The following is a 144179-nucleotide window of genomic DNA, read 5'->3' as shown; positions in this document are numbered from 1 at the left end:
ACAGAACTTAAATAAATTTATTTAATGTTTTCTGACCTTGCCGTCTAATTTTTTTTTTTAGAGACAGGGTCTGGCTATCTTGCAGAGGCTGGAGTGCAATGGTGCAGTCAGAGCTCACTGTAGACTCAGACTCCTGGGCTCAAGTGATCATTCCACCTCAGTCTCCTGAGTCCCTGGGATTACAGGTGTGAGCCACTGTGCCCCACACTATCCAATTTTTGTATCATTCACAATACAGAGAAAATGTTCCCCCTAGAAACCGCTTTTTGTAGCATTTTCCAATCGACACATTTGCAAAACCACCATTAGCTCCTGTGAGTGAGTCTAACATAGCACCAGATTCCTATGACTTGGGAACCAGGTGGCAACCTCACCTCTCCCGATGGAGGAAGCTCTTCCAGCATCTCTTTCCCTCAGTAGATTTGAACATGAAGCCTGTGAGAGCTCCTTGTCGTTATGTTTACATTGCCCAGGCACCTTTCTAACACAAAGCACCTTATCAGTCAATGACCTCAGTACAGATCTATTACATGGCAATTTGTGCACAGTGCTCCCTCAAAGCCAGTAACTTGAGAGAACAAGTGGTACAGGCTGGTTTACCCTTAGGCAGAACAAGCTCACCTGCCCGAGGATTTCAAAAACATAAAATTGCTTTACTGTTGCTTTGCTTTGTCTAACTAACGATTCGTGCTTTAATCAAAAGCACAGGAGTAAACCCACTTTCAGGCCTCAGGTTTCAGTTAAAAGCTTCACTTGAAATCACTGTAAGTCTGGACCTATTTAATTGGATTTGAATGCCACTTATGAAATAAATTTAATTCTGAGGACCTTAGGTTCCTGCCCTGTGCTTGGCTGGAGGCCAGTCTGCACTCCTGTCTGAGGACCCAATGACCTTGAACCGACCTGTTCCTTCCTTCTGAGTCCCCAGCTGACAGCAACTCTTTCCACAAGTTCCTTCATTTCACTAGTATTTTACTACCTTCTCAATTTCCATTTTTTCTTTACATTTTGCTTTGTGAGTTCAGTTTTTCCTCAGCAAAAATACTTTCTTTCCAACATTCATGAGGGAGTTTTAAGTGTGATTCCAAAGTTAGACCCCAAAAAGGCACAAATTGATCAAACTAACATCAGAAATATTGGCTGAGTTGTCCTGAATCAAGACAGTTCTTCATATACCACAGCCACAGTAACATCACACAGACACACACACATGCACACACACACACATGCACACACACACACATGCACATACACACACACCTCTGTTCACAAACACTAGTGTGCAATACATTTAATATAAAGCAGATACAGTCCCCATCATAGGAGTATATGGTCTAATTAGAGGAGCAAAAATAAAATGTTCTACACATTGGTAGCAGGACTACATCTCAGTATGCTTTTTTCTTGCACACTGGGATATGTACAAAATGCCACTTTATTTTTCTTTAACTCAATTGTTTCATCTTTCAAGCCACCATTACACCATCACCATTACATCAGAGTGATAGAAATGACATCTCATTCTGTCTTTTTTCCCTCCCCCAAGAAGGAGTTTCACTCGTCGCCCAGGCTGGAGTGCAATGGCATGATCTCAGCTCACTGCAACCTCTGCCTCCCAGGTCGAAGCTACTGTCTTGCCTCAGCCTCTCGAGTGGCTGGGATTACAGGTGCACAACACCATGTCTAGCTAATTTTGTATTTTTGGTAGAGACAGGGTTTCACCGTGTTGGTGAGGCTGGTCTCGAACTCCTGACTTCAAGTAATCCACCCGCCTCGGCCTCCCAAAGTGCTGGGATTACAGGTGTGAGCCACCATGCTTGGCCATTCTGCCCTTTGTCTGGGGTTGTACCTAGGTTTTGGGTGGGATAGAGGGGTCATGCCAAGGTATCCTGAAGTGGAGGAGAGTGCACCAGGCCCTCACTGTCACCTGTCCATACAGACATCAGCTTAGACATGTGTTCCCTGCCAGGCCCTTGGTCTCTGGTCTACACAGGTCATTATAGAGACAGTTTCCCTTTCAATCCACTGGCTCCTCCAGGTTTTGAGGCTCTTCTCCTATGACTCCTGGGGCCCTCATGGGTAACCACAAATTATTCTGCTATTTCCATGACACACTGAGGTGCAGGAAGCTCTTTGCTACTAAGACCCATCTGACAGCCATTTCTTCTCGGGAATCTGGTGATCCCCCTGGGAGCACAAATCCTCCCTGCCCTCTGACACATGGACTTGGGTCTGGGCTTTTGCCGCTGCCCCGAACCCTGATCAGAGAAGCAGACCAGGGCTCTCTTTTCTGAAACCCACCAACCGCGATGCTCCCCTCACTCCCTGTCACCTTCATTCTACTCCCATTAAGGATAAACTTGATCTTGTACTTTTTAAAAAATAACTGAAGTAGACATCACATTGCAATGCTATTTCTATTCCAGTGATACATTTAAAAGAGAAATACAATTGCTGTATTTGTAAACTATCTGGAATACTTTTACAATACTCTGGAAATCAAATCCTATACAACTACTTAAACTTTAAGAATATTGGGAGTGTCAACTTAATTATCTGCAAGAGGCGAAACAGTTTTCCAAAATAATTTTAAAGGTTATTTGACCAAAAAGTGTGAAGACCAACTACTCTGGAAACCAAAGGAAATGATTAATTATGAATGGATGTTAGGGAAGACTTGCATTTGAGATGGTTCATGAAAACTGAGTCAGACACTGCAGGCTAGACATGATTGGGAAGAGGAGGTCAAGAGAGCTGACCTTCAGAGTGTCAGAGGAATAAAAAGCCCTGGTGCAGGCTGGGCGCAGTGGCTCATGCCTGTAATCCCAGTATTTTGGGAGGCCGAGGTGGGTGGATCACCTGAGGTCAGGAGTTCGAGACCAGCCTGGCCAACATGGTGAAACCCAGTTTCTACTAAAAATACAAAGATCAGCCGGGCATGGTGGCGGGTGCCTATAATCCCAGGTATTCAGGGGACTGAGGCAGGAAAATCGACTTAAACCTGGGAGGCGGAGGTTGCAGTGAGCCGAGATCACATCACTGCACTCCAGCCTGGGTGACAGAGTGAGACTCTGTCTCAAAAAAAAAAAAAAAAAAAGGTAGCTAGTGTGACTGCCCCAAGTGCATGGTACGCACATGGTCAGGTTTTGCCACACTGATGAGCCTGGACTTATTCTTTGGGCAAAAAGGAGAAATGACTATATCTTATCAAGATGGGTAACCCTGGGCAGACACTGAGAGGACACAGGTTAACACTTGTGGAAATGTAAACCTCTTCCTTTAGATACTGGAAGAGCCCTGCCCAGGATATGCATGGAGCCCTAGCTCATTGGCTGGCCCTGTGCAGTGCTGCGGCCACGCCATCCATATTCGTCTCTTGTCCCTGATATCCTCCTCCACCTGCTCTTCACACCATCCAGCCATGCTCACTACACACAGAGCTCCATAAATTCTTTGGGGAAAAAAATCCATGTTCTCTGTCCCCAAGACTGGGTCATTCCTTCTGCAAAAATTTCCCTCCAGCTGCCTTCCAACCTGCTTATGCCCTTCTTAACTGCATTGAAGTCTGTTTCCTCTCTTCCTCAACAGTTTCCAAAGCATCTCATTTACCTCTCTAAACAAGACAAAAGCAAAAAACAATTAAAATTAAATCAAACCCTGCCACAGTTTAATCCACATACATTTAAACCTTAACTACATCAAGTTAAAGTTCAAATCTTTATAACTAAGTTTCTTTCTTTCTTTCTTTCTTTTTGAGATGGAGTCTCACTCTGTTGCTGGAGTGAAGTGGCACAATCTCAACTCACTGCAATCTCGCTTCCCATGTTCAAGCGATCCTCCTGCCTCAGCCTCCAGAGTAGCTGGGATTACAGGCATGCGCTACCATGCCCGGCTAATTGTTTTGTATTTTTAGTAGAGATGGGGTTTCACCATGTTGGTCAGCCTGGTCTCGAACTATTGGCCTCTAGTGATCTGCCCGCCTCAGCCTGTGTCTTGTCCTTGTTTCCTGTTGAGCACTCCCTATCCTTTATTAAAATGCTGGTCCTCGACCAAACACACACACACACACACGCACACACACACACACACAGGCACACAGATGGACCTATAGATAGATCACACACATCTATGGGAATGTTTTAAGTTTTTGAATGTAAATGGTAGGTATCTGGGTGATCAGTACACCATTCTTTTAATTTTTGTGTGTTTGGAAATTTTTATAATAAAAACTTAGAAAACAGGATTCCCACCCTCCATCCAGTCTTGGATCTGTGATCTGGGACGTTCCCTCCATGTAGGGCACCCTTTGGGTCCTATGCCGTTTCATGCTGTCTCTTCCTCCAATAGCGAATCTTCTCGAAAGTGGAGAGCTCCTATTACAGCACCTCCTTAGCTTGGGGGATATTTTATACCTTTTTTTTTTTTTTTTTTTTGAGACGGAGTCTCACTCTGTTACCCAGGCTGGAGTGCAGTGGTGCGATCTCGGCTCACTGCAAGCTCCACCTCCCGGGTTCACGCCATTCTCCTGCCTCAGCTTCCCGAATAGCTGGGACTACAGGCGCCCTCCACCACGCCCGGCTAATTTTTTTTGTATTTTTAGTAGCGGTGGGGTTTCACCGTGTTAGCCAGGATGGTCTTGATCTCCTGACCTCGTGATCCACCCACCTCGGCCTCCCAAAGTGCCACCACGCCCAGCCTATACTTCTTACCTTTCTAAGAATCATTCACATCTTATCTTCCACTGTGACATAAAGGTTTTGTGCCCTCTGAATCGGTTTCAAGATGAACAAATGAGAGAGGAACGGAGGGGTTGGGGAGCTGTCTTCCCAGAGCCACAATAAGCAGATAGAAGAGGCTGTGTCTGCTCTGTCTACACTCACGTTTGGACAGCATGGTGTCCCTCTTTAAGCCACATGTCTCAAATGGGCTCTGCTTTCAATCTGGTGCTGTTCTGAGTCCCGTGGCCTCTCCAGTCCAGACTGCTCCTCGATGAAATGAGGCCTCTGTACCAGCTGGTTATTGGGCCAGCTCTCCTGGGCCACTTACTAAGTATGTGGATTCCCAGGCCTCACCTCCTGGTGCACATGGTCAACATGAGAAACCCTGGACTGGGTGGCCTCCGGGACTCCCTCGAGCTGTGATACACCACAAATCTGTGGCAAAACAGTGTGGGCTGTGTCATCAGAGCAGAGTGCCTCTCTCACGCCTTCTCTTTCTCTTGACCCCCTCACACTCTCTCCTCCCGGGCCACCATCCATGGCCTGGCGGGGATGCTGTCCCCTCACAAGGACGAGCTCTCCACGACACTGCTGACATGGGAGCCTGAAGCAGAACAAGAGAGTTCAGACAGCAGCGGAGTCGAGGCTGATATTCCAACATCTAGAAGCATTTTCTTGGTCCTCCTTTAAAATAAAACAAAATTGCCATGTATCAATAAAAATAAATAAAAACAAACCAAAGTGTCTTAGCTCTTTGTTACTGCATTAAAACATATTCTATAAGATAAACTACCTTAACTATGCATTAAGATATATTTTCTATTCTTTAGAACACTCCTTTTTTAAATGTGTTTTTGGAGAAAAGCTTTGTAACAGCCTATTTCAGTCTAAAAATATAAATACTTTCCTTTAGGAAGTCACCGCTCCCTTCCCCTCACATATTTGAGGAAATACTGCAGATCTAACTGCAATCATGCTAAAAAAAAAAAAAAAAAAAAAAAGGAAACCCAACCACAAAACAAATCCCTTTCCAATGTTTCCACGGGAGCCAGTAAACAGCTAATGCCATGACGATGTGAGGTGGGCGGGGGCCTGGTTCCCCCCAACGTCATGCACTGCCTTCCGTTTTCTGCCGGTTGAATGTTAAATAAATCTACATGCAAATTCACAAAGAGCCCTTTCATTCTTGGGGCATACAAAAATGTAGAATTAGGCCTGAAGTTCTGAGTCCCTTCTACCTTCCATCGGCTGAATGAGCTACAGGAATTCACTTAATAGGCCTTTGGAAGGATCCTTCGTGGCAAACCCGGCCGTGACCGCCACCCCTCTGTCCTCCCGGCTGCTCCCGTGCCCCAGCTTGGCTGAATTACGTGATGATCTGAGGCCAGTACAGAGGTAGGTCCTGGAGGGAGTGCTGACTGCTTTCTCTTTTCTTCAGTACATTTCAAGGATGGCAAAGCACTTTAGAAAAAGGTTTCTTTCAAACTTAATGCTACTTAGGCCACAGGTACACACGCCTCGCTGTGTGATTGTTCAAGCCCTTAAGTCAACACTACAAGAATTTACAAGGCACTGGCTGAGTGCACAACACTATTAACAGCTGAAGTGAACACACACACACAATGTTCATATTGTGTGTCAAAGAGTTTTATATCCAATTAGGTAAGTATTAATAAGTACAACACAATTGAAGGATCAAATAGTATGAATGCAATAAACTAATAACATCTGCAATATCACCTGTAAGTATCCTGTTTGGGCAGAGTTTGGGGAAGGCTACTGCACAATGAACAAAACAGAGTAGTAATTAGTATACATTGGAATTTGATTGTAAACTGCCTTGTCCAGAGCTTTGCTCTGACACCTATGAGCTACGGGACCTAGGGCAAAATACTTAATCGATTTTGGCCTTAGTTTTCTCATCTGTCAAATGGGGATAAGACACATTCCTATCTCAGAAGGTTCTTATAAGAAATATACATACACAGGTACATATTTACTCACTTACTGATAGTCCCTTTCCTCACTAGAATATAAGCCCCATGACAATAGGAAATACTGATTGTTTGCTGCTTTGCTCAACTTAGCCAAGCTGGGACTGCACTTCCAGCATTCTCTTCCCTGCATGTTGCTGGGTTAGGGCAGACCACAAGAGAATTTTGCCCAATATTTGGGAGACAAAAGCAAGGGCTCTGCCATATCTTTATGCTCTGAAGGTCAGGGCAGGCTCCGGGCAGTGTGGGAGCCACACACGCTGTCATTGATGTGCAAGCACATCCTGTCCCGTGGCCACCAGCCAGGCTCCTCCTTCTCCAGTTCCCACCAGAACGTCCCTGCAGCCTCTCTGCATCCCAGGCCAGGTGTGTGTGCAGCTCCTCCTAGTCAGTGTCACCATGTTGGAGCCAGTGAGGCAGACGCAGGTTCCAGTTTGTTCTTGTGGGTTCCAGTGTGTTCTAGTGGGTCACAGTCTGTCCTAGCTGATGCCATTTCATACCTGGCTTTTCTTCCCCAAGTGGGTCTAGTAACCTACAAAGATTTCATCACCAGACGAAGAGGCAACAGCCTTGCACTGACTCCTCCAGCGACTCCCACAATTGTGTAACGTCTAATCCCCAAAATAAATCCATTATTCCGTACCACTTGCAGTGATTCAGCATCTCTGACTGAACCCTGCCTTCTATGGAAATCCATGCCAGAAATCGTTGCAGAGGATGTGCCCTTGGAACCAGTTCTAGGCTACCTGAAATTGGTTCTCTGATCTGATTCCATTTTAAAGTATTAGTGATTCTGTTTCCATTGGTAAAGAGAGTAATGGTCATGTATGAAACAAGATGGCAAAAGTGATTTTAATGATTTACCTGTAGAGACCTGTCATCAAGTGCCTATAGACAGCAAGGCTTCAGGCCGGGCGTGGCGGCTCACGCCTGGAATCCCAGCACTTTGGGAGGCCAGGGCGGGCAGATCATCTGAGGTCAGGAGTTCAAGACCAGCCTGGCCAACATGGTGAAACCCGTCTCTACAAAAATACAAAAAGTAGCTGGGCATGATGGTGGGTGCCTGTACTCCCAGCTACTCCGGAGGCTGAAGCAGGAGAATCGCTTGAACCCAGGAGGCAGAGGTTGCAGTGAGCCAAGATCGCGCCACTGCACTCCAGCCTGGGTGACAGAGTGAGATTCTGTCTCCAAAAAAAAAAAAAAAAAAAAAGCAAGCAAGTCTTCAGATGACTATGCAGCTCCTGCCATAGAACATTTTACACATAATGGGATTGCTTGCTTATTTTGAACTGTTCTGCAGTACTTGGAGAAAGAAAATGATGAGCTTAGGGCTTTAAATTCCAACTCGAGGTCTGGCTAAAGGACTAGAAATCTTCTATGACTGCCCTCCCCCTCGCCAAAAAAAGCATCTTTTCTTGTAGCTATAGAGTCAAGATTTCTGAAAACCAAACCCAAAGTTCAATTCAATTGAATTTAACCTTGCAGGATCTCCTTTGCTAAAGTTAAGGCAATGATTGGAAAGGAGAGCGACTCATAAAAATCGGGAAGGGAGTATGTAGGCATATTCGATGTGGCAGGGGGCCTTGAGTCCCCAGATCTGCCAAGTCTTCTTTGCTGGTAGAAGCAGCCCTTTTTAGCCTGGTTAAGGAGATTATTGTCCTCATGGCTGAAGGTCCTGTAATGGTCTCTTCTGAAGTGGTTGCCTTACAAAGGACTTCTGACCCTCCTTAGGAGGAGCAGTGGGTCAGGGTCAGCCCCACCCCCACCCATTTCTCATTGATTCTAGACAGACACAAATCCCAGCAGGCCCCAACAGGTATGAAATATAAGCCGTAAGATTATAATACACCAATTTATATCAACAGAAACCAGAAGGACATGTGTGGAAGCCCAATAAGGATGTTGGATCAGAATGGAAGGAATACAATGTTGGACTGGACTAAATTTTTTAATATATAATAATGTATGTTACATAATATAAATTGAAACAGATTATTGATTCAATGCATTAGCTCAAGTGGCTGGGAGTGGCGCTAATATTTTTCTTATGTGGTTGACTGAAACTGGACCCAAGGGGCTACACTAAAACTTTAAAGAAATAGCAAAGAAAACACTTCTGGTACAGAATGAACATTGGAGGGGGAAAGGTAATACTTGTTTTAAACACATTTGGTCTTCAAGAATGAATGAAAAGAAATTGGTGATTTTCTTATCCACAAGCAGGAGATTTAGCCCTAGTGAAGTTCATCTCACTTTTTACACTAATTCCAAGTAGATTATGGATCCAACACCACAGATCATTTTTTTTCCCAGCCTTGTGCATCATTTTCCAATATTCTTGCCTACTGAAGTCTGTAAAATGTGGTTAATTTTAATGAGAGATTCTAATTAAATCATTTAGCCATGCCAACACAGTAACCTCTTTCTCATTCCAGGTCTCCCTCCTTTGGAACTAGTCGCTTGGGTTGAGTCCAATAAGCGCATCATCTTCCCCAGCTCTACAGACTGGCTCCAGTTTTGAGACCTTTCAGACTTTTCCATTTTGTGATTTCTTAGTGTTGCGTGTTAGGGAAGTTTGAACTTCTTCATTTGTATTGTCGCCTTAATTAACATGGCTGGGACCAGAATCCAATAGACCACATTAGTCAACACTGGACAAGGAGGAAGAGTCGGAGGTCCATGATCTCAGCTCTGAGGGTTATATGCATTCTCCATGCTCATGTCCCAGAAATGCTTCATTCTTCAAGAGTTTCAGCAGAAAAAAGCCCTCATGAATCTAGGGAATAGCATTAGCAACATGAGTGTTTTTAAGCGGATTTTTGTCTCCAGATACTGCGCAGCCTCTTCAGTTCTACTTGTTAACTTTAAAAAATTACAAACTCTTTTTTTTTTTTTTTTTTTTTTGAGACAGAGTCTCACTCTGTCACCCAGGCTGTAGTGCAATACTGCAATCACAGCTCACTGCAGCTTCCAACACCTGGGCTCAAGAGATCCTCTAGCTTCAGCCTTCTGAGTAGCTGGGACTTTAGGTGAGTGGCACATGGCTATTTTTTTTTTCTTTTTTTGTTGTTGTTGTAGAGATGGGGGTCTCACTATGTTACCCAGGCTGGTCGCGAACTCCTGGCCTCAAATGATCCTCCCACCTCAGTCTCCCAAAGTGCTGGGATTACGGCTGTGATCCTGGTTTGGCCAACTTTCTTTTTTCCACAACTATTTTTTACGTGAAGATTTAGCCCTTAGTATTAGAGCCTGGAAAGGGCAAGGGGGAAGGGAGGATGGAGAGAAGTTGGTTAATAGATACAGAATTACAGCTAGATAGAAGAAATGAGTTCTGGTGTTTGGTAGCACTGTAGGATAAATATGGTTAACTATCATTTATTGTATACTCTCAAAAAGCTAGAAGAGAGGATTTTGAATGTTCACAACACAGAGAAATGATAATTGTTTGAGGCAATGGATATTCAAATTAGCCTGATACGATCATTATACATTGTACACATGTAATGAAATGTCACTCTACATCCTATGAGTATGTACAATTATCATGTGTCAACTAAAAATAAAAGAAAACAGCATGTTAGCCCTCAAAATGAAATTCTTAAAAGGACAGCAATTATGCCATATCCTCTTAGGATCTGAATCTCAATGTGTCACCTACATGAAGGATTTTTTACAACTCTAGGTGTAAGTTGAAAGAGGGAAGCATTCTGAAAATCGCTGCCTAATGTTGGCGTCCCTTATGTTCCATGTAAGCACTGAAATTACTCAAGGGGAAGGATTTGGTCTCTTTCTCAGAACCTACATAGAACTTGTCGATTTAATTTAATTTAAATTTATTTTAACCTATAATTTTTATTTTAATTCATTATCACACCAATATCATAGTGAGAGAGTTGCGCTATCAGAGTGTGTGAAGGTTAATTCTGTATCTATTCTATATTTAAAATATTTAATCAGAAATCTAAGGCTTGGTTAAATGTTGCAGCATGTAACTCCAACACATTCTAATTCCAACTAGTCAAATTATTAAAACCAGAGCAACGTATTGCAGTTTTATGTTTTTCAATTTATAAAATAAGAAAAATAATATTGACCTCTTTTACCCCTGTATTAAAAGTGTGAACAGAGTTTTACAGACACAACCTGCTAGTTAATTGCTTAATAATCTTGCATTGATTTATGCCACTGTAGCAATTTTATGCTGGTTTTTCCAGTATCAGAGCAGAGGTGTGGTTGTTCTGTTAAAATGACCTTTATGCAAGTTCCAACTTTAAACAACTCTGCTTACCAGTATTTGCAAACTGAAACATCCCATTAAAACCAAAGCAAACATCCAGGGGAGGATTTTGTATATATATAAACTTTACTTGGAGAGATTTTCATTTTCTCCCACAAAGTGTAACAATAGTAAATTCCATTGTTTGACAATCACTATACAGTAAATATTTATACTAATTTCTCATGTACTCAAACAAGCCAAAAATTTTTTAAAGTTCCATACTCTTGAACTTCCCCAATAATGTTTCTGATTTAATGGCAAGATTATAAGCTGTAAAGATTAGGAGGATCTTATAAAGTATCCAGTCCTTCTCACCTCTCAGCATTTTCTATGATTTTCTTTAAATTTTTTTTTTTTTTTTTTTTTGAGACAGAGTTTTGCTCTTGTCACCCATGCTGAAGTGCTATGGCTCAATCTTGGCTCACTGCAACCTCTGCCTCCCAGGTTCAAGAGATTCTCCTGCCTCAGCCTACCAAGTAGCTGGGATTACAGGCACCCACCACCAAGCCCAGCTAATTTTTGTATTTTTAGTAGAAACGGGGTTTCACCATGTTGGCCAGCCTGGTCTCGAACTCCTGACCTCAGGTGATCCACCCACCTCAGCCTCCCAAAGTGCTGGGATTACTGGTGTGAGCCACTGCACCCAGCCTGATTTTTGGAAAATTTTAATAATAAAGCTTAAAAGCTATTTTTTCCACCTTGGTGGCTACAAGTAGAATTTTTTTAATTAATATTAAATCAAGAAGTTCTTACTCTCAGTTAATTAAGCTTTTTTGATGCCCAAAGTATATAGAAGTCTCTTTAAATGTATTTAACTGACATCACATGAACTATTTCTTCTTACTCTTGCTGTAGATTGATGCTCTCTGAGACATTTAGAAGCATAGAGTTGCCAAACAAAATACCAGACATCCAGTTAAATTTGAATTTCACATAAACAATGAATTTGAATTTCAGATAAACAATGAAAATATTTTTTTTTTTTTTTTTTGAGGTGGAGTCTCGCTCTGTCGCCCAGGCTGGAGTGCAGTGGCGCAATCTCGGCTCACTGCAAGCTCCGCCTCCCGGGTTCACGCCATTCTCCTGCCTCAGCCTCTCCGAGTAGCTGGGACCACATGCGCCCGCCACCTCGCCCGAAAATATTTTTAATATAAATATGTCCCAAATACTGCTTGGGATATACTTATACTAAATTTCTTTTCATGATTTATCTATTCATAAAATTCAAATTTAACTGGGTATCCTGTGTTTTATTAACAGCTTTAAGATACTCATGGATTATAAAATTCCACCACGTTTAGTGTGCAGCTCAGTGGGGTTTAGTATATTCACAGTTACTCGACCATTACCACAATCTAATTTTAAAACATTGTTATCACCCAAAAAGACACCCTGTGGCTGTTATCAAGTCACTCCCCATCCCTGCTCCGTCATTCTGCAGCCCGGAATGGCCGATAGTTTATTTTCTGTCTTTACAGACTTTCCCATTCTGGACATTTCACATACATGGACTCACGCAGTATGTGGTCTTTGGTGACTGGCCTCTTTCACTTAGCAGGCTTCCACGGCTCACCCGTGTCGTAGCACGTGTCGGCGTACGCTGCATTTTTATTTGCGAAGCCTGGCACCCCCAATCATAGGCATACAGAACAGAACCCTTCTGTCTACAAGGTGGCCAACGACTGATCTTTACCACCAGACTCGGAGCCAAACATCCCGGGAGCTGCTTCCAAATCTCCTACCTCTCCTGTGCACTCTCGGAGTTTCTCATTCTGGATTTGGAGACCTGGGCTCAAGGAAAGCCCCAAGGAAGCAGCACTGGGGCGGTTAGTGGAGGAGTCGCTGGGAGGCCGAGGGAAAGGGTGGAGAAAGGCGGGCGCCCCAGTTCAGGACCAGCAACAGCCTGAAACAGCGGCCTGCCTTCCATACTTCCCTAGGGTATTGGGGGTGGCTTCTGCTCTCTTCTTTTAGATCTCCCCTTGATGTCAGCTGTCGCCAGATTTTCCCTCTATGGAATGTTAGGGAGGATGGGTAAGTAACACCGTGGGACTGCCTCATCATCCAGGCTTGATTTCGCATCTGCCACAGTTGCTCTTTCCCTGCCCTGTCCCCAGCCTTCCCCACGCCCCAGCCCAGACTCCCCACCAAAGCTCCCTCCCTGCGGATGTCAGCGACTCTCACGGATGTGGCCCTGAAGACCCACGGTTTCGCCTTTGATCTTGATAGCGCCTCCTGCTCATGCCCTTGGGAACTGCAGTCCACGCACAACCAGCCACTGCTGTCACCGCGCCAGGACGTTCCTTTCAGGTTCAGAAGGACAAAGCTTTAAAACCTCAGCAAACAGCTCACCCAAATGATTTCTTTGTTTTTTGTTTGTTTGCTTATTTTTCTTTGTGTGACTTGACTTTTTGCCTTCCTCAGAGTTAGAGACGTTTACTATCTTCACCTGGGCAGAAATTAGGTAACTTTGCTCCTGAGAAGGCAGGCGAGAGGGCCTTGCCTGGCAGGGATTTGAGGCGCAAGCCCAGCCTCCCCTTCTGCCTTGTGTGACAGGACACTCGGTGCGGGCTCCGCAGAATCCAGGACACCGCCTCACACCCTCCGCTTGTAAAACATGTATTTCAAATTCCATGTCGCTTTCCGTTTAAGCCTTCCGCAAAGCCATAGCCAGCATCCCCAGCTCCCCCGGGGACCCTCACTCTAAGATTTCTGTCTCCCACAGAGAAAGTAACCTGCTCTCACCCCAAACTACATGCTCAGCTGGCAGACTGCCTTTTTATCAAATTAAAAGAAAAAAAAAAGAAGAAATCACTATCAGTCTTATAAACTTTTTTTTTTTCCCGAGACGGAGTCTTGCTCTGTCACCCAGGCTGTAGTGCAGTGGCACAATCTGAGGTCAGCCTTCATGCAACGCTTATCGAATGCATTTCAGGGAGTCCCGGCTTGGCTAACTTGTTCCCAAACTTCAGTTTGTTTGTTTGCTTGCTTTTTTGAGACAGGGTCTTACTCTGTTGTCCAGGCTGGAGTGCAATGGCGCGATCTTGGCTCATTGCAGTCTTTGCCTCCCGGGTTCAAGCATTCTCCTGCCTCAGCCTCCTGAGTAGCTGGGACTCCAGGCACCTGCCACCATGCCTGGCCAATTTTTTATACAGACGGGGTTTCACCATGTTGGCCAGGCTGTTCTCGAACTCCTGGCCTCAAGCGATCTGCCCGTCTCAGCCTCCCAAAGTGCTGGGATTACAAGCACAAGGCACTGTGCCCGGCCCCAAACTGTAGTTTCTTAAGGTGTTGTGTTTTTAGTTCCCAATCCACTTCAGATTCCAAATATTTGTGGTTCCCAGGGAGCGGGCTGTCATGCTTTGTGGCTTGGCAGCCTGGAGGCAGCATTCTCACCTGTCAGCATTCTAGAAGTAAATGAAAGACTAAGGAGTAGGATCCATGGTGGCTGAGTTTGGGCAAAAGGAAGTGTGGTTTCTTCTGTGCCATGGGAACAAGACCAACAAGCCATGCCATGCATCTGACCCTATGGGGCCACAGAAGCCTCAAGGCTCTGCAGAGAGGGGCTGCCGTCCCGCATTCATCTCTCCCCAGCCACAGGACTCCACCCTCAGCTTACTCCTCAGAGTCCTGCCCAATTAAGTGAAGAAAACGCTAGCATTTCAAAAGAGTTCATCACGTTCACCAATTAACAACCACAAAATATATTGGGACTACATGCATATTGTATGGGGTAAAAATGAAAAAACCCAAAATCTTAAAAGTGAGAAATGCATAAAAAACAAGACACAAAGACACTGAATGATCTAGATTTAGTTTTTTTTTTTTTTGAGACGGAGTCTTGATCTTGTCACCCAGGCTGGAGTGCAGTGGCTCAATCTCGGCTCACTGCAACTTCCACCTCCCGGGTTCAAGCAATTCTCCTGCCTCAGCCTCTTGAGTATCTGAGATTACAGGCACCCGCCACCCCGCCCGGCTAATTTTTTTTTTTTTTTTTTTGTACTTAGAGACAGGGTTTTGCCGTGTTGGCCAGGCTGGTGTTCAACTCCTGACCTCACGTGACCCCCCTGCCTCGGCTTCCCAAAGTGCTGGGATTACAGGCATGAGCCACTGGGCCCGACCGATTTACTTTCTATCCATGGACCCATATGTAAAATTATATATAAGCGTATATATGTATCTCGGTAATTTCCAAACATATTATAATGAACCCTTATGTAGTTATCTCAGTAATTCCTGAACATATTTCCCTCAAAAGCCCACTTGTAAGGCACAAATTACAGTTATTTTACCAATCTACCCATCAATCGTTGTATACTGAACATGCCTACAGTTCGTAAGGCACTATGAAACTAGTACCTGAATTAAAAGTACTGAATGCATTTCTTGCAAGTACATGTAATTCTAAACTATCTCAAAATAAAAATTTTAATTAAAGCCAGTGCAGTGGCTCATGCCTGTAAGTCCCAGCACTTTGGGAGGCCAAGGTGGGTGGATCACTTGAGCCCAGGACTTCGAGACCAGCCTGGGCAACACGGTGAAACCTCACCTCTACAAAAAATACAAAAATTAGCTGAGCGTAGTGTGCGAGCCTGTAGTCCCAGCTATTCAGGGGGCTGAGGCCAGGGGATCACCTGAGCGCAGGAGGTTGAGGCCGCAGTAAACTATGATTGTACCACTTCACTTCAGCACTTCACTCAGTGACACAGCGAGACCCTGTCTCAAAAAAATTGTTTTCAACTAAAAAATACCGAATTCCAACAGTTTAAAGAAACCAGTGGCCTCATAGTGAATTGTCATAGCAAAAATTCCTGAGGAAGATAATGGCTCACTAATCCCTCCTATTTGGTAGAATATTCTAACTTGGGCTCTGCTCATTGAACCAAAGAGAGAAGATCATGTCAGCTGTGTATCATTTACTGGACACATCGTATGAGAGAGTAAATCTTGGACATGGAGTGACTGGGGGGACTCCCCCAAAGCACCTCGGTTGGATATTACTGCATCCTGTGCTGCATAATGACAGGCTATGCTCTGAGAAATGTGTCTTTAGGCAATGAACATCATATTGTGCATTTATACCCCTAGTTGGTACAGCCCACTACACTCCTGGGTGATACGGTGGAGCCTATTGCTCCTAGGCTACAAATCTATACAGCATGTGACTGTACTGAATACCACAGGCAATTGTAACACAATGGTATGTATTTGTGTGTCTAAACCTAGAAAAGATACAGTAAACATACAGTATTATAATCTCACGGGACCATTATTGGATATACAGTCTGTGGTTAATCAAAATGTGGTTATGCGGTGCATGACTGTACATGTGTGTTCACAAGCATATATACACATATACTCCCACACCAATGCCAACACATATGTGTACACACAGACCCCTTCTCCCGCTTTTTACTAAAATTAACTCTTCTAATTTATTTGTAGAGCTCTTTCAGCTTGAAAATCCCAGGAAGGGCCGGGCGCAATGGCTCATGCCTGTAATCCCAGCACTTTGGGAGGCCAAGATGGGCAGATCACCTGAGGTGAGGAGTTCGAGACCAGCCAGGCCAACATCATGAAACCCAATCTCTAGTAAAAATACAAAAATCAGCCAGGCCTGGTGGCGGGCGCCTATAATCCCAGCTACCTGGGAGGGGGCTGAGGCAGGAGAATTGCTTGAATCCCAGAGGCGGAGATTGCAGTGAGCCGAGGTCCCGCCACTACACTCCAGCCTGGGCGACAGAGCAAGACTCTGTCTCAAAAATAAATAAATAAATAAAAATAAAAATAATCCCAGGAAGCTGTGTCGGGCAGTCGGGGTCCCGCTCCGCCTTGAGGAAACCGAACACAGGACAGGGCAGATCCTTTAGAAACGGGACACTCTGCCGGCCGGGCGCAGTGGCTCACGCCTGGAATCCCAGCACTTTGGGAGGCCGAGGCGGGCAGATCACAAGGTCAGGAGATCAAGACCATCCTGGCTAACAAGGTGAAACCCCGTCTCCACTAAAAAATACAAAAGAAATTTAGCCCAGCGTGGTGGCAGGCGCCTGTAGTCCCAGCTACTCAGGAAGCTGAGGCAGGAGAATGGCGTGAACCAGGGAGGCAGAGCTTGCAGTGAGCTGAGATCACGCCACTGCACTCCAGCCTGGGTGACAAAGCAAGACTCTCTCTCTCAAAAAAAAGACTAAAGCTAAATTCTACAATTGTAGCAAACATGGAGTTCTGGTTCCTAACTCATAGAAATTTAGAAATGAGAGAGAAGCTCTACGCTAACCCAAATGCCCACAGCAACAAGAAAGGACAAGTTATAGCCATAAATGGAAAGAAAACAGACAAACTCTAGTGTGCCAACCCAAGAACCAGAGAGCATGGGGACTTAAAACCTTGTCACAGACCTCTGTGACAGATGACTTACAGCCTAGGTCTATAAAGGAAGTGCAATTGGAATTGTTATCTTTGATTTCAAAAAATTGAAAAGTGAGCAAAGAAATTTGGAAATATTTTTGTCCAAAGAATCAAAGAGAAATAATTTGTGCCTTCTAGAAAATTGGCTATCTAGAGCAAGTCATCAAGGAATGTAGGCAATTGAGATGTGTACTGGGCTGAAGACTGTCCGCTCCCACCAAATTCATGTCCACCTGGAGCCTGTAAATATGACCTTATTTGGAAATAGGGTCATTGCAGATGTATTCCAGTTATGATGAAGCCATACTGGATTATGATGGGCCCTCGTCTAACTACTGATGTCCCCATAAGAAGACGGAAATTTGGAAACATCACGTAGAGGGAAGAGAGCTGAGATTGTAGTTACGCTGCCAAAAGCCAAGGAACACCAAGAATGGCCAGCAACTATCAGAAGCTAGGAAGAGTCCAGGAAGGATTGCCCACAAGAACCTTCAGAGAGAGCTTAGCCTGTGGACACCTTGACTTCAGACTTCTGGCCGCCAGAACCGTAAGAGAATAAATGTATGTGTTGAAAGTCATCCAGTTTGTAGTACTTAGTTTTGGCAGCCCCTAGGAGACTAAGATAGCAAGGTGCTATTCTGCCTAGTTCATTCAATTAATTCTGACAGTTGCTTTTGAAAAAAGTAGATTTTGTTTGTTGAGTGGTTACCATTCTAAGCACTTTTCATGGGTCAAATCACTTAATCCTTACAATAACCCTGAGCTGATATTACTATTATCAGATGAGAATATTTTCATCTATTTTTGAAACTCTGTTGTGACAGACGAGAACACAAGACAGAAGAGAGTTCAGGAACTTGCTCAAGTCCATTCAGCTAGTGCATTTTGGAAAAAGAAATTGACTCAGGCAGGCTGACTGCAGATGACGCTCCACTGCCCGTGTGACACACTTTGCAGCCTAAGTCATCTAGATTTGTTGTTTTCAAAGAGCAAATGATCCAGATAATTCCCTTCGCATCCTTGTGGATAATTCAAGTCAAAGGTTAGCACAACAAAATATAGTGGATTTTATGGCCCATTGGTGATTCTCTCTCACTGTCTTCATATGGTGCTTGTCATTCATTCCCTGACCATGCCAGGCCCTCTCATTCACTGGTGCCTTTAAAATAGTTATGCCTATTTCCTGGAATGTTATTCCTGGCTTTGGCATTTTAAAATTGCAGCTTATCTTTCAGGTCACAGCTCACATGCAAGGGTGTGGTTAAAGGCATATGCATCTAACAACAGAGCTTCAAAATACATAAAGCAAAACTAACACAGCTTAAAGGAAACTTGAGAAAATCCACAATTATAGTTGGAGATGTTAACATGCCTCTCTTAGTAATACAACCAGCAGACAGAAAATCAGCAAGGATTTAGAATTGAACAATACTATCGATCAACTGGATCTAGTTGACGTTTACAGAACACTCCGCCCAACAACAAAATACACATTATTTTCAACTGCACAGGAAATATTTACCAAAATAGACTATATCCTGAGTCATTAAACAAACATTTACAATTTAAAAGAATTTGTGCATTAATTGTATAGATCAAAGGGAAGAAAAATAAGAAAAAATAAAATAATCTGTGGCTGGGTGCAGTGCTTATACCTGTAATCTTAGAGCTTTGGGAGGTCAAGGTGAAAGGATCACTTGAGACCAGGAGTTCAAGATCAACCTGGGCAACAAAGTGAGACCTCATCTCTATAAAATTTTTAAAAATTAGTTGGGAGTGGTGGTGTGTGCTTGTAGTCCCAGCTACTTAGGAGGGTGAGGTGGGAGGATTGCTTGAGCCCAGGAGTTTGAGGTTACAGTGAGCTATGATCACACCACTGCATTCCAGCCTGGGTGACAGAGTGAGACCCTGTAATCTCAACACTTTAGGAGGTCGAGGTGGGTGGATCACCTGAGATCAGGAGTTCGAGACTAGCCTGACCAACATGGTGAAACGCTGTCTCTACTAAAAAATACAAAAACCAGCCGGGCATGTTGGTAGGCGTCTGTAATCCCAGCTACTCGGGAGCCTGAGGCAGGGGAATCGCTTGAACCCGGGAGGCACAGTTTGCAGTGAGCCGAGATTGCGCCATTGAACTTCAGCCTGGGTGACAGAGCTAGACTCCATCTCAAAAAAAAATTTAAAAATGAAGACAAAATAGAAGTCATACAAAATATGTTCTTATGTTCTTGGACCATAATGGAATTAAACTAGAAATCAATAACAGAAAGATACTGGGAAAATCCTCAGACTGTTGGAAATAAAATAATTCACTTAATCCATAAAATACCCATGTGAGGTGGATATTATTATCTTCATGTTAGAGATGAGAAGGTGAGGCAGAGAGAAACTGAGGAACTTGCCCAAGTTCACTTGGCTAGTGAGAGCTGGAGTCAGAAATTGGACTCAGGCAGGCTGGGTCTCGATCACACTCTGCTGTCCCTCTGAGGAGCCTAACTTATCCAAACCAGTGCTTCCACAGATCAGATGATCCAGGTAATCCACTTGGCTTCATTCAGGACAATTCAGGACACTTTCACTAGTTATGAAATTCAGGTTGACAGGTTTCTCCTCTCCCTATAAGCACTTTAAAGATGGTTTTCCATTATCTTCTGCCTTGTTTCTGATCTTTGTTCTCCTCTATGTGTCTTTTTACTTTGGCTGCTTTATCTCTGTTTTTTAGCAGTTTGCTGATGATTTGCCTAATGGTAATTTTCTTTAAATTTATCCTGTTTAGGATGTGCTGAGCTTTGTGGGTCTACAAGTTGAATTACTTTTTCTCAATCTTGGAAATTCTGCCATCATTTTCCTCAAATAAATATTCTGCCACATTCTCTCTCTGCTTCTTCTAAGATTCTAATTACATGTTAGATATTGTCCCACAATTATTGAGGCTCTGCTCATTAAAAAATATATATTTTTGCTCAGTGTGCTTCAGCTTGAATGATTTTTCATCTGCCTTCAAATTCATGTCCTTTCTCCTGAAGTTAAGCCTACACAATTTTTAAAATTATTTCAGGTATGTATCATTCCATCCTAGAAGATCCATTTGGTTCTTTTAAACAATCTCTTGGCAGCCAGTAGACTATAACCTCCATAAGGGCAGAGCTTTTTATCCATTTTGTTCATTGCATTATCCCTGTTCCCTAGAACTGGCATAATATCTGTTCATGGACGAACGTGTGACTCCATCTCCCTGGTTGTGACTGATGGGCTAAGGAACATGTGGATGTAGTAATGATTCGGGAACAAATGAGAGTGGCCCAGCTCTTTTTCTGTTCACTTCAAGGCCTGATGATCTCAAAGTCCACTAATCCTTCTCCTCCTGAAAATCTGTATTTCGGATGATGCCGATTGCCTTAATTCAGGTTCCAAAGAAGCAGACCTTGAGAACCCCAACACCAAGATTCAAGTGCAAGTAGATTAGATTATTTTGGAAAGGATCCCAGGAAATATCTATTGGTAAGCTGGGAACTGAGACAGGGTAAGAAGGGCAGCTGATAAAGGAGGTATTATCAAAAGTGTCATTAAGTGGACAACTGGAGCCTAATCCTAGTGTAGAATTCTGAGTCAGTGCAGAGTTTTCCCTCACGAGAGGCAAGGGAGCTGCAGCTTTTATACACCCATTCCCATCAGTCACTGGTTGATGGCTGCTGGGGTTGGGGTGGGAGAGTTAATTTTCACATGCTTTTGAAACTGACCCAGTAGTCCCATGGATAGTTTTTAAGATAAACATAGAAATTGACCCTTCTGGTCTTAAAAAGCTTGAAACTTACATTTGTCTTCTGTGAGTCCCTTCCTCAGGAAATGACCTTCAGACCTCTCAAAAAAAAAAAGTATCAAAGAATTGAAACTCACCAGTTACCCACATCCAGACAATGAGATGCCAGGCCCCTCACTCCTCATGGGATTGCTTCCTTGCCCCTCCCCAGTTACTGTTTTCTCACACGTTGTTATATTCCTTCCCTGCTATATAAACCTCCAGTTTTAGTCAATCAAGGAGATGGACTTGAGCCTGAGCTCCCATCTCCTCAGCTGTAGCACCCAATTAAAGCCCTCTTCCTTAGTAATACTGTTGTCTCGGTGATAGGGCTTTCCGCGCGGCAAGCAGCAGGACCTAGACTGAGCACCCCAGTGTTTCTTTAACACTTTTAGTCTGTCATGTTAGCGTTGCTGGAGAGAGCAGGAGCCAGAGAAGGACCTCAGGCAGTCAGAAGCCTTGGGAGTGCACTGCAGTGAGCCGTAAGTTGATATGGGTAGGAACTTTCATCAGGTGCTACGCTGATTTGCCCTGAGAACAAGTACCCAGTAAGACAAATACTTAATGCAGTGCCAGGCCCACATAAATATTAGCCTAGAATGGTAGCTAAATCACAGATTTGGGAGTCAACCCAACTTGGGTTCAGTTATTATATTTTCTATCAACCTGCCTTGTGACCCTAACAAAAAATTACTTAATTTCTTTGAGCTTTGGTTCCCTCACTTAGAAAAATGTGTAATGCAGAAGAATGATGGAGAGTCAGTAACGGATGCCTGGCACCCAGTCAACACTAGGAAGGAAAGCATGTGCGTGGCTTCTTGGCATCCCTTCTCCTGGCTGTGAGCCAAAGCAATAAATGATGGAATTTCAGGCATCAGTGAGCCAGGAGGGATTTGTATGAGGGGCATGAGGAAAAGAGAAGACAATTTTCTGGCATTCCTGAATTACAATGTGGAGAGAACACCTCTTTGCCCTGCTTCCTGGTTTCCAGCTTGAGTACCCAGGAGAGTGGGGTACTATTTACAAAAAGGGAGAGACTGGAGAGAGAAGATGCTTCAGTGCAAGGGTGACTAAGCAATTCAAATATTGGGATATTTAGTCCATTAGAGGTCAAAACTCTGAATATTGCCCTAGATTTTGATAAAATACTAGCTCAAATTAAGCATTCTTTGCAAACATATTTATACTTTAATATACATCACTAGATTTGAGTTAGAAACTTGAGTTTAAACTCCAGCTCTGCCATTTATTAGCTATAAATGGACAAATTATTTAACTCTTATAGACCTCAGTTTCCTGGTCCACAAAATGAAATTATGCCTGCTCTGTCTGTCTCATAAAGGGATTAAGTAAACTGTGAAGTGCTACTTTAAAAACATGACGGCCGGGCGCGGTGGCTCACGCTTGTAATCCCAGCACTTTGGGAGGCTGAGGCGGGCGGATCACGAGGTCAGGAGATCGAGACCACGGTGAAACCCCGTCTCTACTAAAAATACAAAAAATTAGCCGGGCGTGGTGGCGGGCGCCTGTAGTCCTAGCTACTCGGAGAGGCTGAGTCAGGAGAATGGCGTGAACCTGGGAGGCGGAGCTTGCAGTGAGCCGAGATTGCGCCACTGCACTCTAGCCTGGGGGACAGAGCAAGACTCCGTCTCAAAAAATAAATAAATAAATAAATAAAATAAAAACATGACAATGTTACTTATTACTGTATCATAAAGACACAAGCAGTGTTGTTACCAATCACATTCCAAAGGATTTCTGGGGGCTTCCAGTCCGGGTAAGACCATTACCAGTTTTTCCAAATACCCACAGCAATAGGATGACAACATTTAAGCAACTCTCAGACAGCATTTTTAATAAAATTAGATGACAAAAGTTTCCCCAGGAACTCCAAAATAACTGCGAAGAGGATCAAACCACCACTATCAACAAAACCCGCTTGGAACCCTTGCAGTGTTAACACCTGTGTGAAGAACCTAAGGGAAGAAAGGAAGGGGAATTCTGGTGGGGCTAAAAGCCAGTGAAATCAGCTCTCCAAGACAAACAAACGCAACACAACCAACCTTGACTTGTAGCGTTGGCTGGGGTTTGTGGTTTAAATACTCCCAATACAGCTCATGTCACTGGCTGCAGATCTGAAGCCAGCAGCACATGATCACGTCTTTCTGGCCAGAGTAAGTTGAGAATTTAGTCAGCCTGAGAGTCTCGTAACACAGCCCTTGCCAACAGCAACTCACCCTACATGAGCGGGCTCTGCTCAGAGGAAACGAGTGAGAGGTGACAGCGTGCTGGCAGCCCTCGCTCCCTCTCGGTGCCTCCTTGGCCTCGGCGCCCACTCTGGCCGAGCTTGAGGAGCCCTTCAGCCCTCCCCTGCACTGTGGGAGCCCCTCTCTGGGCTGGCTGAGGCTGGAGCCAGCTCCTTCTGTTTGCGGGGGAGTTATGGAGGGAGAGGCACCAGCGGGAACCGGGGCCGTGCACAGCACTCGTGGGCCAGTGCAAGCTCCAGGTGGGCGTGGGCTCGGCTGGCCCTGCACTAGGAGCGGCCTGCCGGATGCCGGCCCTGGGCAGTGAGGGGCTTAGCAGCCGGGTCAGCAGCTGCGGAGGGGGCGCCAGGTCCCCCAGCACTGCCGGCAGGCCCGTGCCACACTCGAATTCTCATGGGGCCTCAGCGACCTCCGCGTGGGGCAGGGCTCGGGACCTGCAGCCTGCCATGCCCGAGCTCGCCCCCACCTAGCGGTGGGCTCCCGCACAGCCCAAGCCTCCCCAGCGAGCACTTACCCCTGCTCCGTGGCACCAGGTCCCATCGACAGCCCAAGGGGTGAGGCGTGCTGGTGCACAGTGCAGGACTGGCGGGCAGCTCCGCCTGCGGCCCTGGTGCGGGATCCGCTAGGCAAAGCCAGCTGGGCTCCTGAGTGGGTGGGGACTTGGAGAACTTTTATGTCTAGCTGGAGGATTGTAAATGCACCAATCAGCACCCTGTGTCTAGCTCAAGGTTTATGAATGCACCAATCAGTGCTCTGTGTCTAGCTAATCTAGTGGGGACTTGGAGAACCTTTACGTCTAGCTAAAGGATTGTAAATACACCAGTCAGCACTCTGTGTCTAGTTCAAGGTTTGTAAACACACCGATCAGCACCCTGTGTCTAGCTCAAGGTTTGTAAATGCACCTATCAGTGCTCTGTGTCTAGTTAATCTAGTGGGGACTTGGAGAACTTTTACGTCTGGCTAGAGGATTGTAAATACACCAATCAGCACTCTGTGTCTAGCTCAGGGATTGTAAATGCACCAATCAGCACCCTGTCAAAACAGACCAATCAGCTCTCTGTAAAATGGGCCAATCAGCAGGATGTGGGTGGGGTCAGATAAGGGAATAAAAGCAGGCTGTCCGAGCCAGCAGTGGCAACACACTTGGGTCCCTTTCCACATTGTGGTAGCTTTGTTCTTTTGCTCTTTGCAATAAATTTTGCTGCTGCTCACTCTTTGGGTCCGCACTGCCTTTATGAGCTATAACACTCATCGCGAAGGTCTGCAGCTTCACTCCTGAGCCAGCGAGACCACAAACCCACCGGGAGGAATGAACAACTCCAGACCTGCCACCTTAAGAGCTGTAACACTCACCGCAAAGGTCTGAGGCTTCACTCCTGAAGCTAGCGAGACCGCGAACCCACCGGAAGGAAGAAACTCCAAACACATGCGAACATCAGAAGGAACAAACTCTGGACACACCATTTTTAAGAACTGTAACACTCACTGCGAGGATCCGTGGCTTCATTCTTGGAGTCAGTAAGACCAAGAACCCACCAATTTCGGACACACTAGGATGACCTAGGTCCTGGAGGACCTCAGACGTACTCAACAATAAACTCTCTGTTAGGAGGGAAAGAACCTACCCTAAATTGAAAAAAAAAAAGATTTCCGGTAGTAGAATCTAAATTGATCAGATCAGGGTACCGGGTATAAAGAGAGAGACAATACAAAGGAGAAAGATCTCATAGCTGTGGAGGTGAAGACAGAGAATGGCCACTTTTGGGAAAACTTTGAAATGGCAATAGAGAAGGGAGTTTTCAAGCCAGAAAGCTACCTGGGCCTATCTCCTACTCTCTATGTGACAATACTGTCCTTAAATTACAGGAAAAAACTGTCTCATATAAGTATAAACATTATGGCCAGGCATGGTGGCTCACGCCTGTAATCCCAGCAATTTGGGAGGCCGAGGTAGGTGGATCACCTGAAGTCAGGAGTTTGACACCAGCCTGGCCAAAAGGGCAAAATCTTGTCTCTACTAACAAAACTACAAAAATTAGCCAGGCGTGGTGGTGCACACCTGTAATCCCAGCTACTAAGGAGGCTGAGGCAGGAGAATCGCTTGAACCCAGGAGGCAGAGGTTGCAGTGAGCCAAGATCGTGCCACTGCACTCCAGCCTGGGCAACAGAGCAAGACTCTGTCTCAAAAAATAAAAAAAAACAACAACATTAAAAAAGAAATGTAATAAACCCCGAAGATATTTTAAGAAAAAGTAAAAAAAAAATGTTGATTGTGCTAACAGATAAAAATGCAAGGGAAAGGCAAGAAAAATATGTCCTAATATAAACCCCAAAGTAATTCTAAAAACTGCAGAAACTGCAGAAACATATCATAAATACATCAAAAATTAGATAGCTGAACAATAGAAGTGTGTCAAGAGAGCTCAGAAAAAAGTTAGAAAATAATATTTTATAAATTAAGACTAAGCTAGAAGTTACGCGAGAACAAATAGGCATTACAGAAAGCATAGCAAGGACATTGAGATTAGAAAGGAGGAAACAAAAATCAAACGGGACATTTTTTGGTTGTTGTTTCTTGCTTGTTTGTTTCTGAGACACGGTCTCCCTCTGCTGCCCAGGCTGGAGTGCAGTGGCGCTATCACGGCTCACTGCAGCCTCAATCTCCCGGCCTCAAGCAATCCCCCTGCCTCAGCCTTCTGAGTAGCTGGGACTACAGGTGCTCGCCACCACACCCAGCTAATCTTTTTATTTTTTATAGAGATGGGGGTCTCACCATGTTGCCCAGGCTGATCTCAAACTTCTAAGCTCAAGCGATTCTCTCACCTCGGCCTCCCAAAGTGCTGGGATTACAGCATGAGCCACCACACCCAGTCCAAACAGAAAATTTTTAAAAATATTTTTTAAAAGATAGATATAGAAGATTGGCAAAGGAAATCTATGACAATATGACATAGGAGTTTCTTAAAAAGGAAATCAAATAAATAGATCAGAACAAATAGTAGTGTAAGTAATCTTTCGACAAATAAAAAGATACTTGAGCTGGGCGTGGTGGCTCATGCCTGTAACCCCAGCACTTTGGGATTCTGAGGCGAGGAGCACTTGGGCCCAGGAGTTCTAGACCAGCCTGGGCAGCATAATGAGAACCCATCTTTACCAAAAAAAAAAAAAATTAAAAAGTAGCCAAGCATAGTGGCACATGTCTGTAGTCCCAGCTACTCAGGAGGCTGAGGTGGGAGGATAGTTTCAGCCCAGGAGATCAAGACTGCAGTGAGCCGAGATCAAACTACTGCATTTCAGCCTGGGTGACAGAGTGAGATCCTGTCTCAAAAAAAAAAAAAAAAAAAAAAAATACTTGAATCTACAATTAAGAGGATATACTATGTGCCTAGGAAAATCACTCAGAGATCTATTCAGAGACACATTTCACACTGACATATTCTTGTTAAACTACCGGGAATTAGAGAGAAAGAAAAAATTATCTGAGTATCTAAACAACAACAAAATGAGAACTATAATGGAAAAAAGATAAAATTTGTATCAGACTTGTTAATAATAACACTTCATAATGGAAGACAATGGAACAATACATTTACAATACTCAAGGAAAGAAAATGTGAGTCAAGGATTTTATATCCAGTCAAACTCATCAACAATAAAGATTACTGCATGTAAACATGCAAGACTGGCTGGGCGCGGTGGCTCAAGCCTGTAATCCTAGCACTTTGGGAGGCCGAAGCGGGCAGATTACCTGAGGTCAGGAGTTCTAGACCAGCCTGGCCAACATGGTGAAACCCTGTCCCTACTAAAAATACAAAAATTATCCAGGCATGGTGGTGGCAGACTCCTGTAGTCCCAGCTACTCAGGAAGCTGAGACAGGACAATTGGTTGAACTCCGGAGGCAGAGGTTGCAGTGAGCTGAGATGGCACCACTGCACTCCAGCCTGGGCAACAGAGCGAGACTCTGTCCCAAAAAATAAATAAATGAATAAACAAACAAACCAACAAACAAACATGCAAGACCTCAGATAATATTGTTCCCACGTGCCTTTCCAAGAAATCTATGAAAATGAGCTCCAAACAACCATTCAAAATAACCATAAGAAGCTTCAGCACAAAGTCTTTGATGAGCCTTAAATATATTTATCCGTAGAACTAAGAAAAAATAATGAGAATAAAAATGGAAGAAGGGTAGGCCCTGCATGGTGGCTCACGCATGTAATCCCGGTACTTTGGGAGGCCGAGGCAGGAGGATTACTTGAGTCCAGGAGTTCAAGATCAGCCTGGGCAATATAGTGAAATCTTGTCTCTACCAAAATTTTCTCTTTTAAATTAGCCGAGTGTGGTGGCACATGCCTGTAATCCAATTTACTCGGGAGGCTGAGGTAGGAGAGTAGCTTGAACCCAGGAGGCAGAAATTGCAGTGAACCATGATCACACCACTGCACTCCAGCCTGGGTGACAAAGCAAGACCCTGTCTCAAAAAAAAAGAAAAAAAAAGGAAGAAGGTATTTCAATATTATATACTCTGAAAATATGGATATAATAGAACTAATAAAAAATTGAGTTTGGGATGAACAAAGTACTTGGAAAGTAGAATAAGCTCAGTAAGTAACTCGCAGATATTAACTGTGAGTAAAAGGCTACCACTTTAATTTGGAAGCTGGATGAGAAAGAGGAAAGAGTGGGTATTAGTTAATTTCATTATTACCCATAGTTGGGAGCAAATAGACAGTGTATTTAAAAAAAGGGACTCAAAGCTCTTATACAAAGATATGAATATCAAGATAACAATTAGAACAAAAATACAAACCTTCCTAAATATTAAGACATACCAAAAATTTTAAATCTACATTGTAAAAGAATATATATTGAGAGAGATATATGACATAGCTATCATAAAGTAGTATAATAGAACTGAGACCTTTTGTGTAAGAAAAGAGAAATAAATATAATTAGACATTTGCCTAAATTTGCAAAACACAAATAAAAACAAAGGACGCAAAAACCAAAAACCAATAAAAATGGTTCCCTGTGGGAGTGGAGGCTAGAACACTACAGACAGCTGGGAGGCAAGCAAGGCTTCAGGGAAACTTACCAAGTGGTGTCATTTAGAAACATTACCTGGTTCACTTGGTTAAAAAAATAAAATTAAATCACCAATTAAAAACAAAGCAAAACCAAAAATGGAAAACAAACTGAAATATAGCTGCTGTACATATAAAGCTGGTGGCACAAGCAGACAGAGAAAGGAATTATTTAAGTGAAACCATTAAGTGAATTAATAAGGTGAATCAAAAAATTAGTGAAATTATTAAGTGAAACAGAATTTTACTGTATATCCTTAGAGATGTATAATCTAAGGACACAAAGCCCCATAGAAATCTGAAATGCAATTAATAGCATTTTAGTAATAATAGTATTTTTATTTTAAAACTATTTTAGGTATTTGTAGAATAAAGCCAATAAGTAATTGCGTTATTGTCATTAGAAACTAAGATTGTCAATGATACAAGAAAAGAGATTAATTTAATTATTCAATGTAATTTTTTTTTTTTTTTTTTTGAGACGAAGTCCAGCTCTGTCTTCCAGGCTAGAGTGTAGTGGTGCGATCTCAGCTCACTGCAACCTCACCTCTCAGGTTCAAGTGATTCTCCTGCCTCAGCCTCCTGAGGAGCTGGGATTACAAGCGCGTGACATGACGCCCGGCTAATTTTTGTATTTTTAGTAGAGACGGGGTTTCACTGTGTTGGTCAGGATGGTCTCGAACTCCTGACTTCAGGTGCTCTGCCCACCTTGGCCTCCCAAAGTGCTGGGATTACAGGCGTGAGCCACCGTGCCTGGCCGATAAATTTAATTTTTTAAAAGTAAAAACTCTGTAATCTTAAATCTGAATTGGAAATATCAGTATGAACTTTAACAAAAGTAAAAGGCATTTCTGAAAATTGCTTTGGAATTTCACATAAAATATATAACAGACTTAAAACAAAAGCTATGAGACTTTTAGAAAAAAAAATAGAAGAAAATCTTAGGGCTCTAGAGCTAGTTGAAGAGTGCTTAGGCTCAACCCTAAAAATAAATCCATAAAAGGAGAAAATGATAAATTGGACCACATAAAAATTAAAATCGTTTGCTCTGTTATCCTCAAAGAGGATGAAAAGACAGGCTACAGACGGAGAGGAAAAAAATATGCAAACAACATGTCAGACAAAGAACTGGTATCTAGAATATATAAAGAACTCTCAAAATTCAACAGTGTCGAAATCCCGGTTAGAAAATAGAACAACTATGTTTTCACTGAAAAGGATACACAGATGGCAAATAAGCACCTGAAAAGAGGTTCACCACCACTAGCTGACTGTCAAGGGAATGCGAATTACAACCATAGTGAGCTACAGGTATCATTACACATCTATCCAAATGGCTAAAATAAAAAACAGTCGCAATGCCAAATGGTAGCAAGGATGCAGAGACACTGAATCGCTCATGTATTATGGGTGCAAATGTAAAATGGTACAGCCACTCTGGAAAACAATTTAGCAGTTTATTGTAAACTGAAGCATATCATTACCATAAGACCCAGTAATTGCACTCTTAGAAATTTCAGAGAAATGAAAACTATGTTCACAAAAACCTGTAAACAAATATTTATTGCAGTTCTGTTCATAGTATTTAAAAACTAGAGACAACCTGCATGTCCTTCAATTTGTGAATAGATAGATAAGTTGTGGTCCATCCATCATGCAATAGTAATCAACAATAAAAAGGAACAGGTTAGTCCAGGCGCGGTGGCTCATGCCTGTAATCCCAGCACTTTGGGAGGCCAAGGTGGGCAGATCACTTGAGGTCCAGAGTTCAAGACCAGCATGGCCAACATGGTGAAACACTGACCCTACGAAAAAAAAATAATTATAAAAATTAGCTGGGCAGGGTGGCCCACACCTGTAATCCCAGCTACTCTGGAGGCTGAGGTCGGAGAATCGCTTGAACCTGAGAGGCGGAAGTTTCGTGAGCCGAGATTTTGCCACTGCACCCCAGCCTGGGCAACAGAGGGATATTCCTTCCCACCCACCTCCAAAAAAGAAAAAAAAAAAAAAAAAATGGATCGGGTTAATCTCTGGGGAATTATGCTGAGTGAAAAGTGCTGACCCCCAAAGTTACATAATGTATTATCCTATTTATATAACTTTTTTCAAATGATAAAATGAAAGAAACGGAGAGCAGATTAGTTGTTGCCAGAGATGAGGAACTATGTGAGGGTGGCGGGGGGTGTGGGGGGCGATGGTTAACAACACATGGAATCCTCATAGAAATGGATCTTTTCTGTATCTTTTTTTTTTTTTCTTAGAAAAAAAAAATAGGTCTCACTACATTGCAGGCTGCTCTCAAAAACTTCTGGCCTCAAGCAATCTTCCCCCCCTTGGTCTCTCAAAGTGCTGGGATTATAGGTATGAGCCACTGTGCCTGGCCTATTCTGTATCTTCACTATGGTGGTGGATACGTCAACCTACATAGGTGATAAAATTGCCTAGAACTAAATACACACACACACACACACACCAAGTGAAAGTGGGGAAATCTGATTAAGACTGGTGGATTGTATCAGTGTCAATATTGGATTGTGATCTTGTACTCTAGTTTTGCAAGGTACAAAAGATCTTCCTGTAATATTTCTTACAAATGAATGTGAATCTATAATTATCTCAATATAAAAAGTTTAATTTAGTTTTTAAAAAATGCAGTGCTCTGGGCTAACCTATGTTCTTAAATCAATATTCAACATAAAGGAAATTTCACTGATGACAACGATGACAATGGTGGAGGTGGCAGTGCTGATGGTGCTGTCATTTGCTGAGCTGTCACTGTCAGCTCCAAGATAGCTGAGACCTTGGCTGTAACATTCACTACTATACCCTAAACACTACAGCCTCCTGAACCATTGTTTGTTAGACGGCACTAAGCAAATAATTGTTGAATAAATAAATGAACAATTCTGCAAGATTTTTATTTTTTATTATTATTACCACTTATTATCATGTTTCAGATGAGAAAACTGGAACTCAAAAAGTTTAAGTAGGCCGGGCGTGGTGGCTCACGCTTGTAATCCCTGCACTTTGGGAGGCCCAGGTAGGCGGATCACCTGAGGTCAGGAGTTTGAGACCAGTCTGGCCAACATGGTAAAACCCTGTCTCTACTAAAAATACAAAAATTAGCCGGGCGTGGTGGTGCATGCCTGTCATCCTAGCTACTCAGGAGGCTGAGGCAGGAGAATCGCTTGAACCTGGGAGGTGGAGGTTGCAGTGAGCCAAGATCGTGCCACTGCACTCCAGCCTGAGCAACAGAACGGGACTGTGTCTCAAAAAAAAAAAAAAAAGTTTAAGTAATACCCCAACGTCAAACAACTTACAAGCAGAGAAGCCAAGATTGACTCATCACCATCTGTGCTATTAATAACTAATCACAGTCTCCCAAAATGCTAAAATAGCTTCCAATAAACCAAAACGAATATTCTTTATTTTAGCAATAATCACTTTAACTGCCCAACATCTCTCAACTGAACCTCCGGATGGTTCTTTAGTTCTTATTTATAGAAGGGCATCACCAGCCCTCCTCCCACGCCCTATTGTTCTCTGAGCGTCATTGTGAGAGAGTATTATTAGTGCTTCATGTGTGTGCAGAAAAGCTACCAATGACTAAAGCATTTTTAAGCATGTTAGCCACTTTGGCAATGTCCGTGAATTTCTGAGAATACACTTAGGAATCTCACCTTATGGGTTTGTATTACTCCAATTTAAATTGTCCATGTAAACTGCAAATAAGATCAGGCATGGTGGCTCATGCCTGTAATCCAAGCACTTTGGGAGACCAAGGTGGGAGCATAGCTTGAGCCCAGGAATTTGAGACCAGCCTGGGCAAGAGTAAGACAAAAATAAAAACTAAGAAAAGTAGCCAGGTGTATTGACACTTGCCTGTAGTCCTGTGTCCGGAATTGGTGGGTTCTTGGTCTCACTGACTTCAAGAATGAAGCCACAGACCCTCGCGGTGAGTGTTACAGCTCTTAAGGTGGCGCGTCTGGAGTTTGTTCCTTCTGATGTTCAGATGTGTTCAGTTTCTTCCTTCTGGTGGGCTCGTGGTCTCGCTGGCTTCAGGAGTGAAGCTGCAGACCTTCGTGGTGAGTGTTACAGCTCATAAAAGCAGCGTGGACCCAAAGCGTGAGCAGTAGCAAGATTTATTGCAAAGAGTGAGAGAACAAAGCTTCCACAGTATGGAAGAGGACCCGAGTGGGTTGCCACTGCTGGCTCCGGCAGCCTGCTTTTATTCTCTTATCTGGCCCCACACATGTCCTGCTGATTGGTAGAGCCGAGTGGTCTGTTTTGACAGGGTGCTGATTGGTGCGTTTACCGTCCCTGAGCTAAACATAAAGGTTCTCCACGTCCCCATCAGATCAGTTAGATAGAGTATGGACACAAAGGTTCTCCAAGGCCCCACCAGAGTAGCTAGATACAGAGTGTCAATTGGTGCATTCACAAACCCTGAGCTAGACACAGGGTGCTGATTGGTGTATTTACAATCCCTGAGCTAGACATAAAGGTTCTCCACTTCTCCACCAAACTCAGGAGCCCAGCTGGCTTCACCCAGTGGATCCTGCACCGGGGCTGCAGGTGGAGCTGCCTGCCAGTCCCACGCCATGTGCCCGCCCTCCTCAGCCCTTGGGTGGTTGATGGGACTGGGCGCCGTGGAGCAGGGGGTGGCGCTCGTCGGGGAGGCTCAGGCAGCACAGGAGCCCATGGAGGGGGTGGGAGGCTCAGGCATGGCGGGCTGCAGGTCCCGAGCCCTGCCCCGCGGGGAGGCAGCTAAGGCCCGGCGAGAAATCGAGCACAGCGCCGGTGGGCTGGCACTGCTGGGGGACCCAGTACACCCTCCGCAGCCGCAGGCCCGGGTGCTAAGTCCCTCATTGCCTGGGGCCGGCAGGGCCGGCCGGCTGCTCTGAGTGAGGGGCCCGCCAAGCCCACGCCCACCCAGAACTCCAGCTGGCCCGCAAGCGCTGTGCGCAGACCCGGTTCCCTCTCCTCCACACCTCCCTCCTCCACACCTCCCTGCAAGCTGAAGGAGCCGGCTCCCGCCTTGGCCAGCCAGAAAGTGGCTCCCACAGTGCAGCGGTGGGCTGAAGGGCTCCCCAAGTGCCGCCAAAGTAGCAGCCCAGGCAGAGGAGGCGCCGAGAGTGAGCGAGGGCTGTGAGGACTGCCAGCATGCTGTCACCTCTCAGTCCCAGCTACTTGGGAGGCTGAGGCAGGAGGATCACTTGAGTGCAGGAGTTCGAGGCTGCAGCGAGCTATGATTGCACCACTGCACTTTAGCTTCGGCAACAGCATGAGATCCTGTCTATAAAAAATACAAATTAAAAATCTGCAAATGAGTCTAGTGTCAGACACGAGAGATAGTTTAAAAATAATAGGTCTGGCTGTTTTGGGGACAACTACTTAGAAAATAAACACTATTGATGCAAAGGATAAAAACTGGAAGAAAATTCTCCAAAAAGTTCAAGGTCTTCATTATTCAGTAATGGCTGGTGAATTATTTTCATTTTCTTATTTATATTTTTCTGCATTTTCCAAATTTTCTACTATAAATATATATTCCTTCTATAAATAACATAGTAAAAATAAGAAAATGAATGGCCTAGGTCAAAAATTTTGCAAACACTGTTTTAAATTGCAAAAAGAATTCAGGGCCTGGAGTGGTGGCTTATGCCTGTAATCCCAGCACTTTGGGAGGCCTTGGCGGGCGAATCACTTGAGTTCAGGAGTTCAAGACCAGCCTGGCCAACATGGTGAAACCCCATCTCTTCAAAAAATACAAAAATTATCTGGGCGTGATGGTGCGTGCCTATAATCCCACCTACTTGGGAGGCTGAGGCAGGAGAATCACTTGAACACAAGAGACGGAGGTTGCAGTGAGCTGAGATTGCGTCATGTACTCCAGCCTGGGCGACAGAGTGAGTCTCTGTCAAAAGAAAAGAGAAAGAAAGGAAAAGAAAAAAAAAAAGGAAAGAAAAGGAAAGGAAAAAAGAAAAGGAGAAGGAAAGAAGGAATGAAGGAGGGAGGGAGGGAGGCAGGAAAGAAGGAAGGAAGGAAGGAAGGAAGGAAGGAAGGAAGGAAGGAAGGAAGGAAGGAAGGAAGAAAGGAAGGAAATTCAAGATCAAGATATTCTGGAATAAACTTATCTTAGCCCAGGTTCTCTGGAAACCAGAACCAAGGACAAGGCATTTGTGATTATGCTTTACTAGGGAAAGCAATCCCAAAAAGTATCAGTGAAGGAAGGAGGGAAGGAGGAAGGAGAAAAGAGGAAAGAAAAAAGTGGGAAAGGGGAAAAGAGGAAGGAGAAAAGGAAGAAAGGGGAAGGAGGAAGCAAGGAAGAAAGGAGCAAGGAAGGAAGGAGGGAGAGCAAATACAGGCGCATTGCTAAGCTCCTCACAAAGTGTGGTTTTTCTGCCTTACAGGATGTCTCCGGAGAGGCTGACTAAACTATAAACAGTATCATGAAACAGTCCACAAAGGAAGGCAGACTTTATCCACTGACTCTTGTCTGCCATTGACTGAAGTTTGTCTCACAGAACACCAACTCCTCGTCCTCTTATCTGGGCAGTCCCTGCAGGCAGGTCCCTGCAGGCAGCCACCAGGAGACCGGATCCCAAGCAGTGGTGGCAGCCTCCCTTGCCCACCTGCAGCCTGCAACTTCCGGGGCCTGGCGAGGTGAGCAGGAGAGCAAATGTGGGCTCCGAGAGGTCACAGGAGCCGAGGAGTGTCCCGCAGGAGGGCAGAGGAGAGGCACGCAGCGGGGTGCTATCTGCTAGTGAACGCCCTGGGCACCCCGGCAGCCAGAAGCCAAGTGTGCAGGTGCAGCTCCACGTGCCACTGCGGGCATCATGAGGTGCAGAAGCAGCTCAATAGGCCTGCCTCCCAAGAAGGCAGAAATGCCCTCTCTGCACATGTGGGTTGTTAGGGGGTCGTGGATAGTCCAGCCCCTCCTGCAGTCCTGCTCGGGTGGGCCCTCAGTACATGTGGTCAATGAGGGTAGCTTTTCGGGGCTTCAAGGGAGAGTCTGAAGCTGAAGGCTCTGTGTGTCTGTGATGGGTACGCAATCACTTCCCGGCACCTTGTTTTCAATGAGAAAATAAAGTTCATCCTGTTGTTTGCTGCAGAGAAAATAAGAGCAAATCTTGCAGGTGGATTTCACTGAGAGGCAGAAATTACACGTGGCCTGTCGGGATGCACAGGGCTGCCCAGGCTCACCGGTGCAGCGCTTGATCACCCAGGGCCTCTGCCCAGCGAGCAGCATTCACAGAGACTTGGGGTGGATGGAGCCCTGCTGCATGGCAGCCCCCGCTGCTTACAATTCCTTATGTCAGCTCAGAAGACCAGGACTCAAGCGCAGGGAATACAATTTTCTCACAAATAGGCGTTCTGGACACACAAACAAAACAGAAGGCGAGGGAGACTCGGTCACATCTGTCAGGACCATCGTCCAGCATCTACTACAACTGTCCTGGTTACAGGGCTTGGGCAGGTGACTCAATTCCCATTTCTGTGATTGATGAAATACCATAAGGGGTTTCTGAGGAAGTTTCCAAAAGGCAAAATCTTTTTCTTATCTGCATCATACTTTATCTGAAGAGCCCTCCAAAGACGCCATCTTCTACTGTCTCCAGAAGAAAAGATGTCAGCTGGGGTTTTCCCTGGTGGGAGGACAAAGAAACGTGGCTTGGGAAAAAACAAAAAAACCTTTGCAAAGGGATTTAGGGCTAGAGCACCCACAGGGAATGAACGACATGGGCCATCGACCTGCAGTGTCTGATAGAACTCTCATTCTTACACTATGACAGAAATTCTCGGTTTCCTTAGGCACGTTATGTAGGCCACGGTACATCTCCAACTTACCTGGAACTAGCCATGAGAATAAAGGGTGCACTCAGAATCACTGTGCTTCAGTTTCCACTTTCTCTTCCTTTTTTTTTTTTTTTTTTTGTTGTTGTTGTTGAGATGGAGTCTTGCTCTGTTGCCCAGGCTGAAGTGCAGTGGTGTGATCTCAGCTCACTGCAACCTCTGCCTCCCAGGTTCAAGTGATTCTCCTGCCTCAGCCTCCCAAGTAGCTGGGACTACAGGCATGCACCACCATGCCCAGCTAATTTTTGTATTTTTAGTAGAGATGGGGTTTCATCATGTTGGCCAGGATGGCCTTGATCTCTTGACCTCATGATCTGCCCACCTCAGCCTCCGAAAGTGCTGGGATTAAAGGCATGAGTCGATTTCTGCTTTCAAAAGCACCAGGACTTTGCTGTGATGGGACTTGGAAGCTTCCAGGTATTAGGGTATTAGATATGATTATGGCCAGTGCTTTCACGGGCATTCATATGGGCCCATTATTTATTTATTTATTTATTGAAACAGGGTCTCATTCTGTCGCCCAGGCTAGAGTACAGTGGCATGATCTCAGCTCACTGCAACATCCGCCCCCTGGGTTCAAGCAATTCTCCTGCCTCAGCCTCCCCAGTAGCTGGGACTACAGGCATGTGCCATGATGCCTGGCTAGTTTTTGTATTTTTAGAAGACATGGGGTTTCACCATGTTGGCCAGGCTGGTCTCAAATTCCTGACCTCAGGTGGTCCACCCACGTTGGCCTCCCAAAGTGCTGGGATTACAGGCATGGGCCACCATGCCCGGTCTGGGCCTCTGTGGTTTGATTCTGAGCAAATGACAAATGGACATGTGGTGGGGTGAGGGAGGAGTTCTCAAATGTAGATGTAAATGTGGAAAATGAAGAAGAAAGGCCAGGTGCAGTGGCTCATGCCTGTAATCCCAGCACTTTGGGAGGCTGAAGCGAGAGAACTGCCTGAGGCCAGGAGTTTGAGACCAGCCTGGGGAACATAGCAAGACCCTGACATAAATAAATTGATAAATAAATAAAAAGATAATGAGAAAGAAAGGACAAGAAATAGGAAAGAAAAAAAAGAGGAATCTGGAACTGAGGAATAAATCATTTCTAAAGAGTAGGCCCAAATTTACCTATATGTGCAACAAATATTCTTCTCTTCTAATGCACCATGGATGGTTCTGGGGGAGCTGGAGATGAGGCGGTGAATACAACATGTCTGTTTGGCACTTGCAGTCTAATGGTTCTGCTGGAAGGCCCATTTAGGAAGTTGTGGTAAGACTGAAGCTATCCCCTCCGGTTTAGTTAAGACTCTGAAACTCTTTAGGTCACTTGGTAGCATCCCCTAAGCCGGAGGCCTAAGTCTAGATCTGTCTCCTGCAATCTAAAGGCTGAGACACCTCAGAGTGTCTGCTGTGAGAACCACTCCTGGCTCCATTAGACTGGAAATGTGGAGAGAACCGACTCGGTGAACATGCCAAGCCACAGATCAGTCACTGACATCCTCATGAACCTTCTAGATTAGAGAAAAGCATCATGGCTATAATTCCAGCCATAGCTCATCTGCTTCTTCCTGGAGTAGCCATCAGACAAGAGCAGATCTTCATCTTAGGCAGAGTAGAAGCTTGCCAGGAATCCACCTCGGGTGCCTTCAGTGTCATACTCGTATCACTAGATGTGCCTTCGACAGAGAAAAAGGGTGTGTACAAGAATTTTTGCAAAAATATCTAGAAATCATATCCAGGTATCAGCGTGTGTAGCAAAGAGTGGATGTCTGATATACTACCTTCTAGCCCCAAAACATTTTCAAAAGAATGGTGCTGGAATGAGACAGCTAGACATACACTCAAATGCACTGATGCCTCCAAGACAACCAAAAATCACATGTGAAACCTGCATCTCAGCATGGCCACGAGGTGCCGAAAGATTGAAGAGGAGGGGTAGTGGATTAAGCACGACATTGTAATTTGGGAGAATTGGGTTCTTACCTGTCTCTACTGCTGACTAGCTGTGTGACTTTGGGCAAGTCACTTCAGTTCTCTCCAGCATCTGAGCACCTCTCATCAGTTCCACTGCCACTCCTCTCTCCAGGGCCCTGGGATCACCACAATGTCTCCTCTACCTTTGTACCCTGACAGTCCAGGATCAACATAGCAGCCAGAGTGATCCTGTGAAAGCTGAGTCAGAGCTCGTCACTCCTTTGCTCAAACCTCCCAGTGGTTCCCTATTCATTCAGAGAAAAAGCCAAGTCTGTGCAATGAATGGCCTGGAAGGTCCAGCAAGATCAGACACCTCTGTGATCTCATCACTTTGCTCCCTCTGCTCCCCACACTGCTCTGGAAATTCCTGGTGGGCATGCCCCTGCTTCGGGACATTTGAACTAACTCTTCTCTGCCTAGAGCCTGCTTTCTCCAACCACCTCAAAGCTAATGTCCTCTTCTACTTCAAGTCTTTGCTTAAATGCTACTTTTTTGGTGAGTCCTGCTCTGACCTCCTATTTAACAATGTAATCCCCACTCACCCCTGCTCTACTTCTTTTTTGTCGGGGGTTGGGTGGGGGACAAACAGGGTCTCGCTCTGTCACATGGGCTGGAATCCAGTGGTGCAGTCATGGCTTGTTACAGCCTCAACCACCCAGGCGGCAGTGATCCTCCCCTCTGAGTCTCCCGAGTAGCTGGGACTACAGGCATGTGCCACCACACCCACCTCTAATTTTTGTATTTTTTTTGTACAGATAGTGTCTTGCTCTGTTGCCCAGGCTGGTCTTGAACGCCTAGGCTCAATCTACCCACCTCAGCTTCCAAAGTGCTAGGATTACAGGTGTGAGCTACCATGCTTGGCACCCCGCTGTATTTCTTTTTTCATGGCATGTATCACCTTCTAAAATACTTTCTAATGTTTATCTATTATATTTGTGGTTTATTATCCATCCTAAAAGACCCATGAGGAGGGGAGTCTTGGTGTATTTTGTTCACCAATGTACTTGAACTGGCTTAAGAGATCACCTGACACATTTTTAGTGTTCAATAAACATCTGTTAAGTGGCTGGTGCAGTGGCTCACGCCTGTAATCCAAGCACTTTGGGAGGCCGCGGTGGGCGGATTGCCTGAGCTTAGGAGTTCAAGAAACCCTGTCACTACTAAAATACAAAAAAAAAAAAAAAGCCAGGTGTGGCGGCATGCACCTGCAGCCCCAGCTAATCAGGAGGCTGAGGCAGGAGAATTACTTGAACCTGGGAGGCATAGGTTACAGTGAGCAGATTGCGCCACTGCACTCCAGCCTGGCGACAGAGCGAGACTCCATCTCAAAAACAAACAAACATCTGTTAAGTAGAATGAATGAACAGTTCAGAGTACAGTAAGAAAAGTCTCCATCCACATGCAAACAGGATTCTGGATGAGATGGTTACAAATGCCTAGCCAGTTTCCCACTCTGTCTTCCCAGGCAGTGGAAAGGCGTATGTGAGCAGATGCCAGACCCGGTCAACTTCCAGGGAAAGCTGCCCCTCTGTTAGGAACGTTTGTTTCTGGTGCGAGACCCCAACTTCCTCTACCGAGGTTCCAACAGCCTCGGTGGGATTTGTGCTGGGGTCAGAGACCAATGAATGATGGATGGACCGACACTGGGTTGCTGTCAATCACAAGATGTCTGCCAGCCCCTCTCTCTCCTTACACACACAGTTTGGAGGCGTTCACTCGTGCCATCCCCTTCGACTGAACAGAATCCAGTGAAGAGTTGTACAGAAGGCAGAACAAGCTACTATTTGGCAAAATGGTATTCTTAGCGTTGGCCAAACTGGGGATGTGCCCTTAAACAGCTCCTGTTAAGGTCCAGGATCTAGGCTGGACGTGGTGGCTCATGCCCCTAATCCCGGCACTTTTGAGAGGCCGAGGCGGGTGGATCACTTGAGGTCAAGAATTCGAGACCAGCCTGGCCAACATGGTGAAAACGTCTCTACTAAAAATACAAAAATATTAGCCAGGCACAATGGCTCACACCTATAATCCCAGCACTTTGGGAGGCTGATGCAAGCGGATCGCTTGAGGTCAGGAGTTTGAGACCAGCCTGGCCAACATGGCGAGACCCCATTCTCTACTAAAAATACAGAAAACTAGGCGTGGCGGTGGGCACCTGTAATCCTAGCTACTGGGGAAGTCGAGGTGAGAGAATCGCTTGAACCCAGGAGGCAGAGGTTGCAGTGAGCCAAGATCGCGCCACTGTCCGCCAGCCTGGGTGATGGAGTGAGACTCCGTCCCAAAGAAAAAAAAAAATCTGTTAAGGTGGGGCTCTCTCCATATCTCTCTCACAAATAGAGAAAGGGAAGTCAGCAATTCTACAAGAATTGGCTGCTTTTAATTCCATTTTTAGTATTCGGGAAGTACATATTTTTAAAAATTCTGCTTGATCAGTGAATAAATCCTTATTTAACTGCACCAAATAATATGATCATTGACAACACCTAGAGCCGTATCCTGTAGCCATCCAGACGTAGGTCCCTGAAGATAGCCCGCTACACTGCTGAGTACTCTGGTAGAGAGCTTTCTCCCTGCTGACTGACTCAATAAGGCAGCTGACCTTGGGCCTCCACACTGTTTGGATTCTCTCTAGTCACTGTATCCAGTTCAATCACTGAGTTAAACCAGCAAGTGGTTGTTGACTGTAGCATTTCACAGAACTGTTTTTAGTAACAAGACAGCCCAGATTGCACTTTTGAGCAACTAAGTCATCCCCTGGCCATTGATGGCTGTGTCCAACCCCATCTGAGCCCTGCGTTGGGCACTAGGGAGAAAAGAGATATAGCACAAAGAGCTAGTTGAGAGACAGAATGCAGCCTTTAAAAAGGTGCAAGATGAGCTGGGTGCAGTGGCTCACACCCGTAATCCCAGTGTGTCCGGAATTGGTGGGTTCTTGGTCTCGCTGACTTTAAGAATGAAGCCACAGACCCTCCTGGTGAGTGTTACAGTTCTTAAAGATGGTGTGTTGTAGGGAAAAGAAAGATCAGACTGTTACTGTGTCTATATAGAAAGGAAAGACATAAGAGACTCCATTTTGAAAAAGACCTGTACGTTAAACAATTACTTTGCTCAGATGTTAATTTGTAGCTTTGCCCCAGCCACCTTGCCCCAGCCTCTTTGACCCAACCTGGAGCTCACAAAAACCTGTGTTGTATGAAATCAAGGTTTAAGGGATCCAGGGCTGTGCAGGACGTGCCTTGTTAACAAAATGTTTACAAGCAGTATACTTGGTAAAAGTCATCGCCATTCTCTAGTCTCAATAAACTAGGGGCACAATGCACTGCTAAAAGCCGCAGGGACCTCTGCCCTTAAAAGCGGGGTATTGTCCAAGGTTGCTCCCCATGCGATAGTCTGAAATATGGCCTTGTGGGATGAGAAAGACCCGAGCGTCCCCCAGCCCGACACCCGTAAAGGGTCTGTGCTGAGGTGAATTAGTAAAGGAGGAAAGCCTTTTGCAGTTGAGATAGAGGAAGGCCACTGTCTCCTGCTTGTCCCTGGGAACTGAATGTCTCGGTATAAAACCCGATTGTACATTTGTTCAGTTCTGAGATCAGAGAAAAACTGCCCTATGGTGGGAGGTGAGACATGTTTGCAGCAATGCTGCCTTGTTATTCTTTACTCCACTGAAATGTTTGGGTGGAGAGAAACAGAAATCTGGCTTATGTACACGTCCAGTCATAGTACCTTCCCTTGAACTTAATTATGACATAGATTCTATTGCTCACGTGTTTGTTGCTGACCTTCTCCTTATTATCACCCTGCCCTCCTACCACATTCCTTTTTACTGAAATAATGAAGATAATAATCAATAAAAACTGAGGGAACTCACAGACCAGTGCCGGTGCAGGTCCTTGGTATGCTGAGCGCCGGTGCCCTGGGCCCACTGTTGTTTCTCTGTACTTTGTCTCTGTGTCTTATTTCTTTTCTCAGTCTCTCGTCCCACCCGACTAGAAATACCCACAGGTGTGGAGGGGCAGGACACCACTTCTGTGTGTCCAGAGTTTCTTCCTTCTGGTGGGTTCATGGTCTCGCTGACTGAAGGAGTGAAGCTGCTGACCTTCACGGTGAGTGTTACAGCTCTTAAAAGCGGTGCGTCTGGAGTTGTTCATTCCTTCCAATGGATTTGTGCTGGCCTCAGGAACAAAGCTGCAGACCTTCGTGGTGTTACAGCTCATAAACGTGGTGCGTCTGGAGTTGTTCATCCCTCCTGGCGGGTTGGTGGGCTCGTGGTCTTGCTGGTCTCAGGAGTGAAGCTACAGACCTTTGCAGTGAGTGTTACAGCTCATAAACACGGCATGGACCCAAAAAGCGAGCAGCAGCAAGATTTACTGCAAAGAGCAAAACAGCAAACCTTCTGCAGCATCGCAGGGGACCCAAGGGGGTTGTCACAGGTGGCTTGCCTGGCCTGCTTTTTATCCCCTTATTTGGCCCCACCCACATCCTGCTGATTGGTCCATTTTACAGAGTGCTGACTGGTCCGTTTTACAGAGTGCTGATTGATCCGTTTTGACAGAGTGCTGATTGGTGCATTTACAAACCTTTAGCTAGACACAGAGTGCTGATTGGTGCCTTCATAATCCTTTAGCTAGACAGAAAAGTTCTCCAAGTCCCCACCCATCCCAGAAGCCCAGCTGGCTTCACCTCTCACCAGCACTTTGGGAGGCTGAGGAGGGCAGATCGCCTGTGGTCAGGAGTTCGAGACCAGCCTGAGCAACATGATGAAACCCTGCCTCTACTAAAAATACAAAAATTAGCTGGGCAGGGTGGTGGGCGCCTGTAATCCCAGCTACTTGGGAGGCTGAGGCAGGAGAATTGTTTGAACCTGGGAGGCGGAAGTTGCAGTGAGCTGAGATAGCACCACTGCACTCCAGCCTGGTGACAGAGTAAGACTCTGTCTCAAATAAATAAAATTTAAAAATTTAAAGGTATGAGATGGGCATCCATACAGGAAATGCCAGAAGAGTCCGTAGGACAAGAAGGACCCCTGAAGACTGTGGAGGGAGGTGGAGTTTCAGCTGAACCCTGCAAGGCTCCTGTGGCAGTGATAATGCTATGTTTACCATACAGTCCCCTTCCTGGGCACCCTGACTTCTCTGCAGTCAATTCTGGCCACTAGAATGGGGGTTGACTTTTCGATGGGAAATAATGAAGCCTCAAAAATATATCTTTGTGTCTTCTTCTGGTTGGTCTCCCTCCATACACGAGCTGCCCACTGTGCCTGCCCTTCTGGGCTGGATGCATCTCAGGCAAGTCTGCAGTAACAGCTCACATGCAAACATGTGCGCTTCAGTGTTGAATGGAACACTCCTTGTCTGAGACACATAACAATGCTTTCACTCAAAGAGAACTTCAGGGTTACATTTTTAGATATGCAGGGCCTATGACCTTTGCTTAAACCATCTTGGTGGGGAGCCTTATACTATTCCTAAGATTAATATTTGTTCAAATGGGAACAGATTTCAGGGCTGGAAACAAACTTGTTAATGGCAACCCTCATCCTGGAACATTGATGTAGCTTGTATATACTTTACCTCCTGGGTGACTTGTGGATCACTGGGGAGGAAGTTTGTGCATAGGACCTATCTGCTGGGACTCTTCCCTCTGGTGCTGTGATCTATGTTCCTTTTATTTATTTATTTTTTTGAGATGGAGTCTCATTCTGTCGCCCAGGCTGGAGTGCAGTGGCACCATCTCAGCTCACTGCAACCTCCACCTCCCAGATTCAAGTAATTCTCCTGCCTCAGCCTCCTGAGTAACTGGGACAACAGGTGTGTGCCACCGTGCCCAGCTAAATTTTTTTATTTTTAGTGGAGACGGGGTTTCACCATATTGGCCAGGCGGGTCTCAAACTTCTGACCTCGTGATCCATCCGCCTCCACCTCCCAAAGTGTTGGGATTACAGGCGTGAGCCACCACGCCCGGCCAATCTATGTTCCTTACAAAAAATAAACATTTATTATCCCTTCTTCTTAGAAAAAAAAAAAAAATGTTTACTGTGGAAAACCATTCGGAACAGATAAGTAAAATAAAGAAAATTATTATCACCTGTACAATCCAACAATCCAAAAACGATCTTTCTAGAGAAAGAGAGAGAGAGAGATGGGGCCCAGCTCTGTCGCCCAGCCCAGAGTGCAGTGGCACAATGATAGCTCAGTGCCGCCTTGACCTCCTGGGCTCCAGCAATCCTCATACCTCAGCCTTTCGAGTAGCTGGGACTACAGGCCCACACCAGCGCCTGGCTAATTTCTTTTTAATTTTTGAAGAGACGAAGTCACGCTTTGTTGCCGAGGCTGATCTTGAACTCCTGGGCTCAAGTGATCCTCCTGCCTTGGCCTCCCAAAGGGCTGGGATTATAGGCATGGGCCACAGCCCCAGGCCCGAAAACAATGTTTTTATGCATGATCATTTTCCTTTGGGTTTGTATTTGTATAGTGTCTGTTTTGTTTTGTATTACAAAACAAGATCATTACCATATTCACTGTTCTGTCCTTGCTTTTTTCTTAACAGTACCTAGTGATCCTTTCCCCACGTTATTATTAAGCACTGAATCTCTTTATGACAGATCTCTATAATCCAAATAAAAGTGATTTCATGAAGGAACAGAGTCCTTCTTACAAAGAAAGCCATGACTATCAAGGTTTCAGGCCCCACTGAGAGTATTGTCATCTGCCAAACCAAACAGAACGGACAGAAGGAGGGGCACCTCGCACCTGCAGTGTGCACGGCACTCACTTCTGGGTAGGAAGCTCTAGGGCACCCAAGTTTGCAGAGGCCAGATACAGCAGAGAGGCCAGGTGCAGCAGAGAGGCCAGGTGCAGCAGACAGGCCAGATGCAGCAGAAAGGCCAGGAGCGGCAGAGGCCAGGTGCAGCAGAGGCCAAGTGCAACCGTTTAAGTTTCACACTGCTGCATCTCCCAGGGCGGCTTTGCAAACCCTCACCGGACGTTCTGCACTGTGCTTCCGAAAAGCTACAGGAGTTTCCTGCGAACCGCAGTGGCGCAGGTGCAGGTGGCGACAGCCCCTATTGAAGGCCCCTGCAGAGTACGCGTCGGACGGGCTTCCCAAGGAGGGTGCTGGCGGCGGCGGGGCGCACCGGAGTCCTGGTCCCGCCGCGGCCGCTCCCTGGCGGCCCCCGCGGGCCGCGTGCCCCAGCCCCAGGGCGCCCGCCTCGCTCGGCGCGCACGAGTTTCTGCAGGTCTCTCCTGCCAGCCGCAGGGGAGCCTCTTTGCGGCGCGGCCCGGCGGGGTTCCGGCTTTAAAACAGAAAGGCTCATTGTCCCGAGGTCCCCCGGCCGGTCTAACCGCTGCGGAAACTCCCCCATGCCCCGCCCCGCGCCGAATGGCCCCGCGGCCCGGCCGGAGAAGCCCGGACCAGGAGCGGGGGCCGGACGGGCGGGCGGGCCTGGCTAGAGAGGCTGGGTTGGTGTGGGTTTTTTGTTTGTTTGTTTCCTTATTATTATTATTATTTTTTTTTTTTGAGATGAGGGCTCCCTCTGTCGCCCTGGCTGAACTGCAGTGCGCGATCTCGGCTCACTGCAACCTCCGTCTCCCGGGTTCAAGTGATTCTCGCACCTCAGCCTCCCGAGTAGCTGGGACTACAGGCGCCCGCCACCACGCCCAGCTAATTTTTTGTATTTTTAGTAGAGACGGGGTTTCACCGTGTTAGCCAGGATGGTCTTGATCTTCTGACCTCGTGATACGCCCGCCTCGGCCTCCCAAAGTGCTGGGATTACAGGCGTGAGCCACCCCGCCCGGCCTAATTTTTGTATTTTTAGTAGAGACGCGGTTTCACCATGTTGGCCAGGCTGGTCTGGAACTCCTGACCTCAAGTGATCCACCCGCCTTATCCTCTCAAAATGCTGGGATTACAGGCGCGCCACCGCGCCCGGCTAATTTTTTTAGTAGAGACAGTTTTTATTTTTAGTGGAGACGGTTTCACCGTGTTGGCCAGGCTGGTCTTGAACTCAAGACCTCAAGTGAACCGCCCCCCTCAGCCACCCAAAGTGCTGGGATTACAGGCCTGCGCCGCCGCGCCAGCCTGGATGAATTTTCTGTGCACGGAAGGGAAGCAGCACCAGAACCCCTCCTGTTCCCCTAAGCACCGGGGACACTGCCACCTGACAGCGGAGGGGCAAGCAGCCGGAAAATAAAATGTTGCAGGGCGCAGTTACGCGTATCTGTTAGTGTTTGTGTGTGGTAGAAGATCTGTCATTCAATGAGTACCCGTTTTCAAAGAATGAACATAAAATGAATATTTATTAAACATAATTTAATCTCTTCTCCATGTCAGGCCCTTTCACTGATTTCCCAAGGTGACCATTCGGACCATCCGTACATTAATGTTGATTTTAAGTCGATAAAGGTTGTGTTTGAAGTTGCCTTCTTGATTTTATCCTTGCAGCTGAAGACACCTTGTGAACTTTACTTTTCAGAGCAGAGCGTCTGAGCGCTGGGCAAGGCACAAAGCGCGAGGGAAACCGCTGGAGGGAGCTGCTGTCCTGCACGGAGGGCGCAGGCGCCAGCCGCTGCCAACACCACGGAAAAGCCCTCGCCCTAACCTGAGATTCCTGACCCCAGGCTCCTAATTTACATCATTATTCCATAAGAACAAGGGAGAAACGGAGAGAGCACGAAGCACTAACACCGAAGCTCTGGGATAACATTAGAGATAGGAGGGCCACCAACTCATTACACTGAAAATTAAAAATACAGAGGCCGGCCGCTGGGGCTCACTCCTGCAATCTCAGCACTTTCGGAGGCTGAGGCGGGCAGATCACTAGAGCCCAGGAGTTCGAGACCAGCCTGGCCAACCTGGTGAAACCCCGTCTCTACTAAAAATACAAAGATTAGCGGGGCTTGGTGGCGTGCGCCTGTAATCCCAGCTACTCTTGGGAGGCTGAGGCAGGAGAATCGCTTGAACCCGGGAGGCGGAGGTTGCAGTGAGCCAAAATCATGCTACTGCACTCCCATCTGGGTGACAGAGGCTCTGTGTCAAAAAAAAAAAAAAGGAAGAAAATTACAAATAAAGAGAAGGAATTAGGTTATTAAAAATTATCTTTGCTTCCTTGTCTGATGAGCTGAATTAAGAAAAAAAGTTCTCTTTGCTGTAGGAACTATATTGTAGGGTAATTAAATAGACCTAGTGGATGAGGAAAAAAAAAATCTCTAAGAATTCCAGTCAATGAATGCAGAATAGCATTCTTTAATTACATTTTGCAACTTCCAATTGAAAAACTTCTAATTTTAAAACATATTTAAGTTAAATATACAGTTCAGCTAAACAGTGATCAACGCGTCAATGCAATGAGCGTCATTCAATTCAGACAATTGCATCGATGGCTGTTTAGCTGAACCTTATGATAAAGGAATTAGGCTGTCATCCTCTAAACTCATCGATCAATCTTACCACGAAAAGCGAGACGAGACATGAAGTGTGGCGATGGGAAATATCACCTATGAAATAGCCTTATCCTAAAAAAAAAAAAGGAAAGATGGAAGGAAGGAGTGAGGGAGAGAGGAGGGTGGAAGGAAGGAAGTAGAGGAGAGAAGAACTGGAGGGAGGATGAGAGGGAGAAAGAATTTGAGCTCAGGGTAGCTCATAACTCTAACTCCCAGTCCATTGGAGAAACAGTAGATAGAGGAACAAGTTACATAAACACCCTGGGGTTGCAATTAACCAAACCCCCAATGTGGGATATTTTACAAAACAACTGACCCATTTCTTCATCAAGTCAGTAGGGGATATAAAGGGGGACGGGGCTGTTCTACATCAAATGAAACTTAATATAATGATGGACCTTGTTTGGATCCATATTCAAACAAGCCAACTGTAAAAAGACTTAGGGAAAATTGAATATGTTATTATACTAGACAATGTAAAGAAATAATTGATTAGATGTAATAATGCATTGTGGTTATGTGATTTTAAAAGTCCTTTTCTTTCTGGTGAAATGAGTTAAGGAGGATGGATGGTAGAGAGCAAGGCATTAATGGCTGAAGCTGAGTATAAGCATGGAAATGTGTTACAGTCTCTACTTTTGTGTCTGTTCGGAAATGGTCACAATAAAAAAGTAAAATGAAATAAAGGATGGCAATCAGAAGTGGAGAGAATATCGTAAATGTAGTCCGACCAACTGGTGTCACTAATGCCTTTGATTTAAAAAAAATCAGCTTTTTGATTTTAAAAAGCTGTCACGGAGCTCCTCCCAGCATATGACTGAATAATTCCATATTTCATCCTTTTTTTTTTTTTTTTTTTGAGACGGAGTCTCGCTCTGTCCCCCAGGCTGGAGTGCAGTGGCGCGATCTCGGCTCACTGCAAGCTCCGCCTCCCGGGTTCATGCCATTCTCCTGCCTCAGCCTCCCGAGTAGCTGAGACTACAGGCGCCCGCCACCACGCCCGGCTAATTTTTTGTATTTTTAGTAGAGGCGGGGTTTCACCGTGTTAGCCAGGATGGTCTCGATCTCCTGACCTCGTGATCCGCCCACCTCGGCCTCCCAAAGTGCTGGGATTACAGGCCTGAGTCACTGCGCCTGGCCTATTTCATCTTGAATAAAGGGTTTCTGAATTGTTCCTGTTAAATTTGGCATTTGGAATTCAGTCCTTTGTTGAGATAGTGATTTTGAATTATTCTCCAAGATCAAATATTTTTTCAGACTACAGTTCTTCAAGCTGATGAGCATTACCAAAAAGAAGACCAGCTTCCTCCAAAAGCTCCGGGAGAGAAGCCCTGCTCTGCAGAGAGGCTCAGGGAGACGGCAGCAAGCGCTGTTTGCATTGTTAAGTGAGTTTCATCCCCCGCCCACCATTTTCTTATCACTGAATATCTAAGGTAGAAAAAATAAAGGTTAGGTTTACTCAACAGTGGACAAGTCTGTCTATGTTCAAAGCACTGGCATGCCAGGGTGCCGCAGGGGTGCATGCCAACAGTCCCTTTCATCACCTGGAAAGCTCTTCCTTGATCTGTTTATTTTACAAACGCTTCTATGTCCTCCAAAATCCAGTTCACATAACATTACCTGTTCATGGATGATGGAAATGCATTCCCACACAACAAAAGCACAGAATCATTTTATTATGAACACAAAAACAAAAACAACTCCAATGTCAATGTCACTCCTTGAGGAAGCCCTACCTCCCTGCCGCTTCCTCCTCATACTCTATAAAAGTTAATCCTTCCCTGGGGCGCCTTTCTACCTTGTATCCTTTGTTATTTTTTTATTATGGAAATTTCCAGACATACCCAAAAGGAGAGTGAATGGCAAAGCCCCCAGGCCCACCCATCTTTAATGTTATCAACATTTTTCAAATCCTGTTTCATCCATTTCTCTCCAATCTGGGTGTTTTGTTTCTTTTCAGGCATGTTAAAGGAAATCCCAGACATCCCATCACTCACTAGTCTTGTACCCATTTCCACGGCACTGACCACACTATCAGAATCTGCTGCCGTGGCAGAGTCTCCTGCTGGACCACTGGTCTTCAGGAACAGGGATTCCTTTATGGCCACAGCAACCAGCCCATGAACTGGCCCACAATATACTTGGAATAAATTTGTGTAATTCAGGGCAATAGATTTACTGTCATAGAATGAAAGGTTTTTTTTTTTTTTAGAGACAGGCTCTCTCTCGCCCAGGCTGGAGTGCAGTGGTGCAAACACGACTCACTGCAGCCCCACGTCTCACGTCCTGGGTTCAAGTGATCCTCCTGCCTCAGCCTCTAGAGTACCAGGGGGGCACCACCACTCCTGGCTAATTTTTCTATTTTATGTGGAGAAGGGGGCTTGCTAGCCCAGGCTGGTCTCAAACTCCTAGCCTCAAGTGATCCTTACCTCTCAGACTCCCAAAATTTGGGGATTACAGACTTGAGCCACAGAGACGCAGGCATGGAAAGGTCTTAATTCATAAAAATGCCTAGTACTTCAGGCATACACAATTTAGCTGAAGACAAAGTTATTTAGGACTAAGCTCTGGCAGCATTAGAATGGTGGCTGTGTAGTGTTGCGGCCTCTGCAGGACAGTACCTTGATGACAGTCCCAGCTCTTCTCCCACTTGCCATGTCACTGGGGACAGCAGATTTTGTTTTCCAAAGATGGAGGCAATAACACCTCCTGTCCTGTACCTTCTGAATGAGGCCATTCCCCCTCAAGAGGTGACATTTATAGTTTGTGTTCCCTCCCCTTGAATCTGGGTGGACTGTGACCCTAGCAGTGATGTTACGTGATATCGAAGGCAAGCTGAAAAAAGGTGATGCAGCTTCCGTTGCTGGTTCCATTCTCACTGGAGGTTTGAGCTGCCAGGTAAGCAGTCCAGCCACCTTGAGCCGGCCGTGCTGTGAGGAATCCCAGTGAACACATGGAGCGACCCTGACTAAACAGAGATGCCTGGCTAGCTCCAAGCTGCCTCGCTTCCCCTGGTTCTCACAGTTGGCCCTATTCTAACTCCAGCTACTGTTTGACTACAACTGCATGAGTGACCCCAAGCCAGAACTGTCTATCTGAGCTGTTCCCAAATTCCTTCCCCACTGAAATCATACAGATAATGACGGTTGTTTTAAGCTATTAAACATTGGGCAGATTTGTTTTGTAGCAATGGATAACCAGAACACTGGGCAAGTTACTTAACCTTTCTGCGCCTCAGTTGTCACATCTTTAAAATGGGAATAATAAGAGTACCTAAAACCACACTGAGCTTTTATGAGTATTATATGAGATAAAAACATATCCATGTGGCACATCACAGTACTCAATAAATATTAGCAATTATCATTTGGGATAGTTTAGAAATCCTGACCAACCAACCTAACAAGGCAATATTTGTAAGTTTCCATTTACCATGCACGATGATACTATTTTTTTTTTTTTCCTGAGACAGGATCTCGCTCTGTCACCCGGGCTGGAGTGTGGTGGTGTGATCATGGCTAACTACAGCCTTGACTTCCCAGGTTCAAGCGATCCTCCCACCTCAGCTCCCTGAGTAGCTGAGACTACAGGACTACAGGCACGAGCCACCACATCTGGCTAATTTTTTTGTATTTTTAGTAGAGACGGGGTTTTGCCATGTTGCCCAGGCTTGTCTTGAACTCCTGGGCTCAAATGACCCGCCTGCCTCGGCCTCCCAAAGTGCTGGGATTACAGGCATGAGCCACCGCGCTCTGCCTCATGTTGATACATTTTGGATAAGGGTGTATTCTGTAAATAAAAAACCAACTTCAAGGTTACTATGAGTTTTGTCTTCTTTCAATGGAGAGAAAATAGAAATAATAAAAAACTGTTTGGAGTGAGCATACTAAAAAAAGAAAAAAAAGTTGCTTGGAGTGTAACTTGGATGGTACATAGAGCTTGAAATGCAGGGGTACTTGGCAGTTTGAGTTTTTTCGTTTTTAACACAGCCCCTTGCAGAGCAGGGCTAACTCAGGCAGTGCACCGAGTGGACATGCGTGGCAGTTTTGACCTTGGTTCTACTTCCCCCTCTAGTAAAACATGCTTCAGAAAGCAGAAACAATAAGGCCTTGTGATCACCTTCTCTTTTGTTTGCAGGCGTAAGTAAATCGAGTGGAAGGGAATGTTTTTTCACCAGTTTGATCTTTAAGGAAAACTTGAATATAATTGAACTATGCATTTTTCTTTTTCATGAAAAGCATGGAATTTCATACTCATTTAGTGAATTTTATGGAGCTCTTCAGTAGGTGTGTCTGAGAATGGCATCGCTTGCTAAAATAAAGGGTATGGTTATGGTCACCAAAGAATGGCATGAGTATGGCCGGGCACGGTGGCTCACGCCTATATAATCCTAGCACTTTGGGAGGCTGAGGCGGGTGGATCACCCGAGGTAAGGAGTTTGAGACCAGCCTGGCCAACATGGCAAAACCCCATCTCTACTAAAAATACAAAAATTAGCTGGGCGTGGTGGTGCACACCTCTAATCCCAGCTACTAGGGAGGCCAAGTCAGGAGAATTGCTTGAAACTGGGAGGTGGATGTTGCACTGAGCTGAGATCACACCACTGCACTCCAGCCTGGGCAAGAGAATGAGCAGAGTGAGACTCTGTCTCAAAAAAAAAAAAAAGAACACCAGGAGTGTCACTCATTAGAAATGTTTCAGAACAAATCTATAAGTGTAAAAAAGGGTATGTAAGAATACTGGGACAATAAAATAACGTTAAGAATTTGTTTCCTTATATAACTGAATGCTTTTAGTTAGCATGCATTCATAATGCTTTAGCTACAGAAGATTTAGTTCTGTGGGGTGAATCCATATGGCATGAAAAAATGAGGAGATGAGATAACGTGTACATTTCTATTTGGTTATCACATATTTGTTGGACCATCTCTAATTACTAATGCTGCATGCACGTAACTGCTTTGAAAATTACCGTCACTGCTATTTATCCACTCTATCATTAAATAATGCAACCCATGTGTAACTTTTAAATTGAGTTGGGACACTCTGGGTGCCTTTTCTGAATGTTAAGGCCAAGTGAGGAGGCTTCGGAAGGGTATTTGCTGGGACTGCATGGACCCTCCCCATTAAAAGGTGAACTTCACTTGTCTGCTTGCTGTCCTTTCCTTAAAAGCACTCCCTTTCTCATGACAACATCAACATGGAAATTACAGCTTGTAATTCTTCACAGCTATTATTTCAGAGAATCAACTGGTGGGCTTTTTATACTCCGGGTGGAAATATTACATGGTCCATGAAAGAAATGACTGAATTCGAACAAAAATAATGAATCTCCCAGTAATGTGAAGACATTTTGAAAAACCTGAAGAGCCATGCTCTGTAAAACCTCTTCATTCTCGTAAGACTTCAAAGATAAAGAACTAAAGACATTATGAGGAAAACTGAGTTGAAGGGATCAAATCTGCAAGTTGAAGGATCACAAAAATATAAAATTAAGCAAATTACTAATTTTGTCCTTCCCAAACACATTATCATCTGCATGCTCCTTTTGGTAATATCTGGATTATCCACTGGTGCTTATCCCATCATGTATACGAGTCAAACTTTTATACACACCTCCCCCACAATTTATAACACTTTATTTAAAAAACTGTATCCCTGGATGGTGCGAACACTGACAGACAGCAATGCTGAGAAGCAAATGTCAAAGACAAGAGGCAGATATTCTCATGAGGGACAGATGGCTGTGGCTGCTGGCAGAGGCAGGGAGAAAGAGGGTGAGGTCCTGCCTGACACTTGGAGCCTCAGTGAATGAAGAGCTCCTGCAACGCCGTTAACAGTTCTGAGTTTAGAACCCAGAGTAGACGATGACTTCATGTATTGTTGAATTCGAATTTTCAGTTTCAAAATAGGTAGATAGAATATACTCACAGTAGAATTTATGATATGGGAGAATTCCTGGTTGAGAAAGGCTTATTCTATTGCCAACTCTAAGAAAGATCAAGAAGAAAAAGACCTGTTTGATATCCGTACAGAAGCACGCACAGGTACACAAATCCCACTGCCATCCATGTTGATCATTTTGAAGTGCATGTCAGTGGCCCACTGTTCAAACATGTACCTTGTTTGACTATGGCAGTGTTAACACATGGGATCTTTATTATGTAGGCACTGCATCAGACCATCTTAGAATTCAACAGAACCTTCAAGATCTTGGTCCAGTATTTTTCAAACTGCACTTTACATTCTATTAGTGGGTCATGAAATCAGTTCATCAGGTTTATAACCAGGGATGTTTTTTAACAAAACAGAGTAGGATACAAAATATATGAGTATATAGAATGCATTATTCTACGAAACTTGTTTATAGTTTCATGTATTTACATACATGGGTATACTCATATATGTAGTAAATTATGGAAAATGTATCAACAAATTCTGATAACGTGGACCTCTGCAGTAGAAAAGTGAATACCCTCTTCAGTCTTCCCATAAAAATACAGATGACACTGGCTGAGCACTCTCGTACATAACTTTGGGTCCGGCACTGTTCCAAGCTCTTCTCATGTATGAATCTATATCATCCTTCATAACAAGCCTATAAGATGGGTGTTATTTACATCTTATATACAAGAATGCTGAGATACACAGAGGGTAAGGAACTTGAACAACGTCACCCAGACAAAAGCAGCAGAGGACGGATTTGACCCTAGACAGCTGGACTCTAGAGTCATGCTCCATGGCCTCTACCTGGAAAGCCATGTTACAACAGGGAGCTCATGTCCTCCCAGATAGCACTGTCCAAGTCTCACCTACTATTACCAGAGCCAGTTCTAGAACACAGCCCAGTTTTCAGTCCTGTGCTTGCCACTGTATCTCATGCAACAGTGTTCTTAGTAAAAGCTGTTTCATGAAGCTGAAATCAAACAGGCTCAAAATAAAAGATACAGATAGACAAGCATACTTGAAAGCGAATATGTTTATTTACATCACTATTTCCTTTTTACAATGCCTCCACCTTTTGAATAATAAAATTTTCCAGGAAATCAGGTAGTTTTAAATTATTAAGATATTTTAACAAATACAATTTTCACCCTATGACTTTTATTTACATGAGTTTTCAAGAGTTTTAAATAGTTCTTTTGAAACTGCACAATATAACCAAAAGGCCTGACTCAGACCCTGCATCTTTTCCAAAAACTTTTAGTCTAGGAAATTATGTTTATAATCAAATCCTTGCAGTTTGGATCTTTTCAGATGAGGATTTTATTAACACCTCTAAAATATGAACCTGCTTCATAAATGATCCATATTTTGTCCGCAAGCTGAACCTATTTGACACTTTTTGATAGTAAGCAAAGATATTTTTGATACCTTAATTAAACTGCTTTGATTAAAACTTTCTGGAAGTTTTCCCTATCAGTCATACAACTCCCTGTGTTGTTGTGTATGTATTCTGAGTACACACTGAATTTATGAGAATGATTGATTTCCGGTCTGACCAGCTCTGAAAGAGACACATAGGGGATTTGGAACTTTATGGCACAGGCATTGGTGCATCTGCTCTCTTTGTCCAGTCATACTTGGGATGCTTAATTTTCCTGATTTTATACATGCAAATCACTTGCTTTTCACAGAATTTACCATTCATCAAATGATTTTCAACGATAACAATGGTCTGACATCCTTTCATGTCATACTGAGATTTCAAATATTTATTAGAGAAACTATAAGACAGATTTTCCTAATATTTTTGAAGTATGAGTTCCTCTGAATAGTTGGTATAACATCCATTAAAAAATAGAAAAGATTAACTTTTTACCATGATCAAAGCTAGAGTTCACAATGAAACACCTGCATAGCTCTGCCCAACGTCTCTGTGACAACAGCCAAGGGGCCAGTCTTGAATATCATGCAGCAGCAATAGAGGTATCATCCATGAGTCGACCCTGTGGCTTTAAAGTGGGAAAAACAAAGTGGGCTTACAAAATTATAATATAATAACAAAAGCTCTATTAACTGGAAGGATTTTGAGATTCTTGAAACTGTTTTACAAAAACAGAATAAATGAATGTAAGCATCAAAACAAAAATGGTGATATGGTGATTCTCCTCCTTTCACCCCACCTCTTTCTTTCTTCACTTGCACCTGGGGATGGCCACGGCACAGGCTGGGAGCCGCCCTCTCCTGTAGCCATCACCAGCTGACTCTGCACTTCCACCCGAAGAATCCTCTTCTGTCAGTACTTCTCTCTCAACCCTGCGTTCCAGCAGCTACTGCCAGGCCATTTCCCACTGACGGCATGTGGAATGGAACCTTGTTTATCATTCCTGCTTAACTGATAAGTTTTATTCTCTCTCTCTTGCTCAGGGCCCTCCTATGTCTCAAGCTTTAAGCAGGCCCAGAGCCTGAGCTGACAGGTAAGTTCCTTTTGGGGACTCAAGGTTGCCCAATCTCCTGTTTGAGAAAAAGTGTCTGCAGTGAATTCCAATGCATGCTGCAAGAATAAAAGTGGCAGATAAAAACAAAAACTGCCCTATCTCTAAGATCACTGATTGAAAGAATTTAAAACACCATGCCAGAAAAGTCAAGACTAAGAATGAATAAAAGGTATCATAACTGTTTTTAGTTGTAAAATTTCTGGCAGGTTAACAACATCCCAGAGGGATAGCTAATAGCTAAAAGAATAAAATTCTTACAAATAATTTTATTTTATTATACAGATATACAATAGCAGACCTTTGTGGGGAAAGCAGGAGAAAGATGATCAGGAAATAAAACAGAAGAGTGTTCACAATCAAAAGTGATTTGCTATGCTTTAAGCAGAAAGATTCTGAGGAATTCCCAAGGCAGTGAAGACAGCACTCCTGTTTTCAGTTTGTTGCTGCTGTGGTTGTTCAGATGTATATAGGGGTGTGTGTGTACATACATACATAAACATAGCTAAGTATAGCTTCCAGACATTCACGGCAGGAATGGAGTGAGTGAAATAGGTTTCCAATCCTTGATTCTTGACTATTTTTTTAGTACTGATGGAAGCTGCTCAATTTTAGAAACAAAATCATGGCTCAAGCTAGTGAAATTCCTGCCAAATGTAGCTTTTACAAGCAGGAGCAAAAAATGAGTGCATCATACAATTAGAAAACCAAAGTCTTTTATTCTAAGGAAGAAAAGTATGGATTTGTGCTTGCCTAGGACATCACTGTCCAGTATGGCAGCTACTAGTCACATTTAGCTATTAAGCACTTGAAGTGTGGCAGTGTAACCAAGCAAACTTAATTTAAACTGAAATCTCAATAGCCACATGTGGCTAGTGGCTATACTGGACAGCACAGCTCTAAAGTTTAATACAGGTGCACTGGGACCTAAAATTTTAGTCAGTGATTGTCCAATAAGTGGGAAAGGGTAATCCTCAGCCACTGTCCTTAGTGTGACAAGTAAAAAAAAAAAATTGTAGACATTTACGGTATACAACATGACGTTTTGAGATATGTACACTATATATACACTGTGGAATGGCAATTTTTTTTTTTTGAGACAGAGTCTCACTCTGTTGCCCAGGCTGGAGTGCAATGGCATGGTCTCGGCTCCCTGTAACCTCTGTCTTCCAGGTTCAAGCGGTTCTCCTGCCTCAGCCTCCCAAGTAGCTGGGATTTCAGGCACCCATCACCACACCCAGCTAATTTTTGTATTTTTACTAGAGATGGGGTTTCACCACGTTAACTAGGCTGGTCTCGAACTCCTGATCTCAAGTGATCTGCCTGCCTTGGCCTCCCAAAGTGCTGGGATTACAGGCATGAGCCACCGCGCCCGGCCAAAATTTTGTAATTATAAGTTTTCGCTACTGATAAAAGAGCTGGCTCTGTGGAGTCCGGTGAACATTTTCGGCAGCAGTCAAGTTGCTAGAAGGTGGCACCTGTACTCAGAAAAGGGTCCCTGCAGTTAAAAAGGGCATGCTAGTCATACCAAAAAAGTGAGGCCGGGCGTGGTGGCTCACGCCTGTAATCCCAGCACTTTGGGAGGCCAAGGCAGGCGGATCACGAGGTCGGGAGTTGTAGAGTATCCTGGCTAACAGGGTGAAACCCCGTCTCTGCTAAAAATACAAAAAATCAGCCAGGCGTGGTGGCGGGCACCTGTAGTCCCAGCTACTCGGGAGGCTGAGGCAGGAGAATGGCGTGAACCCGGGAGGCGGAGCTTGCAGTGAGCCGAGATCACGCCACTGGACTCCAGCCTGGGCAACAGAGCAAGACTCTGTCTCAAAAAAAAAAAAAAAAAAAAAAGTTTATTTTCTGGAACCTTTCCTTGTGAATTTAAACACTACCCAGAAGAGGTTTACCTTGAGAGAAAATCAAAAGACTGAACGAGCATTAGTTGGGATTAGGTTTGGGTCTCCTGAGCACCCGGGAAAGGAATGAAAGAGAATAATTGATGGAACCAAAAACCTCTCCTTTTCAGTATTAGTTACTCTAGTATTTCAAACAAGCTATTTCTGTGCAGCTAGAATATGATCAAGTCTACATACATCTGAATGATTCAAACAGTACTTCTAAGCTTAAAAATAGCAAACTTCAAAAAGTCTAACAGCTAAAGGGACATTACGGAGGCCACCTGTTCCCCTCTGTTCCCCCACCTGGTCATGAGACTCATCCCCTGCAGAGTGACTTCACCAAGGAAGTGTGCGGCCAATGGAAGTGTCTTTAGACTGAAGGGATCTGGTGAAAATGTTTAAAAAGCCACTGTTTAAACACAAGGAGATCCAAAATTATGAGATTTTTCTTTTACAATTTATTTATTTATTTTGAGACAGCATCTTGCTCTGTCGCCCAGGCTGGAGTGCAGTGGCGCAATCTCCACTCACTGCAAGCTCTGTAAGCTCCGCCTCCTGGGTTCAAGCAACTCTCCTGCCTCAGCTTCCCGAGTAGCTGGGACTACAGGTGCCCACCACCATGTCCAGCTAATTTTCTGTATTTTTAGTAGAGACAAGGTTTCACTGTGTTAGCCAGGATGGTCTCTGACCTCGTGATCTGCCTGGCTTGGCCTCCCAAAGTGCTGGGATTACAAGTGTGAGCCACCACGCCCTGCCTCTTTCACAATTTAAAAGTATGATGTGGAATAGGAGCTTGGGAGGGTTAATTATTTTTATACACATAGAAAAAAACTGTTTAAAAGTCTGGAAATATAAAAGCTGGCAGAGTACAGAGAATATATTAACAGATAATTTATCAAATCCTGGATTATATAAACAAGGAACGGTTCCCCCAAACTTGAATAAGACAGACACAAAAAAGGAAGTAGTGAGTAATATGAACTGTCATTCCACATGAGGGTAGAAACTTAAAAGAGGGCGCACAGCAGTGACATATATTCATGTATATGTATATTCATGTATATGTATGTTAGACGGACACCAGAAGCATGTGGAGATGGCTCTTATTTAGGTATCGGGGAGTGACAATCAGAGGTGGGCTGCTGAGCTAAATGAACCACTCGTCCCTCCAATTCACTCTGTTACACACTGCCCATCCTACGTATTCTTTTATTGTAGGAATCTGGAAATTGTGTAATTATAAAAAAAAAAAACATTAAATCAGAGTGTAGTTTCTGAGAGAGGATCATTTTCAGAAGAGAGCTAAATCTAGTATTACACAGTTACAGGGAATCAGAAAAGTTTAAGGATATTTAAAGTTAATTCATTTTGATGAAAGACTAGTTACAAACAAATTACAATTTGAAAGCATACTTTACTAAACCAAAGAGAAAATATGCTTAAGGATATTATGAAGATAAATCATTATTTACCTAAGGAAATACAAATCTTTGAAATTAGATTCTATAAAAAGTAACTATAGAAATGAATAGCAATATTGCCAAATACATATAATAAAAGGCAAAACTATCACTGTTGGTCTCAAAATGCTGTTCAGTAAAGTTTACATGAAAAAGAAGTCTGTTTGTTTTTAAGACTTTGAATTTAAAAAGCAGAAAATTGCTAAGCTTTACCTTAACAAAAATACTGGTAGGTATAAAACGCCTGAGCAGCTGATTTGTGAAGTTAGGAAATCTAAGCAAGTTGATGTTGAGAGACGGCAGCTGCTGGTATCCAGCCATCAGAGGATAGAAATTATATAGCATTTCCTGCTCCGTGCCGGGGAGGATACGTAATCGAATCTGCATCATAAAAAGTCACAGAGAAAGATAATCAAATACACATATGTGCAATATCTATATGTTGTTACCCTCAATTATTTACAAAAGATTGGATAACCAAATCCTTCTAGTGAAATATTCACTCTCTCCTAGTCCATCTTCCAAAAAGATTCCAAAGTGTAGGGCTGAATTAGTATGAGTTTAGGACATGGCAGACAGGAAATGTGTAAAAAATAGATGCAAGATTTCTCAGTTTCTACCAAGACCTACAATGAGTAACTTATACCTCCTAAAGAATGAGAACTCCAGGCAGGTGAATATTTTCTCTGTCTTAGCCCAGGTAGATTTTATGTTCACAATATGTAAAGGGATAATTTGTAAAAGAGTCTCTACTTGTAGACATTATGCCAATACAAGATGAATTAGTTCTAATTTATTTAGTTGTTTCTGTTTTCTTTTAAGGATTTTACCTTTGTGTTAACTAACTGCAGGAGGAAAAAAAAAGACGTTTTGAAAATCTTTGACAATACTTTTAAAAAGTATACAAACTGGTAAGATTTTAGCATCCTTATATTTCTCACTATTTATATAAGTCAACACCTGGAAAAAATCAAGACACTCAAGAAAAAAGCTTACTCATTTGTAAATATTATAGTTGGTATATTTAATACTGTATATTATAAATATAAAACAGTAGCTGAACATACAGCATATTTCATATAAAATTCTATTTTGCATTTAACAACAAACACAGCACTCGGAATATGCAGGGCAGTTGATTAGTCAGGATAGACGCTTCCAGGTGTGAAGACACATTTGTTCTCTAATTACGCCCTTGTTAATTGAAAAGTATTTCCTGACTTTGGAGGGGCATCTGTGTTATCCCTCTGACAGTGAAGGACAGGACTCTCACTGAAGCATGGTTTTGCCTGGGTATTTTGTTTGCTCACTTAAAAACTTGATGAACTTTTCCAACTCTGATTTGACTGAACGAATAAAAAAATCTAGATAATTTAAAGTATAGAAACAAAATTGTATCTAAACACACCAATGGTTAAGTATATTCTACGCAAAATCAAAATTTCTATAAAACTTCACTGATAGAAAAATGGGCTGTTAATATTAGGACAGTGAAGTCTCCAGGCCTGACACACACACACACACAAACACACACACTCATCAGTAATAAGGGGATATTTTTAAGTTTTTCAGGAATTATAACATATTATAATATAGTCCAAGGATTTGTGGACTTTTGTTTTATAAGAAGAACCCACATGTCTGATCTCAATGATGTGACAAGGGTAACCCACCTTTATAGGTAGCTGCACTTAAGGTGCTTAAAAATTCACTATTACCAAAACAACAGGGACCACAGTCAGCTTTACTCAGTTCATTCACAAAAACTAAAGGTACAGCTCTCTGTTTCCTGGTGCACTTTTGTGTCAACATAAGCATCACAAGATATGACCTGTACCTGTTTGAGACCTGAGAACATGAAGGCATCACTGGGCTCCACAGAAATTTCCACATCTTGAACTAAGTCGGTCTTATTCTGTAGGTGATACTTGACAGGCAAGGACTCTCTGACACGCCCAAATGATGGCAGATCTACAGAGAAAGACGACACATTTCTCTTGGTTTAAAAAATAGCTCCCCACTTATGGCTTCGTTTTGCAAATGAATCTCATTCAACGGACACAGTATCATTTAAATTAATGATGTTACTGTACTCTTGCCAGATAAGAAAATTCTTTGATTGGACAACAGCAATAGGACTATGATAAAACAGGCTAAGGAAATAAATGTCCTTCTAAAAATGACTGGTCTAGACAGGGTCCTGGCTATCAGGAACTGAATTGTATTTTAGGGATCATTTCTTAAATCCGTAAAAGATTTCCCAAAGTATCAATCATGGTTCCTAAACTAGAATAAGCAAAAGCTGTGTTTCAGTGACGTTATAAGTAAAACTTTCATTCACTCATTTGTGGATACACTGTTGTTTGGGGTGTGTGTGTGTGTGTGTTCTGGCAGTTCTGCCATTTTATTTTTCCTAGGATACAAAAACATGGAAGGCTTCATGAATTTGGGGTGTCATCCTTGCATGGGGCCATGCTCATCTCTGCACCGTTCCCATTTTACATATATGCTGTTAAAGTGGGCACTATAAACAGTTTTTTCAAATTACAGACATCAGGATAACCAAACAGTTGATAAAGGGAAGTTTCTCTTGATAAAGTATTCCAGTAAAGAAAAAATGATGGACAGATGTTACCTGCCTCCTGGTGGGAGCACATACACTATGAAGTATTCTTGCCAAAAACTTGACCCTGAATCTGATCAAGCCTACAGACAGGCTGCCAATTTATAGGGACAGAGAAACATTTAAAAACAGCACTATGTAATCTCCAAAATCCAGGCTGTGGGAAACTCTATAGGACAAATGACTTAGTTTCTTCAGCAAGGAAGAGATGGGGGGAGGGAGAAGATGGACAAAATGGTAGAGAAAGTGGTATTGGAAGAGGTGATGCAGGGGTTAATGGTTGGGAGGAGAGGAGAGGGGGTATGGGGGAGAGAGAGGCAGTCAACCTATCTGCCTACCTATAGGTTATAGGATAGTATAAGACTTATCCATCAATTGCAGTGTATAGTCCTCAAAATAAACTGAAAAAACATCCAGAGTTAACTAGGAAAATTTCAACATTGGAATTTGATGACATTAAGACATTACTGCTAATTTTTAAAGTCGTGATAATGGTACTGTAATTATATTTTTTAAAATAGCCATTATTTTTAAAACAGGCATATCAAAGTATTTATGGTTTTGTATTTAGGGATTTGTTTCAAAATAACAGGGGTAGGAGGAGTGTGTAGAAGTAGAGATGAAACAAGACTGGCCATAAGCTACTTTTACAAATGTTGAAAAACTTTCATAATAGAATGTTAAAGTAACTAAACTCTTAGAGGTCAAAATAACTATTATTATTGGGTCAAGTAATATCAAGTAAAATGTTAATTCCGCTACCTGCATTCACATGGAGAGGGATATTCTCCACAATCACATGCGGCAGAGTGATGACAGTTGTGATGACAGGGATGTTCTCCATTGCTGAGGTCCTGTGGTGGAAGAGGTCATCTTTTTAAACTCTTTTTAAACTATGAAAGAAGTTCATCAAAAACAGGAAACATGTATTCACCAACTAGTTTCAAAGGAAATATGTTACTTATCCATTTCCCAAAACATTATTATTATTATTATTTTATTTTATTTTTTTGAGATGGAGTCTCGCTCTGTTGCCCAGGCTGGAGTGCAGTGGCGCAATCTCGGCTCACTGCAAGCTCTGCCTCCCAGGTTTACACCATTCTCCTGCCTCAGCCTCCCGAGTAGCTGGAACTACAGGTGCCCGCCACCACACCTGGCTAATTTTTTGTATTTTTAGTAGAGATGGGGTTTCACCTTGTTAGTCAGGATGGTCTTGATCTCCTGACCTCCTGATCTGCCTCTCAAAGTGCTGGGATTACAGGAATGCGCCCGGCCAATTTTTTTTTTTTTTTTTTTTTTTTTTTTTGAGACAGTCTCACTCACCCAGGCTGGAGTGCAATGGTGTAATCTTGGCTCACCGCAACCTCCAATCCCAGGTTCAAGTGATTCTCCTGCCTCAGCCTCCTGAGTAGCTGGGACTGCAGGCACGTGCTACCATGCCCAGCTAATTTTTGTATTTTTAACAGAAATGAGGTTTTGCCATGTTGGCCAGCCTGGTCTCAAACTCCTGACCTCAGGTGATCCACCTGCCTCAGCCTCCCAAAGTGCTGGGATTACAGGAGTGAGCCACCGCACCAGGCCTCCCAAAACATTATTAAAGGAAATAGTTGTGTGAAGTTAAGAGCTTTTAAAATCACACTTCTGAGTATTTCCAATTAACAAACTGTTATAACCCAGGGCTGCTGTGTGTCACCAGTGGGGAATAAGTCAGGAGGTATGTCAGACTGCCAATCATGACCCACACCATTTAATACAGTGTTTTGGTAGCAAGACTTTCTCAATTCAGGAATAGTGCAGTGATTTACGTTATGACACAAATTCCTTAACTCACTGAGGATGGTTTACAGGTGGGCCCCAGACCACTTTGAAGAGCACTGTTGTAACTCACTATACGTATATAGTAGAAACTGAAGAACTAAACGTATTTTACTATCAACAAACACAGTGGTGTTCCAATATTTATGGAGGTGAAGTAACATTATGAAACTGTTAAATATTTTCCCTGTGGTACAGCTAAAGTGGGAACTACAGGGGTGGTGCCAGGGAAATCCCTTGTGAGTCTAAGGGTGGAGCAGCTGACATGATGTGCAAACTATCACAGAGCAAAAGCAACAGGCAAAGCATCTAAGCCCTCATCAATAAGAAATGGATGTATCCCTGTAGTAATACTATAGTATGATGGAATAATTCAGCAGTGCCTTTAAAATGCTGTTTTGACACCTGCAAACAAAAAAATAAAACTAAACATCAATATAGTAAATTCAGGAATGGGGAAAAGAAAGGTTTATTTACTTCTTAGTAAAATTACGTATTTCTCCGTTCTTAAAAAGTTTCTGCTTTAGTTTCCAACATGGTAAATATTTATGCATATAACTAACATAAATAAGCTGTTTAGGGTTCTCAATGATTTTTCAAAGTGTAAAGGTGTCTTGAGACCAAAAAGTTTGAGAACCGCTGGCCTACAGTTGCCTTTTTTATTTTCTGCCTTTGTCAGGTTTAGGTATGGGTGCTCTTCACGAACAAACCCAGGGAATTTTCCTTCTTGTTCTATGCTTTGCATATAATTTATAACATGAAAACAATAAATCATACCATGCAATTACATATACTAAACATATATTCTTTGAAGGCAATTTCATGAATTTCCTCCAGTTACTGGTTTTTTTAGGTTAAAAAATTTTTCCTTTAGTCAATTTTGATAATTTATAACTTTTTCATGACAGCCATAACATTCAGATCTTCCTACTCATTACTCTGAGTTGTATAAACATTCCCTTAAAACTAATATCTTCTGATTCCTTTCTCATTTTTAAGTAATACATTTTATTCCTTGTTTTAAAATTTCTGAAAATAACTACGCCTCACCAACAGGATAACACATGAATATCATGTATCTACTTCCCAGTCTAAGAAAGAAATTACAATGATACAATTGAATCTTCCTGCAGAGCCCTTCCTGCTTGTATCCCCCTACCCCAAAGGTAACCACTATCCTGAATGGGGTATTTATCAATCCTATGTATTTTATACTTTTCCAAATTATGTATGTAGTCCTAAGAAATACATAGCATGTTTTTCAATGTCATATAAATCAATTTATTCATATTCTCATCAGTAGCTTGCTTTGTTCACTTTACCTTAAGATGTTGATGGTGTAGCTCTGGTTCATTCATTTCACTGAAATACAGTATGACACTGTATGAATGTGCCACAATTTATTCTTTTCTATTGATGGGCATTTACGGTTCCCCCCCTCCCCATTTTTTTCCTATTACAATCAATGCTGCTAAGAACTTTTTTTTTTTAACAGGGTCCTGCTCTGTTGCCCAGGATAGAGTGCAGTGGCACAATCTCAGCTCACTGAAACCTCCACTTTTTGAGTTCAAGTCATCCTCCCACCTCAGCCTCCTGAGTAGCTGGGACTACAGGTGTGCATCAACAAGCCCGGCTAATTTTTGTATTTTTTGTAGAGACAGGGTTTTGCCATGTTGCCCAGGCTGGTCTCAAACTCCTGAGCTCCAGCGATCCTCCCACCTAGGTCTACAAAAGTGCTGGGATTACAGGTGTGAGCCGCTGCACCCAGCCCATGAACATTCTTACACATACATCCTTTGTGTACAGATTTAGTTTGGCTAAAATTTCAATAGCATATAAGTCACAAATTATGACAAGCACAAATTCAGCTTTAATTTTTTTTTTCAGGTTTGTGTTCATATCCACGTGACTTCTGCTCTTCAGAATGACAGAAACTCTCAAATATTAAGTGACAAAGATGAATAATAAAGGTGTCAGAATAACAAAGACATTGAAGAAAAGACAGGATTGAAATAATTCTTACCTTTTCCAAGAGATAATATAATGCCCGGTTGCCACTCCACCTTCAACATTTCCAAGAGATGGGCATTGAAGACAAAAGCATTCACTAGCACTCTCTCCAGTCTGTAAGATAACTATAGGGAAAAGTCTTTACACTCCTTATGCAATGGTTTCATCTACGAAAGGAGAGTTTCACATCCAAGTAACAGAACAAAAAAAGAACACCTCACCCACTATATATTACTTGTAGAGACTTAGAAAGTAGGGTTCAGAGATGTTAAATGACTTTTTCAAGGTCACGAAGTTCACTATTTTTGCTAATGTATCAATATTCCATCACAATAAAACCCAATGAGGCATCTGTATATCTGCAAGAAAGTCCTATGGAAACTAATGAATACGAAAAGCTTAGAGACAGAATCAATATCTTATGGTGATTGTTTTTCTTTTTCCAAATTATTTCATGCCTCCAAAGTAAACACTTTGGGGTAGAGAAAAAGAAAATAGAAAATTTCAGTTAAAGTACTCAAAATATCATTCCAGAAAATTGTGGCTTTCTCTGAGTAAATACATACAGGTTGACCATCCCTAATCTAAAAATCTGAAACCAAAATGCTTCAAAATCTGAAATTATTGAGTGCCAACACAACACGCAAAGGTTATTCTAAAAGGAAGTGCATCCAGGTGTGGTGGCTCACACTTGTAATCTCACTTAGGGAGGCCAAGGTGGGAGGACTGCTTGAGCTCCAGGAGTTTGAGACCAGCCTGGGCAACACAGGGAGATCTCATCCCTATAAATAATTTAAAAATTAGCCAGGTGTGGTGGTGTGCACCTGTGGTCCCAGCTACTTGGGAGGCTGAGGTGGGAAAATAGCTTGAGCCCAGGAGTCCGAGGCTACAGTGAGCCACGATCCTGCCACTGCACTCCAGCCCGGGTGACAGAGTGAGACTTTGGCTCCAAAATGAAAATAAATTTTTTTTTAAAAGAGGAAATGTTCTTTAAAGCATTTCAGATTTCAGATTTTTAGATGAGGGATGCTCATCCACTAAGTATAATGCAAATATTCCAAAATCTGAAAAATCCGAAATCTGAAACACTTCTAGTACCAAGCATTTCAGGTAAGAGATACTCAGCCTGTATTACTAATAGCACTCATACCGCCTCACTATTGCCTCACATGGCCATTCACCTCTGTGCAAGAATGCTTTCCTCCTGCCAATTTTATAGCAAACTCCCTCATGACAAGATAAGCGCCCATTCAAACCAAGTCTTCTCAACCTTTCAGCTCTCCAGAGCCTGCAATGCCTCAGCTTCAAATGCAAGCAGGCAACAGTACTTATTTAACGGCAATTTTAGCAATCTGTGAGTGAAACTCCGAAGGAATAACAACAACAAAGTTTCTAAACATTAGGCTATTTTTATGGTTTTCTAATAAAGACGGTTGTGACAGATTAATGGAGGTCTGATTGTGGACAGATAACAGCAGTGAAAGGGAAAAAAGCTGGATCAACCTTTGCTTTAATTAAGTACTTTTATGTAATGTTAAAGACTTGGAAATGATATTGTAGCCCAGTAAATAAAACATATATCAATTTGAGCCTCTAGAGATCGCCTTTTGAAACACCTGGGCCATTCATATTAAACTCTACCAAAGTTCTCCTTAATTCTAAGAAGTTAAACAAAATGATCACAATGTTTATTAACAATTAACATTAGGTAGTCAATTTGTGACAAAGAAGAGCTACACTGCTGGTTTTGAAGACAGAGGAAGGAGCCACATGCAGAGGAGTGCAGGTGGCCTCTATAAGCTGGAGAAGGCAAAGAAACAGATTTTCCCTGAGAGCCTCCAGAAGGAATGCAACCAGGCTGACACCTTGTTTTTTGGACTTCTAACCTGTAGAACTTTAATATAGTTGAATCTTTGTCATTTTAAGCCACTAACTTTGTGGTTGTTTGTTATAGCAGCAGTTACAAACTAATATACTAGAAGTTCAAGCCAGAGATTATTCCTTAATTTAGTAAACACTTATTAGCTAAGTACTATGATGCTGGCAATATGAAGATGATTAAGACACAGCTCAGGTTCTAAGGGAACACACAGTCTAGTAAGGGAGCCATATTTACAAATAAGAAATTGCAATATAATATGTTAAGTGTTACAATGTAGGTATGTATCAAACACCATGGGAGTAAAGAAGGAAGAGTACTTAGCCCTGCTTGGGAGGAACAAGAAGTTCAAGTTTACAAGAGCCCTGAAGAGCAAGCCAGAATTCAACAGGTTGAAAAAGATGAAGAAGGTTTTAGACAAAAGTTCCAAAGATATGTTCAAAAGTACCTGGGGGCAATGTTGGACGAATGCCCTAAGTTTGTCTTGGTTTAAACCTGGGAGAGAGCAAAGGGCAGCAGACAGCCTGGGGTAGAGGCAGCTGGGAAGGTCAGCCAGAGCCTGACCAGGTGAGGTCCAGTGTGTCACAAACTCTAGTGGCAATATGAAAGGCAGGATAGGGAAGAGAATGACTGCCAAGGAAGAAAACAGTTAAGGACCAGTTCTATAGACCAGGTGAGAGAAATGGTGAGGATGGCACCGAGAATGGAGATGAAAAGCTGGATTCGAAAAACGTTTGGATGTGGGTGTGAAGGATAGATGTGCGTGTGAAGGGGTGTAGTTTTTTTCTCTACAGTTTCCAGCTTAGATCAAGTGTATGTACAACAACCCTTCCAACTAGACAACCCCTCCAACTGGACGAGGGAATGCAGCAGCCTAAGGTCGTGTGGCAGCTGAAGACTTGTAGAGAAAGAACAAGAGAACCAACGTCAGGATACTGGAAATGACCAACACTGAAAGAAAAGGAATCAGCAAGAATGGACAAATAACCAGCTTTTATCGAGCTGTTAGAAAATGAGCACTGAGCTAAGATATTTCATATTTTCTCATATATATTACTTAATTCACATACATCATCCTCTTTGACTCTAAGAAGTGATGAAAGGAACCATCCAAGTTCACAAAAGAGCATGTTGTAGGGCTGAGAACTGAATCTAGTTCAGTCTGACCCTAAAGCTCATTATTCACAATTAGCACAATAAGGAAAAAGGGAAGGAGACAGAAAAACAAAGTAGGACAGAGACAATGATTTCCAAACACACAAGAGAAAACCAAGTTTCAAGGAGAGATGAAAAAAACTCATGAAGACATTCTGAAAGCAAAAGATATTATTAGTACTTTTTAAAACCGGAAAGGTGTTGTCCTGGGTTTGAATCAGTCTTAAAAATTGTTTTAGTTGGGTGACTCAGAAAATTTATCTTCTATTTTTCTATTTTCCAAAGTTTCTTTAATAAATACCTTTTCTCATTTCAAGTTATGAAAAACAGTAAACATTAAGAGTTAATGAGAAAAAAATCTTTAAAAAGTTCAAAAATGAAAAAAGAATTCTTTTTGTGAAATACATTTTCAAAGTATAACTTCCTTAGAGTAGGAAAAAAGTCTGACCTTTTAAAATTAGGTATACTCAAGCAAATGGTGTTATAAATGACACTAATTCCACCTCAATTCCATATGCATTTGCTTTCACGAGTACAGGTCTCAAGTTCCCTCACTTAGCAAAAAGCTAATTAACTCTTCCATTGCCAGCTTATACACACACACGCATGTGCACAATTCTCCTGCTCTTTGAGTGGGAATGAACCAAAGACTCACCATTATCCACTTGAGACTCTAGCTGGTCCACTGTGGTCATAGATGGAGCAAGCTGGAGCTCACTGGAAACAATAGTGAGGGCCCAGGGTGAGGCACTTAAGAGGTCCGTCATCAACAGAAAGGGGATGTCAGCATAAACCCTTTCCAGGTGCTCAAACTGTCACAAATGAAGACAAAAGGTCTGTCGGGAATTACATTAATCCATTTTAACATTTCAGTCCATTTTTATAACCTAAATGATTTCTAGTATGCCTCAAAGAAACATACCTTGGTAGAAACAAATTTAACGGCAACATCAAATGGAAAGACTGTTTCAATTGTTACAGTTTCATCCTGCAAGAAAATGTAAAGGGCACATTCATGGATTTTCTAAATCTTTTTATATAAAGTTTTAAAAAATACAATCACTGACCAATAAATAATCCCAAATTATACATACTAAGAAGTAAAGGCCTTTCTTTTAGATAACATTTGTAAAATTCTGTGTCGAGAGAACTGAGTACTATTTTTTTTTTTTTTGGAGACAGGGTCTCACTCTGGCAACCAGAATGGAGGACAGTGGCACCATGACAGATCACTGCAGCCTAAAACACCCGGGCTCAAGTGATCCTCCTGAGTAGCTGGGACTACAGGCACACTACTATGCCCGGCTACCGTATTTTATTTTTTTAGAGATGGGGTCTTGCTATGTTGCTCAGGCTAGTCTTGAACTCTTGGCCTCATGTGATCCTCTTGCCTCAGAACCCCAAAGTGCTGGTACTACAGGAGTGAACCACGGCAACTGGCTAAAGTGTTTTCTTATACATTATTTATCTCTGGATCTAATGAAGTGGGCAGGGCAGGCATCATCACCATTTTACAGAGGAGGAATCAGATGTTCCACAAAGCTAGGGTCTTCCTTTTGTCTAAGTTCTTACTACACCTCAACTCAAAATGACTAATAAGAAAGATAATAATAATGTAATGTGACAGACACTGCTATCATCCATATACGTGTATTATGTAATGTTCATAATCACGCAAGGAAACAAGTGCTGTTATGATTGCCACTTTAAGATGAGGTCATGGAGCCTACACTCTTAACCAACATGCTACATCTCCTTTCTAAAAGAGTCTGTTAGAAAAACAATGGTGGGTGGGCACGGTGGCTCACACCTGTAATTCCAGCTTTGGGAGGCTGAGGTGGACAAATTGCTTGAGCTCAGGAGTTCGAGACCAGCCTGAGCAACATGGCACAACCCTGTCTCTACCAAAAATACAAAAAATTTGCTGAGTGTGGTGGTGCACACCTGTAGTCCCAGTTACTCGGGAGGCTGAGATGGGTGGATTGCTTGAACCCCGGAGGTGGAGGCTGCAGTGAGCCAAGATCGTGCCACTACACTCCAAGCTGGGCAACACAGTGAGACCCCATGTCAAAATAAAAAAATAAAAGAAAAAAGAAAAAAAAAACAATGGGGTTATTTCATCTTTCAAAACAAATAACACAACCTCTTGGTAAGAAACCTTTAAAAAAGATCATACTGGTTAAAAGCTCAGGCTGTAATGCCAGACAGAGCTGAATTCTAATCCTGGCTCAATACATACTTACTAGCTCTGTGACCTTGAACCTAATGATGTGACCTTGGGAAAGTTATACAGGTTTTCCGAAATGCTTGGGGCCCAGTGTCTCCGATTTTTTGGATTTGGGAATATTTGGATTATACTTACTGGCTGAGCATTCCAAGTCCAAAATGCTCCTGGGAGCATTTCCTTTGAGTGTCATGCTGGCACTCAAAAAGTTTCAGATTTTGGAATGTTTTGGATTTTGAATTTTCAGATTTGGGATGCTCAACTCATGCAGTCTCTTTAAGTCCCAGTTTCATAATCCTCACAGGCTTGTTAGAAAAATCAAATGAGATAATACATATAATGTGCTAAGACTGGCACCCTTATCTCCTAAGCCACCATATAGGACTCTATGTATTATACCAGGCTATGAGAAATTTTCAACAGTACATTACATGCCTTCTTCTCTCCCACTTGGGAAATACTAACAATTTTGAGAAGGTTTTCTTTCCCAATGACTAGTAAATAGCCCACAGCCCAGACTCTGTGCAGTAACAAAACTACAAATCCCCAAATTGCTATAGGCCTTCTCCTCTGCTGGGCTGAGGACCCAATTCCTAAGAGAAAAAAACATTACTGTCAGGACCAAGAAGATACCAAATATAATGTTCTACTAACAAAAGAGAACATAAACACTACATACAGCATAGTTAAATCTATTTAGAAACATGGCCTGTTAAAGATCTCTAGAAATAGAAAAGAGATCAACAAGAAATACAGAGAGTTAGCAGTTGCCTTCGAGTTGTGAACTGTAACTGTGATCGTTCCTATTTTCACTTCTATGTGCACTTACCAAAAACAATTTTTACCAGTATTTTTTAATAACACAAAAATGCTTTTCAAAGGGAGACCTCCTTTTCTCCAGAACCTTCTCTATATAAGTCAACTTACAGATCTTATCTCATGTGTGATTTGCTTGAGATCTCAAACCTATTGATCTTCTATATGAAAAGCCATATAGGCCGGGCCCAGTGGCTCACGCCTCTAATCCCAGCACTTTGGGAGGCCAAGGTGGGCAGATCACCTGAGGTTGGGAGTTCAAGACCAGCCTGACCAACATGGAGAAACCCCGTCTCTACTAAAAATACAAAAAATTAGCTGGGCGTGGTGGTGCATGCCTGTAATCCCAGCTACTTGGGAGGCTGAGGCAGGAGAATCGCTTGAACCCCGGAGGTGGAAGTCACAGTGAGCCAAGATGGTGCCACTGCACTCCAGCCTAGGCAACAAGGGCAAAACTCCGCCTCAAAAAAAAAAAAGAAAAGCCATATAAGCTAATTTTCTGTTTAATGTTTGAGCAGTGAATGCCAGCCTAAACAAATCTCAACATAAGTGATGTTTAAAAAAGTTTAATTAAAATTTATAACAGACTATAAGCACCTAAACTGCTTATTTTATGCTTATTTTATAGGTAAACTAAAATAACACAAAATGGGAATAGTCCACATATGATGCTTCATAAAGAAGCTATAAAAAAAATACCTTGTGACACTTGCAAACAATTTCTTTTTCTTCAACGGTTGTATTTATCAGGTAAGAAACATATACAAGAAACATTCTGGAACCCACCGTTCCACAGCGAACATACAACATTTTTTCCAGCTGTAACAAAATAAATGTTGTAATTTAATTAGTATTACAGATATTTCCTCTTGATATATATTCTAGGATAATGTTCCCACCTTCTAGAGTTTATTCATACCAACTGGCTAAATTCTTTATCACTTTTACAGAATGTTACAATGTAACTCATCAATGCTCCCACTGTAGAAGAGTACTCTGATTACACTGTGACCACAGCATAAGGGTGGGATCATTACTACTGCATCTTTTAGAAATTGTTATTCTTTAACTTCCAAAATATTTTTCTATCTAGTTTGGAAGCAGAAGTTGACTGAGAAGTTAACTGCACTAAGTTACAAACAACGGTTACTTTATTAGCCCACTAATTCATGTCAAGCATGTTTTCTAAATTCCCTTGTAGATAAACTGCTGAAGACATTTTACACATTTAAGTATGTAAAATGTGTATGAAATGTTCATTAGTTAAATCACTTTTTCAGTCCTAGAATATGTTGTTAAAACGCTCTGAACTGTTAAAAACTCACTATATATTTAAAACTACAAACTAATTGATTTCCTCTTCAATCCCAGTTGACCAAGTTTACCTGTTCCCCTGGATGTAAGTCTCCAACAGGAATGTCAGTGAGTAAAGCTGGGTAGGATTCATCGCACAGTTCCGTTCCATGAAGAGTCACGTGAGTCTTCTGAGTTAAATTGGCATCCTGTCCTAAAAGAGTTAATATTGGTTCTTCAAAACAAAGAATTCAAACATTATCCCAATAATCAATACTGTGTGAAGAGCACTATGCCATACCTTCTTCTAAACAAAAGTCCTAGAGTTGACATCAATGATGCTTATTTAATGTTGGATTAATACTGATCAAACTTACAAAAAGGAATGCTTACCTGGTTTTAAGCCAGCAGTGAGCTTCACATCTCTGATTTGGGTCTTTTCATGGGACTGAACAGTCACAACCAAACAATACATTTCATTAGTCAGTGCAGGGGGTTCGTGCTGCAGATGTACAGAAATGTTTGGAACTCTGGATATGATCCTTTGAAAAGAAACCTTAGCTAAGTAACTGATTTAAAAAAAAAAGCAAATAAATTATTTAAATAAAGTATTTGAAAGACATAAGAGGCTGGGTGCAGAGGCTCAGGCCTGTAATCCCAGCATTTTGGGAGACTGAGGCAGGAGGATCGCTTGAGCCCAGGAGTTTGAAGCAAGCCTGGGCAGCACAGTAAGACCCTGATCTCTAGAAAAAATACAAAAATTAGTCAGGCATGGTGGCACTTGGCTGTAGTCTCAACTACTGGGGAAGGCAAGGGTGGCGCCTGAGGTGGGAGGATCGTTTGAGCTCAGGTGGTCAAGGCTGTAGTGAGTCATGATCACACCACTGCTCTCCAGCCTGGGCAAGAGAGACTCTGTCTCCAAAAAAAATAGCAAAAAAAATGAGAGGATGACCTTTAATATCAGCTTAGCAAAGCAGACTTACATTGTGCTTGCCTGAATTATAATGCTGTCCCAGTGAACTTCATTGTCAGGTAGCTTAGGCCGCCTTTTGAAAGACCGAGCTGCCTGTAAGGCTTCTTGGGAGGAAGCAGCATCTCCTCCTCCTCCCTGCCAATTTAAAACCACACATCTTCCTGTCTCATTGCCCAGAGCAAGATCCACTGAAGTAATCTAAAAAAAAAAAGGATGTTGGAAATGTCATCTCATATGTGCTTGTCACGATCCCCTCTCACCAAAATTACATCGTTGACTGCTAGACCATGGAGTTCATCTAGAGACCCCCAGTGTGACAGAAGTCAGAACACCTGCTATTAGGGTCTTACTCGGGCTGGGACAGAAACTAACTGCGCTCTGGGTTCCAACTTCTTCACCTTTAAAACAGAGACAATAACCTGACTTTCTGTTGAGAGGCTGATTGTACAATAGTGTTATGATTTTAACATCTGGCATAGACCCTGATGTAACGAATGTTCAATTAGTGGTTGCTGAATGAAATAAATATTGTGATGGCTATGGATACATTATAACATAATTTCCGATTCCACAAATATTTTTCCCGAAAATATTTATAGTATTAGCAATAAAATGCTTTATTAATTGAATACATGTTCTATTCAACTAAAACCATTAACAAAATGACTCAAAATCGACTTACTAATTATACTTTATGTCTGGTAGGTTCCCTTAGGTACCATGAGAAAATAAAATATGCAATTAGGACATTTAGTCAAAATCATGAAAGATTTTTTTTTTAAATGAATAAGCAAACAATTCTGGATACTGGTGAATAATAAAATCAGTATGTTCACAGAAACTGTTACGGGAACACTGGTTGTACAACTTTATATATCATTTATCTTAGCAATGGTCCCATGTTTAGATTAGCTAACCATTCCCATTCAAGTCATGAAAAACAAGCACTTAATGAGTGCTTACTGTGTGCTAATCACTATTCCAAGCAAATTACATTAACTAGCTGATTTAATCCTCATGAAATCCTAAGAGATTAGCACTCTTATGATCCCCATTTTACAGACGAATACACTGAGAAGACACACAGAGGCTAAGTAACTGTCCAGGGCCACAAGTTAGTAAGCTAGAGAGCTGTAATTTAAACCCACACAGTTTGGCTCCAGAGTTTATGCTCAATAAAGATATTACTTAGATCCTATATTTCTAAAAGGCATTTCAATTATCTATACTATATCAATCTTTACAAATATATATGTTCGTTTTTCTTTAAAAATATGTACTCAGTAATGTTTAAACATCAACAGATATTCAGTCTGAATAACATAAAAAATACATTTGCTATATTACATAATATACATTGTTTAAAACCCCTTAACTGATTATGTAGTCATTAAAAAACAAGATTGGTTTATGTACTAACAAGAAATAATATCTAATATACACTATTAAGTGACAAAAGCCAGCTACATTTATTATGTACAGTATGTTCTCAATTTCTTAATTGCAAAAAATTTTAAACTACAAATATGTTCACAGAAAAATGTCTGGAAGGAAACCTCCCAAACTATTATGAATGGTTTCCTTTAGGAAGTCCAAGTAGATTTTCATTTTTTACTTAATAAACTTTTGTATTATTTAAAATATTGATATAAACATACTACTTTTATTATTAAAAATATTTTAAAACAAATTTCATAACTAACCTCAATTTTCTTTCCCACATCTTCAGTTTTCGCAACAAACTTAAATAACAGTTTTCTTGTTTTACCAGGAACTAGGCACATCTTTCCTTGAGTCAGATTTTCTAAAACTTCATTTGCTTTGGATGCTTCTTCTATTACACAGAACTGGTTGTATTCCTGAAAGAGGTGAAGAGGGTCATCAAATGTCAGATGTCTGCTAACCCTAAATGCCAAGTGCTTTGGAGCTCATTTAGTTTTAACTCCACAAACACTGAAGCATTATGAAGGGTTACTAATAAAAGGAAGTATTTTTATGCCAAATAGAGGCACTTATCCACTCACTGCTGCCATAATATAACAGTTCACTACACACGAACTGTTTTCTGAAAATATTTAGGTACCCCTCTCCCAGAGAAACAGTTTGTTCTTTGTTGCACTGGACACTACTGTTTATCACCTACTTTTCTTGAAGAGCCTTTTTTTACTTGGCTTCTGTGATGCTATAATCTTTCCTGTTTCTCATCCTGCTTGGTTACTTCCTGTTTTTCCTACCTGGAGTACAGTGGCACGATCTTGGCTCACTGTAGCCTCAACCTTTTGGACCCAAGGGATAGTCCCACCTCAGTCTCCAAAGTAGCTGGGACCATAGGCATGTACCATCACACTCGACTAATTTTTCGATTTTTTGTAGAGATGGGGTCTCACTATTTTGCCCAGGCAAGTTTCACACTTCCTGGGCTCAAGTGATCCTCCTGCCTCAGCCTCCAAAAGTGTTGGGATTACAGGTGTGAGCCACTAAGCCCAGCCCCATTCCTTTGCTTTCTTTCAGGTCTTCATTTCTATGTTCACTTCATTGGAAATGTATTTGTTTCCACATTCACCATACCACTGTTGCTAGTATCTCTCACATAAAGTCGTCCTATTCTGTCTTATTTCTTAATTACAAGCTTATATCCACATCTGTCTAGAGGACAAGTCCACTACCACCTGAAACTCAGCATGTCCCAGAGTGAATGTGCATCTGCCTTCCCAGAAGAGAACAATCCTCATAGATGAGTAAAGGAAGACATCTTTCACGTTTCTATCTATGGAATCACCATTCTCATCTGTTCAATAAATATCAATACCTTTCCAAGAGCCATCTTCTATCCCAGCATATAAATTACCTTCATAGAAATTCTTACACAGTTCAAGTTTTATACTTTCCCACTAATTTTCATTTCTATTCCATGCTTATAAAACCTACTCTACTTTTTTTCTTATGGTTTATATCGTGAATTTCTTTTCTTTTAAGACGGAGTCTCACTCCATCGCCCACTAGAAATGCAATGGCACAATTTCAGCTCACTACAACCTCTGCCTCTCAGGTTCAAGCAATTCTCATGCCTCAGCCTCCCAAGTAGCTGAGACTACAGGCACCCGCCACCACGCTCAGCTAATTTTTGTATTTTTAGCAGAGATGGGGTTTCACCATGTTGGCCAGGCTGGTCTTGAACTCCTGACCTCCAATGATCCGCCCACCTTGGCCTCCCAAAGTGCTGGGATTACAGGCGTGAGCCACTGCGCCCCACCTGTATCTTGAATTTCAAATAAGATATATTCAGAATATAATCTAAGTTTTAAAACTAATTGCTTTATATTCCATTTTAGCGTTTTATTAGTTTTTAATTATAGTAGTTTATATTTTTTGTTAAAAAAAAGGGAAAGAAAAGAAATGAAATAGTAGGCTATTAAGGGAAAAGTAAAATAAGAGCCATCATGCTTCACTTGAGCCCACGAGTTTGAGGCTGAGATGAGCTATGATCACATCACTGCACTCCAGCTTGGGCAACAAAGTATCTCTTTAATTAAAAAAAAAAAAAAAAAAAGAGTCCTTGTGTTGACCCTCTAATTTCATAATGAACAAAACAAACAAACAAAAAAAACCCTGCCCTTCTGCCCTTGTGGAGCTTAGATCCCAGTAAGGAAAAACAGGCAATTTACCAAATAATCACACAGACAACGGTGAAGCCACAGTGTGATTGGCACTACCAAGGCCATGAGAGCCTCGCTAAGTGGTTCAGTCATGCAAGTCAGGGGAGGCTTCCCTGAAGAAGTGATGCTTTTAAGTGAGAAAAGGCGAGGAACGAACTAGTCAGAGAGGAGGGCAAACCAATTCAAGCAGAGGAAAGGGCATGTACAAAAGCTCCCGTCCTTCATTCATCCTATCCCCACTTTTCAGCCGCTATATGCACTCGGCAATCCAGATTTATCTATTTTTAAATGCCTCTTGTATCCCTAAATCTCCATTCTCAACACCGGCAACTTAATTCCAATACTTGTACTTTTGTACATGGATTAAGATAAAGAGCCTCTAATTGGCTTCCATGACATTATTTCTATTTTGCTACTAGAATAAAGTTTCTTACAACTTTAAGAATAAATTGCATGCTCTTGCTTTAAAATTCTCAAACTGAGCCAGGCATGATGGCTCACACCTGTAATCCCAGCACTTTGGGAGGCCGAGGTGGGTGGGCTCCTTGAATCCAGGAGTTCGAGACCAGCCTGGACAAAACAGCAACACCCCATCTCTATAAAAAAATACAAAAATTCGCTGGGCATGGTGGCAGGTGCCTGTAGTCCCAGCTACTCAGAGGAGGCTGAGGTGGGAGGATCACTTGAGCCTTGGAGATTAAGGCTGCAGTAAGTCAAGACAGTGCCACTGCACCAGCCTGGGAGATAGTACAGCCTTGTCTCAAAACACACACACACAAACACACAAATAAAATTCTCAAACGGATTAGAGGAAATCCCTGGGTAAACGGTCTGAAGTTGAATAAAACATACTGATCTTCAGGTGACCCAGCTTCATCTAATCATTTCTATTACAGAGATATTTCTCATTTCTTATGAATCAAATCCTAATAAAACAGATAACATCGTTTCTTTATCACCATCCAATAAATAGAACACAGATAAAAGAATGAATAAATCTTGAAAGACATCTGTTTACTAGCCTATCCCCGCTTAACTCTTCAAGGTTCCTTTAAGCCACCTGGCCTTATTTCCCACCACCCAGCATTATAAACCCTCTGTTCTAGTGAGGCTTGACTTTCCCAGAAACACAGATTGTGCACTTCTGTTTCCATGCAGTGTTTTCTCACTGCCAAACATGTTCTCCCCCTCCATCTTTTCGACCTATTGTAATTTCATCTTCATTCTTGGAACTCCCTCCCTTTTCTCTGGCATGCCTACTACAGCTGTACTTCTTTCTAGCCTACACTACGTAATTTAGTCTTCATTACCTACTTGGGCAATCTTTGATTCTGTCCTGGCCCTTGTCCCCAAAATGCCTACATTTTAATGAGGTCGACATATGCTATACTCAGATTCAGCATGTTAAGAATATCCTAACTCTCAATAAATGCTTGTTAGTGAAAGACTCACTATACTTTCTGGGTAATCAAAAGATGATTATCTACTAAGTGAGTTTATAATAGAGTTGTAATGAAGTACTTGACTATATACTATATAATGCTTCAAATATATTCAAATGCAGGAAATATATGATCCCAGCTCTGCAAGAAAAAAAGTTGCTTATATATTCGTGCACAGAAAATGTCTAGGTTATTCAAGAAGTTAACGTAGAGGGTGTGTGGGAGAATGGAGAAGAAAGAAGACACACATTTACTTTTCACATTATATCTATTCCACTTCAATTTTTTAAATGTCAAACATAAATTAGTTCCATTAATCATAAACTAATAACATTAACTAATAATGTTGAAGCAGAATACAAACCAAATGATTTTTTAATTTTATTCATTCTGAATATACCTTATTTGGAATTCAAGTATACATTACAAAAAAAAAATAAGGCCAGATGTGATGCCTCACACCTGTAATCCTAGCACTTTGGGAGGCTGAGGTTGGTGGATCACTGGAGCCCAGGAGTTCAAGACCAGCTTGGGCAACATGGCGAAACCCTGTCTCTACAAAAAATACAAAAGTTAGCCAGATGTGGTGGCAGGTGCCTGTAGTTCCAGCTACTTAGGGGGCTGAGGTGGGAGGATCTCTTGAGTCCAAAAGGTTGAGGCTACAGTGAGCTATGATTGCACCAATGCGCTCTAGCCTGGGCAACAGAGCGAGACCCCGTCTCAAAAACGACAAAAAAAAAATATATATATATATATACACATACATATATACACACACACAGAGAATTCTTAAGACTTTATAAACATGGAGTGAAAACAAAAATTGGAGTAAGCAAAGTGTAAACTTGAATTGCTAGAAGTTTAGAAACATATATATATATATATATATATATATATATATATTTTTTTTTTTTTTTTTTTTTTTTTGACACAGATCTTGCTCTGTTGCCAGGCTGGAGTGCAGTGGCACGATCTCAGCTCACTGCAACCTCCACCTCCCGAGTTCAAGTGATTCTCCTGCCTCAGCCTCCCAAGTAGATGGGACTACAGGCACGTGCCACCATGCCCAGCAAATTTTTTTGTATTTTTAGTAGAGACGGGGTTTCACCATGTTGGCCAGGATGGTCTCCATCTCTTGACCTTGTGATCTGCCTGCCTCAGCCTCCCAAAGTGCTGGGATTACAAGCCTGAGCCACCGTGCCTGGCCCTAGAAATATATTTTTAAATAGAGCTTACCAAAGTTCATTTGTTACTATGAAACCATTAAGACATAAAATTCACTAAGCTCGTTTTATCTAGTTTAACATAAGCTACAATAAGATAAACGTGGTACAAACACATGAAATGGCATCATTACCTGATTATTAAAGCTGACACAGAGCTTGGAAAACCTAATGGGATGTGGACAATCAGCCTTCAGATAAATATCAAACTGAACAGGAACATCAACATGAAAACTTGGGGCATGAAACTTGGCTTTGCATTGTACTAGAAATAAAACAAAAGGGCTGTGTTATGCACAACCAGATACCCACGACCAACACACATCCTGTTAACCAAATTTATTCTTCAGAAAGACACATTTGCACTGACCGTTCTTACTGACTTCTGCACTTAAGGCACTTCAAGAGACAAATGAGCTAACTTTTTATTATAAAAATAAAATTTAGGCTGAGCGCAGTGGCTCGCAGCTGTAACCCCAACACTTGGGGAGGCCAAGACAGGCGGATCACTTGAGGTCAGGAGTTTGAGACCAGCCTGGCCAACATAGTGAAACTTTATCTATACTAAAAATACAAAAATTAGCTGGGCATGGTGGTGTGCACCTGTAATCCCAGCTACTAGGGAGGCTGAGGCATAAGAATCACTTGAACCCAGGAGGTGGAGGTTGTGGTAAACGGAGGTTGCACCATTGCCCTCCAGCCTGGGCGACAGAGCAAGACTCTATCTCAAAAAGAATAATAAATAGGCCAGGCATGGTAGCTCATGCCTGTAATCCCAGCACTTTGGGAGGCTCAGGCGGGCGCATCACCTAAGGTCAGAAGTTCAAGACCAGCCTGGCCAACATGGTGACACCCCACCTCTGCTAAAAATACAGGAATTAGCTGGGCATGGAAGTGCACGCCTGTAAGTAACCTCAGCTAGTCAGGAGGCTGAGGCAGGAGAATCGCTTGAACCTAGGAGGAAGAGGTTGCAGTGAGCTGAGATCATGCCACTGCACTCCAGCCTGGGCGGCAGAGTGAGACCCTGTCTCAAAAAAGAAAAATAAAATAAATGAATAAATAAATAATATAAAATAAAATTTAAATAAATTATAGCTTCAAAACCATCTTTAATTTTAAAAACACAGCTGCTCCTGAAATGTAGATAACAAGATTTTAAATGAAAAAGGACCATTTTATTATTATGTCAAAATACCTACCTAGACAGTAAAGCACAACCTTTTAAATAACTGTCAAGTGTTTCTAATAACACCTGAACTACAAATGAGCAAAGTGTATTTTAAAACATAAGTCAAGTATTTAAGATCCTAACTATCTCTGTAAGTCACTGAGGGGACACACAAAAAAATCAGTTTATCTATAACATGATTATACTTTGAAAATTCTTTCTTGACTTTTATATTTATTATCCTGCATCTATTCATTTTGTAGAAATAAGACAATTTCTCTGAAATAATACTGTAGATGTTAGCTACCTACCAAATGGCACAAAGTCCTGTACTCCTATTGTGAAAATATTGCTGCCAGCCAGAGAAATTCGGTCTGCCCACAGCTTCTGAGCAGTTTTCACAGCTAAGATATCACAGTCGGGTTCTGGATCAGGACTTTCATTCTGTATCAACACAGAGTTAACATTCATTCAACTAGTTGAATAAAAACCACTACTTGCATTAGCTGATATAGATATAAGTACACATATTCCTAATAACACACTCTATATAAACAATTCCAACCTACCATTAAAACATTTATGAGGTTCTTTTCTATCCGAGACTTCTGGTCATCTTTCAGAGTTGAAGCTAGTATGAAGAAAGAAGGAAAAACATTGTAAGTACTTATAATTAAGTCTACTACCCCCATTTATTGTTTAAAACTTTATATAATAATAAATACTTCTTAAGATGACTAAGCACAGTGATTTGCACATAGTAAAAGTATATTAATTATATGGGACTAAATTATTCTTTAAATTTTAAAAAGCTTAAAGATGCTAAATAATTTTATATGTCAAGAATTTTACTCAAAAAACATCAGGTTACCTCTGCCAAGGAGTTCTAGGGAGTAAGTAACGTAATCCTTTAATTGGGCCATGAGGTAGGAGCACTTCAGAGCTGTAGTTAATATAGACGTGAGCAGAGTCCACCATCCTTCACTCCGATAATCACACATCACATAATCCAGCAACCTTAAAGAAGACAAAATGGAATACTGAACCGGCTTCACAAGAAAGGGTTTGAAGAGTTCATGGAGAAAAAAATACTTTCCTCCTTTTAGGTAAGTATAGAAAAATCTTACTGAGATGGTTGAAAAGGTATTCTCATATTTAGCTAAACGTGAGGTTTCTTAAAACGCTGAAAAAGATTGTGCCATCAATAGCGCTTGAAAAAAACATTACAGAAATGGAGTTTAACAATAATAGAAATTAACATGAAAATATGAACTCCTTCAACACTGATTTCTATTTCAGTTTCACTTCAGATAATCCACATACTTGTAAAAGTAAATAGTGAACAGGACTCACTTCAAAGCTTTGGTATAATCCTTTGCGTAATAATATTCCTCTCCCATCTGAACCACTATAAAGGAAAAAAAGATTGACGTATGTAACTTAAAGTCATTCAAAGCTGCATGCAATGGTGGCGTTTGCGGATACATACTCAGGTGGCTTTTCATCCGCGGGCACTTATACTTCTTGAACTGTGCGACAGCATTGCTCAGAAGACTTAGGATTACTTCCTGTTAGAAAAAGCAGAGGGTGAGACATTTTAACACAAACATTTTTCTTAAATAGTGTAAAAAATAGTCCATATTGGACACAAAACTTACAGAGTGAACAACATTTCTCTCCTTCAGCTGAATGGCAAGAATTCCCACCTTTTCTTTTTCAGGATCAGAAAGATCAAAACCTGCGTAAGATGAGACACAACTCATTTTAGACGGCTCATTTAATATAAATCTTCACATGAACATTGTATATGTACACTCTTTGAAACCTTTATTTAATATAATCATTTCAGACTCTTCAACATTCTAGAATCTTGAAGGTGCTAAGAGGCAGCTTTATTAACATGGAAACTTCCGTGTTCTGTTCTGATGGGAACATTATTGAGCTCAATGTTCTTCTACCTACTGGAATCAACGATCTGAAAAGCAATGTCAATATCATCCTCTATAGAGGATACACTCGCTGGAGATTAAATCATTTCCTTTTTTTCTTTTTTTGAGATGGGGTCTCACTCTGTTGCCCAGGCTGGAGGGCAGCAGTACAATCACCGCTCACTGCAGCATCAACCTCCTAGGCTCAAGCGATCCTCCCATCTCAGCCTCCCAAGTAGCTGGGACTACAGGCACGTGCCACTATGTGTGGCTAATTTTTGTATTTTTTTGTAGAGATGGGTTCTCACTGTGTTGCCCAGACTGGTCTCAAACTCCTGGCCTCAAGCAATCCTCCCACCTTGGCCTCCCAAAGCGCTGAGATTACAGGCATGAGCCACCTCGCCTAGCCAGTAATTTAACAATTATAGTTCAACTGCTTGAATTAAATTATGTATAAAGTATTAAAAAATATGCAGAGAAATTGTTTTTAAGGTAATACGAGTTAATGCTGTTTTAAAATGTCAAATCAATTGTTAAAGTTAACTGGAATTAAAATATTTAAATAAGACAACAGTGGCATGTGTCATTTAAAACCACGGATGTCCAAATGTTGTATTTTTTTTTTTTTTGAGATGAGGTCTCACTATGTTGCCCAGGCTGGAGTGCAGTGGCTGTTCACAGGTGTGATCCTTCCACCTCAGCCTCCCAAGTAGCTGGGACTACAGGCATGTGTCACCACACCCAGATACATGTTTTAATCACATCAACAACTTTAATTATAAAGTCACTCTAAGATGTAGTGATACATACAAAGCATTCTAAAAATGAAAACAATGTTTAAAAAGCACACATTTTTACTTCAACATAATTTCTTATGCATGTGCAGCCAATGGAAAATCTATTATAGCTATTGTTGCCTTTTGAGGTTGAGAGGAAAGGACAGAGGGAAAAATTATTTACTTAGTATTCCTTGTCGCCATGATCTTTGTCCATAAAAGTCAAGAACGCCTGTTTGTGTTTCTAAGGGATCAGGATTGGGATACATTACAGAAGCCTGTAAATTAAAACACAAACCTAAATAATAGTTTATGGAACTCATCGCAAACCAACTCTTGCCCAATCTTTGACTGAACAAAAAAGTTTTCATAAATACAACCACCAAACATATATTCAATTATCAAATTTGTAAATATTTTAACATAAATTTGAACAAAAATTAAAATAAAAATGTTTCATTTAATATTTAGGTAGTCTCATACAAATCAATCTGATTCTGACGAATGATTTCACAGTAATTTCTTCACTTTTTTAATCTTTGCTCTAATAAACCAGTAAAAATATATTACAAATTATGCTCTATATTTATTCCACATGCATACATGCTCTTTGTGTAAATGAAAACAATGTTACAAGGAGTTTTACAGAGAAGACACTATTTTCCTTCTTTATCACTTCCGTATTAAATCCTGGTACTGTGGGGGAATATTTTTGGCACCAGAACTGATAGATTTACAGTGCTTTTTCTTAACTTTTCCCTCTGAAACCAAAATGTAATACATGAAAAATGTAGAAAACATCCAAAAGAAAAAGGATGAAAATCTAAATTACTTATAAACCTACTACCAACTCCCACTGTTAAGAATGTATGTTATCATTCTTCCAGATTTCACATGTACAAATTTGTTAATGACTAATTTTCAACCAGCTTCTTTCATTTAAATATATTCTGTATATTTAATCCAGCATTAAATATTCTTCTAAAACATTATTTTTCATGGCTGCTTGCTAGTGCATATTTTAACAAATTCCCTATAGCTATTCGTCTTTCTATTTTACAATTAATAAATCTGTGAGAACAACTTTATAAATAAATTTTGGTACTTATCTCAGAATTTATTAGCTGCCTTAGTATCTCCAAAAATTAAATTCTAGGTCAAAAGATATGCATAGTTTCAAAGCTTCTCAAATTATTTCATGGAAATATTATTATTATTATTATTATTATCATTATTATTGAGATGGAGTCTCGCTCTGTCGCCCAGGCTGGAGTGCAGTGGCGCGATCTCAGCTCACTACAGGCTCTGCCTCCCGGGTTCACGCCATTCTCCTGCCTCAGCCTCCCGAGTAGCTGGGACTACAGGCGCCCGCCACCATGCCTGGCTAATTTTTTGTATTTTTAGTAGAGATGGGGTTTCATCATGTTAGCCAGGATGGTCTGGATCTCCTGACCTTCTGATCCGCCTGCCTCGGCCTCCCAAAGTGCTGGGATTACAGGTGTGAGCCACCACGCCCAGCCCATTATATTTTAACCAATGATATTTATTAATGCCCAGTTCCTTACGTTCTTATAAAACTTAGTTTTAATCACTTTTTAAAATACTGTGTTCAAATTACAATATGCCAAACTTTAGAAATATAATACACACAATAAAATTATAAATCATACAAATAGCATGGCAAAAACAGTTAAATCATCATTTTAGAGAAAAAAATCTATTCATTTTAAGTACTAATATAAATCTAATTGTTTTTGGAACAGTTTTAAAAATAGTACTACTGATAATATTCACTCATATTCAGTGAAGAGAACTGCAGGTTTTAAGTGAAAATAAACTGATGTAACTATATAAATATAAATATATTTATATATACCACGTTCTTATTTTAAAGGTGTTTATAGGAAAACTGGTATCTAAATGTAATCATTCAAGAAAAAGGCAAAATGAAACATTAAGTTTAAGAAACTATGCAATTAACACTACTCCTCAAACAGACTCTTAAGAGTCTCCACACAGGAGGCCGGGCGTGGTGGCTCACGCCTGTAATTCCAGCACTTTGGAAGGCCAAGGCGGGCGGATCACCTGAGGTCAGGAGTTTGAGACCAGCCTGGCCAACATGGCGAAATCCCGCCTCTACTAAAAGTACAAAAATTAGCCAGGCATGGTGGCGGGCGCCTGTAATCCCAGCTACTCAGGAGACTGTGGCAGGAGCATCACTTGAACCCAAGAGATGAAGAGATGGAGGTTGCAGTGAGCCGAGACTGCGCCACTGCACTCTAGCCTGGGCAACAAGAGCAAGACTCTGTCTCCAAAAAAAAAAAACACAGTCTCCATACAGGAAAACCCCAGGAAAAGAAAGAAGTCAAAAGTTATCCTCTCCGGTGGGTCAAACAGATTTCCAAACTCTTCCAGCAGTGATCATAGAAACAAAACAATGGATTTATAGTGTGACAAGGATGAAACTGTGGCTTTTAAAGTAATTTTCTCTTGTCTAAATAGTCACTAACTTACTGCCAAAAATTAGTTCTTCAAAGAAAAACTTCTGCTCAATTCACAGGTGAAAATAGAGTACTCAGGCTAAAACCAAAGATCAATGTAATTCCTAAAGCTATAAAAAATAAAAACTAATTAAATTTAAAGACTTGGAAAAAATTATCAACACCAATCAGTTCTAGCTTCTTTCAAAAGAAGAATAACTTTTCTATGTGCTACATAATACGGAGTCAGTAACTTACTTCGTGGTTACAGAGGGTTTTTGCAAGCTGTTTCCGCTCCTGGGCATAGTATGCTGCCTGCTGGTAATAGAAACCGGGATTCTGAGTTTGAATAGCTGTTAACCCTAACTTAATAGCTTCATCAAATAAATCTCCAAAGGCCTGGAATCTTAAAGAAAAAAAAAATCAAGAAATAAAGAGGAATGAAAAGAAAAAGAAGCTTATTTCTGGTAATTCATCCTGGGAATCTTAACCTCAGCAGACTGTATTAAAATGGTGCTATTGATGAACAGTTAATATTTGCTGTAATTTCTTTGTAAATATTAATACATACTAACTGTAGGTTACCGATAGGTTCTATATTTAAGTCATCTCTTCTAACAAGTCTTTATAAACATACCATCAAACTAGATCTCAACATAGTTCCTACCACTCAAATAAATACAACCAAGTTTCTGGGAACAATTTCATTTTAGCAATTTTTAAACTTCATTCTCAAACAGTAAGCTCCATGACAGCAAGAATTTTGTTTACTGCTATATCCCCAGGACCTAGACATATGGTAGAGACTCAATAAATATATGCTGAATGAAAAAGATGGTACCATGAATTAAATAATTGCCATTAAGGAACTGTATACAATATCAATGTACAATATTACCAGAAACATACTTATGCTATATCATCAAAAACCTACTTAGTGACAAAAAACCTGGTTCAGTTTTAGAACCAAAGTCCATGCTATTTCTCCAAATACTATGTATTATTTTAAAAATATTCTAAAAGGACAATGTAAAACATACTGTTTAGACATCCATGCAGCATGCTCAAAAGACAACTCTGCACTTCCAATCTTTTTCTTACACAAGTCGATGTGTTTTCGGAACTGAGCAATTGCATCCAATGGGGTGTTGTGTTGAAAACACAGCCTACAGATCTGCAAAATGTAAAATTGATCCCAAAATAAAGGAAAAAAAAGAAAGTCAAAAGGCATATTCATTTAAAAACTATTTTGAGAATAACATTAAAAAAAGACAATGAAATTTCCTTCTCTGAAGCTCTTTGCAATACAATTAATTTTCCTTATCAGAATGGTTATGCTAAAACCAAAGGTTATACATCCCTTTTAGAAATGAAATAAAATAACTCAGTATTTGTACATAATTTATTCTACACTTTAGAAAAGCTTTTAAAAAATATGGAATAGAATTTAAAAATTATCCCCAATGAAGAACATGGACTAAAATAAACTATGTCCAACAGGTAATTGAGATAAGATAGATCAATATTCAGTTTTAGATTTGCCATAAAGCTAAAGATTTTCTGTAGCATAATTAAAGCAAAGTTAGTTCCATATCAAACACGTATTACAGAAATTCTTGAAAATTTTGTGTCTGGCATTCTATTTCAAAATAGTACTAATATGTATGTATTTGCGGCAAAAGGAAAAAACGAAGAAACAAAGCCTAAATTTATTTCCATATGCTTGTCACAATTTTCACTTTTATTTTTTAAATACAAAGGAACACATGAAAAGTCAGTCTCTCATCCATTCCTGTCCCTCAGCCATCTAATTTCCCTTTCTAGAGGCAATCAGTTTCTGCCATATACTTCCTGATATATTCTACACACAGATAAGTATGTGTGTGCCTTTCTAGAAAACTATTGTTTTTATACAAATAACAACATCCCACTAAATATGCTAATCTGTGACTTTATTCATCTTGCAATATATTTTGGGTATCATTCCATATCACTACATAGAGCGGTCTCACTCTCAATAGCTTTTAATATTCCTTTGTTTACAGTTATAATTTATATAACCAATCACTTATAATTGGGTTGTTTCTAATCTTTTCCTATTAGAAAAAAACAGTGAATTAAAGCATCTATTTGGCCATACATCACCAACACAGTGTCAGGCATCTTTAAGATGAATGTGAAAAAACTAAAAGCAAACCAAACAGCCGTTGCTTGACTTCTGAGGGCATCTATTCCTGTGATAGACAATCTCAAAATAAAATGCTCAAACAGTAGGTATAAAAGTTTCCTCTGGCCGGGCGCAGTGGCTCACACCTGTAATCCCAGCACTTTGGGAGGCCGAGACAGGCGGATCACGAAGTCAAGAGATCGAAACCATACTGGCCAACATGGTGAAGCCCTGTTTCTACTAAAAACACAAAAATTAGCTGGGTGTGGTGGCGCATGCCTGTAGTCCCAGCTACTCAGAAGGCTGAGGCAGAAGAATCGCTTGAACCTGGGAGGCAGAGGTTCCAGTGAGCCGACATCCCGCCACTGCACTCCAGCCTGGCGAAAGAGCGAAACTCCATCTCAAAAAAAAAAAAAATGTTTCCTCTAAGGTGAACAGATACTTCTTTTCTGTGCCATTAAACCAAGAAGGAGTCACATAGTTCTAATAATTTTATCTTTTAAAACTTGGTAATACAGGCAGCTTTCTTCTCAACTCCTCCTTGCTCCCACTGAAAAACAAAACAAAAACCAAAAAACCCTCCAAACTTTAAAAACCTCTAGAACTTATCAATTCAAAACACAACTACTATGAATAGGCTGCTAAGAATCAAGGCCCTTCTGAGAAAAAGGATATACAAGAGGAGATCATAATTAATCAAATACTAACTTTTCAGAGCAAGAAATCAATTTTGATGTTCAAATTTTAAAAAGATAATTTAATATTGAAACACAAATTCCCTGTATTTGGAAGCAGAATTATTACCTTGTAGTTTATAAATCCTGCCATAGTCTTAATTTCCAGAATATTAGTTTCATGGGCCCTCAATTCGTGTACAAGATTATAGGCGGTCCTATAATTCCTAAATGGGGAGGGTGGTTAATAATGATATAAATTAGTTTCATAAACGTTTTCTAAGAACCAAATCACTAGAAATAACAAAGAATATTTACTCAACATTTCTTAGTGCTCAACAGCTCAATAATATCAATTTCTGACTTCCTGATAAATGAGCCATTAGTTATTAAATATATGTGAGAGGAATCAATGATTTCATAAAGAACAGAACCACGACATGTGCGTTGTTCTGTCATTAACATCTGTCAGTAACAAACAGATAACTTAAAAAAGGAAATTGGACAACTGTCCAGAAAAATCAGCATTCTGTTAAAAAACATAAGTATTTTAAAGTACCATTACAAGCTCTCAAACAAATAGAAATTTTATTAGCAAAGGTGGTATCAAGACAGCACAGGTCAGCCAGGCGCGGTGGCTCACATCTGTAATCCCAGCACTTTGAGAGGCTGAGGTGGGCAAATCACTTGAGGTCAGGAGTTTCAGATCAGCCTGGCCAACATGGTGAAACCCCGTTTCTACTAAAAATACAAAAGTTAGCTGGGTGTGGTAGCACAAGCCTGTAATCCCAGCTACTCAGGAAGTTGAGGCAGGAGAATCCCTTGAACCCAGGAGGCGGAGGTTGCAGTGAGCTGAGATCGTGCCACCACACTCCAGCCCAGGTGACAGAGCGAGATGCCATCTCAAAAAAAAAAAAAAAAAAAGCAGCACAGGTCAACAGCTTTTTAACCCCAAGTACCTCTAAGGTTAAGTGAATATTACTGGCCTCAGGTAAAGTCTACAGAGCAGGGAAAAATGTCCTTAGGGCAGCTCACGCTGAAGGAGAAGCATGGTGAGAAACAAGGGCCTGGTGGGAACAGGGCCTACCTTGCACATGGAAGGTAATAAGAAAATCTCAAAACAGGCTTTTCATAGAAAAAGTTTGTTCATAACTTCTCCAGGTAAATGTATTTCTTTCCAGAATTATTTTTGAACAGAACTGAAATTGAAGGATTTAAACTAATATCATCCATAAAAATGAACTACAGGCCAGGCGCAGTGGCTCACACCTGTAATCCCAGCATTTTGGGAGGCCAAGGTGGGCAAATCACCTGAGGTCAGGAGTTCGAGACCAGCATGGCCAACATGGTGAAACCCCACCTCTACTAAAAATATAAAAATTAGCTGGGCCTGGTGGCAGGCGCCTGTAGTCCCAGCTACTCAGGAGGCTGAGACAGGGGAATCACTTGAATCCAGTAGGCACAGGATGCAGTGAGCTGAGATCGCACCATTGCACTCCAGCCTGGGCAACAAGAGCAAAACTCTGTCTCAAAAAAAAAAAAAAAAAAAAAAAATGAACTACATTAAAGCCAGTTATATGAAGTTGTTGAGATTCAGGAAACACAACTTGGTGCTTTGGTACTTAAACATCTCAAAACAACAACAAAAATAAGATGTTTTGGCAATATTCCTGTGAATAATAAAATTATTTTTATTTATTTCTATTTTTCTTTCCCCTACTCAATTTTTGGATAAATAGCTGTTTTTAATACCTTTGTCTTCAAAAACTGAGTTAAAGCTACAAAGAGGTCAAGTTTCATTAAATTCTTCTTGGTAAAAGCAAAGGACTAAAATATTTAACCACTGCCAACAGATCTGCAACTCATCTTCAAGGCTCTAAGCAGAGACTTCAAATGGAAAATGATGCAACTGACTGATATCATTAAAATTTAATTTAAAAAATTGAATTGAATAAATGTACTAGTGTATAAACCTATAAAAATGAATAGTCTGGTGCTCACTTCAGCAGCACATATACTAAAATGGGAGCAATGCAGAGAAGATTAGCATGGCTCCTGTGCAAGGATGACATGCAAATTTGTGAAGAGGTACATTTAAAAATTTATTTTGCAAAAAAAAAGTCTGATTTAGATAATGTTTAAATCAGTCTCTTACAAGAATTTTATCGAGTATACACATAAAAAATAGTCAAGAAGATGGGGGAAATTTTAATATTACATTTCTGTGGCTCATAAAATTTAATTAATCAAATAAGAAAGCTTTATGACACAATGAAATTTACTTCCAAAATGAAAATTTTTTAAAATCCTAAAATATTATATTCCATTCATCTCTAGACTAATTCCTAAATCTAAGCAATATGAACACTTTAAAATTAATTATACTTTGGTTGAGATTCAGAAATTGCCATTACATGTTATTGTTAATATAAAAATAGGAAACATTCAGTTTGAAAGCTTAACAACTTACTTCAGCGCATTTTGTGTATCTTGTTTCAACTCACTGAAGAAACCTATTTTGAACTGATGCCTAACAAATAAAAGCTAAAAAGAGACAAAAAAATTACTTATACATATTCTATTTAAAAATGAAAATTATAATAATGTTTATTATGAGGAGACATAAAAGAATGAAGAAAAATATTCAAAACTGAAATCCAAGAATTATTCCCACAAGGGCACAGTTAAGAAGGTTATAAAAATCTACCTTTAAGAACTTTAAGAGCAGAATTTAATTTAAAAACAAATTAATTTTTAAAAGCATTGAAAAAACTTTAGAAATGCTGAAACCATTTAAAACATTAAAGTATTAAGAACATGTAATAATCACCTCAAAAATAATAATAATCCGCTCTAGAATGCTTCTATTATTGCAAAAAATCACGTACCTGGTGTGTTGTTTTATTCAAAAATTCTTTATGAGATTTCACTCTTCTGATCTCAGTGTAGTAATAAGTCTGTGCATGTTCATAAAAGGCATTTTCCAATCTGTAAAAAACAAAACCAAACAAGCATTTAAATATTAAAATTATTTTAAACCAAACTTTTCAAGAATATTTGTGAGACTTGAAAGTAAAATGGTGACAGAAATATCTATTTTACATTATGAATAAGACAAAGTGAAGCAAAAGATAACCTGAATTTTCAGATCAAAAAGTCTAAAAACAAGACCATCCAAAAGCCATTTAAAATTATTTATAATACAGGATACAACAAATAAAAATATGGTAATCTTTTTTTTTTTTTTTTTTTGAGACAGGGTCTGGCTTTGTCACCTAGGCTGGAGAGCAGTGATGCAATCTTGGTTCACTGCAACCTCCACTTCCCTGGTTCAAGTGATTCTTGTGTCTCAGCCTCCTGGGTAGCTGGGACTACAGGCACGTTCCACCACGCCTAGCTAATTTTTGTATTTTTAGTTGAGATGCACTTTTACCATGTTGGCCAACCGGGCTGGTGTCGCTCTCCTGACCTCAAGTGATCCACCCACCTTGGCCTCCCAAAGGGCTGGGATTAGGATCACAGGTGTGAGCCACCGCTCCCAGCCTAAAATTTGATTGGAATCTCTAAAAGTACATTCGCCCCTATTTTATATTTTTATAAAAAGTCTGAAAAAAACTATTACTCAATTAGATTTCACTTTTTTTGTGATTTTAGTATTTAGGATTTAAAAGAATAAGAAAACTAATGGGGAAAGAACCAAAAATGAGAACTGGCAAATAAGGTGAAAACATTTGTGTGATTTAAATCCTCCATCATTCTATAACTTACATAGGAACAAGAAAATCTGACCAGAGATGGATACACAACTCAAGCTTTCTTTGGTGAAAAGAAGTTATCAGAAGTTATCTGCCTAGGGCATGAAAGAAAGCAGAACTCATAGCCAGATAAAAGATGAACTTAAATATCAGATATTATATTTTAAATTTGATTTTCTAGGTTAAGATTTTATTTTATTTCATTTTATTTTATTTTTGAGACAGGGTCCCGCTCTGTTGCCCAGGCTGGAGTGCAGCGGTGCGATCAAGTCACACTGCAGCCTCAGTGTCCTGGGCTCAAGTGATCCACCCACCTCAGCCTCCAGAGTGGCTGGAACTACAGGCATACACGACCGGGCCCAGCTAATTTTTATATTTTTTGTAGAGACGGGGCTTCACCATGTTGCCCAGGCTGGTCTCAAATTCCTGGACTCAAATGATCCAAATGCCTCAATCTCCCAAATTATTGAGATTACAGGCATAAGCCCCCATGTCCCACCTTTCAAGATTTTTCTGTTTTCAAAACAGTAGTTTTAAAAATGTTAAAATATGACAAAATTAGAATCTAACCTTGAAGCAAATAATGTGTGAAGGAATGTATTAACCTAAGCTGTCTTTTAAATTTTGCAAATGGGGGCCGGGCGCAGTGGCTCACGCTTGTAATCCCAGCACTTTGGGAGGCAGAGGCGGATCACGAGGTCAGGAGATCAAGACCAGCCTGGCTAACACGGTGAAACCCTGTCTCTACTAAAAATACAAAAAATTGGCCAGGCGTGGTGGCGGGTGCCTGTAGTCCCAGCTACTTGGGAGGCTGAGGCAGGAGAATGGCATGAAACCAGGAGGCGGAGCTTGCAATGAACGGAGATGATGCCACTGTACTCCAGCCTGGGCAACAGAGCGAGACTCCATCTCAAAAAATAAAATAAAATAAAAAATTTGCAAACAGGTAGCAACAAGGCACTGACTACAATGTCTAATGTTATGGTAGCCAGAAATATGTCTACAGGCTATTCTGAATGATTAAAAAAACAAAAAATCCTTCTCAATAGAGAATCAGTATTATTAATCTAGATTGCCTCAGTAAATATCAAAGATAAGTGTGGTTTTAGTTTTCAAGCTGAATGTGTACTTAGAGATAAAACACCTGTTAAACAGTCAATACAGAAGACTGAGAGTAACTACGCTTGGTAAGTGCTATTATTTCCTCTAAACTGAGGGATACAGAGTCAAATCTTTCCCTCGCTTTAACCATAACAGGCCACAGAGACATCACGGGATAGAGCATAAGTGTTGTAAGGCTTCCACTTTTTAATTCATATACTTCTTTATTATTTGAGGCTTATTTGGAGAAAACTTTATAACCAGCTTCACAAACATAAATAAATAAATGACGAATCTAGTCAAGACATAAGGCGGTTAGTGAAAAGACCAATTCTTTTACCAGATACTCAAACATTACACTTTTAAGGCAACACCAAACATTAAGAATGCTCTTTTAAGGAAAGAGACCTTGAGTTTTTTTTGTTCTACAATAAAAAAAACCAACTGATTCAGTCTTCCCGTTTAGTGATTTAAACTAGCTGAACTTCAAATGTCCATGCTTTTTTTATGACATTCCTCTGTCCAAAATAACCACTACTTCCTCCCACTAATCCACACCTTCAAGCACAGTTGCAGGACTTCCTCTTCCTTAAACCTTCCCAGATCACATCTATTTATTTCTTCTCTGAAATCCTGTAAGACTTACAAACTATATTACAGAATTTACACTTGCAGTGCTCTGTGGAATTTAACATGGATGCTTTTGGTCTCCACAATTAAATCAGCTTCTGTATGAAGGTAGGAACCTGATCAACTTGTTTTGAGCTAGACAAAATGCACACGTACATAACATATACAAATATGCACACAATTATCTATATTTTATTGTTTGACCTGTCTCGAAATAGAATTTATCCTACCAGATAATTTAGGTTACACTTTTAATTACAAGCTGCTCCCTATTGTAACTTTTTATTAGAAAACATGTATATTTACTCTCAGCAATATTCATATAAAGATCACCTGAAGTCCATTTTCTGCTGCCACTGCACCAGCATATCAAGTAAGCACATTTTTCAGAGCATACAAACATATATTTTAGCCACTGCAACTGAACTTTGAAAAACTAGCACTGATTCCAGGAAAGAGAGGAGCTACCAGTTTTCAGGTGAAGGACATTCTAGCTTCTAAGTTATACATGCAGATTTATGTCTAAAAGGGGTGTTCCTGAATTTTGTAAAGTACCTAAGAGGCAAAAATATTCACACAACTTTGGAGAACAAAAGGAGGAACTACTGTATACTTAAAAGGAAGTTATATTGAAGGTAGATCCTGTGCTAAAGGCTGCAAATAAAAGGCACAAGAGCAGAAGCAGGAGCAGCAGTGGCGGCTGGGGTGGATGAGGGGTGGGGTCCTTACATCCTTTCTTCCTTTCTCCTCCAGCCTTTTCAGTAAAAGGGGACAGAAGGGAGAGTGAAATACTGCTTCAATATTGTCCCATCCAGCCAAATGTTTACAGCAGTTCCAATTTTTAATTTATGGAAAGACGAAGATCAGAGACAAAAATCTTTAACTGCACGGATCTGTGCATCTGCATACATCGTTTTGTATTTTTAACAACGGAGTTCAAGCCCATTGAAATTCTTTGCTTCAAATAATTTTAAACTAATTAGAAAACTGCTTCCAGGGCCAGGAACAGTGGCTCATGCCTGTAATCCCAGCACTATGGGAGGCTGAGGTGGGCGGATCACCTAAGGTCAGGAGTTCGAGACCAGCCTGGCCAACGTGGTAAAACCCTGACTCTACTAAAAATACAAAAATTAGGCCGGGCATGGTGGCTCACGCCTATAATGCCAGCACTTTGGGAGGCCGAGACGGGTGGATCACAAGGTCAGGAGTTCAAGACCAGCCTGGCCAAAATCGCCTATAATCCCAGCTACTTGGGACGCTGAGGCAGGACAATCACTTGAATCTGGGAGGCGGAGGTTGCAGTGAGCCAAGATCACGCCACTGCACTCCAGCCTGGGCGACAGAATGAGACTTTGTCTCAAAAAAAACAAAAAACAAAAAACAAACAAATTAGCCGGGTGTGCTGGTGCATGCCTGTAGTCCCAGCTATTCAGGAGGGTGAGGCAGGAGAATCGCTTGAACTTGGGAGGCGGAGGTTGCAGTGAGCCGAGATTGTGCCACTGCACTCCAGTCTGGGTGACAGAAGGAGATTCCATCTTAAAAAAGAAAAGAAAAGAAAACTGCTTCCAACATTTTCCAGAGCCATTTTTGGCATATTCTTTCCATAGCACAACTTTCCTCTGAGAAGCATTCGCTTTCTTACTCATTATTAAACTGTCACCTTTGTTTTCAAAGGCAAAGTACGTGTGTGGTTTTTAAACAGTTGCTAGTAAGCATGACACAGACAGCCTATTGTCCTAAGAGGAAAGGTCTGAACGTTGAGAACACTTACTTTTTAATAAAAGAAAAATGCTTACTCGGATCATTAACTTGGACAACTCCTGTATTTTGCCTTGAAATGATCAGCAAACTTCTCCAATACAAAAGATTTCCACGATCACTCCCAATGCATTACAGAAGTATTATCGAGATTCTAACATTTTGACACTTAAAAAAACACTAATGAAATCATTGTAGCATGTATAGGTAATACCTCGAAAGGCTCTGAAAGCACAGGAATAAGTGTGCCATCAATAGCTCCACCACCTCCCTCCCAGATCAATGAGATGAAGATGTTCTTATATCCAGCTTTACTCTCTCTCTCTGAAGACAAAATATAAATCTGAAGAAAGGGCCTATGAGTTTCCTCATCTCCAACGGACTGTCTTATGCACTCCCCATCTTGTATCCACATACTGGAGGCTATGGACCCAGGGCACTTGCTTTTTACATCAGTTATTTTGACAATCTACTCCTTATTGAAATGTTGCATCATCCACAACAAAACTACAAGTGGTTAAGGGCACAGGCCTCTGTTCCTCTTGAATCCATGACCGCCTAAATTTGAAAGCTGTGGTGGGCAGGATCACGGATGGTTAAGGTAGGGTTCTCAAGCTCAGCACTGCTGACATTTCGGCCAGGTAATTCCTTGTTGTGCAGGGCTGTCCTGTACGCTGTAGAGTGTGTGGCAACATCCCTGGCCTCTACCTACTGGAAGCCAATACAGCAACCCCCTCAGTTGTGGCAATCATAAAAGTCTCCAGGCATTGCCAAATAGTCTCTGGAAGGTAATGCTGCTCGGTGAAGTCATTATGGCAGGGTATAGCACAGAGGACAACGGCTTTCTAACGGAGGCTTCATTGAAGCCTTAAATGTTGAGTAAGAGAGAGCCCGGAAAAGGAGAGCTGGCAGGTGGGCATGACTGTGAAAGCATCTGACAAGGAACAGCACCGTGAATAGGAAAGCACTGAAGTGCAGAGTCAAGGGGGAGCTGTCCAGACCTGGAGAGCTGAGGCCAGGTGTGATGCTGGGATGAGCCTCAGTGGAAAGAAAAGCTGCCTGCGTGTGCTACCAGCTGCCCCTCTCTTCTCTCTGTTCCCTATTGCTCATATGTCTGCATTTAAGGAACAAAACTCATTTATTCTTTTCCGCTGAATTCCAAGAAATTATCTCAATGTTATCTTGGGCACTACTGACTTGATTTTCTGTGGTGTGAATTCTACTGTTTACTGCTTCCAGTGTGAAGATTTATTTTGCTAATTGCAATTAAGTTTCTTTGCAATTCATCTTTTCATTTGATCCTATTCCTCTGCATGTTCTCTGCTAAATGTATGCTTCTCTTTCTTAGAAGCCTGGTCATTTATATACCAGTGAGAAGGCCAGGTAACCTCCTGCAGCGGATCATTTTCAGAGGTTTGCTTCTGAGAAAGAAACAAATGCAAGAGAAGCAATACTCAAAAATAAATAAAACTTATGAGTTAACGAAGGACACTTATGCAGAATGAAAAGGAAAACCATTTTACAGTCAAAGTCAATGAAAATATTCATATCTAAATACATCCTAGCATAAAATGTCCTACTACAAAACTTCTGTGTGACAATAAATGCTACAAAACAATGAATAATGGCCACATAATTTTTGAGGTAATGTTGTGTCTCCAGGTAATCTGCCCTTTATACACAAAGGCTTTATAAAGATATTTAAGATATGATAGGGCTCACACCTTCCTAAAACATTAGTTACATAGATACATCGACATCTCAAGAATGATGCAAAAAGAGGCCAGAATGGAATGGAGACACTCTCATAAAAAAGGACAGACATGTCGCTCCAGGACATGGGTAGTTACTGGAAAGTATAATGGAAAAACATATAAACTTTGTTTCTTTAAATAAAGTTGACCTAGATGCACATATGGAAGAGTGTTAATGAGGTAATGTTAAGTGGAAGATCACTGCATATCATATGAGCACATTTATGTTTTTGTGTTTGTGGGTGTGGTATGGATACTATAAAGAAATACATATATTTGTTCCTATACAAAAAGACATTTTTTTGGAAGGAAACTTAAGAAACTGTTGATACTGGTTACCTCAGGGAATTGGAGAGGGTTAAGAATTTAACAAAAAGACTTTTATTTTTACCCCATAGCCTCTGTATCATATGAGTGTTTTCCATGAACACGATTTTTTAAAAAAATAAATGGGTCTAAGCTACCAATTTCTCAATTCTTAATAATCTAAAAAAACAAAACTTTAAAAGACCTCTACTTACCTTATAATATAACCCACAAGGTGGTCAGTGTGCGGCAGTACAAACAAAGACTTTCCTGAGAGTTCACATGCATTGCATAAAGCTGCAGCCCTTTCTGAAGCAATGACATCTTCTCCTGTTGATAATCCCCATCAAGATGAATGAGAAATAAAATACGTAATGTAGCTTCCCAAATAAATATTTCCCCAAGTCTGAAAAATAGAATTAGGAATAAAAACCCAAACGGCTTTTCATCACACCAACAGGACTCACGGGCTCCTTGAGAGCTCTGTGTGGTTCTTAGAGGTTACACAGTATATGCCCTTTAGGAAAACACTGTGGAATTTTCTACTGAGCCAGGATAGGTGGCCAAGTAACGCCAACAGATATACCACATAACTATTTCAAAGGACATAACTAAAACTGGAAGCAATAATTCATGAAAGAAGTCTCCAAAACCATTTTGGATGCTGTTAAGTTTCAACACAGAAACAAAAATATATTTTGGTCTACAAAAGTCTGGGAAAGTGGAAATAAGAATTTGAAACTAAGACATTTTCTAAGAAAAAACTACAAATCCTATAGCCTTTTTCTTTGCCCTACAGAAAATTAATGAAAAAATTTCATATAAGGAATATAGTTTCAAATAGACCTTAGATAAGTAAATTATATTCTTTTTTGGAAAGCTTTGGAAGCCAAAAAAATATATACTCTTATAAAAAAATCAAGCGAATTGTTTTGTGAATTAAACATGCCTTCCTATATCCCCTACATAAGAAGACAAGTGGAACTAGGGGAACAGGACTTAAGATTGCATTCTTTACTATCTTTAATTTTTTACAATAAGCATTTGTTCATGTATCATTGGTGCGTTTTAAAGTTAACATACTATCAGCCCCATAACTGAATGCATAAAAGATTTAAACATCCAAAAAACCCCTATCTCCCTTTAATAAGAATTGGAGGTAGAAAACAATTAATTAATTAATTAGACTTTTGATACCTGGGGGCAAAGGGGTTTTCTTCTGAATCAGAACCACTGCAACTTTTGTGTTTCTTCCTTGTAAACTTTGCCTGCAATGAAAAAGCAAGAATAAAATTATTTTAACTTAAAAAAATGTATTCGTGACTTCACATAAAATACAACCTTGGTAATTCAACTGAAGATAAATTTCAACTACAAAAACCAAGATCAGAAGAAATCTTTTCCTGCACACAAAGCACATATATGTCACAATGATTTAAATTCTAAAAGTATGATCTCACATCTTCTAATCTTAAAAATCTTCCTTAAAAGCAAAAGATTAATGTATACTTTTATGTAAAAGTTACAATGCAACTTACTTCTTTATGGTGATACACTGCAGAATAGTCATCCAAAAGAATTAATTATTTGAAACTTAAATAGTGATAAAGCAAAACGTTTTAAGAGACTAAATAGTAAATTACTATGTCTCCAAAAAAGATAATAAATACAAGAAAAACATTTGGAAATTCAGCCCAGTTAGTCTTCTAAATTTCTTCACATACCCAGCATTATATACAGTCAATAATTATGCTAACTGTGAGGAAGTGAACAAGATTCATTGGAGGTCAATCCCCAAAGTGACCACTGCAGTCTGAACGGTACTTCATTGCCCTCAAGAAGTGTTAGTAACACACATGTGCAAACTGACATAGCCGCCCTGACACAGAAGATCATACCTGACTATTTCCACTCTGGTGGCGCACTCAGACTGCTTTTCTTTCCACTGAGGCTCATCCCAGTCCAGTTCATAGAACACAACTACCAGGGCGGGCACCAGATTCAGATGCTTATTCATCCAGCCAGTCTTTAAGATCCCTTTAGGAATGTACCACTCATATGAAGTTCTCTGCAAACATTGGCAGAAATTGAAAAGTTACCTGACAGGAGCAGAAACCATCTGTTACTGAGTGCCAAGCACTTTATGTGCATTGATCTCATTCAATATACACACCTCCCATTTTTGATTAGGAAACTCAGGCTTACAGATTCAGCAAGAACTAGTAAGTGTTGAAGATGGAATCTCAACCCTGGAGAAGCTATACTTCCCATTTAAAGAATGACTAAAGCCAAAGAGTTTCTAACAGCCCCATAACTGAATGCATAAAATGATGATGCATGTCTAATGATGTCAAGGGTCTCAAATACTTTGTTAAAAAAAAAAAAAAAAAGTAGCCCATTTCCAGATAAATTCTACTTATATTCTTCACCATTCCAGCTTCTGTTCTTATAAAACTGCTCAAATAAAATATTATCTAAAATCCAATATGGTTTTGTTTATTTCAAAGACACATTGCTGTGATGGTATTTCACCTCACTTGAGGATGAAGTAAAAAGCAGGGAACAATTCTTAAACAGAAGCCTCACAGCAGCCACTTGAGTCTCAGCACTGAGTGCCACAGAGTGGGAAAAGGATGCTGTAGATTTGAGTGTTAGCCCTGAAGGATGCAGTTGAAACCTCACATTCCTTCCAAATCATCTGCGCTGGCTCAGACTACTCCACTTCATGCTGATGCAATGTCTACCTCCAGTAAGGAAAGATGAGGTCAATAAGGAAGCCTGACACAAAATAACATGGGGACTCAGCCAAAAGCTGGGAATAGAGAAATGAAAAGCAGCTTGAATTCAAGCATTAAAAGAGGAGAAAAGAGGGCTTGTGCTGGGCTCCCTGCCTTGACACAAACATGACACTTAAGAAAAATAATCGTGTAGGCCTGGCACGGTGGCTCACACCTGTAAACCCAGCACTTTGGGAGGCCGAGGCGGGCAGATCACGAGGTCAGGAGATCGAGACCATCCTGGCTAACACGGTGAAACCCCGTCTCTACTAAAAATACAGAAAATTAGCCGGATGTGGTGGCGGGTGCCTGTAGTCCCAGCTACTCGGGAGGCTGAAGCAGGAGAATGGCGTGAACCCAGGAGGCGGAGCTTGCAGTGAGCCCATATCGTGCTACTGCACTCCAGCCTGGGGGACAGAGCGAGACTCCGTCTCAAAAAAAAAAAAAAAAAAAAAAAAAGAAAAGAAAAATAATCATGTGAGGGCCAGGGCTGGGATGCTACTACTTGCACAATTTCAGACAGCTCAGTTTCCAGGGCTGGGTATATGAAATGGTGTCTCCTTTGTGTGGTTCTCAAACACACACAAAAATAATCAGCTGGTGACCAAGTCCTATATTCCCAGAAACCAACTGAGGAGGCCTGCAATCTACATTTTTAATAAATACCCCAGGTTATGATGACATACTTTGTCCAGAGACTACTGTGTCAGAGACACTGCTCTAGGGCAAAAGAAAAAAAAGGATATGGGTCAGAACTAAAAGGGTTTTATCACCTAACTTTCAAACCAACCTCATAAGATTATGATAAATAACAAATCAATACACATAAATTGCTTAAAACAGTAAACTGTTTTACTGTTTTTTTACAACTATGTTAGCTATTAGTGATACTATCATCATGATAATTATTATCTAAGGTAAAGTAGTCTTTACTATGTTGTTCACCTTAAAAGTCAGTTTTGAACTTAATACCTTTCTTCATTCCGCAATGAATAAACTGCCTTAGTTTAACTCCTCAAGAATAGGGAACCTGTCTTACTTAAATTCGGATCACTAGCTTGTTGCAAGGTTCCAGGTACCTGTCACAAAGCAAGTGCTCAAAAAATCTGTGAAATTGAGCCAAATTGCACAGACCATGGGATTCAAAAACGACATTAGTAATGATGGTGGGGAATGCAAGACCTTCCTTTTAGAGGCGACTATGTTGGGTTCTTTTCCTAAAAACAAAAAAGGGAAAACCTAAGCTCACAGGATAGAAAGCTTTATAAAGTAATTATTCCTCTGGAGTTTAAAAAAAAAGAACTATTATTAAATAAACATGCAGTGTATTACATGAAAATGCCTAAGGCTTTCTTTATGCACCACTGTGGGCACTGTCTTGATAAACTCGGCACACGCAACAGAACAAAAAAGACATACACACACACACACACACACACACAAACACACACAGAGGGTAAGAACACATGCCACCACAATGCCATTACCTTGGGTCTACATTTGGGATACTCATGGTCACCTGGTAGCACCTTGAAAGAAATTGGTACTCGATCAGCTCTCCGATTGGCACAGAAGGCATCCCAGACAGCTCGATGGACTGCATTATAAACTACATCCAGGCCCGTAAGAGTAACAAAGGCCATAGGCCGGCAACATAATTCCACAGGGAAGTCCCACTGTGTGGGGCTCATGTTTACGATGTCACAAAAAACCTGAAATACAAACGTTAATACATTCATAATTAATTTTTAAAAACTCATATTCATTTCTCCAGCCTGGGCAACAAGAGCAAAACTCTGTCTCAAAAAAAAAAAAAAAAAAAAAAAAAAACAACTCATATTCATTTCCAATATATGAATCTCTATTTAAAAATCATTACAAAAAAATAATCATTACAAGGCCAGGCATGGTGGCTCACGCATGTAATCCCAACACTTTGGGAGGCCGAAGGAGGTGGATCACTGGAGGCCAGGAGTTCGAGACCAGCCTAGCCAACACAATGAAACCTTGTCTCTACTAAAAATACAAATAATTGGTCGGGCATGGTGGCTCACGCCTGTAATCCCAGCACTTTGGGAGGCTGAGGCGGGCGGATCACAAGGTCCGGAGATCGAGACCATCCTGGCCAGTATATTACAGAGAATTCAGGTAAGGCACAAGTGGCTCATGCCTATAATCCCAGCACTTTGGGAGGACAAGGCCGGAGGACTGTTGAGCCAGGAGTTCGAGACTGGCCTGGGAAACATAGTGACATCCTGTCTATAAAAGAAATAAAAAAGAAAATAGCCGGGCATGGTGGTGCGCACTTGTAGTCTCAGCCACTTGGGAGGTTGAGATGGGAGGATCACTTGAGTCTAGGTGTTTAAAGTTACAGTGAACTATGATTGTGCCACTGCACTCCAGCCTGGGTGACAGAGCAAGACTGTGCCGCAAAAAAAAAAAAAAGTTATTCCAAACAAAATTATCACTATATTTTAAATATAATCTTATTTGAAAAAGAATGGTCATGAGGCTCTTTTAAAAGGTAATCTACACCAGTATATCACAGAGAAGTCTAATACAATCTTTGTGAAAAGTGAGGCACACTTAGGCTAATACCTGATCCCCAAAACATGTAATATTTTCAACTGAAAGGTTAATTTAGGGAAGACTATTAGTTTTCTCATGTTTACGTACTGAAAGAACAATAGGTATTGAATAAATGATTTGCAAAGCTTGCCAGAAATGTCTACAACAGATAGTTTTAGAATTGTTTAAATATTTTTAGGACAGGATTAAGTTATGAGGGCAAAGGACTGCATGTTCAGAGAAAGAAACAGTCTAGTTCTGGGTAATTTGGGAATGAAAATTAAAAAGGGTTGACCAGGCTGGGCACAGTGGCTCACGCCTGTAATCCCAGCACTTTGGGAGGCCAAGGCAGGCGATTCACGAGGTCAGGAGTTCAAAACCAGCCTGACCAATATGGTAAAACCCTGTCTCTACTAAAAATACAAAAATTAGCTGGGCATGGTGATACGTGCCTATAGTCCCAGCTACTCGGGAGGCTGAGGCAGGAGAATTGCTTGAACCCAGGAGGTGGAGATTGCAGTGAGCCGAGATCGCACCACTGCACTCCAGCCTGGGCAACAGAGCAAGACTCCGTCTCAACAACGACAACAAAAAAAAGGTGACCAAAATACAATACGGGCCCCTTTGCTTAATACGAACAAGTCTAGACTAGAGGCCATTTCCTGTAATAACTCCAGAGGCCCAAAAGAGATAGCTGTGGTCTTTGAATATGGAGTTGAAATAAGAGGAACTAAAAATGACTGTCATCCAATAGAAATGCGAGTCACATAAATAAATTAAAATTTTCTAGTAGTCATATTAAAAAGTAAAACGTGGATGGAATCCATTTTAATAATATTCAATTTAACGCAGTACAGTATGTCCAAAATATTCTCATACTGACACTAATATAAAAGTTATTAATGACATATTTTACCTTTTTTTGTACTGAATCTTCAAAATCTGGTGTGTATTTTACACTCGCAGCACATCTCAATTCAGACTAGTCTATTTCAAATGCCTGATGTAGCTGCTGGCTACACAACTGGACAGCAGAGATCTAAATTATGGGAAACCTGTCCCAAAATTACTGCATGAAAACTGTATCAGAAATTCTTGCCACGTTCTCCTATGTCACTTGAAATGGTCGTGCTTATTCTGCAGCAAAGGAATTTGAATGAGAACACCGATAACGCACAGGCGCAGATTGAATGGATCTCAATGACAGGCTGGAAGGAGAAATTTTCAGATCAATGGTGCAACCAACGAAACTACACATGAAAGGAGGCGCAGCTATAGAAGGTGAATAATGGATGGGAGATCAAGTAATGCAACGGAAGTAAACTGGAAACTAGCGTGAAAGATAAGAAAGGTGACCCAATCAAATTGGCAACTAAAAAAACCCCAAAACCTAATGTGGTTACCTTTTTTTTTCTTTTAACTAACTGGAAGTTCAGGGTGTAGGACACAAGGCTGCTAAGAATGAGATTCAGAGATGTTCAACTACAAAACGAACAAAAGAGGAACGACACTGTGGAGACGAAATGATGTTTCGATGTTAAAGATGAGAAGCAACAATCCAACCTAGGAGAAACACCGTCCCCGTGGTCCCGGTATCTGTTCTGGTAGCTCCAGTGAGGAAAGGTAGAGAAATAACCTTGCAGTCCCTAAAGGCAGGTATCTTCCTCCTCTTATTCCCCCGCCTTAAACCTGGGAGGCCCTAGAAACGGGTGCGTCTTTCCTCGGCTCTAAAAGAGAAGCGCCAGGATTGCACCCGTCGGTGGGATTGCAAAACGCAGGCCCCCAAACCAGCATTGTTAAGAGCTAGCTTTCTTCCTCGGCGGTCCCGCCTGGCCCCGCGGGTCTCCGGGCCCGGACTCACCCAGGCCCCACGCTCCGGGCCCGCTGCAGCTGAGGCCGGTCGCCGCCAGCCGGGACAAGACCAGGGGAGGCGTGGGAGATGTCACAGAACGCCGGGGCCCGTCCCCACCGCCGCAGCCCCACAGCCAGTTCCAACAGGCGAGACTTCCCTGTACCCACCTCCCCCGGCACAGGAAGCACTTTCTGGGCCTGAGTGACAGCGCTCTACACCAATCGCTGTCCCGGAACTTTACGCCGCTCCTCCAAGCGTCAGGAAGACGCTGCATTTCCCAGGCGCCACCAGCCGCGGCTCCGGCTCCGAGCCCACAGCCCACCGCCGGCGACTGGGTGCTGCCGAGGCTCGGGGCGCGCGCAGTTGGCGTCTGCCAGTGCCAAGACTGTGCCGCCCCCACAGCCGAGGCGCGAAAGGGGGACGCCTGGCCTCTGGGCCGCTGCCCTTGCTTTCTCTTCCTTGTTGCAAACGCCGTCCGCTCAGGAGGCGCCCGCGACCGGCGCGATGAGTGCCAACGAGGACCAGGAGGTGAGCCCCCCGGCTCAGGGCCCTCTCCCAGCGCGGGCGCGGCGCGCAGCCCCGGGCCCCGGTGAGACCTGGTGCCCGGACGGGCTGCCCGGCACGTGCCCTGTGCCCTCGGCGCCGGCCGGGGTGTCCCAAGTTCACCGGTGTCCACTCAGGCGCGCGTGAATGGGCAGGAGTCCGCCTCTGCCCCTCTTCCCCCCTCATTTTTCATTTTTGCAAACCCGGGAGTCTCCCCTGGTTGCTTAATAACAGGGATGAGCGTCCTTGGTGAAGGATCCAGTGCTCTTGGCTCTCCTTGAATCCCATGTGTTCAGTGCCTGTTTACTGAGGCTGATCACCTTTAAATTTTAGTCTGGTCATCTTTAAATCTCTTGGCTAGTAGAGGGCTAATTGAGTTAGTTACATTTCTCATGGAAGAAAATGACACTAGTGGTGCCTCTGAGTTTCTGTCCATGTTGTTTGGGGAAATCTTTTACCCATTTGTCTGTTTCCACCTGAATTTATGGTTTATGCTCAGATATTTCCTTGTGAGATGCCATTTTGACATTGAATCATATAATATTAGAGTTGGGGGGTGGGTGCCACAGGCCATCTGTAGGGGAACCTTCTAACTTTGATAGGTGGGTCCATGATAGCCGCAGGGCTGCATAGTAAGTACGTGGTAGAATCGGGACTAGAAACCAGGTCTTATTGGGTGGTAGATAAGTTCACTGTTAATTTAAAGTATAATGCTTGAAACGTACTACTTTTACATGATAAATGTAATAGAATCTCTGGATTGGAAGTTAACCTTTAAAGGACCCAAAGTCCAACAAGCTAGCTAGTTGATATCTGAATCTCTTCTAAAATATTCTTGCCAGGTGAATTTCTAAGTGAATGCGTTAATAACTTCGTCTCCCTGCAAAGCAAAGTACATACAGTTTAATGTTTCTCAGAGTTTGACCATAGTCCCCTACCTTAGAAGCATTTAGATGGTTGCTAGAAAACAGATGCCTGCACTCCACCCCAGACCTACTGAATCAGAATTTCTGTGGTGGGCCCAGGAATCTCCAGTTTAACAAGAAAATTTCATTCTTTCAGATGACCGATGTTCTGATTTTTGAAGATAGTTTCCTGCCCAGTTTCTCAGACCTTCTCTGAGGAAGTGGTTCTTTTTAGTTTGTCTTCATATATCCATTCTTTGTTAATTTCTTCACTATCCTGGGATCAAGTGTCTGTGGACAGATTTTAATTTTTTAAATGTCGCGTTTCAAAATTGTGGCATCATGCTGTTTTGTCTAGTTAAATTTACAGTCAACTAAAACCTTTTAAGTGCTTTATACAAAGCAATTTGTCTTTCATCTTAAACTTCTATATTTAGGTATCTGAGTATTAATACAAGTTCTACTTACCCTGCTAAATTTCATCATTAGCTTGCTTTTCAAAGACTTTTTGGATTCTTATTCTGCATTATTCACTGTCCCAAGAAATTGTCATCCACAAATTTAATGAACTTGCCTCCTATTTTTGTACCTGTCCAAGTCATTAATTAAAATATGGGAAAGGATTAGGGACAGAAGGAGTAGTACTATATCTTGAATAAGGTTTTCGTTCCAATCTAATCTTACTTATTCTTGAATCCAGCTTGAATTTCTGTATTTTGTTTTGTTTTGTTTTTTCTGTAAAGGTAGCAAGAGAAACCTGTGGAGCCTGACTGAAATCTATATAGTTGGTGTTTTATTCCTTTCTTCGTTGTGCCAATCAAATCTCCTTTTCTAAGAAGGGTATATCTTGTTTTTCATATGCTTATTAGGTCTTAGGGACTACTCCTTAATCTCCCAGTTCCTCACACACTATTTCTTCAACAATTTCTTTTTCCTGTTGTTGTTGCTGTTTTTGATACCAAGCCTCGCTTCGTAGCCCAGGCTGGATTGCAGTGGCCTGATCTCGGCTCACTGCAACCTCCGCCTCCCGAGTTCAAGCGATTCTCCTGCCTCAGCCTCCTGAGTAGCTGGGACTACAGGTGCCCATCAACCACACCCAGCTAATTTTTGTATTTTTAGTAGAGATGGGGATTCACCCTGTTGGCCAGGCTGACCTCAAACTCCTGACGTCGGGTGATCCGCCCGCCTCGGCCTCCCAAAGTGCTGGGATTACAGGCGTGAGCCACCGCGCCTGTCCAATAATTTCTATTCTAAAATTTTGACCGTAGATCAAGCCCACTTTCACCGTCTTTAGTTTGTAGAATTCATGACATGCATCTTTTTGAAAAACTCAAACGTGTACCCAAGTGCAGTCTTTCTTTACTTCTTTTCTCAGGTATTCATCGGTGATCACAGTGATGAACTTCTCAGTTGTAATACCAAAATGTTCTAAGAACTATGTCCAAGCAAGGATTACTAGTTACATTTTCTCTGACAGTCCTGTCTCATCTTGGGTAGATACTTGTCAGCCTTTTTTTAAAAGTTATTTTTCTTGCCCTTAGGTGTTTTTTAAAGCTTTGTATCACTGTGGGAAGGATTACATATAAAAGAAATGTGTGTAAATAATGGGAAAGTATTGTTTTTCATAGTTCTTATCTTCAGGTTTAATGCTCTTTGCACCCAGGTTCCTCTTTAGCAGAGTGCTAAGAGCGCTTTCTCTGGAGTGGCTTTAAAAGGAGACTTCCTTGCCTCCGTAGGAAAGAGAAAATAATAGGAGCCTCTTGACAGGGTTGATTTGAGGAGTCAGTGCGATAATACATTGTACAATGCTTAGCAGTCCCTGACACAGAGTTTGAAAGTAAGTATCATTGGTAGTAACATTGTCACGTGTTGCCGCATGCACCTATGTGGTAAGTATCTAAGGTTATGTAAGTTAGTCAAGCTTTTACATAGTTGAGTGGGCTTGAATGAGAAAGTAAAGACCCTCTATTTCTAATTCATTTATACCACTAAACAAAACTCATTCAGTTCTTTATTTCAGATGGAACTAGAAGCATTACGCTCTATTTATGAAGGAGATGAAAGTTTCCGGGAATTAAGTCCAGTTTCTTTTCAATATAGGGTAAGACATGGCATGAATAAGAGCACTTAGAACTTTGCTGGAAAAGACTAAAAGTGGCTAAAAATGCTCATTTTGTTTTTTAAACTTGTTTAAGTTTATTATGTCTGTATTTTCTGTAGCGTTTAAATGGAAACATCACCCTAACATCAGTCATTTTTAACGTTTGAAAACGTAATTCAGAAACGTTTAAAAAACCAGGATAAACTTGTTTTTATTGTACCAGAATCATAAGCTATTAGAAATGGAAAAAACCTTAAAAATTATGTGATCTTGTATTTAACATAAAATAGTAACAGTAGGGCTGGGCGTGGTGGCTCACACCTGTAATCCCAGCACTTTGGGAGGCCAAGGTGGGCGGATCACGAGGTCAGGAGATCAAGACCATCCTGGCCAACATGGTGAAACCCTGTCTCTACTACAAATACAAAAAATTAGCCAGGCGTGGTGGCAGGCGCCTGTAGTCCCAGCTACTCGGGAGGCTGAGGCAGGAGAATGGCGTGAACCCAGGAGGTGGAGCTTGCAATGAGCTGAGATCACGACTCTGCCTTAAAAAAAAAAAAAATAGTAACAGTATTTAATTTTGTAAATAAGTCATATAAACCTTTTATTCAAATGGTTATAAGTAGGCAGGGCACAGTGGCCCACACCTTTAATCCCAGAACTTTGAGAGGCCGAGGCAGGTGGATCACCTGAGGTCTGGAGTTCAAGACCAGCCTGGCCAACATGGTGAAACCCTGTCTCTACTAAAAATACAAAAGTTAGCCAGGTGTGATGGTGCATGCCTGTAATCCCAGCTACTTGGGAGGCCGAGGCAGGAGAATCACTTGAACCCAGGAGGCAGAGGTTCCAGTGAGCAGAGATTGTGCCACTGCACTCTAATCTGTGCGACAGGGCAGGACTCAAAAACACACACACACACACACACACACACACACACAAATGATTATAAGTAGCGGAATGGGAAACTTTTTTTTGTAAAAGATTTACAGTTATCATTAACATTGTCACAGTTTAAACTATTAGAAATGATGCTTATGCATGATCGATGGATGACCATCACAGAAAATAAGTTTCTGTTCTCAATTCCCTTTGAAGCTTAACCGTCCTTACACCATCTCCAAGTATATAATAACCAGGGACCTCAAATGTCCAAAGTTAGCAGTGGAGCTAAATCCTAGGCCCTTCTATTTGAATCCAGTTGCTACTCTTTCCTTAGCAAATGGGAGGTTGAGAATTTCCCTATACTTTCCTAAATGTCTCATTCACAATGGCAGTGATTTAGAGCACGTTGTGCAGAATGCTGTAGGACATTTGTGTGTACTATAAGACGGACACTGATGTGACACATAGGATGGATTTAAGAGGAATGATACATGAGATTAGGAGACAGTGTGTTGATAGTCAAAAGGCCAGGGGTAAAGTTCTTCCTGTGTCCTAAGTCACACCCCTCAGTTCTTGCACAGAATAGTCTGGTAGCCTTCTAGTTGACTTCCCTGGTTTAGTACTTTCTTTAGCTTCCCCCTTATACTCCACCATTTGTCCTCCAACAGTACTAGTTGGCACTCTGAAACATTTAAGTAGTCATCCCATTCTCTTCTTTAAAATGTTTCTCCATGGGTTCCTCTTGCCTATAAAATGAGGACGAAATTTTTTCACTTGACACTCCAAATCCTTCTATTTGTTTCTGTCTCTCCAAACTTTCCCCTCCACTCACATGCCTTAGACATAATGGGTTGTGACATTTTCCCCTGTGTATTTTTTTCTAGTACTATGCTTTTGCGCACATTGTTTGATCTTTCCCTCACCTCAGGTCCATTATCCCCCTGCCTCTCCTTTAAGGCCTAACTCAGGCCTCCTCTGTGACACATTAATATTTGGGCCATGTCTCCTGTCTCTGCTCTGACTTTGACTCAGAATTAGCATTAGCCATTCCCTATTTCTTCATACTTTGTTTTGTTACTTTTGAACTATCATTCATATTGCAGTTTTGTAAGTTATATAAATATCTGTCTTGAAGATAGGAATAGCCTTGTCTCTATCTTTGTATCTTCAATACCCAGCACAGTGTGAGGCATGTGATAATTTGTTCCTAAATGCACCATGAGTAAGGACGTAGTGATTGCATCAAGCAGGTAACTTTTATCACTTTTTATCATCTATATTTAAAACATAAACATAAACCAGTGACATCTATCATGCAGATAATCCTTATCCGGGTCTACCAGTAGATCCCTACATTTATTTTAATAACAATACAGAGGAGATTCACATAGCCCTGTGCAAGGATGAGATGTTGATTCGCGTATCATTCCATAGTTTTACTAGAAAATCACCATTTTGCAACCACGAGTATGATAATTGATTCAGTTACAGTTAAGGACTGTTAATAAAGGCTAAAACCTTTGGGTGAAAGGTTGTTGAGAAACAAGGTATTCATACAGTTTTGTAGTGTTGCCCCACAGATGATGATTTTTTTTTTTTAATAGAGACAGGGTCTTGCTATGTTGCCCAGGCTGGTCTCTAACTCCTAGCCTCAAGTAATTCTCCCACCTCAGCTTCCCAAAGAGCTGGGATTACAGACATGAGCCACCTCACCCAGCGAGATTATTCCTTAATTACAAAATAAAAAGGTTTACGTTGAAGAGATCTGGAGAAGATCACCTTAACCATGTGCTCAATCTTAGTGTCACCAATGATGATTCTGGAAGATCTTGTGTGCCTCCTTATATGATGCTATGGGAAGGTGCCACATTACCTCTGTAGTTTTCTTACCAAAAATGTTTAATTTGAATCAGTTCAGATCTGGGGACATTATACAAGAAAACTAGCCTGTATTCTTTTTGGCTTAAAAGGCAGGGGAAGCCAGGCACAGTGGCTCATGCCTATCTATAATCCCAGCACTTTGGGAGGCTGAGGCAGGAAGATCACTTGAGCTCAGGAGTTCGAGACCAGCCTGGGCAACATAGGGAGACCTTGTCTCTACAGAAAGTTTTTTAAAATTAGTCTGGCATGGGGCACATGCCTGTAGCTCCAGCTACTTGAGTGGCTGAGGTGGGAGGATTTCTTTTTTTTTTTTTTTTTTGAGATGGAGTCTTGCTCTGTCACCAGGCTGTAGTGCAGTGACGCGATCTTGGCTCACTGCAACCTCTGCCTCCCAGACTCAAGCAATTCTCCTGCCTCAGCCTCCTGAGTAGCTGGGACTACAGGCGCATGCCACCACGCCCAGCTAATTTTTGTATTTTTAGTGGAGATGGGGTTTCACCATGTTGGCCAGGATGGTCTCGATCTCTTGACCTCGTGATCCACCCGCCTTGGCCTCCCAAAGTGCTGAGACTACAGGCATGAGCCACTGCACCCAGCTGATTTCTTTTTTATTTTTATTTTTTTACTTTTGCCACAGACTCTTGCTCTGTCACCCAGGCTGGAGTGCAATGGCACGATCTCAGCTCACTGTGACCACCCCGTGATCTGCTGGACCCCAGCCTGGGCAATAGAGTGAGACCCTGTCTTAAAAAAAAAAAAAAAAAGCCAGGGGAGAGGGCTGAGGACTGTTCTAAATTAAAGCAGAATAAAGAGGCATAACAACTCAGTGCAATCCATGATCCCTCAATGGATTATGGATTTGTGAGTTGAGATGATGTCTATTAAAGGACACTTTAGATATGATTGGGTAGTTTTTAATATGGTTTATGTATTAGGTAATATTTTTGTACCAATGTTGAATTTCTTGGGTGTAATAATGATCTTGTGGTTATGAAGAAGGTTGTCCTTTTCTTAAGATACTTTACTCAAATATTGAGGAAATTTCATTACTGTTAAATGTTTCAGCAAAAACCAAAGGGGAAAAAAATCACATTGGGAGAGTAGGGGTTGATTCTATGGTGGAAAGGGGGAAAGATAAAGTAAATGGGGCAGGAAGTATTTGGTGAATGAGATGAATGTCAGAGTGTTCATTATACTATTTCAGTTTTTCTTTAAGATTAAAAAAGTTTAAATAAAAAGTTAGCAGAGCGAAAGAAACAAGGGCGTCTTTATTCAGAAATTGTTATCAGCTGAAGGCATTCCTTTCCCTTATCCTTTGCCTTTTCCTTCTTTCTCTCAGTTTTAAATTTCATTTTCTTGACACTTGGGGTTGTGCCTCCTGGGATTTAGCAGTTGGATAACTTAAAACAAAGATGAGATGTGTCGAGTTTGTGAATTATTTTTGTCCATTCTCTTTCTGTATCCCACGGATAAGTTGATACCTTATTTTTATCCTCAGAAAACTGGTGAAAACACTAAAACATACCTAAGAGGTAGGCATGGTAGTAGGAAAGCTGGTAGGCTGGTTAGGGACAGGACATGGGCATAAACTGAACCTATGAAGGCATACTAGGACTAAATTAAAGGCAGACTGTCCTGAGACTCCCTTCACCCCTGCTCGGTCCTAGCCTGTGTCCCTGGACTTTTCAAAATATTACATTTCTGATCTGAGCATGAGTATGGGAAAGAATTCACCCTTTTGAAGATTATAATTTAGTTTTCTGTCTTTTTATCACCTTTTACAAGCCTAAGATTTCCCCTTCTCTTCAGATAGGTGAAAATGGTGATCCCAAAGCCTTCTTAATAGAGATTTCCTGGACCGAAACATATCCCCAAACACCTCCAATTCTATCTATGAATGCTTTTTTTAACAACACCATGTGAGTAGTGTCTTGTTTTTACTGCTTTTCATTTCACTCTCTGTTACACTTTTCTCTCAGCAAGGTATTACTGTTGTGCATTGTAGATCATCAGCTGTAAAGCAGAGTATATTAGCCAAGCTACAGGAAGCAGTAGAAGCTAATCTTGGAACCGCTATGACCTATACATTGTTTGAATATGCCAAAGACAATAAAGAGCAGTTCATGGAGAATCACAATCCCGTTAATTCCGCAGTGAGTATGTGATTTCTTTTTTGCCAGATTCTTTTGTTGTTTTGGTTTTGCTGTTAGCAATAAATTTGTACTAGTTAATATATATTCAAAATTGGAAGAAGACTTTTGTTAAAGTGAGAATTACATGTGAGTTAAATGAGAACAATGAATTTCAGATTTCTTCTATTTAACCTAGAAAATGATATTATATTCTCTAGATTTTTATCCTTTATCAAAGACTAGAATACATCTCATGCCCACCAAAACTGAGATATCGTAGAACCTAGTATTTTTAATATTTGTTTCATCTCTTCATAAAGCTTAGACAGCTAAGGGATCTCTTATGCAGTGCTAAAATAAGTATGAAATTGCTTTCTCCATGAGGCTTGTTTCATTGTAAATAGTCTTGCCACAGTTCAATTTGTAGATGTTGCAGGATGTGGAAACTTTATTGAATAGAAAAAATTGTTTTATTATTATTTCTAGAATAGTTTTAGGAAATATTTCTTTCATGACATTAAGCATCTGTGTATGAGAACCCTTTGCACCACGTCATGCACTAAAAGACTATGAGTGGTTGAGTATAATTTAGTGTTGTCTTGTGAACCAAGTGGTAAGCTTTTGGCAGCAAGGCCTGTCTTCTGTGTGAGTGGTTTTGGCTTTCACATTCCCAACAGGACACAGAACCCCAAGAGGCAACTGGAGGAGCAGTGGAGCATGGTAGCTAAGATCACAGACTCTGGGCCAGACCGCCTGGGTTCACATCACTGCACCACTTACCAACTCTGTGACTTTGGGCAGGTTTCTTCATCTTTCCGTGCCCAGTTCCTCATCTGTAAAATGGGGGTTATATAGTATCTACCTTCTAAGATTGTGGTGAGGATCAAATGTGTGGTATATGAAAAACATTTGCAGCAATGCTTAGACCTAGTAAGCATTTTACATTTTAGCTATCATATACCCTGACTGCATTAACCCAAATGTCTTAAAATTTCTCTTCTGGGAACCACGATGTTCTAGGTAGGCACACGTGATTTTTCTAAAGACATGTTTAAATTGTCAAATATTCACACTGAGAAACAGCTCTGTAAAGAAAAAAAAAGGTTTTAATTAAATTTCCAAATAATAGCAAGTAAAACTACCTTGGAACTTCAGATCTTCAACATAATGCTGATAATCAGATCTTCCTTCCCAGGATTTTGGTTATAACAATTGAACTAATATTACATCCTTCCATCTGAACTTTTAAAAGATTGAAACCAATAATGTGTTAAGGGCACTTGATTTTAAAAATGAATCATAATAATATAGGATTCTTTTATTTCATAAGTGTAAAAATTATCAACCCACTTCAGGATGAAGCTGTATTTAGTGTAACACAAGTTGTAACGTATGAGGCTGAGAATTATTTCTTTTTTTCAGACATCGATAAGCAATATCATCTCAATTGAAACTCCTAATACTGCCCCATCAAGTAAGAAAAAAGACAAAAAAGAACAACTTTCAAAAGCCCAGAAGCGTAAGCTGGCAGACAAAACAGGTTTGTGTGTGTTTCTTTTCTTCTCTTTTTTTTCTTTTTTTTTTTTTTTTAGACAGAGTCTCACTCTTGTTGCCCAGGCTGGAGTGCAGTGGCGTGATCTCAGCTCACTGCAGCCTCCACCTCCCAGGTTCAAGTGATTATCCTGCCTCAGCCTCCCGAGTAGCTGGGATTACAGGCGCACGCCACCACACCTGGCTAATTTTTGTATTTTTAGTAGAGATGGGGTTTCACCATGTTGGCCAGGCTGGTCTCGAACTCCTGACCTCAGGTGATCCGCCTGCCTCTGCCTCCCAAAGTGCTGGGATTACAGGTGTGAGTCACCACACCCAGCCGGTTTTTTCTTTTATAACCCAGATAAATAGATTGCTTCTTAGTTTGATATGGTCGATATATTTAGATTAATTCTCTACTCTTTCTTCTTGGAACATTTGGGCTAGTGAACTTTTGGGTCACTGACCTTTTGGGTCACATATGTATATTGAAAATATTTTGGGAGGCTGAGGCAGTAGAATTGCTTGAACCCAGGAGGCAGCCGTTGCAGCAAGCCGAGACTGTGCCACTGCCCTTCAGCCTGGGCAACAACAGCAAAACTCTGTCTCAAAAAAAAAAAAAAGAAAAGAAAATATTTACTACTACTTCATCACAAGAGGTCACCATTTGAAAAAAAAAAAGGTAACTGAGTGGCAGAGTAACTATAAATGAGTTTAGAGATTGAGGAACATTTAAATAGTCTACAAAAACATGTTCTACCTGGAACTCTAACATGTTTTGGATTTGTTTACCTCTTTTGTAGGTGTGTGTTATTAAAAATTTTTTGAAATACAGTTTTCATTTGAAATGGATACTGGTATACCATTAGGTCTTAGTGTGATAAGTAATCTAACATTTTTGCCTGTAGTTAACTTATTTATATAACAATAATATTTAAGAATAGAATTCTCATATGTTCTAAACAAGAGTTCTTTAGAAGAAGATAATAAACTCCAGCTCGTATCAACAATAATATTTGATTGCTTTTCTTTATTTAACCTGAAAACTTGCAAATTGATAACAGTTTGTAAACTTTTTCACGGTTAGGGAAAATGAGGACGTTGTCATTTGTGCACTTGCGCATTTACACTTATGTATGTATCTATGTGTGTGCTACTATGTGAGGTTAAAAAGTTTCTCTTATTGAGAAGAACTGACCCTTTTATTTTGGTGAGGGCCTTTTTTTTCTTTTCTTTTTCTTTTGAGACAGAGTCTCGCTCTGTTGCCCAGGCTGGAGTGCAGTGGCGCGATCTCGGCTCACTGCAACCTCTGCCTCCTGGGTTCAGGCAATTCTCCTGCCTCAGCCTCCCGAGTAGCTGAGACTACTGGCACGTGTCACCATGCCTGGCTAATTTTTGTATTTTTTGTAGAGACGGGGTTTCACCATATTGGGCAGGCTGGTCTCGATCTCCTGACCTCGTGATCTGCCAGCCTCGACCTCCCAAAGTGCTGGGATTACAGGTTTGAGCCACCGCATCCAGCCTGGTGAGGGCCTTTTAAATGTCCTTTCTTTTGTAATGGAATGGCAGTTTTTTTATGGTTTATGTTTTGTTTAGTATCTGTCTGTGACAAATAGCAACTCTGTGTTTGTTTCCAAAATACATTTTTGAAATGGGAACGGTTCGTGAAATAAAAAAATCTAGGAATTCATTCTACCTAATGTCAGAGCAGCATTAAACTATAAAAACAACTGAAGCAGTAAGTTGTTAGCCGTTACAGTTTGTTGTCTAGAATTTGGTTTATCTCTCTTTGAATGTTGTAGCGTCTATGTCAGTTAGGTACTATTGCTTTCACACGTAATGGCCTGTGATCACTCTATTTCATTAATATCTCCCTACCTTCATCTCTTTCATGATGCCCACCTAAGCCATTACCTTCCTATAATGACAGTATAGGAGTTTGTGACTTGGAGCTTTCATTCTAAATAAAATTTTAATGGGACAGCCACGGCACTGTGGCTAAGTTTTAGTTAACCAAAATTGGTGATGTGCCCCCTATAACCAGTAACAAGGGGGATACGATTCTTCTTGGCATGAAAGAGAAAAGAACCAATAGCATCTGAAATTGAGCTTCAGTAATATTGCTTCTCTCCTGTAAGTATCATGGGTTAATTTCTTTTTCCCTAGCTGGAATATTCATATAATGTACTTGTTTTGGGTTTAAATTTTGAAGGTTTCATAAAGTTGAGACATGTATGGCATACATCAAGCATAAAGGAAATCAAGCCATTTTAAATTGAAGAATTTTTAGATAATATTTGTTAAACTATTCTTTAAATTTGAATATTCTGTTAAAAGAATAAAAGCACTTTGCAAACTACGAATTATAAGCTAGTTTCCAAGCAATCCCAACAGATTAAAGCCCTTTTTAAAGAATGTTTTATCAGAGCATAGCAACTAATACATAAGTTAGCCAGCCCTTCTCTTAGTCTTGAAGCCAGGCCAGACATATATTTGTGAGTCCTCCTGTCTTGAGCCTAGCTTCTGGGTGTGAAACGCTAATTTATTAAACAGAACAATACAACTTATTACTTAAATAAGCAATGACCTCTTATATAAAGCAGTAGCTTCATGCAAATGCATGAAACTAATAAATGGATTAACTGCTTTTCCTGGCATTACCAACCCATCTCCATATTTTTCCTTGTTATCAGGTTTTGTCTTGGTTAGGAATATCATAAATGTAAAAAAGGAGTATACCGAAAATATTTTGCAAGTATTCCCAGGAGAACATATTGATTCATAATGATAAACTCTTTTTCCAACTTAGTAATATGTCATTTAAATTTTTAACCTATATGTTGTGTACAATAGTATATAAAATCTTATATTATTATAAAACTAGCTGGTTGGTCTTAGAAATAAACTTACTATTTTTTAACTTCTAGATCACAAAGGAGAACTTCCTCGGGGCTGGAACTGGGTTGATGTTGTGAAGGTATATAACATTTATATTCTAGTCTTTAAACTTGTTATAATTATTACCGGCAAATAATGAAATTCTTCTTTTTTGTTTTCCCCTTCACAACCTTTGGAATTCACTGGGATGTCTGTTTCCTTTTTTACATTCAGCATGTAAGTATTTTTGAAATACCTTTTACATTCCTCTCTTCCCTACACTCTCAATTTTAGATCTTTTTTTTTTTTTTAAGTAATGGAAAATTTGCAGAAGTTACAACTACAATATAGTATGACTATGTAAGTACATCTTAAGAATGCAGATGCTTAGGGCACAGTGGCTCACACCTGTAATCCCAGCACTTTGGGAGGTCAAGGTGGTTGGATCACCTGAAGTCAGGAGTTCGAGACTAGCCTGGCCAACATGGTGAAACCCTGTCTCTACTAAAAATACAAAAATTAGCTGGGCATGGTGGCACACGCCTGTAGTCCCAACTACTCAGGAGGCTGAGGCACGAGAATTTGCTTGAACCCAGGAGGCGGAGGTTGCAGTAAGCTGAGATCACGCCACTGCACTCCAGCCTGGGCGACAGAGTGAGACTCCATCTCAAAAAAACGAAAAAAGAAAAGAAAAAATAATGCAGATTCTTAAATATGATTCCAAGTTATCAACATTATATGGACACTGAAGAAAACCAAATATGGAAAAGAATGTTTTACTTTCTTAGTAGAAATTACTTTTAAGTTTTTGTTTTTTGTTTTTGAGACAGGATCTTGCCCTGTCACCCAGGCTAGCTGGTGGCATAATCACAGCTCACTGCAGCCTTGGACCTCCCAGGCTTAAGTGATCCTCAGCCTCCTGACTAGCTGGGATCAAAGGCATGTGCCACCATGCCTGGCTAATTTTTTTTTATTATTTGCAGAGACAGATATGTTGCCCAGGCTGCTCTCAACCTCCTGGGCTTAGGTGATCCTCCTACCTCGGCCTCACAAAGTGCTGGGATTACAGGCGTCAGCCACCACACCTGGCCCCAGTTTTTATGGGTTTTTTTAAGGACAGATCTTAAACGTAGTTGTTCATCATACCAAGAACAATTTTCTGGTTTTGTTTAAAATTGTTTGCTTTCATTTTGAATTTTTCTGCCTACATGTCTCAAATTTTTCTTGTATTAGCTGTAGCTTCAAATACGTTCAACTAATATTTAACATAGTAAATTAATTCTCTTTGTAGGACTTCATGAAATAAATTTTGCATTCCATTTAGTGCCACAACTCCTGTGAGAAGTGTTTAATGTGATGCAAGGGTAGTTAAAGATTAGGATGTTAGTGAGGATCCACAAATACAGGTAATTTACAAGCAGTGTATTCTTAAACCTTTTTGGTTTTTGTTTTGGGTTTTTTGTTGTTGTTTTGTTCTTGAAGACAAGGTCTGGTTCTGTTGCCCAAGCTGGAGTGCAGTGGCGTGAACACGGCTCACTGCAGCCTTCACCTCCCCGGATTAAGCGATCCTCTCACCTCAGCGTCCCATGTAGCAGGGGCCACAGGCATGCAGCACCACACCCAACTAATTTTTTTATTTTTACTAGAGACAGGGTCTCACTTTGTTGCCTAGGCTGCTGGTCCTGAACTCCTGGGCTCAAGTGATCCTCCCACCTTGGCCCCCAAAAGTGCTGGGATTACAGGCATGAGCCACTGCTTGGGGCTATTTTCTTTTCTTTTTTTTTTGAAGCCGAGTCTCGCTCCGTCACCCAGGCTGGAGTGCAGTGGCATGATCTCAGCTGACTGCACCCTCTGCTCCTGGGTTCAAGCAATTCTCATGCCACAGCCTCCCAGGTAGCTAGGACTACAGGCATGCACCACCACACCTGGCTAATTTTTGTATTTTTAATAGAGATGGGCTTTTGCCATGTAGACCAGGGTGGTCTCAAACTCCTGACCTCAAGCGATCCCCCTCGCCTCTGCCTCCCAAAGTGTTGGTATTACAGGTGTGAGCCACGGTGCCCGGCCCTGGCCATTTTCTTAAACTTTATTTTAAAGCCAGCCGTTTGTTCCATTGAACACATTTTCTATTGAAACTTTAAAATAATCTTAGTGCTCCTAGTAGCTAGTATAAAAATATTTCCTGGGAGTTGGGCCCTAACTTACAATTGGAAGAAACACAATATTTCTTCCTCCCCTGTGTCAGATATCTGTATGAGTGAAGCCTCTCCGGCATTCTGTCATTTCTCAGGACTTTCTCCACTGATGCTTGATGGATACTTCATGTTGTCCTACGTATACCAACATACAGCCTAACCAGCTAAATTCATTCTTTCCTCCAAATATGCTGGGCTCCAGAATGAGCAATTTTCTTAGTCAAAATGTTGCCTCTTGTAGTGCAGCTCTAAGCCAAAAGTAAGAAGAAAAAGAATCTGATCTAAAGGTGTTGATAGTGCTCCTCTTTTCCTAGCTCCAGAAGTTTTTAAGAGTCCCTGATAATAGAAATAGAATTCCAATTTGTAACAAAGAGTAAAATTCAAATTATCCAGTAATCTTGGGAGATGAAAGAAGTTTTTTTTGTTTGTTTTTGTTTGTTTGTTTTTGAGACCGAGTTTCGCACTTGTTGCCCAGGCTGGAGTGCAGTGATGCGATCTCGGCTCACTGCAACCTCCACCTTCCGGGTTCAAGTGATTCTCCTGCCTCAGCTTCCCAAGTAGCTGGAATTACAGGCACTCACCACCACGCCTGGATAATTTTTTTTTTTTTTTTTTTTTTTTTTTTTTGGAGACAGAGTCTCGCTCTGTCGCCCAGGCTGGAGTGCAGTGGCGCGATCTCGGCTCACTGCAAGCTCCGCCTCCCAGGTTCACGCCATTCTCCTGCCTCAGCCTCCTGAGTAGCTGGGACTACAGGCTCCCGCCACTGCGCCCGGCTAATTTTTTGTATTTTTAGTAGAGACGGGGTTTCACCGTGGTCTCGATCTCCTGACCTCGTGATCCGCCCGCCTCGGCCTCCCAAAGTGCTGGGATTACAGGCTTGAGCCACCGCGCCCGGCCTGGATAATTTTGGTATTTTTTAGTAGAGATGGGGTTTCACCATGTTGGCCAGGCTGGTCTTGGAACTCCTGACCTCAGGTGATCCACCTGCCTCGGCCTCCCAAAGTGCTGGGATTACAGGCGTGAGCCACCATGCCCAGCCCGAAAAAAGATATTTTTAAGGAGGTTACAACCTAGACATAATTTGGTCTCTGAATCTATTATGCTAAGCCAGTAGTTTCTAGCTGTGGTCTTTGGACCCCTGGGATGTCCGTGAGACTCTCTCAGGGGGTACACAAGGTCAAAACTATTTGCATAATAATACTAAGATGATGTGTGCCCTTAAACGCTTTTTTTTTTTTTTTTTTTTTTTTTTTGAGATAGAGTCTTGCTCTGTCACCCAGGCTGGAGTTCAGTGGTGCAATTTCAGCTCACTGCAACCTCTGCCTCTGCCTCCCAGGTTCAAACGATTCTTCTACCTCAGCTTGGGACTATGGGCATGCGCCACCACGCCCGGCTAATATTTGTATTTTTAGTAGAGGTGGGGTTTCACCATATTGGCCAGGCTGGTCTCAAACTCCTGACCTCAAGTGATCCGCCCACCTCAGCCTCCCAAAGTGCTGGGATTACAGGTGTGAGCCACCATGCCCGGCCTTAACCCATTTATTTTATTTTATTTTATTTATTTATTTTTGAGACTGGGTCTCACTCTGTCGCCCAGGCTGGAGTGCAGTCACGCGATCTCGGCCCACTGCAAGCTCCGCCTCCCAGGTTCATGCCATTCTTCTGCCTCAGCCTCCCAAGTAGCTGGGACTACAGGCACCCACCACCACGCCTGGGTAATTTTTTGTTATTTTTTAGTAGAGACGGGGTTTCACCGTGTTAGCCAGGATGGTCTCAATCTCCTGACCTCGTGATCCACCCACCTCAGCCTCCCAAAGTGCTGGGATTACAGGCGTGAGCCACCGCACCCGGCCAACCCATTTTCTTATGAAACTTCTCTGGCGTTTTCCAGAGGCTGCATGACATTTGATGATGCCATCACTAATACTCTTAAAGCACTAAGAGAATGTGTGCTTGTATTTTCTTGTGTTTACCAGAATTTTCTCAATCAGTAGGTTGAGGATGTGCATACTAACCCAGGTTGTTCTTAGTACTTCTACAGTGCTGTTGTTAGCTGTCTTCCATTATACCTGATTTACTGTTGAAGCATATTTGTGAGAAGCCAGCTGTCTTCCACTGAGCTAGATAATAAAGAGATTTGGGGTGGGGCATGGTGGCTCACACCTGTAATCCCAGCACTTTGGGAGTCCTAAGCAGGAGGATTGCTTGAGCCCAGGAGTTCAGGACCATCTGGGAAACTGGTGAGACTCCCTCTCTACAAAAAGTTTAAAAATTTTAAGAATGGGAAGAGGTCCTCAGGCCGAAATATTTGAGAACCAGCACCTTTAGTAGTTTCTGCTTCTCACGGCTTCCCACACTCTCGTGTTCTTGGAGTTGTCAGGTGCCGTGGCCTTTCTCAGTAGTTAGAGCACTAGTCTGATCAGAATCGTCTTTGTATTTTATATGCCTCCCCTTACCCCAAATCTGCCAACCCCTGCCAAAGATTTTTCTTAGAAAAAAATTGCAATGCAAAAATAAGACTTTTATCATATTTTCAAAACTATAAGAATTTATTGTCCAGTTAAGATGGTAAATCTAATGTTACGTATTTTTTTATTTAACCACAATTTAAAATTATTTTTAAAAAATTTTAAAAAGAACGTGTGATGGAAAACAAGAACATGAAGAGTGTCATTCATTTTATAGATGGTACCTTCTATTTGTATATTCCTGGTTCCACTTTACTTCCTAGAAAGCTTCAAGTGTCCCGCTCACCCACCCACCACCTTGTTCTGTTTAGATTTTTGTCGAGGTTACATTTTGAAACCCATTTGAAGTAGCTGAGCTTGAAGTTGAAAAGTAGTTACAAGTGGTAAAAGCTGTAGGTGATTTAAGTTACTTGAACCTTGTTGCCTATAGTTTAATTTTGATACTCCATGGAAATAATGAACTCAGAAAATATCACTTGTTGACTATTTTCTCTCTTTTTTTTATAGTTAAGCAAAACTGGCTCTAAGGATGATGAGTAGCACTTGAAATTTGAGACAAGGAAAGAACATTCTTTAAAAAGTAAAACTGGGTTCAAAATCTTTCATTACTATTTTCTGGTATTGAGGCGGCTTTTTATAAAACACAATTTTTTGTATGTTTCTTACATTAAAAAGGTTGTAAGTTGAAAGTTCATGAAGAGATCTGGTTGTATTAAATTATTTTCACAAATTTGCCTTAATAAAAGGTGAAAATGTTACTGTTTAGTATACTTTATGAAGCCTTTTGAGCTTTGTAAATGAACAGGCATGGGGAATAAGAATCAGTGTTAATTTAAATGATCTTATCCTGGTGAATGTGCTATTTTCTTAAAGGAGTATGAAGCCCTTTTCAAACTATCATCCCAGTAGAGCCAAGTACTCAGTGAACAGTTACTCCATAGTGCAATCCATATTAATAGGCTTCTTATCTTAAATAAAGTCTTCATCTCTTCTTTTGCTTAATTACTGAACCGTAAATTGCTTCAGAGACATTTAAATGCTGGTATTTGAACTTTATACATGATACTTTTTGTAGTTTCTTTTAATTTTTGAAAGGTGAACTGCTTCCTTTTAATAAATTAATATCTATTTATACTTTTCTCTTGATCTGGGTCAAGATGTTTGATCATGAGTGCTTTGAGTGATATGTGGAATAGGAGAGTACAAAAACAAATCTGCCAAATACACTAGAAAGCATTTCAGTAAGAAATGCTGGCCCTTCCTTAAAACATTTCTCTTGCATATACCAGGATGGGAGTAAAAGATGCCTTAATATTTAGTTTTTGTATTGTTGGAGACATTGATTTTAATAAAATCCTATTTATCTGCTCTTGTGTGCTTTTAGTTGTTGGATAACTGAGGTCTCCTAAATGGTTCAACATAAAACCACATTTCAAGTCTTGTTTCTTTTGGAGTGTCTTTTCAAGTATTCAAATGTATTTCTCAACCTGAGCATCTTTTTAATCATATACTTGGGAGTCTTTTAAATGCTGAACTGTTACACGTGCTTGATTTAAAAATAATAATAGAGGAAACTATTGGTCTAGTTGTGCCAAGAAGAGTTTCTGATGTTTATGTGTGATGTACAGTGATTTTGTATATGCGCCCAGCTTTAAGAACACATAAAACTGTTATGTCTGGTAGGGAGATTGTTAGTGCCTCAAGTTAGTTACGCCTGTGCAGCTTGGGTCTGAGTTTTGATAGAACAGTAAACATTTAAAGAAGAGCAGTTTGAGCTGTATCCGCGGTTTTTACTCGTTAACTGACTTAGCTAAATAGTTTGAATTATAGAGTAAGTGTAATTACAGCAAAGGAGTTAATCTCATTTGCAAAAGCTGTTTCACATTTTATTTCTTGAATTAATGTAGAGCAAAACATGTTAAAATTCAGGACCACTGGAATATGGCAACTTATGTTTCAGGGTTGTGTGTGGGTAGTATTTGTCGTATTGGTTTGTTTTTTGTTTTTGAAGAAACATCTGCTAGTGGAATAAAATACTTTGTTTTGCTCTGAAGAGACTGAAATTGTTCAGGCTTATTATGGCTCATAGATTACAGAGAATGATGCTAGTTACATGCCAATGAACTATTTTTACTCTTTTTATATGAAATGTACAAATTTCTAGGGGTGATGGTGATGGTGGTGCCTCTTATTATCTTATGTAAAACACTTGAACAGCCTCATCAATATTGCCGTCATCTGTTTAACACTCCCAGTATATTTTCTCAAGGTCTGTTTACTTAAAATTTTGTGGAGTGACATAATAAGCAATAAAGTCTGAATTATACACAGTGACTTTTCTACACATTTTATTTCAAATCACTTCAGAGAGAATTGTTGATTTTATAAATCTGCATGGCCTTATGGTGCAAGATGTGCCCTCCTACTAGAAACTCTTCAAAATGTTGGATTAAAAAATGTTTTTCAAATGAGCTCCAGGAGATAAGGAATGTCTAGAGGCCAAAAAATTCAGTGAAAGTTGGAACCTAGAGGTTAAGGACAGCTCTAGTTTTCAGCTTCAAGGGCCCAGAAGACAAAAGACGAAGGCCAGGATCAGCCTAGGTTAGGGAGTCATACCCCCAAAACATCTGTAAGACTGAGGCCCACCCTCCAGTGCGAGCCCTGAGGAAATTTCTGTCTTGAACTGTGGTTCTGGATGGAAGAGTAAAATATAAGTATATACATATATATATAAGTGTATATACACACACACTCCTGACAGTTTGTGCCCCCAAGTTACCTCACACTTGGATTTCAGCCCAAATTCCTCCCCCTATGTGTGATTTTAAAACAGACAAAACCTCAAGCCAATATTTTAGTTGAAAGTAGAACCAAATCGGTAGGGGCTCTAGGTAACTGTTAGAAATGAACACACTTCTCTGTTCTTTCAGAACTCAACTTGAACCCAGACCACTAGTGAGGTGCCCCACAAAGAGTTTATGGAATGTGTCCTCACAGTCAAAAATCACAATACATAAAAGCAAGGCATGAGCCTGCCAAAAAAATCTTAAGGGAATAGGAGCCGCAAGGGTATAGTGATACTATACAGACTCGAAGTGTGTTTTAAATAAATAAGAAACTGAATAGGGAACAGGACAATTATCAGAAGATTTGAAAACCAAAGAGAACTTCTTGAAATGAAAAAATTGAAATTGAATTTAAAGATGGCAAATACACTTGCAGTGAGCCTTGACAAATCTGCTATGTATAAATATCCTATGGAATGAAACTGGTACTGGCCGGCATTTTGGATTTTCTTTTTGATTACAGCATTAGAATCATCGTTTCTTCACAGGCCACAGCTTTTCTTTATTCGTTGCTTGATTCAAGCTTTCCACCAAGCCCTGCTTGGTACTGTAGATATGTCTAACCCTGGATCTTGGAATTTTTGTGGAGGGTTTTTCTTTTTTCGTAGAGAAATAGGGTCTTGCTCTGTCACCCAGACTTGAGTGCAGTGGCACAGTCATAACTCACTGCAGCCTCCCCAGGACCTAGGCTCCTGAGTAACCAGGACTCCAGATTCGCAGAAGAGAGCAGTTTTGAGGATTCGGCCAGTGTTTCCAGAAGGCTGCCTGTGATTGCTTTAACCATAAATTTGGCAGGGTGTGGTGGCTCACTCCTGTAATCAGAGCATTTTGGGAGGCCAAGGCAGGCAGATCACTTGAGGCCAGGAGTTCAAGACCAGCCTGGCCAACATAGGAAAACCCCGTCTCTACTAAAAATACAAAAAAACTAGCTGTGTGTGGTGACAGGCGCCTGTAATCCCAGCTACTCAGGAGGCTGAGGCATGAGAATTGCTTGAACCCGGGAGGTGGAAGTTGTGAGCAGAGATCATGCCATTGCACTCTAGCCTGGGCAACAGAGCAAGACCTGGTCTCAAAAATAAATAATAAATATAAAAGTCATGCTATGTAGTAACAATAGAGATTTGTGTTTGCATGTTTTTACCTTTGAATATTCCAGAGTGAAAACAGAACAAGAGGGATTGTCTGGCCATCTAAGATTCAAAGTTTCAGTATTTTCAGTTAATGTGACAAAAAAATAAGTAATGTGTAACCTAGAGTGATTTTCAAATTTGTGTTCCTTTAGTGAGGAAATTAATTAGGGGTCTTTGCTAGCATTTTTTAATGGAATGGGAGACAATAGAATTGAACAGAAAATACCAGCATGCACTACCTGTTGTAAGAGGTTTTTTTTTTTTATCTGTGAAAATTTTAGTTTGGGGTGTGCATGTATGGGTACTGAGTCACTATGTAAAATTTATTAAAATGAGTCATGAAAAAAGTGTGAAAGCCACTGACCAGAGCACGCGAAAGATGAAATGACTTTTATATGAAGACTTAATTTTCAGAGGCACAAAATGTGCCTTTCAAAGGGCTAAGGACTTTTGGCATTGATTTTTGCATTATTCCTGAAGATCGATTAAGTAAAGCTACATTGCACAGTATGAGGAGAGGAGCAAGTGCTTGATTGAGAATGAGGTCTTTAATGACTTTGTAAATTTGTAATAATGAAAATTCTTGCATGATAATTTTTGCTTATATGAAGAGCTGAGAACATTTTAAGAGGCAATGCCTGAATAAATAAGTAATTTTAATAGCCTTAATTTCTCACTAATGAGAACCAAAAATAAGAAAATTAGTTTAACGTTCCCATTTCTAGAGGAATACCATTTTTGCTTGCTGAGCTTCCTGTATAAATCTAGTTTCCAGAATAAATTGTCATAATAGGTTGATGGTGGTGATACAGTAAGACAGGAAGCATCCCCACCCCTGCCCGTTTTCTGTTTGTTATTGCTGGCACCTGGGAAGTTTTAAGTGCTCTTGCCTGTTTGGCTGCAGCCTTCTGGAGCTATAATAGGTCCTTTTCTGTGCCTGCCACGAAGTCTGGCCTGTTGAGAAACTATTCTTGATATTTTAAATAACAAACCACGTCTATGCTCTGTTGTTAGTGAAAGAGAATCCAACTTAGAAAAGGAGGAAACTGTTGGGGAGTGGAGGGGGGATGCAGATTTAAAATATTTTGCTTCATAATTGGGTGATTAGAAATCAACTTTAAAAGTTTAACACTGGGGCAGTTTTTAGAGTACACAAAGCAATCGGGGAAAATCTTTGTGTTTAACGTAGCTGTGGAATTGACTTAGGAGGAAGCTTTTCCTCCTACCTGCTCCGGCTCTTCATTCTCCTGCTCCCAGCTGCATGCCATATGTTTGTTTTTACAGAGGGCAGTAGGTGTTCTGTGTTGCTTACAGTCAATCTCATCTGTGAAAGAACATACGAAGATTTGGACCCTGGAGCCTACGGGAGATTTTCATCTCTGAGGCTTCTTCACAGAAAGCCAACTCCAGCTCTCACATTCTCTTCACTATCCTTTGTATTCCTAAAATCACACTTTTTTCAAGTATCTACCCAACAGTATGATTATTTTTAAAACACAAAACTATTGGCCAGGCGTGGTGGCTCATGCCTGTAATCCCAGCACTTTGGAAGGCCAAGGCAGGAGGATCACCTGAGGTCAGGAGTTCGAAACCAGCCTGGCCAACATGGTGAAACCCCATTGCTACTAAAAATAAAAAATTAGCTGGGTGGCCTGTAGTCCCAGCTACTCGGGAGGCTGAGGCAGGAGAATCGCTTGAACCCGGGAGGCAGAGGTTGCAGTGAGCCGAGTTTGTGCCTCTGCACTCCAGCCTGGGTGACAGAGACAGACTCCGTCTCAAAAAACAAAAACAAAAATATCAAACCTTTTCCTCCCCCTTCTGTTTTTCTGAAGATCGATAAACCTATCATTGTCACTTTGCCATTTCACTTGATAAATTACACTAACACAATATTCTTTACCTCCCAGGGGCATCTCACAAATTTTAAATTGATAGATGTTAGTTTCTTTGTTTGAAATCCTCATGATAAGTGAGGAATCATGCAGTTTGGTTATAAGAACGTCCGTCCATCTGCTAAAGGAAAGCTGAACTCCCACTGCATGCTGACAAATACCATCTGTTACATTTTTCCGTTGGTTTCTATATTTTTCTTTTCGTATGTCAGTGTTTTAAAATTTCTTATTTTTTATTTTTATCAAAGTCATACATGTAGATAGTTTTAGAAGGCAAGTAGTTCTGCAAGGCTTTTAATTTTGTAAAAAAAAAGATGTTTTTCCCTTCTCTCACAATCTCCACCCCGCGGGGGTAACTAGTTTCATCTACTTTTAGCGTGAACTGGTCTCTGAGGCTGTAGACTCCTGCTAGCTCTGGCCCTCCGCTCCTGCTGTTCCCCAACATGATCCTGCTTGTGGCCTTTGTTCTGGCTGCTTCCTCTGCTCCAAGTCTGCTTTTTACTGAGTGAGGCGGAAAGCCTCCAGAGCGTATGTATTGAGCGGAGGAGTGAGGGGATCTGACTCGTGTGTTGAGAATAGTCAAGCAAGAGGGAAGGCAGGAAGGCCAGTGAGGAAGCTGTTGAGGAAGTGGGTGAAGAATGACGATTCCTTGACAAGGGTGGGAGGTGGGAGTGGGTGAGAAGCGGCCAGTTTCTGGATATATAGTGAAGGAACTGACGGGCTTGCTGGTGAATCAGATGAAGGATGTGGGAGAGCTAGAGGCATTGAAGCTAACTCCAAATTGGTTTTTAGCCTAAGCAATTGAAAAAAAATCAATTGATAATGATACTAGTTCTGTTTAACTGACCCTATAAATAAGGCAATCCTATAAGTAAGATAATCCCAGTGAAACTGCAACTGGATTTTTAAAAGAAAGAAAAGCTGATTCCAAAGCTCTTAAGGAAAACAGCATATCAGAATAGACAAAAAAAAAAAATTTTTTTTCAAAAACAGTGATGATGTGAGTTTAGTTCTTTCAATTAGTCAAACATGGCCCAGCGCAGTGGCTCAGCCTGTAATCCCAGCACTTTGGGAGGCTGAGGCGGGCGGATCACTAGGTCTGGAAATTGAGACCAGCCTGGCCAACAATAATGAAACCCCATCTCTACTAAAATACAAAAATTAGCTGGGCGTGGTGGTACACACCTGTAGTCCCAGCTACTTGGGAGACTGAGGTAGGGGAATTGCTTAAACCCAGGAGGTGGAGATTGCAGTGAGCTGAGGTCACACCACTGCACTCCAGCCTGGCGACAGAGCAAGAAAAAAAAAAAAATTTAGTCAAACATTTCCAGCAGCAAAAATTAAAGTGATACTGTGCTGATACCTGCTCAGATAAATGAAAGAAAATAGATCCCAGAAATAGACCTAAATAGATATATATGAGAAAATTTAATATGCAGTTTCTTCAATGTATGGTATTGGAGAACCAAAGAGCCACTGGGGGGAAAAGGAAAGGTACTCCTATCTCACTCTTAACATCGCAGTAAATTCAGAGAGATGAAAAAAACTTTTAAAATAAAATGGATTTGTAATCCCAGCATTTCGAGAGGCCAGGATGGGAGGAACGCTTCAGCCTAGTAGTTCAAGACCAGCCTGGGAAACATAGACCCCCATCTCTACGAAAAATTTTAAAAATTAGCCTGGTGTGGTTGCATGCGCCTGTAGTCCCAGCTACTCAGGTGGCTGAGGTGGGAGGATCGCCAGAGCTGGGAAGGTCAAGGCTGTGGTGAATCTGTGATCACGCCCGTGCATTCCAGCCTGGACAACAGAGCAACACCCTGTCTCAAAAAAAAAAAAAAAAAAAGAAAAGAAAAGAAATGGAGATTTTAAAAATAGTTTCAGGATGAGACAACCTTCCCCAAAGTATGACACAAGACTCTGAAGCCATAAAGAAAATGTTACATTTGATGACATAAATGTAAAAAATTGTGCGTGGAAAAAAATTGCATAAATGAAACTTAAGAAAAAGTACTTTTAGTATACTCATACATAAAACACTCTCAGATGTGACAGTTTCAGAAAAGGACATGTAAATTTCTGTTAAACAAAAGGACACACCCTCATCACAAGAGAAATTAAAACTGCAGGGAGATTGTTTTTCTCCTGTGACATTGGCGAAGACTGAATAGCTTGGTGACATATCCAAGGTGTGAGGAAACCAGTTCTCTCTCACAAGTTGTTTTGAGTGTAAGCTGATGCAACCTTGACAAAGGACAATTCAGTAATATCCATCAAAATCACAAAGGCCTTTGGTCCAGAAATTCCACTTCTAGAAATTGTTTCCACATCTATGCTTGTCGGTGTGAAATGATCCATGTACAGGGATAAAGTCTTGTGTCATTACTTGCCCATACTCATCAGTATCTTCAGGTGTGTCCTGGGTCAAAGGCGCCAGATTAGACAGGGGATCAAAGAAAAGCATTTGCATCAGAGTAAGGGGGATGTACGAGAATGGATACCCTGCCACATATTTGTGTAGATGTAAGAAAATGATGTCTTTCAGCTGGGCAAGGTGCGTCACACCTGTATAATCTCAGCACTTTGGGAAGCCGAGGTGGGCAGATCACCTGAGATCAGGAGTTCAAGACCAGCCTAGCCAACATGGTGAAACCCCGTATCTACTAAAAATACAAAAACTAGCGAGGCATGATGGCAGATGCCTGTAATCCCAGCTACTTGGGAGGCTGAGGCAGGAGAATCGCTTGAACCCAGGAGACGGAGGTTGCAGTGAGTTGAGATCGCGCCACTGCACTCCAGGCTGGGCAACAGAGCAAGCCTTGGTCTCAAAAAAAAAAGAAAAAGAAAATAATGTCTTTCCACTATAAAGTGGAGAATTATTGAGAGAGTCAGTCCATCACAGGCCCCGGGACCCTGCGTGTCTTTGCAGAGTATGCCAACCTGCAAGGTCCACCACCCTCTGACTAGGGTGTAGCCATTTGTGTAGCTAGTCATAGAGGCAACCACAGCACGACTGCCAGGCTACTGTTTGCCCCATAGGGAGGAGACTGGCTTGTTACCACTTGCTATCAAAGGTGCAGAGCCTGGCCTGTGCCATGGGACTTGGGGTCAGGAGACCAAGCTCTGTCATGCTGAGCTGCTGTCATGTGCTGTGCTGAGAGTAATGAATTGTCTCGCTCGGATCCACCGAGTCTCATCTACTGCCAGTAACCATGCACTGTGGCAAGTCCATCGGCTTGCTTGCTCAGTCGTCTCCTTTGGGGTCTTGTTACTTCAGGCCATCCTCTGTGAGGTTGGGGTTCATCCCTTGATGGGAATGAGAGGACCGTAAATTACAAGGTTGTTTCAGATTCGAGAAAATGTTTGTAAAGAGCCTAATACTATAAGAGTAGGCAATAAGTGGTGGTGATTATTTTTAAAATAAATACTTTTGTCACCTTTGTTCTAATCAGATGTCCTTGAATATTAATATCAAATGTATTCTGGTTTATAAAATCTTGGCTGTTATTCTAATACATAAATGATTAAAATAGAGAAAAATACATTTTCTAAACCTGTGTTTTTCAGGCAGGCTGGTCTGTAACCCAGTAGTGGATAAAAAATTTAGTTTAGGGCCGGGCACAGTGGCTCGCACCTGTAATCCTAGTACTTTGGGAGGCCGAGGCAGGCGGATCACCTGAGGTCAGAGGTTCGAGACCAGCCTGGCCAACATGGTGAAACCCCTTCTCTACTAAAAATACAAAACTTAGCCTGGCGTGGTGGCAGGTGCCTGTAATCCCAGCTACTCGGCAGGGTGAGGCAGGAGAATCGCTTGAACCCAAGAGACAGAGGTTGCAGTGAGCTGAGATCACGCTATTACACTCCAGCCTGGGCATCAGAGTAAGACTCTGTCTCAAAAAAAGAAAAAAAAAATCAATGTAGTAGATTTTTAGCAACATATTTTTTAATGAACAAAACAGAGTTGAATAGAATATATTGATAGGAATGCAATACGTGTTCTAAGAGTAGATACTGTTTGTGAAACATTTTTGGCTTGCTTTAGAATGAGCGTGTGTATGTTTAAGTACTGGGTTGTGACATAAAATCTACTATGAGTTCTATTTTAAAAAATTGAAAACCACTTTTCTAAATCTTAAGTTGCTGCTCGACTTTAATGGTTGTGAGGGTTTCAATGGAATCAAATCAGACGACCTTGAATTGAACCAGAACAGTGCTTAGATTGGGCCAAAGGTGGCAGGGAGTCAGCCTGGTGAATTCTAGCAGTCCACTAGTTGGAGTGTCCAGAGCGTTTTCTCTCTGGCACCAACCCACTTAACAGGGCAAGTGTCCTAGAGAGTCCAATCTGAGACTGAAAAAACAAAACAACACACAAAAACACCTGACCACTTTCCACTGTCTGCAAATAACCTCTTTAAAATTTTATTTTTTTCTACCTATAAAATGGAGCAAACTATAATATAGAGCAAAATCCTGCATTTTACTTAAGCCTCCTGTTTCTTTCTTTTTTTTTTTTTTTAGACAGTCTTGCTCTATCACCCAGGCTGGAGTGCAGTAGCACAGTCTTGGCTCACTGCAACTTCTGCCTCTGGGGTTCAAGCGATTCTAGTACCTCAGCCTCCTGAGTAGCTGGGACTACAGGTGCCCACTACCACGGCAGTTAATTTATGTATTTTTAGTAGAGATGGGATTTCACCATGTTGACCAGGCTGGTCTTGAACTCCTGACTTCAAGTGATCCACCCACCTCGGCCTCCCAAAGTGCTGGGATTACTGTCATGAGCCACCGCACCTGACAAGCCTTTTGTTTCTCTCTTTTTTTTTTTTTGAGACAGAGTCTCACTCTGTCACCCAGGCTGGAGTGCACTGCCGTGATCTCAGCTCACTGCAAGCTCCACCTCCTGGGTTCATGGCATTCTCCTGCCTCAGCCTCCCGAGTAGCTGGGACTACAGGCGTCCGCCACCATGCCCGGCTAATTTTTTGAATTCTTTAGTAGAGACGAGGTTTCACTGTGTTAACCAGGATGGTCTCAATCTCCTGGCCTTGTGATCCGCCCACCTCAGCCTCCCAAAGTGCTGGGATTACAGGTGTGAGCCACCACGCTCAGCCACCTCCTGTTTCTTAATAAGCTGCAGAATTTGTTGTACACTGTTTTCCACTTGAGCTGTACCTGTCATTCCAACTGTGTCATGCTTGAAATCAGGACATCTGCTTGACTTGTGCATTGAGTCAGTGATTAAAAACAAAAATATATTTAATTTCTGCACTTATGTTGTAATTCTTTTTTCCTTTTTCTTTTTCTTTTTTTTTTTGAGACAGAGTCTCGCTCTGTTGCCCAGGCTGGAGTGCAGTGGGGTGATCTCAGCTCACTGCAAGTTCCACCTCCCGGGTTCACGCCATTCTCCTGCCTCAGCATCCTGAGTAGCTGGGACCACAGGCACCTGCCACCACGCCCGGGTAATTTTTTGTATTTTTTAGTAGAGATGGGGTTTCACCGTATTAGCCAGGATGGTCTCGATCTCCTAAGCTCGTGATTCGCCTGCCTCGGCCTCCCAAAGTGCTGGGATTACAGGTGTGAGCCACCACTCCCGGCCCTTTTTTTCTTTTTTTAAAATTTGCAACCCTATTAACTGACAAGTTGTGATTTTTTTTTTTTTTTTTTTTTTTTTGAGACAGAGTCTCAGGCTGTCGCCCAGGCTGGAGTGCAGTGGTGTGATTTCGGCTTGCTGCAACCTCTGCCTCCCGGGTTCAAGCGATTCTCCTGCCTCAGCCTCCCAAGTAGCTGGGATTACAGGCACACACCACCATGCCTGGCTAGTTTTTGTATTTTTTGTAGAGACGGGGTTTCACCACGTTGGTCAGGCTCGTCTTGAACTCCTGACCTCTGGTGATCCACCCGCCTCGCCCTCCCAAAGTGCTGGGATTACAGGTGTGAGCCCCCACGCCTGGCCTCCATGTTGTGATTCTTTAAGTGAAAGGAGAAACGTCATTCTGAAGAAGTTGAAAATCAGTTTAAAATTTCCTCATCTTTCTATATGTCACCTTTAAATAATTTCCCTTTTGCACATTCAGTAATATTTGTTATTGAAAGAAATGCTGAGTGACTGTTTCAGAAGGGAAGACCTGGTAGACATCTCCACTTAGACAATGGGCCCAGGTCTGGCTGCAAAGTAAACACTTGACCCCATGTCTAAATCTGGCTCCAGGGAATTTTGTCCCTCTTCTGAGGCCATTGGGCTGGGCAGCTTCCCTAGCAATTTTCTTAACTCTTCCCCATGATGGAAACTTTTTTTTTTTTTTTTTATAAAGTCTTGCTCTGTCGCCCAGGCTGGAGTGCAGTGGCACAATCTTGGCACACTGCAACCTCTGCCTCCCAGATTCAAGTAATTCTTGTGTCTCAGCCTCCCAAGTAGCTGGGATTACAGGACCACACCACCACGACCGGCTAATTTTTGTATTTTTAGTAGAGATGGTGTTTCACCATGTTGTCCAGACTGGTCCTGAACTCCTTGCCTCAAGTGATCTGCCTGCCTCGGCCTCCCAAAGTACCGGGATTACAGGTGTGAGCCACTGCGCCCGGCTGAAACTGATCCTCATTGACTGGCTCAACAGAATTTGGTTTCTTGGATTTACAGCTTAGATCAGGAATAGGCAGATCTGTGGACACTTAAGTAAAAGATTTTGGTGGAGAGTCATTAACTCAAAACTTGCAGCATTATCATAGACAGCCTAGGCAAAACTTACTGTAAAGAATGGCAATTCTGGTTCCCACCTCTCTTCCCTGTCCCGGCATGGACGCACCGTTCCATAGACGCTCAGAGCCCACATGCTACAGTAAAACCCCAGAGTTCCAGCTTCATGTCCCATCCCCTTACCTGCCTCTCTCAACCATATCCTAAGTTCATATCCCCTTTCCCCATGAAACTCATATTAATGCCTCTGATTAAGTGCCATTCTATGTTTGGAGGAAAACTTTGCTTTAAGTAACTCATCTGCCCAGCACCACAGCTGCATCCTGGTTACAGGAGTATCCATATTCGATTTCCTGGTGCACAGGATCAGACGCCTCTGCTCTTACCCGAGGCCCACATCTTCACTTGGGTTCTGTTTTTTTTTTTTTTTTTTGAGACGGAGTCTCGCACTCTCACCCACACTGGAGTGCAGTGGCACCTTCTCGGCTCACTGCAAGCTCCGCCTCCCGGGTTCACGCCATTCTCCTCCCTCAGCCTCCCGAGTAGCTGGGACTACAGGCGTCTGTCACCGTGCCTGGCTAATTTTTTGTATTTTTAGTAGAGATGGGGTTTCACCGTGTTAGTGAGGGTGGTCTCGATCTCCTGACCTCGTGATCCGCCCACCTCGGCCTCCCAAAGTGCTGGGATTATAGGCGTGAGCCACCGTGCCCGCCATCTTCACTTGGGATCTAAACCCCATTGCCTCTAACATTCTCAAAGACTTCCACAAATCAACCCTTTCTCTCTTGTATCTGCTTTCTATCTACTGAATCATTCCCTTCAGCAAACAAGCATGCTCTAGTATCTCTCCAGTAACGAAAATGGAAGCCCTTGGTTGATCTCCCACCCATCTCCAGCTCCCTACCCCCCTTTCTGCTGACCTGCACAGCAAAGCTCCACTTTAATATTAATAACTGCCCAGTCTCTGATCTCCACATGGGGTAGAAACCGGTATTAATGCCATTTCACAGTGGATCCATTTATTCTGGGTTGCCTCTGACTTGCCCAGGCTGGTGCGTCTTTCCATGACACACAACAGCTGGCATTTTGGTGCCTCTGAAGACCTGCCGTTTCACTTCACTGGGGACTCACTGCAGTGCAGACAAGCAAGCATGTTCCCTGAGTCAAAAGGGACACACCAGCTCACACAGTGCAACCTCTACCTGATGGGAGCCCGTAGTGTACCGAGAAGGCCACAGCAAGGTCTTCCCTGATTCTGAACGTCCACTGGAGGCCAAGGGCTGTCAAAGCCCCGGAGGGTCCATGTCAAGTCTGGCTTCCTTGGAGTAAGTTCATTTTTGTGTGTGTGTTTCTTGGGAGATCCCAACAACCTCACATTCAGCATTCAGAACAGATGGCCTTTATTTCAGCAGGTGTTTCTGGCTGACAGCTTATAGAAGATGGGCATCACAAATAGCATCAGCCTCTACAGAAAAGGGGAGAAAGACAGCCGGGAAAGTTGTAAGGAGCCCCAGAGCAGCTTGTTCTCCCTCACTATAGGCAGTTGGTTCTCCCTTGGCCCACGTCCTCAATCTGAAATGCTCATCCCGCTCCTCTTGTCCTTTACCTTCCTCCAAATACGGCTCAGGAGCAACGTCCTTACTCTCCCTGAAATCTAAACACAAACAGTAGTTACATGATCCTTCCTCCAAGCCACCAGAACCCTGAAGACATGCATGAAAAATCTGAGATTGCAAACAAATGGAAGTGCAAAAATACAACATTCATGTGCTGTTGGAAGGTTTGGTCTGGGCTGGGTGCAGTGGCTCACACTTGTAATCCCAGCACTTTGGGAGGCCGAGGCGGGTGGATGACCTGAGGTCAGGAGTTCAAGACCAGCCTGACCAACATGGGGAAGCTGTGTCTCTACTAAAAATACAAAATTAGCCGGGCGTTGTGGTGCATGCCTGTAACACCAGCTACTCGGGAGGCTGAGGCAGGAGAGAATCGCTTGAACCCACGAGGCGGAGGTTGCAGTGAGCCGAGATCACGCCATTGCACTCCAGCCTGTGCAACAAGAGCAAAACTGTGTCTCAAAAACGACAACAACAACAAAGGAAGGTTTGGTCTGGACTTACTAAGAACCAGTAGTATGCAGTGAGATTTGGCAGCACTCCAAGGAAGATGTTCTTGCTTTCTGGCTTCAGCCAAGAGGCTGTAAGTTTCAGTCTCACCTTGTGATCAGTGGAGAGTCAGATAGCAGCAGGGACTGAATGGCAAAAAACCGACAGGGAGCTGGAAACAGTGGCTCAACCTATAGTCCCAGCCACTCGGGAGGCTGAAGCAGGAGGGTCGCTTGAGCCCAGGAGTTTGAGGCTGCAGTGAGGTATAATCACGCCACTGCACTCCAGTCTGGGTGACAAAGCGAGACCGTGTCTCAGACAAAAACCACAAAGCCTACAGGGGCTGGGCTGTCACAAAATGTAAGCAGGTTCAGTTTAGAGAAAAAAAACAACAAAGCACTAAGGAATAAGGAGTTTCTACTTAGCCTCCAAGTCAGTGACAGTCAAGGGTAATGGGGAGTATGGTGATTTGTGGAGTTCAAAGTTAGCCGCTGCTATGTGACTCCAGCCTGTTGTTGCCATGGAAGAAGAAAAGTAGAGTATTACCAGATCTTTTAAAGAGTAGCCAAAAAGTCATGTTTTTATTTTTATTTATTTATTTGGAGATGGAATTTCACACTTGTCACCCAGGCTGGGGTGCAGTGGCACAATCTCAGCTCACTGCAACTTCCACCTCCCGGGTTCAAGCCATTCTCCTGCCTCGGCCTCCAAAGTAGCTGGGATTACAGGTGTGCACCACCACACCCGACTAGTTTTTGTATTACTAGTAGAGACGAGGTTTTGCTATGTTGGCGAGGCTGGTCTCAAACTCCTCGGCCTCCCAAAGTGCTGGGATTACAGGCATGAGCCACCACACCTGGCCTAAAAGTTGTGTTTTTATGTAGACTCTCCTGAATTTTATACATTGGTACTTAAAATATTCAAAAAACAGGCCTAAAAAATATGGCCATGGGCTAGAATTCAACCCCTGGACCATGAGCTGGTGATCCCAGCAAAGCAAGGCCATCCTGTATGTTTGAACTTGCTCAAGGGGGTCACGTGAATCATCAAGCTGTGTGCCCAGGCTTGAGACAGTCTCAATGTGGATGAAGAAAACCTTTTTCCTGGTTGGTCTGCCAAAAGGATGGGTCTCCTTTTCCCAGTTTGCACAAAGGTGCCTGTGTGTACCAGCGGTTATCCTGCAGCCAAGATAAACTGCCCAATAGTAAGGCTACTGAGGGGTTTCCCAGGACACAGGACTTTCAGTGATAAAACGGGTGCAGTGGCTCATGCCTGTAATCCTAGCACTTTGGGAGGCCAAGGCGGGTCTGACAAGTTGGTCACCCTCAACATGACTGTGCCCAGCCTCTGTTCATGATGTTAATTTCTTTGGTTCTTTGGTTAATTTCTTTGAGGGATCTGTGCAAGCTGTTCTGTTAAAAGTTAAGTAGAAGTACATTTGCTTATAATTACAACTTACAGTAGATTTTATGAAGGAAAATACAGGGTTTTATGAGCTAGATTGATGGGAAGAACCCACACTTGTTTGGCAGTAGCCAGGTGGTAGGTACAATTCATGCTGAGAAAAGGGTGCCAGGTGCCTGTAGCCAACCTCTGCATCCCCTATTCCTGCTCCAGGCAGGCAGCCTCCTGCCTAAGCCCCTGTGACTCCAGCTGGGCCAGGCTAGCCTGGAGTGGCACGAAAGACATCCAGGTCAGCTAGTAAATACTCCTTTTTTTTTTTTTTGAGATGGAGTTTTTGCTCTGCTGCCCAGGCTAGAGTGCAATGGCGTGATCTTGGCTCACTGCAACCTCCACCTCCTGGGTTCAAGCAATTCCCCTGCCTCAGCCTCAGCCTCCTGAGTAGCTGAGATTACAGGCATGTGCCACCACGCCCGGCTCATTTTGTATTTTTAGTAGAGACCATGTTGGCCAGGCTGGTCTCCAACTCGTGACCTCAGGTGATCCACCCGCCTTGGCCTCCCAAAGTGCTGGGATTACAGGCATGAGCCACTGCACCCGGCCTACTCCCGCTTCTTTTATTATCATTGGTGGGTACTAGTGTTTGGCCCAACGACCACATTTCTCTACTCAGCCTCTCTCCTGCAGACAATTTTTAAACTTGTGTATATATATATACACACATATATACAGTCAGCCCTCCGTGTTCATGGGTTCTGCATTGCTGGATTCAACCAACTGTGGATCGAAAACACTCGAAAAAAAATTGTGCCTGTACTGAACATGTACAGACATTTTGGGGGGGGGTCAGTATTCTCTAAACAATAGAATATAACAATTGTTTACATAGCAATACATTGTATTGGGTATTATAAGGAATCTAGGGATGATTTAAAGTATACGGGAGGATGTGTATGGTTCTAGGCATATACTAAGCCATTTTATATCAGGGACTTGAGCATCCTTGGATTCTGGTATCTGAAGGGGTCCTGGAACCAGTCTTCTGTGGATACTGAGGGATTCCTATATCTATATTGGTCTTTTTTCCCCTACACAACAGTAATAGAGAGAAACAGCCAGCTCTCCTACTCCTTTAACATCTTGGATTAATCAAAACAAGTCAGACAAAGACTTACCTGCTTATTCCAGCTCAGGGTCGGGAGTGGCCACACAGTCCTTCACAGCAGCTTAGGGCACCAAGTGGGACCCGCCCTGGCCGGAACACCCTCCTGTCCTAGGGCGACTCATAGTCACCCACATTCACTCACTCGCTCACACTCACCCTCAGTCACACACACACCCACATTCACCCACATACCTTTGCCTCGTCTGCGACTCCCTAACCATATTTCTCTAGCCTGGAAGTCCTCCCTTCCCTGACCCAGTTCTTCTCTGGTATCATACGTGAGAGCATCATCAATAAATGTAATGGGGGCCGGGCACGGTGGCTCACACCTGTAATCCCAGCACTTTGGGAGGCCGAGGTGGGTGGATGCAGGCAACTGAATCCACAGAAAGTGAAATCGCCGATAAAGGGGTTTACCGTATATACGTACATGTATATATATAGAGAAAAATACATTGGGAGAGAGACAGAGGAGGAGAAGTGTAAAGTAAATATATGGCAGGCCGGGCACGGTGGAGTTGGAGACCAGCCCGGCCAACATGGTGAAACCCCATCTCTACTAAAAATACAAAAATGACATGGGCATGGTGGTGCGCACCTGTAATCCCAGCTACTCAGGAGGCTGAGGCAGGAGAATCACTGGAACCTGGGAGGCAGAGGTTGCAGTGAGCTGTGATCGCACCACTGTACTCCAGCATGGGTGACAGTGAGACTCTGTAAAAATAAATAAAACCCACAAAATAAATCTAATGGGTTTCAATTATTTATACGAAAATTTCAGGAAAAATACCCTTTATTTTGCTAAAATTCCATTTCCACATGCTAATTTTAAAATTGTTGCAATAGGCCGGGCGCGGTGGTGGTGCACATCTGTAATCCCAGCACTTTGGGAGGCCGAGGTGGGCGGATGGCTTGAGCCCAGGAGTTCAAGACCAGCCTGGCCAACATGGCAAAACCCCATCTCTACTAAAAATACAAAATTTAGTGGGCATGGTGGCAGGCGCCTGTAATCTCAGCTACCCAGGAGGCTGAGGTGGGAGGATCACTAGAGCCTGAGGAAGTCGAGGCTGCAGTGAGCCCAGATCACACTACTGCACTCCAGCCTGGGCAACAGAGCAAGATGCTGCCTCAGAAAAAAAAAAAATTGTAACAAGATAATGTGGACGTGTATTTATTTTCAAGACTGTTTAACTGTTGCCTCAGTCAACTCTGTGCTGAGATCTTCTTGCGAACATGAAATGAGCTCCCTCCCTCTGTGATTCTCACCTTTGAATGGCAGCGCAGTTCCAGTTTGTTAACAGTGCTGGCTGCCTGGGTTCCACCCTTGGCTCTCCCACTTTCTAAGCTGATAAGCTTGTGTGCTCCCTAACTTCTCTGTGTTTCAGTTTGCCCATCTGTAAAGTGGGGACAGGAGCATGAGTCGCCACCTGGTGGGGTTTTATGTACAGTATTTTGTATTTTTAGTAGAAACAGGGTTTCGCCATGTTTGCCAGGCTGGTCTCGAACTCCTGACCTCGGGTGATCCACCCACCTCGGCCTCCCAAAGTGCTGGGATTACAGGCGTAAGCCACCGTGCCCGGCCCACAGAGCGTTTTCTATAGGGTCCTCCATGGTCACTACAGTTAGCTAGAAACTACAGATACTACTTAGCCTTGAGCTTTCTGAACATCAAGGATAAAAGGGAAACAGTTTCATACTTTAAACAGGCAAAAAGAGAAACTCTACAACGTTTGGAAAAAAGTAAAGCTTTTATAGGTTTTAATTATAAGAATTTGCTCATATGAAGTTTCACAATTGGGATGCAGAGGCTTAAGCCTCCCACAAGTATGGTAATGGATTTCATAAGATTATTTCTTCTATTCATTTCATTTTTGAAGTAATTTCAGACCACAAACAATTGCAAAAAAGGTACAAAGAAGTTGCTAATACTCTTCATCTAGATTCCTTAATGTTGTATTTTCCCATATATTCACTTTTTTAATATATTTTTGATATGGAGTTTCACTCTTGTTGCCCAGACTGGAGTGCAGTGCCTCAATCTTGGCTCACTGCAACCTCTACCTCCCGGGTTCAAGCGATTCTCCTGCCTCAGCCTCCCGAGTGCTGGAATTATAGGCATATGCCACCACGTCTGGCTAATTTTTGTACTTTTAGTAGAGATGGGGTTTCACCATGTTGGCCAGGCTGGTCTTGAACTCTTGACCTTAGATGATCTGCCCGCCTCAGCCTCCCAAAGTGCTGGGATTACAGGCGTGAGCCACCGTGCCCGGCCTCCCATATATTTGCTTTACTGTTCTCCTTTTCTGCCTCTCTCCCAATGTATTTCTCTCTATCTCTCTCTATACACGTACATATACAGTAATCCCCCCTTATCAGCAACTTCACTTTCTGTGGATTCAGTTGCTTGCATCAACTGGGGTTTGACAATATTTTGAGAGAGCGAGAGACCACATTCACATAACTTTTATTACAGTATATTGTTATAATTGTTCTTTTTTTTATTAACTATTATTGCTAATCTCTTACTGCGCCATGTTTCTAAACTGACTTTTACCATAGGTGTTCCCCTACAGGAAAAATATAGTACACACATGGATTGGTTCCAGACATCCGCTGGAGACCTTGGACTGTAAGAGGGAATTACATATTTCTGAACCATCTGAGAGATAGCTGGAGACACTATGCCCCTTTACTCCTGAACACTACAGTGCATACTTCCTAAAAACAAGAAGGTTCTTTTCTGTAACCATAGTGCAATGACCAAAATCAGGAAGTTAACATGAATACAGTAGTATTTCCTAATATACAGGACTTTTCAGATGTTAATCATTTTTCTTAAATACCTTTATGGCAAAAGAAAAAAAGAGGTTTTTTTTTTTTTTTTTTTTTTTTTTCTGTTCAACGATCTTATCTAGGCTCAAATTTGTACTTGTTATCATGTCTCTTTGGTCTTTAATCTGGAACACTTCCTAAATCTTTCTTTGTCTTGGAAGCCCTTGACATTTTGGACAGCACAGGCCAGATGCTTTGTAGAGTGTTTCTGAGTCTGGGTTTGC

At 41.9% G+C, this 144179-nt stretch overlaps 2 protein-coding genes, 2 non-coding genes and 1 pseudogene across 9 annotated transcripts; 3 read left to right on the top strand and 2 right to left on the bottom strand.

Moving 5' to 3' along the window:
- Window positions 1-54758: 54758 nt before the first annotated feature.
- On the bottom strand, window positions 54759-106538 carry TRAPPC11 (trafficking protein particle complex subunit 11). 6 transcript variants are annotated; one of them, XM_055276507.2, is made up of 31 exons: window positions 106397-106538; window positions 105452-105672; window positions 103455-103679; window positions 101089-101258; window positions 100388-100458; window positions 99406-99520; window positions 92775-92874; window positions 92357-92430; window positions 90017-90113; window positions 88086-88219; window positions 87304-87451; window positions 84750-84843; window positions 83520-83599; window positions 83351-83429; window positions 83215-83269; window positions 82733-82878; window positions 82431-82492; window positions 82173-82305; window positions 80828-80958; window positions 76076-76231; window positions 74383-74570; window positions 73793-73941; window positions 73492-73613; window positions 72806-72925; window positions 69989-70054; window positions 69722-69878; window positions 66046-66157; window positions 62970-63061; window positions 61422-61555; window positions 59798-59965; window positions 54759-55752 (listed from the first exon to the last, which is right to left on the bottom strand). In XM_055276507.2, exons 3-31 carry the CDS (start codon window positions 103656-103658, stop codon window positions 55708-55710), a joined length of 3402 nt encoding a protein of 1133 aa, XP_055132482.1. In that variant the 5' UTR covers window positions 103659-103679; window positions 105452-105672; window positions 106397-106538; the 3' UTR covers window positions 54759-55707. The 6 variants fall into 6 exon arrangements, with proteins under 6 accessions (XP_055132482.1, XP_055132481.1, XP_063493725.1 ...); XM_055276506.2 differs by having other exon boundaries at window positions 105452-105743; window positions 106397-106536; XM_063637655.1 differs by lacking the exon at window positions 106397-106538 and adding an exon at window positions 105939-106379 and having other exon boundaries at window positions 105452-105743.
- On the bottom strand, window positions 62007-62109 carry LOC129481413 (U6 spliceosomal RNA). The gene has a single exon (XR_008657414.1). It is a non-coding gene; the product is annotated as a U6 spliceosomal RNA (small nuclear RNA).
- Window positions 91880-91992, top strand: LOC129481379 (uncharacterized; annotated as a pseudogene).
- Window positions 106539-106632: 94 nt separating the features above from the next.
- On the top strand, window positions 106633-126232 carry RWDD4 (RWD domain containing 4). The gene is made up of 8 exons (XM_055276503.2): window positions 106633-106915; window positions 109856-109936; window positions 114509-114618; window positions 114705-114852; window positions 116254-116371; window positions 119289-119338; window positions 119473-119475; window positions 124409-126232. The coding sequence occupies exons 1-8, from the start codon at window positions 106892-106894 to the stop codon at window positions 124439-124441; spliced, it is 567 nt and encodes a 188-aa protein (XP_055132478.1). The 5' UTR covers window positions 106633-106891; the 3' UTR covers window positions 124442-126232.
- On the top strand, window positions 112151-112256 carry LOC129481417 (U6 spliceosomal RNA). The gene has a single exon (XR_008657416.1). It is a non-coding gene; the product is annotated as a U6 spliceosomal RNA (small nuclear RNA).
- Window positions 126233-144179: the final 17947 nt, after the last annotated feature.

This window comes from Symphalangus syndactylus, chromosome 4 (genome assembly GCF_028878055.3).
Source record: "Symphalangus syndactylus isolate Jambi chromosome 4, NHGRI_mSymSyn1-v2.1_pri, whole genome shotgun sequence".
Classification (NCBI taxonomy): domain Eukaryota; kingdom Metazoa; phylum Chordata; class Mammalia; order Primates; family Hylobatidae; genus Symphalangus; species Symphalangus syndactylus.
This window is presented reverse-complemented; position numbering and strand designations above follow the sequence as displayed.

What these genes read in the sequence shown, in the direction of transcription:
- TRAPPC11 (XM_055276507.2), bottom strand. Translation starts at nt 103,658, where the DNA reads ATGAGCCCCACACAGTGGGACTTCCCTGTGGAATTATGTTGCCGGCCT. An exon ending in TTGTTTGCAAGTGTCACAAG is followed by an intron (nt 70,055 to 72,805) that starts GTATTTTTTTTA and finishes ATTTTCTTGCAG; the next exon opens with GATGAAACTGTAACAATTGA. An exon ending in TTAAATTTGTTTCTACCAAG is followed by an intron (nt 69,879 to 69,988) that starts GTATGTTTCTTT and finishes CATTTGTGACAG; the next exon opens with TTTGAGCACCTGGAAAGGGT.
- RWDD4 (XM_055276503.2), top strand. Translation starts at nt 106,892, where the DNA reads ATGAGTGCCAACGAGGACCAGGAG. An exon ending in GTGCCAACGAGGACCAGGAG is followed by an intron (nt 106,916 to 109,855) that starts GTGAGCCCCCCG and finishes TCTTTATTTCAG; the next exon opens with ATGGAACTAGAAGCATTACG. An exon ending in GCTTTTTTTAACAACACCAT is followed by an intron (nt 114,619 to 114,704) that starts GTGAGTAGTGTC and finishes TGTGCATTGTAG; the next exon opens with ATCATCAGCTGTAAAGCAGA.